Raw genomic sequence first — 143,364 nt, 5'->3', positions numbered from 1 at the left:
GCCTACAGGTTAAGGTCTTAACTCTTAATCTGGCCTAATGGTTAAGGTCTTAACTCTTACTCTGGCCTAATAGCTAAGGTCTTATCTCTTACTCTGGCCTGATAGCTAAGGTCTTAGACTCATACTCTGGCCTAATGGTTAAGGTCTTAACTCTTACTCTGGCCTAATAGCTAAGGTCTTAACTCTTACTCTGGCCTAATAGCTAAGGTCTTAGACTCGTACTCTGGCCTACAGGTTAAGGTCTTAACTCTTACTCTGGCCTAATGGTTAAGGTCTTAACTCTTACTCTGGCTTACAGGTTAAGGTCTTAACTCTTACTATGGCCTACTGGTTAAGGTCTTAACTCTTACTCTGGCCTAATAGCTAAGGTCTTAACTCTTACTCTGGCCTAATAGCTAAGGTCTTAGAGTCGTACTCTGGCCTAATGGTTAAGGTCTTAACTCTTACTCTGGCCTATTAGATAAGGTCTTAGACTCGTACTCTGGCCTAATGGTTAAGGTCTTAAATCTTTCTCTGGCCTACTGGTTAAGGTCTTAACTCTTACTCTGGCCTAATAGCTAAGGTCTTAACTCTTACTCTGGCCTACTGGTTAAGGTCTTAACTCTTACTGTGGCCTAATAGCTAAGGTCTTAACTCTTACTCTGGCCTAATAGCTAAGGTCTTAACTCTTACTCTGGCCTAATAGCTAAGGTCTTATACTCGTACTCTGGCCTAATGGTTAAGGTCTTAACTCTTACTCTGGCCTAATAGCTAAGGTCTTAACTCTTACTATGGCCTACTGCTTAAGGTCTTAACTCTTACTCTGGCCTAATAGCTAAGGTCTTAACTCTTACTCTGGCCTAATAGCTAAGGTCTTAACTCTTACACTGGCCTACTGTTTAAGGTCTTAACTCTTACTCTGGCCTAATAGCTAAGGTCTTAACTCTTACTCTGGCCTAATAGCTAAGGTCTTAGACTCGTACTCTGGCCTAATGGTTAAGGTCTTAACTCTTACTCTGGCCTAATAGCTAAGGTCTTAACTCTTACTCTGGCCTAATGGTTAAGGTCTTAACTCTTACTCTGGCCTAATAGCTAAGGTCTTAACTATTACTCTGGACTAATAGCTAAGGCCTTAGACTCGTACTCTGGCCTACTGGTTAAGGTCCTAATTCTTACTCTGGCCTAATAGCTACGGTCTTAGACTCTTACTCTGGCCTACTGGTTAAGGTCTTAACTCTTACTCCGGCCTAATAGCTAAGGTCTTAGACTCGTACTCTGGCCTAATGGTTAAGGTCTTAACTCTTACTCTGGCCTAATAGCTAAGGTCTTAACTCTTACTCTGGCCTACTGGTTAAGGTCTTAACTCTTACTCTGGCCTAATAGCTAAGGTCTTAACTCTTACTCTGGTCTAATAGCTAAGGTCTTAGACTCGTACTCTGGCCTAATGGTTAAGGTCTTAACTCTTATTCTGACCTAATAGCTAAGGTCCTAATTCTTACTCTGGCCTAATAGCTAAGGTCTTAACTCTTACTCTGGCCTACTGGTTAAGGTCTTAACTTTTACTCTGGCCTAATAGCTAAGGTCTTAACTCTTACTCTGGACTAATAGCTAAGGCCTTAGACTCGTACTCTGGCCTACTGGTTAAGGTCCTAATTCTTACTCTGGCCTAATAGCTACGGTCTTAGACTCGTACTCTGGCCTACTGGTTAAGGTCTTAACTCTTACTCTGGCCTAATAGCTAAGGTCTTAGACTCGTACTCTGGCCTAATGGTTAAGGTCTTAACTCTTACTCTGGCCTAATAGCTAAGGTCTTAACTCTTACTCTGGCCTAATAGCTAAGGTCTTAACTCTTACTCTGGCCTACTGGTTAAGGTCTTAACTCTTACTCTGGCCTAATAGCTAAGGTCTTAACTCTTACTCTGGCCTAATAGCTAAGGTCTTAACTCTTACTCTGGCCTAATAGCTAAGGTCTTAACTCTTACTCTGGCCCACTGGTTAAGGTCTTAAATCTTACTCTGGCCTAATAGCTAAGGTCTTAGACTCGTACTCTTGCCTAATTGTTAAGGTCTTAAATCTTACTCTGGCCTACTGGTTAAGGTCTTAACTCTTACTCTGGCCTAATAGCTAAGGTCTTAGACTCGTACTCTGGCCTAATGGTTAAGGTCTTAACTCTTACTCTGGCCTAATAGCTAAGGTCTTAGACTCATACTCTGGCCTACTTGTTAAGGTCTTAACTCTTACTCTGGCCTACTGGTTAAGGTCTTAACCTAATAGCTAAGGTCTTAACACTTACTCTGGCCTAATAGCTAAGGTGTTAGACTCGTACTCTGGCCTACTGGTTAAGGTCTTAACTCTTACTCTGGCCTAATAGCTAAGGTCTTAGACTCGTACTATGGCCTACTGGTTAAGGTCTTAACTCTTACTCTGGCCTACTGGTTAAGGTCTTAACTCTTTCTCTGGCCTAATAGCTAAGGTCTTAACTCTTACTCTGGCCTAATAGCTAAGGTCTTAACTGTTACTCTGGCCTAATAGCTAAGGTCTTAGACTCATACTCTGGCCTAATAGCTAAGGTCTTAACTCTTACTCTGGCCTAATAGCTAAGGTCTTAGACTCGTACTATGGCCTACAGGTTAAGGTCTTAACTCTTACTCTGGCCTACAGGTTAAGGTCTTAACTCTTACTCTGGCCTACTGGTTAAGGTCTTAACTCTTACTCTGGCCTAATAGCTAAGGTCTTAACTCTTACTCTGGCCTAATAGCTAAGGTCTTAGACTCGTACTCTGGCCTACTGGTTAAGGTCTTAACTCTTACTCTGGCCTAATGGTTAAGGTCTTAACTCTTACTCTGGCCTAATAGCTAAGGTCTTAACTCTTACTCTGGCCTAATAGCTAAGGTCTTAGACTCATACTCTGGCCTACTGGTAAAGGTCTTAACTCTTACTCTGGTCTACTGGTTAAGGTATTAACTCTTACTCTGGCCTACTGGTTAAGGTCTTAACACTTAGTCTGGCCTAAAAGCTAAGGTCTTAGACTCGTACTATGGCCTACAGCTTAAGGTCTTAACTCTTACTCTGGCCTACTGGTTAAGGTCTTAACTCTCACTCTGGCCTAATAGCTAAGGTCTTAACTCTTACTCTGGCCTAATAGCTAAGGTCTTAACTCTTACTCTGGCCTAATAGCTGAGGTCTTAGACTCATACTCTGGCCTAATAGCTAAGGTCTTAACTCTTACTCTGGCCTAATAGCTAAGGTCTTAGACTCGTACTATGGCCTACAGGTTAAGGTCTTAACTCTTACTCTGGCCTACTGGTTAAGGTCTTAACTCTTACTCTTGCCTACTGGTTAAGGTCTTAACTCTTACTCTGGCCTAATAGCTAAGGTCTTAACTCTTACTCTGGCCTAATAGCTAAGGTCTTAGACTCTTACTCTGGCCTAATAGCTAAGGTCTTAGACTCGTACTCTGGCCTACTGGTTAAGGTCTTAACTCTTACTCTGGCCTAATAGCTAAGGTCTGAGACTCATACTATGGCCTACTGGTTAAGGTCTTAACTCTTACTCTGGCCTATTGGTTAAGGTCTTAACTCTTACTCTGGCCTAATAGCTAAGGTCTTAACTCTTACTCTGGCCTAATAGCTAAGGTCTTAGACTCGAACTCTGGCCTACTGGTTAAGGTCTTAACTGTTACTCTGGCCTACTGGTTAAGGTCTTAACTCTTACTCTGGCCTAATAGCTAAGGTCTTAACTGTTACTCTGGCCTAATAGCTAAGGTCTTAGACTCATACTCTGGCCTAATAGCTAAGGTCTTAACTCTTACTCTGGCCTAATAGCTAAGGTCTTAGACTCGTACTATGGCCTACAGGTTAAGGTCTTAACTCTTACTTTGGCCTACAGGTTAAGGTCTTAACTCTTACTCTGGCCTACTGGTTAAGGTCTTAACTCTTACTCTGGCCTAATAGCTAAGGTCTTAGACTCTTACTCTGGCCTAATAGCTAAGGTCTTAGACTCGTACTCTGGCCTACTGGTTAAGGTCTTAACTCTTACTCTGGCCTAATAGCTAAGGTCTTAGACTCGTACTATGGCCTACTGGTTAAGGTCTTAACTCTTACTGTGGCCTACTGGTTAAGGTCTTAAGTCTTACTCTGGCCTACTGCTTAAGGTCTTAACTCTTACTCTGGCCTAATAGCTAAGGTCTTAACTCTTCCTCTGGCCTAATAGCTAAGGTCTTAGACTCGTACTCTGGCCTACTGGTTAAGGTCTTAACTCTTACTCTGTCCTAATAGCCAAGGTCTTAGACTCGTACTATGGCCTACAGGTTAAGGTCTTAACTTTTACCCTGGCCTAATAGCTAAGGTCTTAGACTCGTACTCTGGCCTACTGGTTAAGGTCTTAACTCTTACTCTGGCCTAATGGTTAAGGTCTTAACTCTTACTCTGGCCTAATAGCTAAGGTCTTAACTCTTACTCTGGCCTAATAGCTAAGGTCTTAGACTCGTATTATGGCCTACAGGTTAAGGTCTTAACTCTTACTCTGGCCTACTGGTTAAGGTCTTAACTCTTACTCTGGCCTAATAGCTAAGGTCTTAACTCTTACTCTGACCTACTGGTTAAGGTCTTAACTCTTTCTCTGGCCTACTGGTTAAGGTCTTAACTCTTACTCTGGCCTAATAGCTAAGGTCTTAACTCTTACTCTGGCCTACTGGTTAAGGTCTTAACTCTTACTGTGGCCTAATAGCTAAGGTCTTAACTCTTACTCTGGCCTAATAGCTAAGGTCTTATACTCGTACTCTGGCCTAATGGTTAAGGTCTTAACTCTTACTCTGGCCTAATAGCTAAGGTCTTAACTCTTACTATGGCCTACTTGTTAAGGTCTTAACTCTTACTCTGGCCCAATAGCTAAGGTCTTAACTCTTTCTCTGGCCTAATAGCAAAGGTCTTAACTCTTACTCTGGCCTGATAGCTAAGGTTTTAGATTCGTACTCTGGCCTAATAGCTAAGGTCTTAGACTCGTACTCTGGACTAATGGTCAAGGTCTTATCTCTAACTCTTGCCTACAGGTTAAGGTCTTAACTCTTACTCTGGCCTAATAGCTAAGGTCTTAGACTCTTACTCTGGCCTACTGGTTAAGGTCTTAACTCTTACTCTGGCCTAATAGCTAAGGTCTTATACTCGTACCCTGGCCTAATGGTTAAGGTCTTAACTCTTACTCTGGCCTAATAGCTAAGGTCTTAGACTCATACTATGGCCTACAGGTTAAGGTCTTAACTCTTACTCTGGCCTACTGGTTAAGTTCTTAACTCTTACTCTGGCCTAATAGCTAAGGTCTTAACTCTTACTCTCGCCTAATAGCTAAGGTCTTAACTCTTACTCTGGCCTATTAGCTAAGGTCTTAGACTCTTACTCTGGCCTACTGGTTAAGGTCTTAACTCTTACTCTGGCCTAATAGCTAAGGTCTTATACTCGTACTCTGGCCTAATGGTTAAGGTCTTAACTCTTACTCTGGCCTAATAGCTAAGGTCTTAGACTCGTACTATGGCCTACAGGTTAAGGTCTTAACTCTTACTCTGGCCTACTGGTTAAGTTCTTAACTCTTACTCTGGCCTAATAGCTAAGGTCTTAACTCTTACTCTGGCCTAATAGCTAAGGTCTTAACTCTTACTCTGGCCTACTGGTTAAGGTCTTAACTCTTACTCTGGCCTAATAGATAAGGTCTTAGACACGTACTCTGGCCTAATATTTAAGGTCTTAACTCTTACTCTGGCCTAATAGCTAAGGTCTTAACTCTTACTCTGGCCTAATGGTTAAGGTCTTAACTCTAACTCTGGCCTAATAGCTAAGATCTTAACTCTTACTCTGGCCTACTGGTTAAGGTCTTAACTCTTACTCTGGCCTAATAGCTAAGGTCTTATACTCGTACTCTGGCCTAATGGTTAAGGTCTTAACTCTTACTCTGGCCTAATAGCTAAGGTCTTAGACTCGTACTATGGCCTACAGGTTAAGGTCTTAACTCTTACTCTGGTCTAATAGCTAAGGTCTTAACTCTTACTCTGGCCTAATAGCTAAGGTCTTAACTCTTACTCTGGCCTACTGGTTAAGGTCTTAACTCTTACTCTGGCGTAATAGCTAAGGTCTTAGACTCACACTCTGGCCTAATGGTTAAGGTCTTAACTCTTACTCTGGCCTAATAGCTAAGGTCTTAACTCTTACTCTGGCCTAGGTCTTAACTCTTACTCTGGCCTAATAGCTAAGGTCTTAGACTCGCACTCTGGCCTAATGGTTAAGGTCTTAACTCTTACTCTGGCCTAATAGCTAAAGTCTTAGACTCGTACTCTGGCCTACTGGTTAAGGTCTTAACTCTTGCTCTGGCCTACTGGTTAAGGTCTTAACTCTTACTCTGGCCTAATTGCTAAGGTCTTAGACTCGTACTCTGGCCTAATGGTTAAGGTCTTAACTCTTACTCTGGCCTAATAGCTAAGATCTTAACTCTTACTCTGGCCTAATAGCTAAGGTCTTAGACTCATACTCTGGCCTACTGGTTAAGGTCTTAACTCTTACTCTGTCCTAATAGCTAAGGTCTTAGACTTGTACTCTGGCCGACTGGTTAAGGTCTTAACTCTTACTCTGGCCTAATGGTTAAGGTCTTAACTCTAACTCTGGCCTAATAGCTAAGATCTTAACTCTTACTCTGGCCTACTGGTTAAGGTCTTAACTCTTACTCTGGCCTAATAGCTAAGGTCTTATACTCGTACTCTGGCCTAATGGTTAAGGTCTTAACTCTTACTCTGGCCTAATAGCTAAGGTCTTAGACTCGTACTATGGCCTACAGGTTAAGGTCTTAACTCTTACTCTGGTCTAATAGCTAAGGTCTTAACTCTTACTCTGGCCTAATAGCTAAGGTCTTAACTCTTACTCTGGCCTACTGGTTAAGGTCTTAACTCTTACTCTGGCGTAATAGCTAAGGTCTTAGACTCACACTCTGGCCTAATGGTTAAGGTCTTAACTCTTACTCTGGCCTAATAGCTAAGGTCTTAACTCTTACTCTGGCCTAATGGTTAATGTCTTAACTCTTACTCTGGCCTTATAGCTAAGGTCTTAACTCTTACTCTGGCCTACTGGTTAAGGTCTTAACTCTTACTCTGGCCTAATAGCTAAAGTCTTAGACTCGCACTCTGGCCTAATAGCTAAGGTCTTAACTCTTACTCTGGCCAAATAGCTAAGGTATTAACTCTTACTCTGGCCTAATAGCTAAGGTCTTAGACTCGTACTCTGGCCTAATGGTTAAGGTCTTAACTCGTACTCTGGCCTAATAGCTAAGGTCTTAACTCTTACTCTGGCCTAATAGCTAAGGTCTTAGACTCGTACTATGGCCTACAGGTTAAGGTCTTAACTCTTACTCTGGCCTTCTGGTTAAGGTCTTAACTCTTACTCAGGCCTACTGGTTAAGGTCTTAACTCTTACTTTGGCCTAATAGCTAAGGTCTTAACTCTTACTCTGGCCTACTGGTTAAGGTCTTAGACTACTACTCTGGCCTAATAGCTAAGGTCTTAACTCTTTCTCTGGCCTAATAGCTAAGGTCCTAACTCTTACTCTGGCCTAATAGCTAAGGTCTTAGACTCGTACTATGGCCTACAGGTTAAGGTCTTAACTCTTACTCTGGCCTACTGCTTAAGGTCTTAACTCTTACTCTGGCCTAATAGCTAAGGTCTTAACTCTTACTCTGGCCTAATAGCTAAGGTCTTAACTCTTACTCTGGCCTACTGGTTAAGGTCTTAACTCTTACTCTGGCCTAATAGCTAAGGTCTTAACTCTTACTCTGTCCTTATAGCTAAGGTCTTAACTCTTACTCTGGCCTACTGGTTAAGGTCTTAACTCTTACTCTGGCCTAATAGCTAAGGTCTTAACTCTTACTCTGGCGTAATAGCTAAGGTCTTAACTCTTACTCTGGCCTAATAGCTAAGGTCTTAGACTCGTACTCTGGCCTAATGTTTAAGGTCTTAACTCTTACTTTGGCCTAATAGCTAAGGTCTTAGACTCATACTCTTGCCTAATTGTTAAGGTCTTAACTCTTACTCTGGCCTACTGGTTAAGGTCTTAACTCTTACTCTGGCCTAATAGCTAAGGTCTTAGACTCATACTCTGGCCTAATGGTTAAGGTCTTAACTCTTACTCTGGCCTAATAGCTAAGGTCTTAGACTCATACTCTGGCCTACTTGTTAAGGTTTTAACTCTTACTCTGGCCTACTGGTTAAGGTCTTAACTCTTACTCTGGCCTAATAGCTAAGGTCTTAACACTTACTCTGGCCTAATAGCTAAGGTGTTAGACTCGTACTCTGGCCTACTGGTTAAGGTCTTAACTCTTACTCTGGCCTAATAGCTAAGGTCTTAGACTCGTACTATGGCCTACTGGTTAAGGTCTTAACTCTTACTCTGGCCTACTGGTTAAGGTCTTAACTCTTTCTCTGGCCTAATAGCTAAGGTCCTAACTCTTACTCTGGCCTAATAGCTAAGGTCTTAGACTCGTACTATGGCCTACAGGTTAAGGTCTTAACTCTTACTCTGGCCTACTGCTTAAGGTCTTAACTCTTACTCTGGCCTAATAGCTAAGGTCTTAACTCTTACTCTGGCCTAATAGCTAAGGTCTTAACTCTTACTCTGGCCTACTGGTTAAGGTCTTAACTCTTACTCTGGCCTAATAGCTAAGGTCTTAACTCTTACTCTGTCCTTATAGCTAAGGTCTTAACTCTTACTCTGGCCTACTGGTTAAGGTCTTAACTATTACTCTGGCCTAATAGCTAAGGTCTTAACTCTTACTCTGGCGTAATAGCTAAGGTCTTAACTCTTACTCTGGCCTAATAGCTAAGGTCTTAGACTCGTACTCTGGCCTAATGTTTAAGGTCTTAACTCTTACTTTGGCCTAATAGCTAAGGTCTTAGACTCATACTCTTGCCTAATTGTTAAGGTCTTAACTCTTACTCTGGCCTACTGGTTAAGGTCTTAACTCTTACTCTGGCCTAATAGCTAAGGTCTTAGACTCGTACTCTGGCCTAATGGTTAAGGTCTTAACTCTTACTCTGGCCTAATAGCTAAGGTCTTAGACTCATACTCTGGCCTACTTGTTAAGGTTTTAACTCTTACTCTGGCCTACTGGTTAAGGTCTTAACTCTTACTCTGGCCTAATAGCTAAGGTCTTAACACTTACTCTGGCCTAATAGCTAAGGTGTTAGACTCGTACTCTGGCCTACTGGTTAAGGTCTTAACTCTTACTCTGGCCTAATAGCTAAGGTCTTAGACTCGTACTATGGCCTACTGGTTAAGGTCTTAACTCTTACTCTGGCCTACTGGTTAAGGTCTTAACGCTTTCTCTGGCCTAATAGCTAAGGTCTTAACTCTTACTCTGGCCTAATAGCTAAGGTCTTAGACTCGTACTCTGGCCTACTGGTTAAGGTCTTAACTCTTACTCTGGCTTACTGCTTAAGGTCTTAACTCTTACTCTGGCCTAATAGCTAAGGTCTTAACTCTTACTCTGGCCTAATAGCTAAGGTCTTAACTCTTACTCTGGCCTAATAGCTAAGGTCTTAGACTCGTACTATGGCCTACAGGTTAAGGTCTTAACTCTTACTCTGGCCTACTGGTTAAGGTCTTAACTCTTACTCTGGCCTAATAGCTAAGGTCTTAACTCTTACTCTGGCCTAATAGCTGAGGTCTTAACTCTTACTCTGACCTACTGGTTAAGGTCTTAACTCTTACTCTGGCCTAATAGCTAAGGTCTTAACTCTTACTCTGGCCTTATAGCTAAGGTCTTAACTCTTACTCTGGCCTACTGGTTAAGGTCTTAACTCTTACTCTGGCCTAATAGCTAAGGTCTTAACTCTTACTCTGGCGTAATAGCTAAGGTCTTAACTCTTACTCTGGCCTAATAGCTAAGGTCTTAGACTCATACTCTGGCCTAATGGTTAAGGTCTTACCTCTTACTCTGGCCTAATAGCTAAGGTCTTAGACTCATACTCTGGCCTACTTGTTAAGGTCTTAACTCTTACTCTGGCCCAATAGATAAGGTCTTAACTCTTTCTCTGGCCTAATAGCTAAGGTCTTAACTCTTACTCTGGTCTAATAGCTAAGGTCTTAACTCTTACTCTGGCCTAATAGCTAAGGTCTTAGGCTCGTACTATGGCCTACAGGTTATGGTTGTATCTCTTACTCTGGCCTAATAGCTAAGGTCTTAAACTCGTACTCTGGCCTAATGGTTAAGGTCTTAACTCTTACTCTGGCCTAATAGCTAAGGTCTTAACTCTTACTCTGGCCTAATAGCTAAGGTCTAATCTATTACACTGGCCTATTGGTTAAGGTCTTATACTCGTACTCTGGCCTAATAGCCAAGGTCTTAGACTCATACTCTGGCCTAATGGTTAAGGTCTTAACTCTTACTCTGGCCTAATAGCTAAGGTCTTAGACTCATACTCTGGCCTACCGGTTAAGGTCTTAACTCTTACTCTGGCCTAATGGTTAAGGTCTTAACTCTTACTCTGGTCGAATAGCTAAGGTCTTAGACTCGTACTCTGGCCTAATGGTTAAGGTTTTAACTCTTACTCTGGCCTAATAGCTAAGGTCTTAGTCTCGTACTATGGCCTGCAGGTTAAGGTCTTAAATCTTACTCTGGCCTACTGGTTAAGGTCTTAACTCTTACTCTGGCCTACTGGTTAAGGTCTTAACTCTTTCTCTGGCCTAATAGCTAAGGTCTTAACTCTTACTGTGGTCTAAAAGCTAAGGTCTTAGACTCGTACTCTGGCCTAATAGCTAAGGTCTTAACTCTTACTCTGGCCTACTGGTTAAGGTCCTAACTCTTACTCTGGCCTAATGGTTAAGGTCTTAACTCTTACTCTGGCCTAATAGCTAAGGTCTTAAACTCGTACTATGGCCTACAGGTTAAGGTCTTAACTCTTACTCTGGCCTAATAGCTAAGGTCTTAGACTCTTACTCTGGCCTACTGGTTAAGGTCTTAACTCTTACTCTGGCCTAATAGCTAAGGTCTTATACTCGTACTCTGGCCTAATGGTTAAGGTCTTAACTCTTACTCTGGCCTAATAGCTAAGGTCTTAGACTCGTACTCTGGCCTATAGGTTAAGGTCTTAACTCTTACTCTGGCCTACTGGTTAAGTTCTTAACTCTTACTCTGGCCTAATAGCTAAGGTCTTAACTCTTACTCTGGCCTAATAGCTAAGGTCTTAACTCTTACTCTGGCCTACTGGTTAAGGTCTTAACTCTTACTCTGGCCTAATAGCTAAGGTCTTAGACTCGTACTCTGGCCTAATGGTTAAGGTCTTAACTCTTACTGTGGCCTAATAGCTAAGGTCTTAACTCTTACTCTGGCCTACTGGTTAAGGTCTTAACTCTTACTCTGGCCTACTTGTTAAGGTCTTAACTCTTACTCTGGCCCGATAGCTAAGGTCTTAGCTCTTTCTCTGGCCTAATTGCTAAGGTCTTAACTCTTACTCTGGCCTGATAGCTAAGGTCTTAGAGTCATACTCTGGCCTAATAGCTAAGGTCTTATACTCGTACTCTGGCCTAATGGTTAAGGTCTTAACTCTTACTCTGGCCTAATAGCTAAGGTCTTAGACTCGTACTGTGGCCTAATGGGTAAGGTCTTAACTCTTACTCTGGCCTACAGTTTAAGGTCTTAACTCTTACTCTGGCCTAATAGCTAAGGTCTTAGACTCTTACTCTGGCCTACTGGTTAGGGTCTTAACTCTTACTCTGGCCTAATAGCTAAGGTCTTATACTCGTACTCTGGCCTACTGGTTAAGGTCTTAACTCTTACTCTGGCCTAATAGCTAAGGTCTTAGACTCGTACTCTGGCCTAATAGCTAAGGTCTTAGACTCGTACTCTGGCCTAATGGTTAAGGTCTTAACTCTTATTCTGGCCTACAGGTTAAGGTCTTAACTCTTAATCTGGCCTAATGGTTAAGGTCTTAACTCTTACTCTGGCCTAATAGCTAAGGTCTTATCTCTTACTCTGGCCTGATAGCTAAGGTCTTAACTCTTACTCTGGCCTAATAGCTAAGGTCTTAGACTCGTACTCTGGCCTAATGGTTAAGGTCTTAACTCTTACTCTGGCCTAATAGCTAAGGTCTTAACTCTTACTCTGGCCTAATAGTTAAGGTCTTAGACTCGTACTCTGGCCTACAGGTTAAGGTCTTAACTCTTACTCTGGCCTAATGGTTAAGGTCTTAACTCTTACTCTGGCTTACAGGTTAAGGTCTTAACTCTTACTATAGCCTACTGGTTAAGGTCTTAACTCTTACTCTGGCCTAATAGCTAAGGTCTTAACTCTTACTCTGGCCTAATAGCTAAGGTCCTAACTCTTACTCTGGCCTACTGTTTAAGGTCTCAACTCTTACTGTGGCCTAATAGCTAAGGTCTTAACTCTTACTCTGGCCTAATGGTTAAGGTCTTAACTCTTACTCTGGCCTAATAGCTAAGGTCTTAGACTCGCACTCTGGCCTAATGGTTAAGGTCTTAACTCTTACTCTGACCTAAACGCTAAGGTCTTAGACTCGCACTCTGGCCTAATGGTTAAGGTCTTAACTCTTACTTTGGCCTACAGGTTAAGGTCTTATTTATTACTCTGGCCTAATAGTTAAGGTCTTAACTCTTACTCTGGCCTAATAGCTAAGGTCTTAGACTCGTACTCTGGCCTAATGGTTAAGGTCTTAACTCTTACTCTGGCCTATTAGATAAGGTCTTAGACTCGTACTCTGGCCTAATGGTTAAGGTCTTAACTCTTTCTCTGGCCTACTGGTTAAGGTCTTAACTCTTACTCTGGCCTAATAGCTAAGGTCTTAACTCTTACTCAGGCCTAATAGCGAAGGTCTTAACTCTTACTCTGGCCTACTGGTTAAGGTCTTAACTCTTACTGTGGCCTAATAGCTAAGGTCTTAACTCTTACTATGGCCTAATAGCTAAGGTCTTAACTCTTACTCTGGCCTAATAGCTAAGGTCTTATACTCGTACTCTGGCCTAATGGTTAAGGTCTTAACTCTTACTCTGGCCTAATAGCTAAGGTCTTAACTCTTACTATGGCCTACTGCTTAAGGTCTTAACTCTTACTCTGGCCTAATAGCTAAGGTCTTAACTCTTACTCTGGCCTAATAGCTAAGGTCTTAACTCTTACACTGGCCTACTGTTTAAGGTCTTAACTCTTACTCTGGCCTAATAGCTAAGGTCTTAACTCTTACTCTGGCCTAATAGCTAAGGTCTTAGACTCGTACTCTGGCCTAATGGTTAAGGTCTTAACTCTTACTCTGGCCTAATAGCTAAGGTCTTAACTCTTACTCTGGCCTAATAGCTAAGGTCTTAACTCTTACTCTGGCCTACTTGTTAAGGTCTTAACTCTTACTCTGGCCTAATAGCTAAGGTCTTAGACTCGGACTCTGGCCTAATGGTTATGGTCTTAACTCTTACTCTGGCCTAATAGCTAAGGTCTTAACTCTTACTCTGGCCTACTGGTTAAGGTCTTAAGTCTTACTCTGGCCTAATAGCTAAGGTCTTAACTCTTACTCTGGCCTAATAGCTAAGGTCTTAGACTCGTACTCTGGCCTACTGGTTAAGGTCTTAACTTTTACTCTGGCCTAATAGCTAAGGTGTTAACTCTTACTCTGGACTAATAGCTAAGGCCTTAGACTCGTACTCTGGCCTACTGGTTAAGGTCCTAATTCTTACTCTGGCCTAATAGCTACGGTCTTAGACTCGTACTCTGGCCTACTGGTTAAGGTCTTAACTCTTACTCTGGCCTAATAGCTAAGGTCTTAGACTTGTACTCTGGCCTAATGGTTAAGGTCTTAACTGTTACTCTGGCCTAATAGCTAAGGTCTTAACTCTTACTCTGGCCTAACAGCTAAGGTCTTAACTCTTACTCTGGCCTACTGGTTAAGGTCTTAACTCTTACTCTGGCCTAATAGCTAAGGTCTTAACTCTTACTCTGGCCTAATAGCTAAGGTCTTAGACTCGTACTCTGGCCTAATGGTTAAGGTCTTAACTCTTATTCTGGCCTAATAGCTAAGGTCTTAACTCTTACTCTGGCCTAATAGCTAAGGTCTTAACTCTTACTCTGGCCTACTGGTTAAGGTCTTAACTCTTACTCTGGCCTAATAGCTAAGGTCTTAGACTCGTACTCTGGCCTACTGGTTAAGGTCTTAACTCTTACTCTGGCCTACTCGTTAAGGTCTTAACTCTTACTCTGGCCTAATAGCTAAGGTCTTAACTCTTACTCTGGCCTAATAGCTAAGGTCTTAACTCTTACTCTGGCCCACTGGTTAAGGTCTTAAATCTTACTCTGGCCTAATAGCTAAGGTCTTAGACTCGTACTCTGGCCTAATGGTTAAGGTCTTAACTCTTACTCTGGCCTACAGGTTAAAGTCTTAACTCTTACTCAGGCCTAATGGTTAAGGTCTTAACTCTTACTCTGGCCTAATAGCTAAGGTCTTAACTCTTACTTTGGCCTAATAGCTTAGGTCTTAACTCTTACTCTGGCCTACTGGTTAAGGTCTTAACTCTTACTCTGGCCTAATAGCTAAGGTCTTAAGTCTTACTCTGGCCTTATGGTTAAGGTCTTAACTCTTACTCTGGCCTAATAGCTAAGGTCTTAACTCTTACTCTGGACTAATAGCTAAGGTCTTAGACTCGTACTCTGGCCTACTGGTTACGGTCTTAACTCTTACTCTGGCCTAATAGCTAAGGTCTTAGACTCGTACTCTGGCCTACTGGTTAAGGTCTTAACTCTTACACTGGCCTAATAGCTAAGGTCTTAATTCTTACTCTGGCCTAATAGCTAAGGTCTTATACTCGTACTCTGGCCTAATGGTTAAGGTCTTAACTCTTACTCTGGCCTAATAGCTAAGGTATTAACTCTTACTCTGGCCTAATAGCTAAGGTCTTAACTCTTACACTGGCCTACTGTTTAAGGTCTTAACTCTTACTCTGGCCTAATAGCTAAGGTCTTAACTCTTACTCTGGCCTAATAGCTAAGGTCTTAGACTCGTACTCTGGCCTAATGGTTAAGGTCTTAACTCTTACTCTGGCCTAATAGCTAAGGTCTTAACTCTTACTCTGGCCTAATGGTTAAGGTCTTAACTCTTACTCTGGCCTACAGGTTAAGGTCTTAACTCTTACTCTGGCCTAATAGTTAAGGTCTTAACTCTTACTCTGGCCTGATAGATAAGGTCTTAACTCTTACTCTGGCTAATAGCTAAGGGCTTAGACTCGTACTCTGGCCTAATGGTTAAGGTCTTAACTCTTACTCGGGCCTAAAAGTTAAGGTCTTAACTCTTACTCTGGCCTAATAGCTAAGGTCTTAGACTCATACTCTGGCCTAATGGTTAAGGTCTTAACTCTTACTCTGGCCTAATAGCTAAGGTCTTAACTCTTACTCTGGCCTAATAGCTAAGGTCTTAGACTCGTACTCTGGCCTACTGGTTAAGGTCTTAATTCTTACTCTGGCCTAATAGCTAAGGTCTTAGACTCGTACTCTGGCCTAATGGTTAAGGTCTTAACTCTTACTCTGGCCTAATAGCTAAGGTCTTAAGTCTTACTCTGGCCTTATGGTTAAGGTCTTAACTCTTACTCTGGCCTAATAGCTAAGGTCTTAACTCTTACTCTGGCCTAATAGCTAAGGTCTTAGACTCGTACTCTGGCCTACAGGTTAAGGTCTTTACTCTTACTCTGGCCTACTGGTTAAGGTCTTAACTCTTACTCTGGCCTTATAGCTAAGGTCTTAACTAATAGCTAAGGTCTTAACTCTTACTCTGGCCTAATAGCTAAGGTCTTAACTCTTACTCTGGCCTAATAGCTAAGGTCCTAGACTCGTACTATGGCCTGCTGGTTAAGGTCTTAACTCTTACTCTGGCCTACTGGTTAAGGTCTTAACTCTTACTCTGGCCTAATAGCTAAGGTCTTAACTCTTACTCTGGCCTACTGGTTAAGGTCTTAGACTCGTATTCTGGCCTAATGGTTAAGGTCTTAACTCTTACTCTGGCCTACTGGTTAAGGTCTTAACTCTTACTCTGGCCTAATGGTTAAGGTCTTAACTCTTACTCTGGCCTAATAGCTAAGGTCTTAACTCTTACTCTGGCCTTATAGCTAAGGTCTTAACTAATAGCTAAGGTCTTAACTCTTCCTCTGGCCTAATAGCAAAGGTCTTAACTCTTACTCTGGCCTTATAGCTAAGGTCTTAGACTCGTACTATGGCCTACTGGTTAAGGTCTTAACTCTTACTCTGGCCTACTGGTTAAGGTCTTAACTCTTACTCTGGCCTAATAGCTAAAGTCTTAGACTCGTACTCTGGCCTAATGGTTAAGGTCTTACCTCTTACTCTGGCCTACTAGTTAAGGTCTTAACTCTTACTCTGACCTAATAGCTAAGGTCTTAACTCTTACTCTGGCCTACTGGATAAGGTCTTAACTATTACTCTGGCCTAACAGCTAAGGTCTTAGACTTGTACTCTGGCCTAATGGTTAAGGTCTTAACTCTTACTCTGGCCTACTGGTTAAGGTCTTACCTCTTACTCTGGCCTAATAGCTAAGGTCTTAGACTCGTACTCTGGCCTACAGGTTAAGGTCTTAACTCTTACTCTGGCCTACTGGTTAAGGTCTTAACTCTTACTCTGGCCTAATAGCTAAGGTCTTAGACTCGTACTCTGGCCTAATGGTTAAGGTCTTACCTCTTACTCTGGCCTACTAGTTAAGGTCTTATCTCTTACTCTGGCCTAATAGCTAAGGTCTTAACTCTTACTCTGGCCTTATAGGTAAGGTCTTAACTAATAGCTAAGGTCTTAACTCTTACTCTGGCCTAATAGCTAAGGTCTTAGACTCGTACTATGGCCTAATAGCTAAGGTCTTAGACTCGTACTCTGGCCTACTGGTTAATGTCTTAACTCTTACTCTGGCCTAATAGCTAAGATCTTAGACTCGTACTCTGGCCTAATGGTTAAAGTCTTAACTCTTACTCTGGCCTACTGGTTAAGGTCTTAACTCTTACTCTGGCCTAATAGCTAAGGTCTTAACTCTTACTCCGGCCTACTGGTTAAGGTCTTAGACTCGTACTCTGGCCTAATGGTTAACGTCGTATCTCTTACTCTGGCCTAATAGCTAAGGTCTTAGACTCGTACTCTGGCCTAATGGTTAAGGTCTTAACTCTTACTTTGGCCTAATAGCTAAGGTCTTAGACTCGTACTATGGCCTACAGGTTAAGGTCTTAACTCTTACGCTGGCCTAATAGCTAAGGTCTTAGGCTCGTACTCTGGCCTACTGTTTAAGGTCTTAACTCTTACTCTGGCTTAATAGCTAATGTCTTAACTCTTACTATGGCCTAATAGCTAAGGTCTTAAATCTTACTCTGGCCTAATAGCAACGGTCTTAGACTCTTAATCTGGCCTACTGGTTAAGGTCTTAACTCTTACTCTGGCCTTATAGCTAAGGTCTTAGACTCGTACTCTGGCCTAATAATTAAGGTCTTAAGTCTTACTCTGGCCTACTGGTTAAGGTCTTAACTCTTACTCTGTCCTAATGGTTAAGGTCTTAACTCTTACTCTGGCCTAATAGCTACGGTCTTAGACTCGTACTCTGGCCTACTGGATAAGGTCTTATCTCTTACTCTGGCCTACTGGTTAAGGTCTTAACTCTTACTCTGGCCTAATAGCTAAGGTCTTAGACTCGTACTCTGGCCTAATGGTTAAGGTCTTAACTCTTACTCTAGCCTACTGGTTAAGGTCTTACCTCTTACTCTGGCCTACTGGTTAAGGTCTTAACTCTTACTCTGGCCTAATAGCTAAGGTCTTAACTCTTACTCTGGCCTAATAGCTATGGTCTTAACTCTTACTCTGGCCTAATAGCTAAGGTCTTAGACTCGTACTCTGGCCTACAGGTTAAGGTCTTAACTCTTACTCTGGCCTAATAGCTAAGGTCTTAGACTCGTACTCTGGCCTACTGGATAAGGTCTTAACTCTTATTCTGGCCTAATAGCTAAGGTCTTAGACTCGTACTCTTGCCTAATGGTTAAGGTCTTAACTCTTACTCTGGCCTACTGGTTAAGGTCTTAACTCTTACTCTGGCCTACTGGTTAAGGTCTTAACTCTTACTCTGGCCTAATAGCTAAGGTCTTAACTCTTACTCTGGCCTAATAGCTATGGTCTTAACTCTTACTCTGGCCTAATAGCTAAGGTCTTAGACTCGTACTCTGGCCTACAGGTTAAGGTCTTTACTCTTACTCTGGCCTAACATCTAAGGTCTTAACTTTTACTTTGGCCTACTGGTTAAGGTCTTAACTCGTACTTTGGCCTACTGGTTAAGGTCTTAACTCTTACTCTGGCCTAATAGCTAAGGTCTTAACTCTTACTCTGGCCTTATAGCTAAGGTCTTAACTAATAGCTAAGGTCTTAACTCTTACTCTGGCCTAATAGCTAAGGTCTTAACTCTTACTCTGGCCTAATAGCTAAGGTCCTAGACTCGTACTATGGCCTGCTGGTTAAGGTCTTAACTCTTACTCTGGCCTACTGGTTAAGGTCTTAACTCTCACTCTGGCCTAATAGCTAAGGTCTTAACTCTTACTCTGGCCTAATAGCTAAGGTCTTAGACTTGTACTCTGGCCTAATGGTTAAGGTCTTAACTCTTACTCTGGCCTAAAGGTTAAGGTCTCAACTCTTACTCTGGCCTAATAGCTAAGGTCTTAACTCTTACTCTGGCCTAATAGCTATGGTCTTAACTCTTACTCTGGCCTAATAGCTAAGGTCTTAGACTCGTACTCTGGCCTACAGGTTAAGGTCTTAACTCTTACTCTGGCCTAATATCTAAGGTCTTAACTCTTACTCTGGCCTACTGGTTAAGTTCTTAACTCGTACTTTGGCCTACTGGTTAAGGTCTTAACTCTTACTCTGGCCTAATAGCTAAGGTCTTAACTCTTACTCTGGCCTTATAGCTAAGGTCTTAACTAATAGCTAACGTCTTAACTCTTATTCTGGCCTAATAGCTAAGGTCTTAGACTTGTACTATGGCCTAATAGCTAAGGTCTTAGACTCGTACTCTGGCCTACAGGTTAAGGTCTTAACTCTTACTCTGGCCTAATAGCTAAGGTCTTAACTCTTACTCTCGCCTAATAGCTAAGGTCTTAGACTCGTACTCTGGCCTACAGGTTAAGGTCTTAACTCTTACTCTGGCCTAATAGCTAAGGTCTTAACTCTTACTCTGGCCTACTGGTTAAGTTCTTAACTCGTACTCTGGCCTACTGGTTAAGGTCTTAACTCTTGCTCTGGCCTAATAGCTAAGGTCTTAGACTCGTACTATGGCCTATTAGCTAAGGTCTTAGACTCGTACTCTGGCCTACTGGTTAAGGTCTTAACTCTTACTCTGGCCTAATAGCTAAGGTCTTAAACTCGTACTCTGGCCTAATAGCTAAGGTCTTAGACTCATACTCTGGCCTACTGAATAAGGTCTTAACTCTTACTCTGGCCTACTGGTTAAGGTCTTAACTCTTACTCTGGCCTACTGGTTAAGGTCTTAAACTCGTACTCTGGCCTAATAGCTAAGGTCTTAGACTCGTACTCTGGCCTACTGGTTAAGGTCTTAACTCTTACTCTGGCCTAATAGCTAAGGTCTTAAACTCGTACTCTGGCCTAATAGCTAAGGTCTTAGACTCGCACTCCGGCCTATTGGTTAAGGTCTTAACTCTTACTCTGGCCTACTGGTTAAGGTCTTAACTCTTACTCTGGCCTACTGGTTAAGGTCTTAACTCTTACTCTGGCCTAATCGCTAAGGTCTTAACTCTTACTCTGGCCTAATAGCTAAGGTCTTAGACTCGTACTATGGCCTACAGGTTAAGGTCTTAACTCTTACTCTGGACTACTGGTTAAGGTCTTAACTCTTACTCTGGCCTAATAGCTAAGGTCTTAACTATTACTCTGGCCTAATAGCTAAGGTCTTAGACTCATACTCTGTCCTACAGCTTACGGTCTTAACTCTTAATCTGGCCTACTGGTTAAGGTCTTAACTCTTACTCTGGCCTAATAGCTAAGGTCTTAACTCGTACTCTGGCCTAATGGTTAAGGTCTTAACTCTTACTTGGGCCTAATAGCTAAGGTCTTAGACTTGTACTATGGCCTACAGGTTAAGGTCTTAACTCTTACGCTGGCCTAATAGCTAAGGTCTTAGGCTCGTACTCTGGCCTACTGTTTAAGGTCTTAACTCTTACTCTGGCTTAATAGCTAATGTCTTAACTCTTACTATGGCCTAATAGCTAAGGTCTTAAATCTTACTCTGGCCTAATAGCAACGGTCTTAGACTCTTAATCTGGCCTACTGGTTAAGGTCTTAACTCTTACTTTGGCCTTATAGCTAAGGTCTTAGACTCGTACTCTGGCCTAATAATTAAGGTCTTAAGTCTTACTCTGGCCTACTGGTTAAGGTCTTAACTCTTACTCTGTCCTAATGGTTAAGGTCTTAACTCTTACTCTGGCCTAATAGCTACGGTCTTAGACTCGTACTCTGGCCTACTGGATAAGGTCTTATCTCTTACTCTGGCCTACTGGTTAAGGTCTTAACTCTTACTCTGGCCTAATAGCTAAGGTCTTAGACTCGTACTCTGGCCTAATGGTTAAGGTCTTAACTCTTACTCTGGCCTACTGGTTAAGGTCTTAACTCTTACTCTAGCCTACTGGTTAAGGTCTTACCTCTTACTCTGGCCTACTGGTTAAGGTCTTAACTCTTACTCTGGCCTAATAGCTAAGGTCTTAACTCTTACTCTGGCCTAATAGCTATGGTCTTAACTCTTACTCTGGCCTAATAGCTAAGATCTTAGACTCGTACTCTGGCCTACAGGTTAAGGTCTTAACTCTTACTCTGGCCTAACATCTAAGGTCTTAACTCTTACTCTGGCCTACTGGTTAAGGTCTTAACTCGTACTTTGGCCTACTGCTTAAGGTCTTAACACTTACTCTGGCCTAATAGCTAAGGTCTTAACTCTTACTCTGGCCTTATGGCTAAGGTCTTAGACTCGTACTCTGGCCTATTGGTTAAGGTCTTAACTCTTACTCTGGCCTACTGGTTAAGGTCTTATGTCTTACTCTGGCCTACTGGTTAAGGTCTTAACTCTTACTCTGGCCTAATAGCTAAGGTCTTAACTCTGACTCTGGCCTAAGAGCTAAGGTCTTAGACTTGTACTATGGCCTACAGGTTAAGGTCTTAACTCTTACTCTGGCCTACTGGTTAAGGTCTTAACTCTTACTCTGGCCTAATAGCTAAGGTCTTAACTATTACTCTGGCATAATAGCTAAGGTCTTAGACTCGTACTCTGTCCTACAGGTTACGGTCTTAACTCCTAATCTGGCCTACTGGTTAAGGTCTTAACTCTTACTCTGGCTTAATAGCTAAGGTCTTAACTCTTACTATGGCCTAATAGCTAAGGTCCTAAATCTTACTCTGGCCTAATAGCAAAGGTCTTAGACTCTTACTCTGGCCTACTGGTTAAGGTCTTAACTCTTACTCTGGCCTTATAGCTAAGGTCTTAGACTCGTACTCTGGCCTAATGGTTAAGGTCTTAAGTCTTACTCTGGCCTACTGGTTAAGGTCTTAACTCTTACTCTGGCCTACTGGTTAAGGTCTTAACTCTTACTCTGGCCTAATAGCTAAGGTCTTAACTCTTACTCTGGCCTACTGGTTAAGGTCGTAGACTCGTACTCTGGCCTAATGTTTAAGGTCTTAACTCTTACTCTGGCCTAATGGTTAAGGTCTTAACTCTTACTCTGGCCTAATAGCTAAGGTCTTAGACTTGTACTCTGGCCTAATGGTTAAGGTCTTAAGTCTTACTCTGGCCTACTGGTTAAGGTCTTAACTCTTACTCTGGCCTACTGGTTAAGGTCTTAACTCTTACTCTGGCCTAATAGCTAAGGTCTTAACTCTTACTCTGGCCTACTGTTTAAGGTCTTAGACTCGTACTCTGGCCTACTGGTTAAGGTCTTAACTCTTACTCTGGCCTAATGGTTAAGGTCTTAACTCTTACTCTGGCCTAATAGCTAAGGTCTTAGACTCATACTCTGGCCTACTGGATAAGGTCTTAACTCTTACTCTGGCCTAATAGCTAAGGTCTTAGACTCGTACTCTTGCCTAATGGTTAAGGTCTTAACTCTTACTCTGGCCTACTGGTTAAGGTCTTAACTCTTACTCTGGCCTACTGGTTAAGGTCTTAACTCTTACTCTGGCCTAATAGCTAAGGTCTTAACTCTTACTCTGGCCTAATAGCTATGGTCTTAACTCTTACTCTGGCCTAATAGCTAAGGTCTTAGACTCGTACTCTGGCCTACAGGTTAAGGTCTTTACTCGTACTCTGGCCTAACATCTAAGGTCTTAACTCTTACTCTGGCCTACTGGTTAAGGTCTTAACTCGTACTTTGGCCTACTGGTTAAGGTCTTAACTCTTACTCTGGCCTAATAGCTAAGGTCTTAACTCTTACTCTGGCCTAATAGCTAAGGTCCTAGACTCGTACTATGGCCTGCTGGTTAAGGTCTTAACTCTTACTCTGGCCTACTGGTTAAGGTCTTAACTCTTACTCTGGCCTAATAGCTAAGGTCTTAACTCTTACTCTGGCCTAATAGCTAAGGTCTTAGACTTGTACTCTGGCCTAATGGTTAAGGTCTTAACTCTTACTCTGGCCTAAAGGTTAAGGTCTCAACTCTTACTCTGGCCTAATAGCTAAGGTCTTAACTCTTACTCTTGCCTAATAGCTATGGTCTTAACTCTTACTCTGGCCTAATAGCTATGGTCTTAACTCTTACTGTGGCCTAATAGCTAAGGTCTTAGACTCGTACTCTGGCCTACAGGTTAAGGTCTTAACTCTTACTCTGGCCTAATATCTAAGGTCTTAACTCTTACTCTGGCCTACTGGTTAAGTTCTTAACTCGTACTTTGGCCTACTGGTTAAGGTCTTAACTCTTACTCTGGCCTAATAGCTAAGGTCTTAACTCTTACTCTGGCCTTATAGCTAAGGTCTTAACTAATAGCTAACGTCTTAACTCTTATTCTGGCCTAATAGCTAAGGTCTTAGACTTGTACTATGGCCTAATAGCTAAGGTCTTAGACTCGTACTCTGGCCTACAGGTTAAGGTCTTAACTCTTACTCTGGCCTAATAGCTAAGGTCTTAGACTCGTACTCTGGCCTACAGGTTAAGGTCTTAACTCTTACTCTGGCCTAATAGCTAAGGTCTTAACTCTTACTCTGGCCTACTGGTTAAGTTCTTAACTCGTACTCTGGCCTACTGGTTAAGGTCTTAACTCTTGCTCTGGCCTAATAGCTAAGGTCTTAGACTCGTACTATGGCCTAATAGCTAAGGTCTTAGACTCGTACTCTGGCCTACTGGTTAAGGTCTTAACTCTTACTCTGGCCTAATAGCTAAGGTCTTAGACTCGTACTCTGGCCTAATAGCTAAGGTCTTAGACTCATACTCTGGCCTACTGAATAAGGTCTTAACTCTTACTCTGGCCTACTGGTTAAGGTCTTAACTCTTACTCTGGCCTAATTGCTAAGGTCTTAGACTCGCACTCCGGCCTATTGGTTAAGGTCTTAACTCTTACTCTGGCCTACTGGTTAAGGTCTTAACTCTTACTCTGGCCTACTGGTTAAGGTCTTAACTCTTACTCTGGCCTAATAGCTAAGGTCTTAACTCTTACTCTGGCCTAATATCTAAGGTCTTAACTCTTACTCTGGCCTACTGGTTAAGTTCTTAACTCGTACTTTGGCCTACTGGTTAAGGTCTTAACTCTTACTCTGGCCTAATAGCTAAGGTCTTAACTCTTACTCTGGCCTTATAGCTAAGGTCTTAACTAATAGCTAATGTCTTAACTCTTATTCTGGCCTAATAGCTAAGGTCTTAGACTTGTACTATGGCCTAATAGCTAAGGTCTTAGACTCGTACTCTGGCCTACAGGTTAAGGTCTTAACTCTTACTCTGGCCTAATAGCTAAGGTCTTAACTCTTACTCTGGCCTAATAGCTAAGGTCTTAGACTCGTACTCTGGCCTACAGGTTAAGGTCTTAACTCTTACTCTGGCCTAATAGCTAAGGTCTTAACTCTTACTCTGGCCTACTGGTTAAGTTCTTAACTCGTACTCTGGCCTACTGGTTAAGGTCTTAACTCTTGCTCTGGCCTAATAGCTAAGGTCTTAGACTCGTACTATGGCCTAATAGCTAAGGTCTTAGACTCGTACTCTGGCCTACTGGTTAAGGTCTTAACTCTTACTCTGGCCTAATAGCTAAGGTCTTAGACTCGTACTCTGGCCTAATAGCTAAGGTCTTAGACTCATACTCTGGCCTACTGAATAAGGTCTTAACTCTTACTCTGGCCTACTGGTTAAGGTCTTAACTCTTACTCTGGCCTAATTGCTAAGGTCTTAGACTCGCACTCCGGCCTATTGGTTAAGGTCTTAACTCTTACTCTGGCCTACTGGTTAAGGTCTTAACTCTTACTCTGGCCTACTGGTTAAGGTCTTAACTCTTACTCTGGCCTAATAGCTAAGGTCTTAACTCTTACTCTGGCCTAATAGCTAAGGTCTTAGACTCGTACTATGGCCTACAGGTTAAGGTCTTAACTCTTACTCTGGCCTACTGGTTAAGGTCTTAACTCTTACTCTGGCCTAATAGCTAAGGTCTTAACTATTACTCTGGCCTAATAGCTAAGGTCTTAGACTCATACTCTGTCCTACAGCTTACGGTCTTAACTCTTAATCTGGCCTACTGGTTAAGGTCTTAACTCTTACTCTGGCCTAATAGCTAAGGTCTTAACTCGTACTCTGGCCTAATGGTTAAGGTCTTAACTCTTACTTTGGCCTAATAGCTAAGGTCTTAGACTCATACTATGGCCTACAGGTTAAGGTCTTAACTCTTACGCTGGCCTAATAGCTAAGATCTTAGGCTCGTACTCTGGCCTACTGTTTAAGGTCTTAACTCTTACTCTGGCTTAATAGCTAAGGTCTTAACTCTTACTATGGCCTAATAGCTAAGGTCTTAAATCTTACTCTGGCCTAATAGCAACGGTCTTAGACTCTTAATCTGGCCTACTGGTTAAGGTCTTAACTCTTACTCTGGCCTTATAGTTAAGGTCTTAGACTCGTACTCTGGCCTAATAATTAAGGTCTTAAGTCTTACTCTGGCCTACTGGTTAAGGTCTTAACTCTTACTCTGGCCTAATAGCTAAGGTCTTAACTCTTACTCTGGCCTACTGGTTAAGGTCTTAGACTCGTACTCTGGCCTAATGGTTAAGGTCTTAACTCTTACTCTGGCCTAATGGTTAAGGTCTTAACTCTTACTCTGGCCTAATAGCTACGGTCTTAGACTCGTACTCTGGCCTACTGGATAAGGTCTTAACTCTTACTCTGGCCTACTGGTTAAGGTCTTAACTCTTACTCTGGCCTAATAGCTAAGGTCTTAGACTCGTACTCTGGCCTAATGGTTAAGGTCTTAACTCTTACTCTAGCCTACTGGTTAAGGTCTTACCTCTTACTCTGGCCTACTGGTTAAGGTCTTAACTCTTACTCTGGCCTAATAGCTAAGGTCTTAACTCTTACTCTGGCCTAATAGCTATGGTCTTAACTCTTACTCTGGCCTAATAGCTAAGGTCTTAGACTCGTACTCTGGCCTACAGGTTAAGGTCTTAACTCTTACTCTGGCCTAACATCTAAGGTCTTAACTCTTACTCTGGCCTACTGGTTAAGGTCTTAACTCGTACTTTGGCCTACTGCTTAAGGTCTTAACACTTACTCTGGCCTAATAGCTAAGGTCTTAACTCTTACTCTGGCCTTATGGCTAAGGTCTTAGACTCGTACTCTGGCCTATTGGTTAAGGTCTTAACTCTTACTCTGGCCTACTGGTTAAGGTCTTAACTCTTACTCCGGCCTACTGGTTAAGGTCTTAACTCTTACTCTGGCCTAATAGCTAAGGTCTTAACTCTGACTCTGGCCTAAGAGCTAAGGTCTTAGACTCGTACTATGGCCTACAGGTTAAGGTCTTAACTCTTACTCTGGCCTACTGGTTAAGGTCATAACTCTTACACTGGCCTAATAGCTAAGGTCTTAACTATTACTCTGGCATAATAGCTAAGGTCTTAGACTCGTACTCTGTCCTACAGGTTACGGTCTTAACTCTTAATCTGGCCTACTGGTTAAGGTCTTAACTCTTACTCTGGCTTAATAGCTAAGGTCTTAACTCTTACTATGGCCTAATAGCTAAGGTCCTAAATCTTACTCTGGCCTAATAGCAAAGGTCTTAGACTCTTACTCTGGCCTACTGGTTAAGGTCTTAACTCTTACTCTGGCCTTATAGCTAAGGTCTTAGACTCGTACTCTGGCCTAATGGTTAAGGTCTTAAGTCTTACTCTGGCCTACTGGTTAAGGTCTTAACTCTTACTCTGGCCTACTGGTTAAGGTCTTAACTCTTACTCTGGCCTAATAGCTAAGGTCTTAACTCTTACTCTGGCCTACTGGTTAAGGTCGTAGACTCGTACTCTGGCCTAATGTTTAAGGTCTTAACTCTTACTCTGGCCTAATGGTTAAGGTCTTAACTCTTACTCTGGCCTAATAGCTAAGGTCTTAGACTCATACTCTGGCCTAATGGTTAAGGTCTTAAGTCTTACTCTGGCCTACTGGTTAAGGTCTTAACTCTTACTCTGGCCTACTGGTTAAGGTCTAAACTCTTACTCTGGCCTAATAGCTAAGGTCTTAACTCTTACTCTGGCCTAATAGCTATGGTCTTAACTCTTACTCTGGCCTAATAGCTAAGGTCTTAGACTCGTACTCTGGCCTACAGGTTAAGGTCTTTACTCTTACTCTGGCCTAACATCTAAGGTCTTAACTCTTACTCTGGCCTACTGGTTAAGGTCTTAACTCGTACTTTGGCCTACTGGTTAAGGTCTTAACTCTTACTCTGGCCTAATAGCTAAGGTCTTAACTCTTACTCTGGCCTTATAGCTAAGGTCTTAACTCTTACTCTGGCCTACTGGTTAAGGTCTTAACTCTTACTCTGGCCTAATAGCTAAGGTCTTAACTCTTACTCTGGCCTTATAGCTAAGGTCTTAACTAATAGCTAAGGTCTTAACTCTTACTCTGGCCTAATAGCTAAGGTCTTAACTCTTACTCTGGCCTAATAGCTAAGGTCCTAGACTCGTACTATGGCCTGCTGGTTAAGGTCTTAACTCTTACTCTGGCCTACTGGTTAAGGTCTTAACTCTTACTCTGGCCTAATAGCTAAGGTCTTAACTCTTACTCTGGCCTAATAGCTAAGGTCTTAGACTCGTACTCTGGCCTACTGGTTAAGGTCTTAACTCTTACTCTGGCCTAATAGCTAAGGTCTTAACTCTTACTCTGGCCTAATAGCTAAGGTCTTAGACTCGTACTCTGGCCTAATGGTTAAGGTCTTAAGTCTTACTCTGGCCTACTGGTTAAGGTCTTAACTCTTACTCTGGCCTACTGGTTAAGGTCTTAACTCTTACTCTGGCCTAATAGCTAAGGTCTTAACTCTTACTCTGGCCTACTGGTTAAGGTCGTAGACTCGTACTCTGGCCTAATGTTTAAGGTCTTAACTCTTACTCTGGCCTAATGGTTAAGGTCTTAACTCTTACTCTGGCCTAATAGCTAAGGTCTTAGACTCATACTCTGGCCTAATGGTTAAGGTCTTAAGTCTTACTCTGACCTACTGGTTAAGGTCTTAACTCTTACTCTGGCCTACTGGTTAAGGTCTAAACTCTTACTCTGGCCTAATAGCTAAGGTCTTAACTCTTACTCTGGCCTAATAGCTATGGTCTTAACTCTTACTCTGGCCTAATAGCTAAGGTCTTAGACTCGTACTCTGGCCTACAGGTTAAGGTCTTTACTCTTACTCTGGCCTAACATCTAAGGTCTTAACTCTTACTCTGGCCTACTGGTTAAGGTCTTAACTCGTACTTTGGCCTACTGGTTAAGGTCTTAACTCTTACTCTGGCCTAATAGCTAAGGTCTTAACTCTTACTCTGGCCTTATAGCTAAGGTCTTAACTCTTACTCTGGCCTACTGGTTAAGGTCTTAACTCTTACTCTGGCCTAATAGCTAAGGTCTTAACTCTTACTCTGGCCTTATAGCTAAGGTCTTAACTAATAGCTAAGGTCTTAACTCTTACTCTGGCCTAATAGCTAAGGTCTTAACTCTTACTCTGGCCTAATAGCTAAGGTCCTAGACTCGTACTATGGCCTGCTGGTTAAGGTCTTAACTCTTACTCTGGCCTACTGGTTAAGGTCTTAACTCTTACTCTGGCCTAATAGCTAAGGTCTTAACTCTTACTCTGGCCTACTGGTTAAGGTCTTAGACTCGTATTCTGGCCTAATGGTTAAGGTCTTAACTCTTACTCTGGCCTACTGGTTAAGGTCTTAACTCTTACTCTGGCCTAATGGTTAAGGTCTTAACTCTTACTCTGGCCTAATAGCTAAGGTCTTAACTCTTACTCTGGCCTTATAGCTAAGGTCTTAACTAATAGCTAAGGTCTTAACTCTTCCTCTGGCCTAATAGCAAAGGTCTTAACTCTTACTCTGGCCTAATAGCTAAGGTCTTAGACTCGTACTATGGCCTACTGGTTAAGGTCTTAACTCTTACTCTGGCCTGCTGGTTAAGGTCTTAACTCTTACTCTGGCCTAATAGCTAAAGTCTTAGACTCGTACTCTGGCCTAATGGTTAAGGTCTTACCTCTTACTCTGGCCTACTAGTTAAGGTCTTAACTCTTACTCTGACCTAATAGCTAAGGTCTTAACTCTTACTCTGGCCTACTGGATAAGGTCTTAACTATTACTCTGGCCTAACAGCTAAGGTCTTAGACTTGTACTCTGGCCTAATGGTTAAGGTCTTAACTCTTACTCTGGCCTACTGGTTAAGGTCTTAACTCTTACTCTGGCCTACTGGTTAAGGTCTTAACTCTTACTCTGGCCTAATAGCTAAGGTCTTAGACTCGTACTATGGCCTACAGGTTAAGGTCTTAACTCTTACTCTGGCCTACTGGTTAAGGTCTTAACTCTTACTCTGGCCTAATAGCTAAGGTCTTAGACTCGTACTCTGGCCTAATGGTTAAGGTCTTACCTCTTACTCTGGCCTACTAGTTAAGGTCTTAACTCTTACTCTGGCCTTATAGCTAAGGTCTTAGACTCGTACTCTGGCCTAATGGTTAAGGTCTTAAGTCTTACTCTGGCCTACTGGTTAAGGTCTTAACTCTTACTCTGGCCTACTGGTTAAGGTCTTAACTCTTACTCTGGCCTAATAGCTAAGGTCTTAACTCTTACTCTGGCCTACTGGTTAAGGTCGTAGACTCGTACTCTGGCCTAATGTTTAAGGTCTTAAGTCTTACTCTGGCCTACTGGTTAAGGTCTTAACTCTTACTCTGGCCTACTGGTTAAGGTCTTAACTCTTACTCTGGCCTAATAGCTAAGGTCTTAACTCTTACTCTGGCCTAATAGCTATGGTCTTAACTCTTACTCTGGCCTAATAGCTAAGGTCTTAGACTCGTACTCTGGCCTACAGGTTAAGGTCTTTACTCTTACTCTGGCCTAACATCTAAGGTCTTAACTCTTACTCTGGCCTACTGGTTAAGGTCTTAACTCGTACTTTGGCCTACTGGTTAAGGTCTTAACTCTTACTCTGGCCTAATAGCTAAGGTCTTAACTCTTACTCTGGCCTTATAGCTAAGGTCTTAACTCTTACTCTGGCCTACTGGTTAAGGTCTTAACTCTTACTCTGGCCTTATGGCTAAGGTCTTAGACTCGTACTCTGGCCTATTGGTTAAGGTCTTAACTCTTACTCTGGCCTACTGGTTAAGGTCTTAACTCTTACTCCGGCCTACTGGTTAAGGTCTTAACTCTTACTCTGGCCTAATAGCTAAGGTCTTAACTCTGACTCTGGCCTAAGAGCTAAGGTCTTAGACTCGTACTATGGCCTACAGGTTAAGGTCTTAACTCTTACTCTGGCCTACTGGTTAAGGTCATAACTCTTACACTGGTCTAATAGCTAAGGTCTTAACTATTACTCTGGCATAATAGCTAAGGTCTTAGACTCGTACTCTGTCCTACAGGTTACGGTCTTAACTCTTAATCTGGCCTACTGGTTAAGGTCTTAACTCTTACTCTGGCTTAATAGCTAAGGTCTTAACTCTTACTATGGCCTAATAGCTAAGGTCCTAAATCTTACTCTGGCCTAATAGCAAAGGTCTTAGACTCTTACTCTGGCCTACTGGTTAAGGTCTTAACTCTTACTCTGGCCTTATAGCTAAGGTCTTAGACTCGTACTCTGGCCTAATGGTTAAGGTCTTAAGTCTTACTCTGGCCTACTGGTTAAGGTCTTAACTCTTACTCTGGCCTACTGGTTAAGGTCTTAACTCTTACTCTGGCCTAATAGCTAAGGTCTTAACTCTTACTCTGGCCTACTGGTTAAGGTCGTAGACTCGTACTCTGGCCTAATGTTTAAGGTCTTAACTCTTACTCTGGCCTAATGGTTAAGGTCTTAACTCTTACTCTGGCCTAATAGCTAAGGTCTTAGACTCATACTCTGGCCTAATGGTTAAGGTCTTAAGTCTTACTCTGGCCTACTGGTTAAGGTCTTAACTCTTACTCTGGCCTACTGGTTAAGGTCTAAACTCTTACTCTGGCCTAATAGCTAAGGTCTTAACTCTTACTCTGGCCTAATAGCTATGGTCTTAACTCTTACTCTGGCCTAATAGCTAAGGTCTTAGACTCGTACTCTGGCCTACAGGTTAAGGTCTTTACTCTTACTCTGGCCTAACATCTAAGGTCTTAACTCTTACTCTGGCCTACTGGTTAAGGTCTTAACTCGTACTTTGGCCTACTGGTTAAGGTCTTAACTCTTACTCTGGCCTAATAGCTAAGGTCTTAACTCTTACTCTGGCCTTATAGCTAAGGTCTTAACTCTTACTCTGGCCTACTGGTTAAGGTCTTAACTCTTACTCTGGCCTAATAGCTAAGGTCTTAACTCTTACTCTGGCCTTATAGCTAAGGTCTTAACTAATAGCTAAGGTCTTAACTCTTACTCTGGCCTAATAGCTAAGGTCTTAACTCTTACTCTGGCCTAATAGCTAAGGTCCTAGACTCGTACTATGGCCTGCTGGTTAAGGTCTTAACTCTTACTCTGGCCTACTGGTTAAGGTCTTAACTCTTACTCTGGCCTAATAGCTAAGGTCTTAACTCTTACTCTGGCCTACTGGTTAAGGTCTTAGACTCGTATTCTGGCCTAATGGTTAAGGTCTTAACTCTTACTCTGGCCTACTGGTTAAGGTCTTAACTCTTACTCTGGCCTAATGGTTAAGGTCTTAACTCTTACTCTGGCCTAATAGCTAAGGTCTTAACTCTTACTCTGGCCTTATAGCTAAGGTCTTAACTAATAGCTAAGGTCTTAACTCTTCCTCTGGCCTAATAGCAAAGGTCTTAACTCTTACTCTGGCCTAATAGCTAAGGTCTTAGACTCGTACTATGGCCTACTGGTTAAGGTCTTAACTCTTACTCTGGCCTACTGGTTAAGGTCTTAACTCTTACTCTGGCCTAATAGCTAAAGTCTTAGACTCGTACTCTGGCCTAATGGTTAAGGTCTTACCTCTTACTCTGGCCTACTAGTTAAGGTCTTAACTCTTACTCTGACCTAATAGCTAAGGTCTTAACTCTTACTCTGGCCTACTGGATAAGGTCTTAACTATTACTCTGGCCTAACAGCTAAGGTCTTAGACTTGTACTCTGGCCTAATGGTTAAGGTCTTAACTCTTACTCTGGCCTACTGGTTAAGGTCTTAACTCTTACTCTGGCCTACTGGTTAAGGTCTTAACTCTTACTCTGGCCTAATAGCTAAGGTCTTAGACTCGTACTATGGCCTACAGGTTAAGGTCTTAACTCTTACTCTGGCCTACTGGTTAAGGTCTTAACTCTTACTCTGGCCTAATAGCTAAGGTCTTAGACTCGTACTCTGGCCTAATGGTTAAGGTCTTACCTCTTACTCTGGCCTACTAGTTAAGGTCTTAACTCTTACTCTGGCCTTATAGCTAAGGTCTTAGACTCGTACTCTGGCCTAATGGTTAAGGTCTTAAGTCTTACTCTGGCCTACTGGTTAAGGTCTTAACTCTTACTCTGGCCTAATAGCTAAGGTCTTAACTCTTACTCTGGCCTACTGGTTAAGGTCGTAGACTCGTACTCTGGCCTAATGTTTAAGGTCTTAAGTCTTACTCTGGCCTACTGGTTAAGGTCTTAACTCTTACTCTGGCCTACTGGTTAAGGTCTTAACTCTTACTCTGGCCTAATAGCTAAGGTCTTAACTCTTACTCTGGCCTAATAGCTATGGTCTTAACTCTTACTCTGGCCTAATAGCTAAGGTCTTAGACTCGTACTCTGGCCTACAGGTTAAGGTCTTTACTCTTACTCTGGCCTAACATCTAAGGTCTTAACTCTTACTCTGGCCTACTGGTTAAGGTCTTAACTCGTACTTTGGCCTACTGGTTAAGGTCTTAACTCTTACTCTGGCCTAATAGCTAAGGTCTTAACTCTTACTCTGGCCTTATAGCTAAGGTCTTAACTCTTACTCTGGCCTACTGGTTAAGGTCTTAACTCTTACTCTGGCCTAATAGCTAAGGTCTTAACTCTTACTCTGGCCTTATAGCTAAGGTCTTAACTAATAGCTAAGGTCTTAACTCTTACTCTGGCCTAATAGCTAAGGTCTTAACTCTTACTCTGGCCTAATAGCTAAGGTCCTAGACTCGTACTATGGCCTGCTGGTTAAGGTCTTAACTCTTACTCTGGCCTACTGGTTAAGGTCTTAACTCTTACTCTGGCCTAATAGCTAAGGTCTTAACTCTTACTCTGGCCTACTGGTTAAGGTCTTAGACTCGTATTCTGGCCTAATGGTTAAGGTCTTAACTCTTACTCTGGCCTACTGGTTAAGGTCTTAACTCTTACTCTGGCCTAATGGTTAAGGTCTTAACTCTTACTCTGGCCTAATAGCTAAGGTCTTAACTCTTACTCTGGCCTTATAGCTAAGGTCCTAACTAATAGCTAAGGTCTTAACTCTTCCTCTGGCCTAATAGCAAAGGTCTTAACTCTTACTCTGGCCTAATAGCTAAGGTCTTAGACTCGTACTATGGCCTACTGGTTAAGGTCTTAACTCTTACTCTGGCCTACTGGTTAAGGTCTTAACTCTTACTCTGGCCTAATAGCTAAAGTCTTAGACTCGTACTCTGGCCTAATGGTTAAGGTCTTACCTCTTACTCTGGCCTACTAGTTAAGGTCTTAACTCTTACTCTGACCTAATAGCTAAGGTCTTAACTCTTACTCTGGCCTACTGGATAAGGTCTTAACTATTACTCTGGCCTAACAGCTAAGGTCTTAGACTTGTACTCTGGCCTAATGGTTAAGGTCTTAACTCTTACTCTGGCCTACTGGTTAAGGTCTTAACTCTTACTCTGGCCTACTGGTTAAGGTCTTAACTCTTACTCTGGCCTAATAGCTAAGGTCTTAGACTCGTACTATGGCCTACAGGTTAAGGTCTTAACTCTTACTCTGGCCTACTGGTTAAGGTCTTAACTCTTACTCTGGCCTAATAGCTAAGGTCTTAGACTCGTACTCTGGCCTAATCTTTAAGGTCTTACCTCTTACTCTGGCCTACTAGTTAAGGTCTTAACTCTTATTCTGGCCTAATAGCTAAGGTCTTAACTCTTACTCTGGCCTTATAGGTAAGGTCTTAACTAATAGCTAAGGTCTTAACTCTTACTCTGGCCTAATAGCTAAGGTCTTAGACTTGTACTATGGCCTAATAGCTAAGGTCTTAGACTCGTACTCTGGCCTACTGGTTAATGTCTTAACTCTTACTCTGGCCTAATAGCTAAGATCTTAGACTCGTACTCTGGCCTAATGGTTAAAGTCTTAACTCTTACTCTGGCCTACTGGTTAAGGTCTTAACTCTTACTCTGGCCTACTGGTTAAGGTCTTAACTCTTACTCTGGCCTAATAGCTAAGGTCTTAACTCTTACTCTGGCCTACTGGTTAAGGTCTTAGACTCGTACTCTGGCCTAATGGTTAACGTCTTATCTCTTACTCTGGCCTAATAGCTAAGGTCTTAGACTCGTACTCTGGCCTACTGGTTAAGGTCTTAACCCTTACTCTGGCCTACTGGTTAAGGTCTTAACTCTTACTCTGGCCTAATAGCTAAGGTCTTAGACTCGTACTCTGGCCTAATGGTTAAGGTCTTAACTCTTACTCTGGCCTACTGGTTAAGGTCTTAACTCCTACTCTGGCCTACTGGTTAAGGTCTTAACTCTTACTCTGGCCTAATAGCTCAGGTCTTAGGCTCATACTATGGCCTACAGGTTAAGGTCTTAACTCTTACTCCGGCCTACTGGTTAAGGTCTTAACTCTTACTCTGGCCTAATAGCTAAGGTCTTAGACTCGTACGCTGGCCTAATGGTTAAGGTCTTAACTCTTACTCTGGCCTACTGGTTAAGGTCTTAACTCTTACTCTGGCCTAATGGTTAAGGTCTTAACTCTTACTCTGGCCTAATAGCTAAGGTCTTAACTCTTACTCTGGCCTACTGGTTAAGGTCTTAACTCTTACTCTGGCCTAATAGCTAAGGTCTTAGACTCGTACGCTGGCCTAATGGTTAAGGTCTTAACTCTTACTCTGGCCTACTGGTTAAGGTCTTAACTCTTACTCTGGCCTAATGGTTAAGGTCTTAACTCTTACTCTGGCCTAATAGCTAAGGTCTTAGACTTGTACTCTGGCCTAATGGTTAAAGTCTTAACTCTTACTCTGGCCTACAGGTTAAGGTCTCAACTCTTACTCTGGCCTAATAGCTAAGGTCTTAACTCTTACTCTGGCCTAATAGCTATGGTCTTAACTCTTACTCTGGCCTAATAGCTAAGGTCTTAGACTCGTACTCTGGCCTACAGGTTAAGGTCTTAACTCTTACTCTGGCCTACTGGTTAAGGTCTTAACTCTTACTCTGTCCTAATAGATAAGGTCTTAGACTCGTACTCTGGCCTAATGGTTAAGGTCTTACCTCTTACTCTGGCCTACTAGTTAAGGTCTTAACTCTTACTCTGGCCTAATAGCTAAGGTCTTAACTCTTACTCTGGCCTTATAGGTAAGGTCTTAACTAATAGCTAAGGTCTTAACTCTTACTCTGGCCTAATAGCTAAGGTCTTAGACTCGTACTATGGCCTAATAGCTAAGGTCTTAGACTCGTACTCTGGCCTACTGGTTAATGTCTTAACTCTTACTCTGGCCTAATAGCTAAGATATTAGACTCGTACTCTGGCCTAATGGTTAAAGTCTTAACTCTTACTCTGGCCTACTGGTTAAGGTCTTAACTCTTACTCTGGCCTAATAGCTAAGGTCTTAACTCTTACTCCGGCCTACTGGTTAAGGTCTTAGACTCGTACTCTGGCCTAATGGTTAACGTCTTATCTCTTACTCTGGCCTAATAGCTAAGGTCTTAGACTCGTACTCTGGCCTACTGGTTAAGGTCTTAACCCTTACTCTGGCCTACTGGTTAAGGTCTTAACTCTTACTATGGCCTAATAGCTAAGGTCTTAGACTCGTACTCTGGCCTAATGGTTAAGGTCTTAACTCTTACTCTGGCCTACTGGTTAAGGTCTTAACTCTTACTCTGGCCTAATAGCTCAGGTCTTAGGCTCATACTATGGCCTACAGGTTAAGGTCTTAACTCTTACTCTGGCCTACTGGTTAAGGTCTTAACTCTTACTCTGGCCTAATAGCTAAGGTCTTAGACTCGTACGCTGGCCTAATGGTTAAGGTCTTAACTCTTACTCTGGCCTACTGGTTAAGGTCTTAACTCTTACTCTGGCCTAATGGTTAAGGTCTTAACTCTTACTCTGGCCTAATAGCTAAGGTCTTAACTCTTACTCTGGCCTACTGGTTAAGGTCTTAACTCTTACTCTGGCCTAATAGCTAAGGTCTTAGACTCGTACGCTGGCCTAATGGTTAAGGTCTTAACTCTTACTCTGGCCTACTGGTTAAGGTCTTAACTCTTACTCTGGCCTAATGGTTAAGGTCTTAACTCTTACTCTGGCCTAATAGCTAAGGTCTTAGACTAGTACTCTGGCCTAATGGTTAAGGTCTTAACTCTTACTCTGGCCTACAGGTTAAGGTCTCAACTCTTACTCTGGCCTAATAGCTAAGGTCTTAACTCTTACTCTGGCCTAATAGCTATGGTCTTAACTCTTACTCTGGCCTAATATCTAAGGTCTTAACTCTTAATCTGGCCTACTGGTTAAGTTCTTAACTCGTACTTTGGCCTACTGGTTAAGGTCCTAACTCTTACTCTGGCCTAATAGCTAAGGTCTTAACTCTTACTCTGGCCTTATAGCTAAGGTCTTAACTAATAGCTAACGTCTTAACTCTTATTCTGGCCTAATAGCTAAGGTCTTAGACTTGTACTATGGCCTAATAGCTAAGGTCTTAGACTCGTACTCTGGCCTACTGGTTAAGGTCTTAACTCTTACTCTGGCCTAATGGTTAAGGTCTTAACTCTTACTCTGGCCTAATAGCTAAGGTCTTAACTCTTACTCTGGCCTACTGGTTAAGGTCTTAACTCTTACTCTGGCCTAATAGCTAAGGTCTTAGACACGTACGCTGGCCTAATGGTTAAGGTCCTAACTCTTACTCTGGCCTACTGGTTAAGGTCTTAACTCTTACTCTGGCCTAATGGTTAAGGTCTTACCTCTTACTCTGGCCTAATAGCTAAGGTCTTAGACTAGTACTCTGGCCTAATGGTTAAGGTCTTAACTCTTACTCTGGCCTACAGGTTAAGGTCTCAACTCTTACTCTGGCCTAAAAGCTAAGGTCTTAACTCTTACTCTGGCCTAATAGCTATGGTCTTAACTCTTACTCTGGCCTAATAGCTAAGGTCTTAGACTCGTACTCTGGCCTACAGGTTAAGGTCTTAACTCTTACTCTGGCCTAATATCTAAGGTCTTAACTCTTACTCTGGCCTACTGGTTAAGTTCTTAACTCGTACTTTGGCCTACTGGTTAAGGTCCTAACTCTTACTCTGGCCTAATAGCTAAGGTCTTAACTCTTACTCTGGCCTTATAGCTAAGGTCTTAACTAATAGCTAACGTCTTAACTCTTATTCTGGCCTAATAGCTAAGGTCTTAGACTTGTACTATGGCCTAATAGCTAAGGTCTTAGACTCGTACTCTGGCCTACTGGTTAAGGTCTTAACTCTTACTCTGGCCTAATAGCTAAGGTCTTAACTCTTACTCTGGCCTAATAGCTAAGGTCTTAGACTCGTACTCTGGCCTACAGGTTAAGGTCTTAACTCTTACTCTGACCTAATAGCTAAGGTCTTAACTCTTACTCTGGCCTACTGGTTAAGTTCTTAACTCGTGCTCTGGCCTACTGGTTAAGGTCTTAACTCTTGCTCTGGCCTAATAGCTAAGGTCTTAGACTCGTACTATGGCCTAATAGCTAAGGTCTTAGACTCGTACTCTGGCCTACTGGTTAAGGTCTTAACTCTTACTGTGGCCTAATAGCTAAGGTCTTAGACTCGTACTCTGGCCTAATAGCTAAGGTCTTAGACTCGTACTCTGGCCTACTGGATAAGGTCTTAACTCTTACTCTGGCCTACTGGTTAAGGTCTTAACTCTTACTCTGGCCTAATTGCTAAGGTCTTAGACTTGTACTCTGGCCTATTGGTTAAGGTCTTAACTCTTACTCTGGCCTAATAGATAAGGTCTTAACTCTTACTCTGGCCTACTGGTTAAGGTCTTAACTCTTACTCTGGCCTAATAGCTAAGGTCTTAGACTCGTACGCTGGCCTAATGGTTAAGGTCTTAACTCTTACTCTGGCCTACTGGTTAAGGTCTTAACTCTTACTCTGGCCTAATGGTTAAGGTCTTAACTCTTACTCTGGCCTAATAGCTAAGGTCTTAGACTAGTACTCTGGCCTAATGGTTAAGGTCTTAACTCTTACTCTGGCCTACAGGTTAAGGTCTCAACTCTTACTCTGGCCTAATAGCTAAGGTCTTAACTCTTACTCTGGCCTAATAGCTATGGTCTTAACTCTTACTCTGGCCTAATAGCTAAGGTCTTAGACTCGTACTCTGGCCTACAGGTTAAGGTCTTAACTCTTACTCTGGCCTAATATCTAAGGTCTTAACTCTTACTCTGGCCTACTGGTTAAGTTCTTAACTCGTACTTTGGCCTACTGCTTAAGGTCCTAACTCTTACTCTGGCCTAATAGCTAAGGTCTTAAGTCTTACTCTGGCCTTATAGCTAAGGTCTTAACTAATAGCTAACGTCTTAACTCTTATTCTGGCCTAATAGCTAAGGTCTTAGACTTGTACTATGGCCTAATAGCTAAGGTCTTAGACTCGTACTCTGGCCTACTGGTTAAGGTCTTAACTCTTACTCTGGCCTAATAGCTAAGGTCTTAACTCTTACTCTGGCCTAATAGCTAAGGTCTTAGACTCGTACTCTGGCCTACAGGTTAAGGTCTTAACTCTTACTCTGACCTAATAGCTAAGGTCTTAACTCTTACTCTGGCCTACTGGTTAAGTTCTTAACTCGTGCTCTGGCCTACTGGTTAAGGTCTTAACTCTTGCTCTGGCCTAATAGCTAAGGTCTTAGACTCGTACTATGGCCTAATAGCTAAGGTCTTAGACTCGTACTCTGGACTACTGGTTAAGGTCTTAACTCTTACTGTGGCCTAATAGCTAAGGTCTTAGACTCGTACTCTGGCCTAATAGCTAAGGTCTTAGACTCGTACTCTGGCCTACTGGATAAGGTCTTAACTCTTACTCTGGCCTACTGGTTAAGGTCTTAACTCTTACTCTGGCCTAATTGCTAAGGTCTTAGACTTGTACTCTGGCCTATTGGTTAAGGTCTTAACTCTTACTCTGGCCTACTGGTTAAGGTCTTAACTCTTACTCTGGCCTACTGGTTAAGGTCTTAACTCTTACTCTGGCCTAATAGCTAAGGTCTTAACTCTTACTCTGGCCTAATAGCTAAGGTCTTAGACTCGTACTATGGGCTACAGGTTAAGGTCTTAACTCTTACTCTGGCCTACTGGTTAAGGTCTTAACTCTTACTCTGGCCTAATAGCTAAGGTCTTAACTATTACTATGGCCTAATAGCTAAGGTCTTAGACTCATACTCTGTCCTACAGGTTACAGTCTTAACTCTTACTCTGGCCTAATAGCTAAGGTCTTAGACTCGTACTCTGGCCTAATGGTTAAGGTCTTAACTCTTACTCTGGCCTACTGCTAAAGGTCTTAACTCTTACGCTGGCCTAATAGCTAAGGTCTTAGGCTCGTACTCTGGCCTACTGTTTAAGGTCTTAACTCTTACTCTGGCCTAATGGTTTAGGTCTTAACTCTTACTCTGGCCTAATAGCTAAGGTCTTAGACTCGTACTCTGGCCTACTGGATAAGGTCTTAACTCGTACTTTGGCCTACTGGTTAAGGTCCTAACTCTTACTCTGGCCTAATAGCTAAGGTCTTAACTCTTACTCTGGCCTTATAGCTAAGGTCTTAACTAATAGCTAACGTCTTAACTCTTATTCTGGCCTAATAGCTAAGGTCTTAGACTTGTACTATGGCCTAATAGCTAAGGTCTTAGACTCGTACTCTGGCCTACTGGTTAAGGTCTTAACTCTTACTCTGGCCTAATAGCTAAGGTCTTACCTCTTACTCTGGCCTAATAGCTAAGGTCTTAGACTCGTACTCTGGCCTACAGGTTAAGGTCTTAACTCTTACTCTGGCCTACTGGTTAAGGTCTTAACTCTTACTCTGGCCTAATAGCTAAGGTCTTAGACTCGTACTCTGGCCTAATGGTTAAGGTCTTACCTCTTACTCTGGCCTACTAGTTAAGGTCTTAACTCTTACTCTGGCCTAATAGCTAAGGTCTTAACTCTTACTCTGGCCTTATAGGTAAGGTCTTAACTAATAGCTAAGGTCTTAACTCTTACTCTGGCCTAATAGCTAAGGTCTTAGACTCGTACTATGGCCTAATAGCTAAGGTCTTAGACTCGTACTCTGGCCTACTGGTTAATGTCTTAACTCTTACTCTGGCCTAATAGCTAAGATCTTAGACTCGTACTCTGGCCTAATGGTTAAAGTCTTAACTCTTACTCTGGCCTACTGGTTAAGGTCTTAACTCTTACTCTGGCCTACTGGTTAAGGTCTTAACTCGTACTTTGGCCTACTGGTTAAGGTCCTAACTCTTACTCTGGCCTAATAGCTAAGGTTTTAACTCTTACTCTGGCCTTATAGCTAAGGTCTTAACTAATAGCTAACGTCTTAACTCTTATTCTGGCCTAATAGCTAAGGTCTTAGACTTGTACTATGGCCTAATAGCTAAGGTCTTAGACTCGTACTCTGGCCTACTGGTTAAGGTCTTAACTCTTACTCTGGCCTAATGGTTAAGGTCTTAACTCTTACTCTGGCCTAATAGCTAAGGTCTTAACTCTTACTCTGGCCTACTGGTTAAGGTCTTAACTCTTACTCTGGCCTAATAGCTAAGGTCTTAGACACGTACGCTGGCCTAATGGTTAAGGTCCTAACTCTTACTCTGGCCTACTGGTTAAGGTCTTAACTCTTACTCTGGCCTAATGGTTAAGGTCTTACCTCTTACTCTGGCCTAATAGCTAAGGTCTTAGACTAGTACTCTGGCCTAATGGTTAAGGTCTTAACTCTTACTCTGGCCTACAGGTTAAGGTCTCAACTCTTACTCTGGCCTAATAGCTAAGGTCTTAACTCTTACTCTGGCCTAATAGCTATGGTCTTAACTCTTACTCTGGCCTAATAGCTAAGGTCTTAGACTCGTACTCTGGCCTACAGGTTAAGGTCTTAACTCTTACTCTGGCCTAATATCTAAGGTCTTAACTCTTACTCTGGCCTACTGGTTAAGTTCTTAACTCGTACTTTGGCCTACTGGTTAAGGTCCTAACTCTTACTCTGGCCTAATAGCTAAGGTCTTAACTCTTACTCTGGCCTTATAGCTAAGGTCTTAACTAATAGCTAACGTCTTAACTCTTATTCTGGCCTAATAGCTAAGGTCTTAGACTTGTACTATGGCCTAATAGCTAAGGTCTTAGACTCGTACTCTGGCCTACTGGTTAAGGTCTTAACTCTTACTCTGGCCTAATAGCTAAGGTCTTAACTCTTACTCTGGCCTAATAGCTAAGGTCTTAGACTCGTACTCTGGCCTACAGGTTAAGGTCTTAACTCTTACTCTGACCTAATAGCTAAGGTCTTAACTCTTACTCTGGCCTACTGGTTAAGTTCTTAACTCGTGCTCTGGCCTACTGGTTAAGGTCTTAACTCTTGCTCTGGCCTAATAGCTAAGGTCTTAGACTCGTACTATGGCCTAATAGCTAAGGTCTTAGACTCGTACTCTGGCCTACTGGTTAAGGTCTTAACTCTTACTGTGGCCTAATAGCTAAGGTCTTAGACTCGTACTCTGGCCTAATAGCTAAGGTCTTAGACTCGTACTCTGGCCTACTGGATAAGGTCTTAACTCTTACTCTGGCCTACTGGTTAAGGTCTTAACTCTTACTCTGGCCTAATTGCTAAGGTCTTAGACTTGTACTCTGGCCTATTGGTTAAGGTCTTAACTCTTACTCTGGCCTAATAGCTAAGGTCTTAACTCTTACTCTGGCCTACTGGTTAAGGTCTTAACTCTTACTCTGGCCTAATAGCTAAGGTCTTAGACTCGTACACTGGCCTAATGGTTAAGGTCTTAACTCTTACTCTGGCCTACTGGTTAAGGTCTTAACTCTTACTCTGGCCTAATGGTTAAGGTCTTAACTCTTACTCTGGCCTAATAGCTAAGGTCTTAGACTAGTACTCTGGCCTAATGGTTAAGGTCTTAACTCTTACTCTGGCCTACAGGTTAAGGTCTCAACTCTTACTCTGGCCTAATAGCTAAGGTCTTAACTCTTACTCTGGCCTAATAGCTATGGTCTTAACTCTTACTCTGGCCTAATAGCTAAGGTCTTAGACTCGTACTCTGGCCTACAGGTTAAGGTCTTAACTCTTACTCTGGCCTAATATCTAAGGTCTTAACTCTTACTCTGGCCTACTGGTTAAGTTCTTAACTCGTACTTTGGCCTACTGGTTAAGGTCCTAACTCTTACTCTGGCCTAATAGCTAAGGTCTTAAGTCTTACTCTGGCCTTATAGCTAAGGTCTTAACTAATAGCTAACGTCTTAACTCTTATTCTGGCCTAATAGCTAAGGTCTTAGACTTGTACTATGGCCTAATAGCTAAGGTCTTAGACTCGTACTCTGGCCTACTGGTTAAGGTCTTAACTCTTACTCTGGCCTAATAGCTAAGGTCTTAACTCTTACTCTGGCCTAATAGCTAAGGTCTTAGACTCGTACTCTGGCCTACAGGTTAAGGTCTTAACTCTTACTCTGACCTAATAGCTAAGGTCTTAACTCTTACTCTGGCCTACTGGTTAAGTTCTTAACTCGTGCTCTGGCCTACTGGTTAAGGTCTTAACTCTTGCTCTGGCCTAATAGCTAAGGTCTTAGACTCGTACTATGGCCTAATAGCTAAGGTCTTAGACTCGTACTCTGGCCTACTGGTTAAGGTCTTAACTCTTACTGTGGCCTAATAGCTAAGGTCTTAGACTCGTACTCTGGCCTAATAGCTAAGGTCTTAGACTCGTACTCTGGCCTACTGGATAAGGTCTTAACTCTTACTCTGGCCTACTGGTTAAGGTCTTAACTCTTACTCTGGCCTAATTGCTAAGGTCTTAGACTTGTACTCTGGCCTATTGGTTAAGGTCTTAACTCTTACTCTGGCCTACTGGTTAAGGTCTTAACTCTTACTCTGGCCTAATAGCTAAGGTCTTAACTCTTACTCTGGCCTAATAGCTAAGGTCTTAGACTCGTACTATGGGCTACAGGTTAAGGTCTTAACTCTTACTCTGGCCTACTGGTTAAGGTCTTAACTCTTACTCTGGCCTAATAGCTAAGGTCTTAACTATTACTATGGCCTAATAGCTAAGGTCTTAGACTCATACTCTGTCCTACAGGTTACAGTCTTAACTCTTACTCTGGCCTAATAGCTAAGGTCTTAGACTCGTACTCTGGCCTAATGGTTAAGGTCTTAACTCTTACTCTGGCCTACTGCTAAAGGTCTTAACTCTTACGCTGGCCTAATAGCTAAGGTCTTAGGCTCGTACTCTGGCCTACTGTTTAAGGTCTTAACTCTTACTCTGGCCTAATGGTTTAGGTCTTAACTCTTACTCTGGCCTAATAGCTAAGGTCTTAGACTCGTACTCTGGCCTACTGGATAAGGTCTTAACTCGTACTTTGGCCTACTGGTTAAGGTCCTAACTCTTACTCTGGCCTAATAGCTAAGGTCTTAACTCTTACTCTGGCCTTATAGCTAAGGTCTTAACTAATAGCTAACGTCTTAACTCTTATTCTGGCCTAATAGCTAAGGTCTTAGACTTGTACTATGGCCTAATAGCTAAGGTCTTAGACTCGTACTCTGGCCTACTGGTTAAGGTCTTAACTCTTACTCTGGCCTAATAGCTAAGGTCTTACCTCTTACTCTGGCCTAATAGCTAAGGTCTTAGACTCGTACTCTGGCCTACAGGTTAAGGTCTTAACTCTTACTCTGGCCTACTGGTTAAGGTCTTAACTCTTACTCTGGCCTAATAGCTAAGGTCTTAGACTCGTACTCTGGCCTAATGGTTAAGGTCTTACCTCTTACTCTGGCCTACTAGTTAAGGTCTTAACTCTTACTCTGGCCTAATAGCTAAGGTCTTAACTCTTACTCTGGCCTTATAGGTAAGGTCTTAACTAATAGCTAAGGTCTTAACTCTTACTCTGGCCTAATAGCTAAGGTCTTAGACTCGTACTATGGCCTAATAGCTAAGGTCTTAGACTCGTACTCTGGCCTACTGGTTAATGTCTTAACTCTTACTCTGGCCTAATAGCTAAGATCTTAGACTCGTACTCTGGCCTAATGGTTAAAGTCTTAACTCTTACTCTGGCCTACTGGTTAAGGTCTTAACTCTTACTCTGGCCTACTGGTTAAGGTCTTAACTCTTACTCTGGCCTAATAGCTAAGGTCTTAACTCTTACTCCGGCCTACTGGTTAAGGTCTTAGACTCGTACTCTGGCCTAATGGTTAACGTCTTATCTCTTACTCTGGCCTAATAGCTAAGGTCTTAGACTCGTACTCTGGCCTACTGGTTAAGGTCTTAACCCTTACTCTGGCCTACTGGTTAAGGTCTTAACTCTTACTCTGGCCTAATAGCTAAGGTCTTAGACTCGTACTCTGGCCTAATGGTTAAGGTCTTAACTCTTACTCTGGCCTACTGGTTAAGGTCTTAACTCTTACTCTGGCCTACTGGTTAAGGTCTTAACTCTTACTCTGGCCTAATAGCTCAGGTCTTAGGCTCATACTATGGCCTACAGGTTAAGGTCTTAACTCTTACTCTGGCCTACTGGTTAAGGTCTTAACTCTTACTCTGGCCTAATAGCTAAGGTCTTAGACTCGTACACTGGCCTAATGGTTAAGGCCTTAACTCTTACTCTGGCCTACTGGTTAAGGTCTTAACTCTTACTCTGGCCTAATGGTTAAGGTCTTAACTCTTACTCTGGCCTAATAGCTAAGGTCTGAACTCTTACTCTGGCCTACTGGTTAAGGTCTTAACTCTTACTCTGGCCTAATAGCTAAGGTCTTAGACTCGTACGCTGGCCTAATGGTTAAGGTCTTAGACTAGTACTCTGGCCTAATGGTTAAGGTCTTAACTCTTACTCTGGCCTACAGGTTAAGGTCTCAACTCTTACTCTGGCCTAATAGCTAAGGTCTTAACTCTTACTCTGGCCTAATAGCTATGGTCTTAACTCTTACTCTGGCCTAATAGCTAAGGTCTTAGACTCGTACTCTGGCCTACAGGTTAAGGTCTTAACTCTTACTCTGGCCTAATATCTAAGGTCTTAACTCTTACTCTGGCCTACTGGTTAAGTTCTTAACTCGTACTTTGTCCTACTGGTTAAGGTCCTAACTCTTACTCTGGCCTAATAGCTAAGGTCTTAACTCTTACTCTGGCCTTATAGCTAAGGTCTTAACTAATAGCTAACGTCTTAACTCTTATTCTGGCCTAATAGCTAAGGTCTTAGACTTGTACTATGGCCTAATAGCTAAGGTCTTAACTCTTACTCTGGCCTAATAGCTAAGGTCTTAACTCTTACTCTGGCCTAATAGCTAAGGTCTTAGACTCGTACTCTGGCCTACAGGTTAAGGTCTTAACTCTTACTCTGACCTAATAGCTAAGGTCTTAACTCTTACTCTGGCCTACTGGTTAAGTTCTTAACTCGTACTCTGGCCTACTGGTTAAGGTCTTAACTCTTGCTCTGGCCTAATAGCTAAGGTCTTAGACTCGTACTATGGCCTAATAGCTAAGGTCTTAGACTCGTACTCTGGCCTACTGGTTAAGGTCTTAACTCTTACTCTGGCCTAATAGCTAAGGTCTTAGACTCGTACTCTGGCCTAATAGCTAAGGTCTTAGACTCGTACTCTGGCCTACTGGATAAGGTCTTAACTCTTACTCTGGCCTACTGGTTAAGGTCTTAACTCTTACTCTGGCCTAATTGCTAAGGTCTTAGACTCGTACTCTGGCCTATTGGTTAAGGTCTTAACTCTTACTCTGGCCTACTGGTTAAGGTCTTAACTCTTACTCTGGCCTAATAGCTAAGGTCTTAACTCTTACTCTGGCCTAATAGCTAAGGTCTTAGACTCGTACTATGGCCTACAGGTTAAGGTCTTAACTCTTACTCTGGCCTACTGGTTAAGGTCTTAACTCTTACTCTGGCCTAATAGCTAAGGTCTTAACTATTACTATGGCCTAATAGCTAAGGTCTTAGACTCATACTCTGTCCTACAGGTTACAGTCTTAACTCTTACTCTGGCCTAATAGCTAAGGTCTTAGACTCGTACTCTGGCCTAATGGTTAAGGTCTTAACTCTTACTCTTGCCTACTGGTTAAGGTCTTAACTCTTACGCTGGCTTAATAGCTAAGGTCTTAGGCTCGTACTCTGGCCTACTGTTTAAGGTCTTAACTCTTACTCTGGCCTAATGGTTAAGGTCTTAACAATTACTCTGACCTAATAGCTAAGGTCTTAGACTCGTACTCTGGCCTACTGGATAAGGTCTTAACTCTTACTCTGGCCTACAGGTTAAGGTCTTAACTCTTACTCTGGCCTAATAGCTAAGGTCTTAACTCTTACTCTGGCCTAATGGTTAAGGTCTTAACTCTTACTCTGGCCTAATAGCTAAGGTCTTAGACTCGCACTCTGGCCTAATGGTTAAGGTCTTAGACTCGTGCTATAGCCTACAGGTTAAGGTCTTAACTCTTGCTCTGGACTACTGGTTAAGGTCTTAACTCTTACTCTGGCCTACTGGTTAAGGCCTTAACTCTTACTCTGGCCTAATAGCTAAGGTCTTAACTCTTACTCTGGCCTAATAGCTGAGGTCTTAGACTCTTACTCTGGCCTACTGGTTAAGGTCTTAACTCTTACTCTGGCCTAATAACTAAGGTCTTAGACTCGTACTCTGGCCTAATGGTTAAGGTCTTAACTCTTACTCTGGCCTACTGGTTAAGGTCTTAACTCTTACTCTGGCCTACTGGTTAAGGTCTTAACTCTTACTCTGGCCTAATAGCTAAGGTCTTAACTCTTACTCTGGCCTAATAGCTATGGTCTTAACTCTTACTCTGGCCTAATAGCTAAGGTCTTAGACTTTTACTCTGGCCTACAGGTTAAGGTCTTAACTCTTACTCTGGCCTAATAGCTAAGGTCTTAGACTCGTACTCTGGCCAACTGGTTAAGGTCTTAACTCTTACTCTGGCCTAATAGCTAAGGTCTTAACTCTTACTCTGGCCTACTGGTTAAGGTCTTAACTCGTACTTTGGCCTACTGGTTAAGGTCTTAACTCTTACTCTGGCCTAATAGCTAAGGTCTTAACTCTTACTCTGGCCTAATAGCTAAGGTCTTAGACTTGTACTCTGGCCTAATGGTTAAGGTCTTAACTCTTACTCTGGCCTAAAGGTTAAGGTCTCAACTCTTACTCTGGCCTAATAGCTAAGGTCTTAACTATTACTCTGGCCTAATAGCTATGGTCTTAACTCTTACTCTGGCCTAATAGCTAAGGTCTTAGACTCGTACTCTGGCCTACAGGTTAAGGTCTTAACTCTTACTCTGGCCTAATATCTAAGGTCTTAACTCTTACTCTGGCCTACTGGTTAAGTTCTTAACTCGTACTTTGGCCTACTGGTTAAGGTCTTAACTCTTACTCTGGCCTAATAGCTAAGGTCTTAACTCTTACTCTGGCCTTATAGCTAAGGTCTTAACTAATAGCTAACGTCTTAACTCTTATTCTGGCCTAATAGCTAAGGTCTTAGACTTGTACTATGGCCTAATAGCTAAGGTCTTAGACTCGTACTCTGGCCTACAGGTTAAGGTCTTAACTCTTACTCTGGCCTAATAGCTAAGGTCTTAACTCTTACTCTGGCCTGATAGCTAAGGTCTTAGACTCGTACTCTGGCCTAAAGGTTAAGGTCTTAACTCTTACTCTGGCCTAATAGCTAAGGTCTTAACTCTTACTCTGGCCTACTAGTTAAGTTCTTAACTCGTACTCTGGCCTACTGGTTAAGGTATTAACTCTTGCTCTGGCCTAATAGCTAAGGTCTTAGACTCGTACTATGGCCTAATAGCTAAGGTCTTAGACTCGTACTCTGGCCTACTGGTTAAGGTCTTAACTCTTACTCTGGCCTAATAGCTAAGGTCTTAGACTTGTACTCTGGCCTAATAGCTAAGGTCTTAGACTCGTACTCTGGCCTACTGAATAAGGTCTTAACTCTTACTCTGGCCTACTGGTTAAGGTCTTAACTCTTACTCTGGCCTAATTGCTAAGGTCTTAGACTCGCACTCAGGCCTATTGGTTAAGGTCTTAACTCTTACTCTGGCCTACTGGTTAAGGTCTTAACTCTTACTCTGGCCTACTGGTTAAGGTCTTAACTCTTACTCTGGCCTAATAGCTAAGGTCTTAACTCTTACTCTGGCCTAATAGCTAAGGTCTTAGACTCGTACTATGGCCTACAGGTTAAGGTCTTAACTCTTACTCTGGCCTACTGGTTAAGGTCTTAACTCTTACTCTGGCCTAATAGCTAAGGTCTTAACTATTACTCTGGCCTAATAGCTAAGGTCTTAGACTCATACTCTGTCCTACAGCTTACGGTCTTAACTCTTAATCTGGCCTACTGGTTAAGGTCTTAACTCTTACTCTGGCCTAATAGCTAAGGTCTTAACTCGTACTCTGGCCTAATGGTTAAGGTCTTAACTCTTACTCTGGCCTAATAGCTAAGGTCTTAGACTCGTACTATGGCCTACAGGTTAAGGTCTTAACTCTTACGCTGGCCTAATAGCTAAGGTCTTAGGCTCGTACTCTGGCCTACTGTTTAAGGTCTTAACTCTTACTCTGGCTTAATAGCTAAGGTCTTAACTCTTACTATGGCCTAATAGCTAAGGTCTTAAATCTTTCTCTGGCCTAATAGCAACGGTCTTAGACTCTTAATCTAGCCTACTGGTTAAGGTCTTAACTCTTACTCTGGCCTTATAGCTAAGGTCTTAGACTCGTACTCTGGCCTAATGGTTAAGGTCTTAACTCTTACTCTGGCCTAATAGCTAAGGTCGTAACTCTTACTCTGGCCTACTGGTTAAGTTCTTAACTCGTACTTTGGCCTACTGGTTAAGGTCCTAACTCTTACTCTGGCCTAATAGCTAAGGTCTTAACTCTTACTCTGGCCTTATAGCTAAGGTCTTAACTAATAGCTAACGTCTTAACTCTTATTCTGGCCTAATAGCTAAGGTCTTAGACTGGTACTATGGCCTAATAGCTAAGGTCTTAGACTCGTACTCTGGCCTACTGGTTAAGGTCTTAACTCTTACTCTGGCCTAATGGTTAAGGTCTTAACTCTTACTCTGGCCTAATAGCTAAGGTCTTAACTCTTACTCTGGCCTACTGGTTAAGGTCTTAACTCTTACTCTGGCCTAATAGCTAAGGTCTTAGACTCGTACGCTGGCCTAATGGTTAAGGTCTTAACTCTTACTCTGGCCTACTGGTTAAGGTCTTAACTCTTACTCTGGCCTAATGGTTAAGGTCTTAACTCTTACTCTGGCCTAATAGCTAAGGTCTTAGACTAGTACTCTGGCCTAATGGTTAAGGTCTTAACTCTTACTCTAGCCTAATAGCTATGGTCTTAACTCTTACTCTGGCCTAATAGCTAAGGTCTTAGACTCGTACTCTGGCCTACAGGTTAAGGTCTTAACTCTTACTCTGGCCTAATATCTAAGGTCTTAACTCTTACTCTGGCCTACTGGTTAAGTTCTTAACTCGTACTTTGGCCTACTGGTTAAGGTCCTAACTCTTACTCTGGCCTAATAGCTAAGGTCTTAACTCTTACTCTGGCCTTATAGCTAAGGTCTTAACTAATAGCTAACGTCTTAACTCTTATTCTGGCCTAATAGCTAAGGTCTTAGACTTGTACTATGGCCTAATAGCTAAGGTCTTAGACTCGTACTCTGGCCTACTGGTTAAGGTCTTAACTCTTACTCTGGCCTAATAGCTAAGGTCTTAACTCTTACTCTGGCCTAATAGCTAAGGTCTTAGACTCGTACTCTGGCCTACAGGTTAAGGTCTTAACTCTTACTCTGACCTAATAGCTAAGGTCTTAACTCTTACTCTGGCCTACTGGTTAAGTTCTTAACTCGTGCTCTGGCCTACTGGTTAAGGTCTTAACTCTTGCTCTGGCCTAATAGCTAAGGTCTTAGACTCGTACTATGGCCTAATAGCTAAGGTCTTAGACTCGTACTCTGGCCTACTGGTTAAGGTCTTAACTCTTACTGTGGCCTAATAGCTAAGGTCTTAGACTCGTACTCTGGCCTAATAGCTAAGGTCTTAGACTCGTACTCTGGCCTACTGGATAAGGTCTTAACTCTTACTCTGGCCTACTGGTTAAGGTCTTAACTCTTACTCTGGCCTAATTGCTAAGGTCTTAGACTTGTACTCTGGCCTATTGGTTAAGGTCTTAACTCTTACTCTGGCCTAATAGCTAAGGTCTTAGACTCGTACGCTGGCCTAATGGTTAAGGTCTTAACTCTTACTCTGGCCTACTGGTTAAGGTCTTAACTCTTACTCTGGCCTAATGGTTAAGGTCTTAACTCTTACTCTGGCCTAATAGCTAAGGTCTTAGACTAGTACTCTGGCCTAATGGTTAAGGTCTTAACTCTTACTCTGGCCTACAGGTTAAGGTCTCAACTCTTACTCTGGCCTAATAGCTATGGTCTTAACTCTTACTCTGGCCTAATAGCTAAGGTCTTAGACTCGTACTCTGGCCTACAGGTTAAGGTCTTAACTCTTACTCTGGCCTAATATCTAAGGTCGTAACTCTTACTCTGGCCTACTGGTTAAGTTCTTAACTCGTACTTTGGCCTACTGGTTAAGGTCCTAACTCTTACTCTGGCCTAATAGCTAAGGTCTTAACTCTTACTCTGGCCTTATAGCTAAGGTCTTAACTAATAGCTAACGTCTTAACTCTTATTCTGGCCTAATAGCTAAGGTCTTAGACTTGTACTATGGCCTAATAGCTAAGGTCTTAGACTCGTACTCTGGCCTACTGGTTAAGGTCTTAACTCTTACTCTGGCCTAATGGTTAAGGTCTTAACTCTTACTCTGGCCTAATAGCTAAGGTCTTAACTCTTACTCTGGCCTACTGGTTAAGGTCTTAACTCTTACTCTGGCCTAATAGCTAAGGTCTTAGACTCGTACGCTGGCCTAATGGTTAAGGTCTTAACTCTTACTCTGGCCTACTGGTTAAGGTCTTAACTCTTACTCTGGCCTAATGGTTAAGGTCTTAACTCTTACTCTGGCCTAATAGCTAAGGTCTTAGACTAGTACTCTGGCCTAATGGTTAAGGTCTTAACTCTTACTCTGGCCTACAGGTTAAGGTCTCAACTCTTACTCTGGCCTAATAGCTAAGGTCTTAACTCTTACTCTGGCCTAATAGCTATGGTCTTAACTCTTACTCTGGCCTAATAGCTAAGGTCTTAGACTCGTACTCTGGCCTACAGGTTAAGGTCTTAACTCTTACTCTGGCCTAATATCTAAGGTCTTAACTCTTACTCTGGCCTACTGGTTAAGTTCTTAACTCGTACTTTGGCCTACTGGTTAAGGTCCTAACTCTTACTCTGGCCTAATAGCTAAGGTCTTAACTCTTACTCTGGCCTTATAGCTAAGGTCTTAGACTTGTACTATGGCCTAATAGCTAAGGTCTTAGACTCGTACTCTGGCCTACTGGTTAAGGTCTTAACTCTTACTCTGGCCTAATAGCTAAGGTCTTAACTCTTACTCTGGCCTAATAGCTAAGGTCTTAGACTCGTACTCTGGCCTACAGGTTAAGGTCTTAACTCTTACTCTGACCTAATAGCTAAGGTCTTAACTCTTACTCTGGCCTACTGGTTAAGTTCTTAACTCGTGCTCTGGCCTACTGGTTAAGGTCTTAACTCTTGCTCTGGCCTAATAGCTAAGGTCTTAGACTCGTACTATGGCCTAATAGCTAAGGTCTTAGACTCGTACTCTGGCCTACTGGTTAAGGTCTTAACTCTTACTGTGGCCTAATAGCTAAGGTCTTAGACTCGTACTCTGGCCTAATAGCTAAGGTCTTAGACTCGTACTCTGGCCTACTGGATAAGGTCTTAACTCTTACTCTGGCCTACTGGTTAAGGTCTTAACTCTTACTCTGGCCTAATTGCTAAGGTCTTAGACTTGTACTCTGGCCTATTGGTTAAGGTCTTAACTCTTACTCTGGCCTAATAGCTAAGGTTCTAACTCTTACTCTGGCCTACTGGTTAAGGTCTTAACTCTTACTCTGGCCTAATAACTAAGGTCTTAGACTCGTACGCTGGCCTAATGGTTAAGGTCTTAACTCTTACTCTGGCCTACTGGTTAAGGTCTTAACTCTTACTCTGGCCTAATGGTTAAGGTCTTAACTCTTACTCTGGCCTAATAGCTAAGGTCTTAGACTAGTACTCTGGCCTAATGGTTAAGGTCTTAACTCTTACTCTGGCCTACAGGTTAAGGTCTCAACTCTTACTCTGGCCTAATAGCTAAGGTCTTAACTCTTACTCTGGCCTAATAGCTATGGTCTTAACTCTTACTCTGGCCTAATAGCTAAGGTCTTAGACTCGTACTCTGGCCTACAGGTTAAGGTCTTAACTCTTACTCTGGCCTAATATCTAAGGTCTTAACTCTTACTCTGGCCTACTGGTTAAGTTCTTAACTCGTACTTTGGCCTACTGGTTAAGGTCCTAACTCTTACTCTGGCCTAATAGCTAAGGTCTTAACTCTTACTCTGGCCTTATAGCTAAGGTCTTAACTAATAGATAACGTCTTAACTCTTATTCTGGCCTAATAGCTAAGGTCTTAGACTTGTACTATGGCCTAATAGCTAAGGTCTTAGACTCGTACTCTGGCCTACTGGTTAAGGTCTTAACTCTTACTCTGGCCTAATAGCTAAGGTCTTAACTCTTACTCTGGCCTAATAGCTAAGGTCTTAGACTCGTACTCTGGCCTACAAGTTAAGGTCTTAACTCTTACTCTGACCTAATAGCTAAGGTCTTAACTCCTACTCTGGCCTACTGGTTAAGTTCTTAACTCGTGCTCTGGCCTGTGGTTAAGGTCTTAACTCTTGCTCTGGCCTAATAGCTAAGGTCTTAGACTCGTACTCTGGCCTACTGGTTAAGGTCTTAACTCTTACTGTGGCCTAATAGCTAATGTCTTAGACTCGTACTCTGGCCTAATAGCTAAGGTCTTAGACTCGTACTCTGGCCTACTGGATAAGGTCTTAACTCTTTCTCTGGCCTACTGGTTAAGGTCTTAACTCTTACTCTGGCCTAATTGCTAAGGTCTTAGACTTGTACTCTGGCCTATTGGTTAAGGTCTTAACTCTTACTCTGGCCTACTGGTTAAGGTCTTAACTCTTACTCTGGCCTACTGGTTAAGGTCTTAACTCTTACTCTGGCCTAATAGCTAAGGTCTTAACTCTTACTCTGGCCTAATAGCTAAGGTCTTAGACTCGTACTATGGCCTACAGGTTAAGGTCTTAACTCTTACTCTGGCCTACTGGTTAAGGTCTTAACTCTTACTCTGGCCTAATAGCTAAGGTCTTAACTATTACTATGGCCTAATAGCTAAGGTCTTAGACTCATACTCTGTCCTACAGGTTACAGTCTTAACTCTTACTCTGGCCTAATAGCTAAGGTCTTAGACTCGTACTCTGGCCTAATGGTTAAGGTCTTAACTCTTACTCTGGCCTACTGGTTAAGGTCTTAACTCTTACGCTGGCCTAATAGCTAAGGTCTTAGGCTCATACTCTGGCCTACTGTTTAAGGTCTTAACTCTTACTCTGGCCTAATGGTTAAGGTCTTAACTCTTACTCTGGCCTAATAGCTAAGGTCTTAGACTCGTACTCTGGCCTACTGGATAAGGTCTTAACTCGTACTTTGGCCTACTGGTTAAGGTCCTAACTCTTACTCTGGCCTAATAGCTAAGGTCTTAACTCTTACTCTGGCCTTATAGCTAAGGTCTTAACTAATAGCTAACGTCTTAACTCTTATTCTGGCCTAATAGCTAAGGTCTTAGACTTGTACTATGGCCTAATAGCTAAGGTCTTAGACTCGTACTCTGGCCTACTGGTTAAGGTCTTAACTCTTACTCTGGCCTAATAGCTAAGGTCTTAACTCTTACTCTGGCCTAATAGCTAAGGTCTTAGACTCGTACTCTGGCCTACAGGTTAAGGTCTTAACTCTTACTCTGGCCTACTGGTTAAGGTCTTAACACTTACTCTGGCCTAATAGCTAAGGTCTTAGACTCGTACTCTGGCCTAATGGTTAAGGTCTTACCTCTTACTCTGGCCTACTAGTTAAGGTCTTAACTCTTACTCTGGCCTAATAGCTAAGGTCTTAACTCTTACTCTGGCCTTATAGGTAAGGTCTTAACTAATAGCTAAGGTCTTAACTCTTACTCTGGCCTAATAGCTAAGGTCTTAGACTCGTACTATGGCCTAATAGCTAAGGTCTTAGACTCGTACTCTGGCCTACTGGTTAATGTCTTAACTCTTACTCTGGCCTAATAGCTAAGATCTTAGACTCGTACTCTGGCCTAATGGTTAAAGTCTTAACTCTTACTCTGGCCTACTGGTTAAGGTCTTAACTCTTACTCTGGCCTACTGGTTAAGGTCTTAACTCTTACTCTGGCCTAATAGCTAAGGTCTTAACTCTTACTCCGGCCTACTGGTTAAGGTCTTAGACTCGTACTCTGGCCTAATGGTTATCGTCTTATCTCTTACTCTGGCCTACTGGTTAAGGTCTTAACTCTTACTCTGGCCTACTGGTTAAGGTCTTAACTCTTACTCTGGCCTAATAGCTCAGGTCTTAGGCTCATACTATGGCCTACAGGTTAAGGTCTTAACTCTTACTCTGGCCTACTGGTTAAGGTCTTAACTCTTACTCTGGCCTAATAGCTAAGGTCTTAGACTCGTACGCTGGCCTAATGGTTAAGGCCTTAACTCTTACTCTGGCCTACTGGTTAAGGTCTTAACTCTTACTCTGGCCTAATGGTTAAGGTCTTAACTCTTACTCTGGCCTAATAGCTAAGGTCTGAACTCTTACTCTGGCCTACTGGTTAAGGTCTTAACTCTTACTCTGGCCTAATAGCTAAGGTCTTAGACTCGTACGCTGGCCTAATGGTTAAGGTCTTAACTCTTACTCTGGCCTACTGGTTAAGGTCTTAACTCTTACTCTGGCCTAATGGTTAAGGTCTTAACTCTTACTCTGGCCTAATAGCTAAGGTCTTAGACTAGTACTCTGGCCTAATGGTTAAGGTCTTAACTCTTACTCTGGCCTACAGGTTAAGGTCTCAACTATTACTCTGGCCTAATAGCTAAGGTCTTAACTCTTACTCTGGCCTAATAGCTATGGTCTTAACTCTTACTCTGGCCTAATAGCTAAGGTCTTAGACTCGTACTCTGGCCTACAGGTTAAGGTCTTAACTCTTACTCTGGCCTAATATCTAAGGTCTTAACTCTTACTCTGGCCTACTGGTTAAGTTCTTAACTCGTACTTTGGCCTACTGGTTAAGGTCCTAACTCTTACTCTGGCCTAATAGCTAAGGTCTTAACTCTTACTCTGGCCTTATAGCTAAGGTCTTAACTAATAGCTAACGTCTTAACTCTTATTCTGGCCTAATAGCTAAGGTCTTAGACTTGTACTATGGCCTAATAGCTAAGGTCTTAACTCTTACTCTGGCCTAATAGCTAAGGTCTTAACTCTTACTCTGGCCTAATAGCTAAGGTCTTAGACTCGTACTCTGGCCTACAGGTTAAGGTCTTAACTCTTACTCTGACCTAATAGCTAAGGTCTTAACTCTTACTCTGGCCTACTGGTTAAGTTCTTAACTCGTACTCTGGCCTACTGGTTAAGGTCTTAACTCTTGCTCTGGCCTAATAGCTAAGGTCTTAGACTCGTACTATGGCCTAATAGCTAAGGTCTTAGACTCGTACTCTGGCCTACTGGTTAAGGTCTTAACTCTTACTCTGGCCTAATAGCTAAGGTCTTAGACTCGTACTCTGGCCTAATAGCTAAGGTCTTAGACTCGTACTCTGGCCTACTGGATAAGGTCTTAACTCTTACTCTGGCCTACTGGTTAAGGTCTTAACTCTTACTCTGGCCTAATTGCTAAGGTCTTAGACTCGTACTCTGGCCTATTGGTTAAGGTCTTAACTCTTACTCTGGCCTACTGGTTAAGGTCTTAACTCTTACTCTGGCCTAATAGCTAAGGTCTTAACTCTTACTCTGGCCTAATAGCTAAGGTCTTAGACTCGTACTATGGCCTACAGGTTAAGGTCTTAACTCTTACTCTGGCCTACTGGTTAAGGTCTTAACTCTTACTCTGGCCTAATAGCTAAGGTCTTAAATATTACTATGGCCTAATAGCTAAGGTCTTAGACTCATACTCTGTCCTACAGGTTACAGTCTTAACTCTTACTCTGGCCTAATAGCTAAGGTCTTAGACTCGTACTCTGGCCTAATGGTTAAGGTCTTAACTCTTACTCTGGCCTACTGGTTAAGGTCTTAACTCTTACGCTGGCCTAATAGCTAAGGTCTTAGGCTCGTACTCTGGCCTACTGTTTAAGGTCTTAACTCTTACTCTGGCCTAATGGTTAAGGTCTTAACAATTACTCTGGCCTAATAGCTAAGGTCTTAGACTCGTACTCTGGCCTACTGGATAAGGTCTTAACTCTTACTCTGGCCTACAGGTTAAGGTCTTAACTCTTACTCTGGCCTAATAGCTAAGGTCTTAGACTCGTACTCTGGCCTAATGGTTAAGGTCTTAACTCTTACTCTGGCCTACTGGTTAAGGTCTTAACTCTTACTCTGGCCTACTGGTTAAGGTCTTAACTCTTACTCTGGCCTAATAGCTAAGGTCTTAACTCTTACTCTGGCCTAATAGCTATGGTCTTAACTCTTACTCTGGCCTAATAGCTAAGGTCTTAGACTTTTACTCTGGCCTACAGGTTAAGGTCTTAACTCTTACTCTGGCCTAACATCTAAGGTCTTAACTCTTACTCTGGCCTACTGGTTAAGGTCTTAACTCGTACTTTGGCCTACTGGTTAAGGTCTTAACTCTTACTCTGGCCTAATAGCTAAGGTCTTAACTCTTACTCTGGCCTAATAGCTAAGGTCTTAGACTTGTACTCTGGCCTAATGGTTAAGGTCTTAACTCTTACTCTGGCCTAAAGGTTAAGGTCTCAACTCTTACTCTGGCCTAATAGCTAAGGTCTTAACTATTACTCTGGCCTAATAGCTATGGTCTTAACTCTTACTCTGGCCTAATAGCTAAGGTCTTAGACTCGTACTCTGGCCTACAGGTTAAGGTCTTAACTCTTACTCTGGCCTAATATCTAAGGTCTTAACTCTTACTCTGGCCTACTGGTTAAGTTCTTAACTCGTACTTTGGCCTACTGGTTTAGGTCTTAACTCTTACTCTGGCCTAATAGCTAAGGTCTTAACTCTTACTCTGGCCTTATAGCTAAGGTCTTAACTAATAGCTAACGTCTTAACTCTTATTCTGGCCTAATAGCTAAGGTCTTAGACTTGTACTATGGCCTAATAGCTAAGGTCTTAGACTCGTACTCTGGCCTACAGGTTAAGGTATTAACTCTTACTCTGGCCTAATAGCTAAGGTCTTAACTCTTACTCTGGCCTGATAGCTAAGGTCTTAGACTCGTACTCTGGCCTACAGGTTAAGGTCTTAACTCTTACTCTGGCCTAATAGCTAAGGTCTTAACTCTTACTCTGGCCTACTGGTTAAGTTCTTAACTCGTACTCTGGCCTACTGGTTAAGGTCTTAACTCTTGCTCTGGCCTAATAGCTAAGGTCTTAGACTCGTACTATGGCCTAATAGCTAAGGTCTTAGACTCGTACTCTGGCCTACAGGTTAAGGTCTTAACTCTTACTCTGGCCTAATAGCTAAGGTCTTAACTCTTACTCTGGCCTACTGGTTAAGTTCTTAACTCGTACTCTGGCCTACTGGTTAAGGTCTTAACTCTTGCTCTGGCCTAATAGCTAAGGTCTTAGACTCGTACTCTGGCCTAATAGCTAAGGTCTTAACTCTTACTCTGGCCTAATGGTTAAGGTCTTAACTCTAACTCTGGCCTAATAGCTAAGATCTTAACTCTTACTTTGGCCTACTGGTTAAGGTCTTAACTCTTACTCTGGCCTAATAGCTAAGGTCTTAGACCTGTACTTTGGCCTAATAGCTAAGGTCTTAGACTCGTACTCTGGCCTACTGAATAAGGTCTTAACTCTTACTCTGGCCTACTGGTTAAGGTCTTAACTCCTACTCTGGCCTAATTGCTAAGGTCTTAGACTTGCACTCCGGCCTATTGGTTAAGGTCTTAACTCTTACTCTGGCCTACTGGTTAAGGTCTTAACTCTTACTCTGGCCTACTGGTTAAGGTCTTAACTCTTACTCTGGCCTAATAGCTAAGGTCTTAACTCTTACTCTGGCCTAATAGCTAAGGTCTTAGACTGGTACTATGGCCTACAGGTTAAGGTCTTAACTCTTACTCTGGCCTACTGGTTAAGGTCTTAACTCTTACTCTGGCCTAATAGCTAAGGTCTTAACTATTACTCTGGCCTAATAGCTAAGGTCTTAGACTCATTCTCTGTCCTACAGCTTACGGTCTTAACTCTTAATCTGGCCTACTGGTTAAGGTCTTAACTCTTACTCTGGCCTAATAGCTAAGGTCTTAACTCGTACTCTGGCCTAATGGTTAAGGTCTTAACTCTTACTCTGGCCTAATAGCTAAGGTCTTAGACTCGTACTATGGCCTACAGGTTAAGGTCTTAACTCTTACGCTGGCCTAATAGCTAAGGTCTTAGGCTCGTACTCTGGCCTACTGTTTAAGGTCTTAACTCTTACTCTGGCTTAATAGCTAAGGTCTTAACTCTTACTATGGCCTAATAGCTAAGGTCTGAAATCTTTCTCTGGCCTAATAGCAACGGTCTTAGACTCTTAATCTGGCCTACTGGTTAAGGTCTTAACTCTTACTCTGGCCTTATAGCTAAGGTCTTAGACTCGTACTCTGGCCTAATGGTTAAGGTCTTAACTCTTACTCTGGCCTAATAGCTAAGGTCGTAACTCTTACTCTGGCCTACTGGTTAAGTTCTTAACTCGTACTTTGGCCTACTGGTTAAGGTCCTAACTCTTACTCTGGCCTAATAGCTAAGGTCTTAACTCTTACTCTGGCCTTATAGCTAAGGTCTTAACTAATAGCTAACGTCTTAACTCTTATTCTGGCCTAATAGCTAAGGTCTTAGACTTGTACTATGGCCTAATAGCTAAGGTCTTAGACTCGTACTCTGGCCTACTGGTTAAGGTATTAACTCTTACTCTGGCCTAATAGCTAAGGTCTTAACTCTTACTCTGGCCTAATAGCTAAGGTCTTAGACTCGTACTCTGGCCTACAGGTTAAGGTCTTAACTCTTACTCTGACCTAATAGCTAAGGTCTTAACTCTTACTCTGGCCTACTGGTTATTTTCTTAACTCGTACTCTGGCCTACTGGTTAAGGTCTTAACTCTTGCTCTGGCCTAATAGCTAAGGTCTTAGACTCGTACTATGGCCTAATAGCTAAGGTCTTAGACTCGTACTCTGGCCTACTGGTTAAGGTCTTAACTCTTACTCTGGCCTAATAGCTAAGGTCTTAGACTCGTACTCTGGCCTACTGGATAAGGTCTTAACTCTTACTCTGGCCTACTGGTTAAGGTCTTAACTCTTACTCTGACCTAATTGCTAAGGTCTTAGACTCGTACTCTGGCCTATTGGTTAAGGTCTTAACTCTTACTCTGGCCTACTGGTTAAGGTCTTAACTCTTACTCTGGCCTACTGGTTAAGGTCTTAACTCTTACTCTGGCCTAATAGCTAAGGTCTTAACTCTTACTCTGGCCTAATAGCTAAGGTCTTAGACTCGTACTATGGCCTACAGGTTAAGGTCTTAACTCTTACTCTGGCCTACTGGTTAATGTCTTAACTCTTACTCTGGCCTAATAGCTAAGGTCTTAACTATTACTATGGCCTAATAGCTAAGGTCTTAGACTCATACTCTGTCCTACAGGTTACAGTCTTAACTCTTACTCTGGCCTAATAGCTAAGGTCTTAGACTCGTACTCTGGCCTAATGGTTAAGGTCTTAACTCTTACTCTGGCCTACTGGTTAAGGTCTTAACTCTTACGCTGGCCTAATAGCTAAGGTCTTAGGCTCGTACTCTGGCCTACTGTTTAAGGTCTTAACTCGTACTCTGGCCTACAGGTTAAGGTCTTAACTCTTACTCTGGCCTAATAGCTAAGGTCTTAACTCTTACTCTGGCCTACTGGTTAAGTTCTTAACTCGTACTCTGGCCTACTGGTTAAGGTCTTAACTCTTGCTCTGGCCTAATAGCTAAGGTCTTAGACTCGTACTATGGCCTAATAGCTAAGGTCTTAGACTCGTACTCTGGCCTACAGGTTAAGGTCTTAACTCTTACTCTGGCCTAATAGCTAAGGTCTTAACTCTTACTCTGGCCTACTGGTTAAGTTCTTAACTCGTACTCTGGCCTACTGGTTAAGGTCTTAACTCTTGCTCTGGCCTAATAGCTAAGGTCTTAGACTCGTACTCTGGCCTAATAGCTAAGGTCTTAACTCTTACTCTGGCCTAATGGTTAAGGTCTTAACTCTAACTCTGGCCTAATAGCTAAGATCTTAACTCTTACTTTGGCCTACTGGTTAAGGTCTTAACTCTTACTCTGGCCTAATAGCTAAGGTCTTAGACTTGTACTTTGGCCTAATAGCTAAGGTCTTAGACTTGTACTCTGGCCTACTGAATAAGGTCTTAACTCTTACTCTGGCCTACTGGTTAAGGTCTTAACTCCTACTCTGGCCTAATTGCTAAGGTCTTAGACTTGCACTCCGGCCTATTGGTTAAGGTCTTAACTCTTACTCTGGCCTACTGGTTAAGGTCTTAACTCTTACTCTGGCCTACTGGTTAAGGTCTTAACTCTTACTCTGGCCTAATAGCTAAGGTCTTAACTCTTACTCTGGCCTAATAGCTAAGGTCTTAGACTGGTACTATGGCCTACAGGTTAAGGTCTTAACTCTTACTCTGGCCTACTGGTTAAGGTCTTAACTCTTACTCTGGCCTAATAGCTAAGGTCTTAACTATTACTCTGGCCTAATAGCTAAGGTCTTAGACTCATTCTCTGTCCTACAGCTTACGGTCTTAACTCTTAATCTGGCCTACTGGTTAAGGTCTTAACTCTTACTCTGGCCTAATAGCTAAGGTCTTAACTCGTACTCTGGCCTAATGGTTAAGGTCTTAACTCTTACTCTGGCCTAATAGCTAAGGTCTTAGACTCGTACTATGGCCTACAGGTTAAGGTCTTAACTCTTACGCTGGCCTAATAGCTAAGGTCTTAGGCTCGTACTCTGGCCTACTGTTTAAGGTCTTAACTCTTACTCTGGCTTAATAGCTAAGGTCTTAACTCTTACTATGGCCTAATAGCTAAGGTCTGAAATCTTTCTCTGGCCTAATAGCAACGGTCTTAGACTCTTAATCTGGCCTACTGGTTAAGGTCTTAACTCTTACTCTGGCCTTATAGCTAAGGTCTTAGACTCGTACTCTGGCCTAATGGTTAAGGTCTTAACTCTTACTCTGGCCTAATAGCTAAGGTCGTAACTCTTACTCTGGCCTACTGGTTAAGTTCTTAACTCGTACTTTGGCCTACTGGTTAAGGTCCTAACTCTTACTCTGGCCTAATAGCTAAGGTCTTAACTCTTACTCTGGCCTTATAGCTAAGGTCTTAACTAATAGCTAACGTCTTAACTCTTATTCTGGCCTAATAGCTAAGGTCTTAGACTTGTACTATGGCCTAATAGCTAAGGTCTTAGACTCGTACTCTGGCCTACTGGTTAAGGTATTAACTCTTACTCTGGCCTAATAGCTAAGGTCTTAACTCTTACTCTGGCCTAATAGCTAAGGTCTTAGACTCGTACTCTGGCCTACAGGTTAAGGTCTTAACTCTTACTCTGACCTAATAGCTAAGGTCTTAACTCTTACTCTGGCCTACTGGTTATGTTCTTAACTCGTACTCTGGCCTACTGGTTAAGGTCTTAACTCTTGCTCTGGCCTAATAGCTAAGGTCTTAGACTCGTACTATGGCCTAATAGCTAAGGTCTTAGACTCGTACTCTGGCCTACTGGTTAAGGTCTTAACTCTTACTCTGGCCTAATAGCTAAGGTCTTAGACTCGTACTCTGGCCTACTGGTTAAGGTCTTAACTCTTACTCTGACCTAATTGCTAAGGTCTTAGACTCGTACTCTGGCCTATTGGTTAAGGTCTTAACTCTTACTCTGGCCTACTGGTTAAGGTCTTAACTCTTACTCTGGCCTACTGGTTAAGGTCTTAACTCTTACTCTGGCCTAATAGCTAAGGTCTTAACTCTTACTCTGGCCTAATAGCTAAGGTCTTAGACTCGTACTATGGCCTACAGGTTAAGGTCTTAACTCTTACTCTGGCCTACTGGTTAAGGTCTTAACTCTTACTCTGGCCTAATAGCTAAGGTCTTAACTATTACTATGGCCTAATAGCTAAGGTCTTAGACTCATACTCTGTCCTACAGGTTACAGTCTTAACTCTTACTCTGGCCTAATAGCTAAGGTCTTAGACTCGTACTCTGGCCTAATGGTTAAGGTCTTAACTCTTATTCTGGCCTACTGGTTAAGGTCTTAACTCTTACGCTGGCCTAATAGCTAAGGTCTTAGGCTCGTACTCTGGCCTACTGTTTAAGGTCTTAACTCTTACTCTGACCTAATAGCTAAGGTCTTAACTCTTACTCTGGCCTACTGGTTAAGTTCTTAACTCGTGCTCTGGCCTACTGGTTAAGGTCTTAACTCTTGCTCTGGCCTAATAGCTAAGGTCTTAGACTCGTACTATGGCCTAATAGCTAAGGTCTTAGACTCGTACTCTGGCCTACTGGTTAAGGTCTTAACTCTTACTCTGGCCTAATAGCTAAGGTCTTAGACTCGTACTCTGGCCTAATGGTTAAGGTCTTAACTCTTATTCTGGCCTATTAGATAAGGTCTTAGACTCGTACTCTGGCCTAATGGTTAAGGTCTTAACTCTTACTCTGGCCTACTGGTTAAGGTCTTAACTCTTACTCTGGCCTAATAGCTACGGTCTTAACTCTTAGTCTGGCCTAATAGCTAAGGTCTTAACTCTTACTCTGGCCTACTGGTTAAGGTCTTAACTCTTACTGTGGCCTAATAGCTAAGGTCTTAACTCTTACTCTGGCCTAATAGCTAAGGTCTTAACTCTTACTCTGGCCTAATAGCTAAGGTCTTATACTCGCACTCTGGCCTAATGGTTAAGGTCTTAACTCTTCCTCTGGCCTAATAGCTAAGGTCTTAACTCTTACTATGGCCTACTGGTTAAGGTCTTAACTCTTACTCTGTCCTAATAGCTAAGGTCTTAACTATTACTTCGGCCTAATAGCTAAGGTCTTAACTCTTACACTGGCCTACTGTTTAAGGTCTTAACTCTTACTCTGGCCTAATAGCTAAGGTCTTAACTCTTACTCTGGCCTAATAGCTAAGGTCTTAGACTCGTACTCTGGCCTAATGGTTAAGGTCTTAACTCTTACTCTGGCCTAATAGCTAAGGTCTTAACTCTTACTCTGGCCTACTGGTTAAGGTCTTAACTCTTACGCTGGCCTAATAGCTAAGGTCTTAACTCTTACTCTGGCCTAATAGCTAAGGTCTTAGACTCGTACTCTGGCCTAATGGTTAAGGTCTTAACTCTTACTCTGGCCTAATAGCTAAGGTCTTAACTCTTACTCTGGCCTAATGGTTAAGGTCCTAACTCTTACTCTGGCCTAATAGCTAAGGCCTTAACTCTTACTCTGGACTAATAGCTAAGGCCTTAGACTCGTACTCTGGCCTACTGGTTAAGGTCCTAATTCTTACTCTGGCCTAATAGCTACGGTCTTAGACTCTTACTCTGGCCTACTGGTTAAGGTCTTAACTCTTACTCTGGCCTAATAGCTAAGGTCTTAGACTCGTACTCTGGCCTAATGGTTAAGGTCTTAACTCTTACTCTGGCCTAATAGCTAAGGTCTTAACTCTTACTCTGGCCTAATAGCTAAGGTCTTAACTCTTACTCTGGCCTACTGGTTAAGGTCTTAACTCTTACTCTGGCCTAATAGCTAAGGTCTTAGACTCGTACTCTGGCCTAATGGTTAAGGTCTTAACTCTTACTCTGGCCTAATAGCTAAGGTCATAACTCTTACTCTGGCCTAATGGTTAAGGTCTTAACTCTTACTCTGGCCTAATAGCTAAGGTCTTAACTCTTACTCTGGACTAATAGCTAAGGCCTTAGACTCGTACTCTGGCCTACTGGTTAAGGTCCTAATTCTTACTCTGGCCTAATAGCTACGGTCTTAGACTCTTACTCTGGCCTACTGGTTAAGGTCTTAACTCTTACTCTGGCCTAATAGCTAAGGTCTTAGACTCGTACTCTGGCCTAATGGTTAAGGTCTTAACTCTTACTCTGGCCTAATAGCTAAGGTCTTAACTCTTACTCTGGCCTAATAGCTAATGTCTTAACTCTTACTCTGGCCTACTGGTTAAGGTCTTAACTCTTACTCTGGCCTAATAGCTAAGGTCTTAACTCTTACTCTGGCCTAATAGCTAAGGTCTTAACTCTTACTCTGGCCTACTGGTTAAGGTCTTAACTCTCACTCTGGCCTAATAGCTAAGGTCTTAACTCTTACTCTGGCCTACTGTTTAAGGTCTCAACTCTTACTGTGGCCTAATAGCTAAGGTCTTAACTCTTACTCTGGCCTAATGGTTAAGGTCTTAACTCTTACTCTGGCCTAATAGCTAAGGTCTTAGACTCGCACTCTGGCCTAATGGTTAATGTCTTAACTCTTACTCTGGCCTAAACGCTAAGGTCTTAGACTCGCACTCTGGCCTAATGGTTAAGGTCTTAACTCTTACTCTGGCCTACAGGTTAAGGTCTTAACTCTTACTCTGGCCTAATGGTTAAGGTCTTAACTCTTACTCTGGCCTAATAGCCAAGGTCTTAGACTCGTACTCTGGCCTAATGGTTAAGGTCTTAACTCTTACTCTGGCCTATTAGATAAGGTCTTAGACTCGTACTCTGGCCTAATGGTTAAGGTCTTAACTCTTACTCTGGCCTACTGGTTAAGGTCTTAACTCTTACTCTGGCCTAATAGCTACGGTCTTAACTCTTAGTCTGGCCTAATAGCTAAGGTCTTAACTCTTACTCTGGCCTACTGGTTAAGGTCTTAACTCTTACTGTGGCCTAATAGCTAAGGTCTTAACTCTTACTCTGGCCTAATAGCTAAGGTCTTAACTCTTACTCTGGCCTAATAGCTAAGGTCTTATACTCGCACTCTGGCCTAATGGTTAAGGTCTTAACTCTTCCTCTGGCCTAATAGCTAAGGTCTTAACTCTTACTATGGCCTACTGGTTAAGGTCTTAACTCTTACTCTGGCCTAATAGCTAAGGTCTTAACTATTACTCTGGCCTAATAGCTAAGGTCTTAACTCTTACACTGGCCTACTGTTTAAGGTCTTAACTCTTACTCTGGCCTAATAGATAAGGTCTTAACTCTTACTCTGGCCTAATAGCTAAGGTCTTAGACTCGTACTCTGGCCTAATGGTTAAGGTCTTAACTCTTACTCTGGCCTAATAGCTAAGGTCTTAACTCTTACTCTGGCCTACTGGTTAAGGTCTTAACTCTTACTCTGGCCTAATAGCTAAGGTCTTAACTCTTACTATTGCCTAATAGCTAAGGTCTTAACTCTTACTCTGGCCTACTGGTTAAGGTCTTAACTCTTACGCTGGCCTAATAGCTAAGGTCTTAACTCTTACTCTGGCCTAATAGCTAAGGTCTTAGACTCGTACTCTGGCCTAATGGTTAAGGTCTTAACTCTTACTCTGGCCTAATAGCTAAGGTCTTAACTCTTACTCTGGCCTAATGGTTAAGGTCTTAACTCTTACTCTGGCCCAATAGCTAAGGTCTTAACTCTTACTCTGGACTAATAGCTAAGGCCTTAGACTCGTACTCTGGCCTACTGGTTAAGGTCCTAATTCTTACTCTGGCCTAATAGCTACGGTCTTAGACTCTTACTCTGGCCTACTGGTTAAGGTCTTAACTCTTACTCTGGCCTAATAGCTAAGGTCTTAGACTCGTACTCTGGCCTAATGGTTAAGGTCTTAACTCTTACTCTGGCCTAATAGCTAAGGTCTTAACTCTTACTCTGGCCTAATAGCTAAGGTCTTAACTCTTACTCTGGCCTACTGGTTAAGGTCTTAACTCTTACTGTGGCCTAATAGCTAAGGTCTTAACTCTTACTCTGGCCTAATAGCTAAGGTCTTAACTCTTACTCTGGCCTAATAGCTAAGGTCTTATACTCGTACTCTGGCCTAATGGTTAAGGTCTTAACTCTTACTCTGGCCTAATAGCTAAGGTCTTAACTCTTACTATGGCCTACTGGTTAAGTTCTTAACTCGTGCTCTGGCCTACTGGTTAAGGTCTTAACTCTTGCTCTGGCCTAATAGCTAAGGTCTTAGACTCGTACTATGGCCTAATAGCTAAGGTCTTAGACTCGTACTCTGGCCTACTGGTTAAGGTCTTAACTCTTACTGTGGCCTAATAGCTAAGGTCTTAGACTCGTACTCTGGCCTAATAGCTAAGGTCTTAGACTCGTACTCTGGCCTACTGGATAAGGTCTTAACTCTTACTCTGGCCTACTGGTTAAGGTCTTAACTCTTACTCTGGCCTAATTGCTAAGGTCTTAGACTTGTACTCTGGCCTATTGGTTAAGGTCTTAACTCTTACTCTGGCCTAATAGCTAAGGTCTTAGACTCGTACGCTGGCCTAATGGTTAAGGTCTTAACTCTTACTCTGGCCTACTGGTTAAGGTCTTAACTCTTACTCTGGCCTAATGGTTAAGGTCTTAACTCTTACTCTGGCCTAATAGCTAAGGTCTTAGACTAGTACTCTGGCCTAATGGTTAAGGTCTTAACTCTTACTCTGGCCTACAGGTTAAGGTCTCAACTCTTACTCTGGCCTAATAGCTATGGTCTTAACTCTTACTCTGGCCTAATAGCTAAGGTCTTAGACTCGTACTCTGGCCTACAGGTTAAGGTCTTAACTCTTACTCTGGCCTAATATCTAAGGTCGTAACTCTTACTCTGGCCTACTGGTTAAGTTCTTAACTCGTACTTTGGCCTACTGGTTAAGGTCCTAACTCTTACTCTGGCCTAATAGCTAAGGTCTTAACTCTTACTCTGGCCTTATAGCTAAGGTCTTAACTAATAGCTAACGTCTTAACTCTTATTCTGGCCTAATAGCTAAGGTCTTAGACTTGTACTATGGCCTAATAGCTAAGGTCTTAGACTCGTACTCTGGCCTACTGGTTAAGGTCTTAACTCTTACTCTGGCCTAATGGTTAAGGTCTTAACTCTTACTCTGGCCTAATAGCTAAGGTCTTAACTCTTACTCTGGCCTACTGGTTAAGGTCTTAACTCTTACTCTGGCCTAATAGCTAAGGTCTTAGACTCGTACGCTGGCCTAATGGTTAAGGTCTTAACTCTTACTCTGGCCTACTGGTTAAGGTCTTAACTCTTACTCTGGCCTAATGGTTAAGGTCTTAACTCTTACTCTGGCCTAATAGCTAAGGTCTTAGACTAGTACTCTGGCCTAATGGTTAAGGTCTTAACTCTTACTCTGGCCTACAGGTTAAGGTCTCAACTCTTACTCTGGCCTAATAGCTAAGGTCTTAACTCTTACTCTGGCCTAATAGCTATGGTCTTAACTCTTACTCTGGCCTAATAGCTAAGGTCTTAGACTCGTACTCTGGCCTACAGGTTAAGGTCTTAACTCTTACTCTGGCCTAATATCTAAGGTCTTAACTCTTACTCTGGCCTACTGGTTAAGTTCTTAACTCGTACTTTGGCCTACTGGTTAAGGTCCTAACTCTTACTCTGGCCTAATAGCTAAGGTCTTAACTCTTACTCTGGCCTTATAGCTAAGGTCTTAGACTTGTACTATGGCCTAATAGCTAAGGTCTTAGACTCGTACTCTGGCCTACTGGTTAAGGTCTTAACTCTTACTCTGGCCTAATAGCTAAGGTCTTAACTCTTACTCTGGCCTAATAGCTAAGGTCTTAGACTCGTACTCTGGCCTACAGGTTAAGGTCTTAACTCTTACTCTGACCTAATAGCTAAGGTCTTAACTCTTACTCTGGCCTACTGGTTAAGTTCTTAACTCGTGCTCTGGCCTACTGGTTAAGGTCTTAACTCTTGCTCTGGCCTAATAGCTAAGGTCTTAGACTCGTACTATGGCCTAATAGCTAAGGTCTTAGACTCGTACTCTGGCCTACTGGTTAAGGTCTTAACTCTTACTGTGGCCTAATAGCTAAGGTCTTAGACTCGTACTCTGGCCTAATAGCTAAGGTCTTAGACTCGTACTCTGGCCTACTGGATAAGGTCTTAACTCTTACTCTGGCCTACTGGTTAAGGTCTTAACTCTTACTCTGGCCTAATTGCTAAGGTCTTAGACTTGTACTCTGGCCTATTGGTTAAGGTCTTAACTCTTACTCTGGCCTAATAGCTAAGGTTCTAACTCTTACTCTGGCCTACTGGTTAAGGTCTTAACTCTTACTCTGGCCTAATAACTAAGGTCTTAGACTCGTACGCTGGCCTAATGGTTAAGGTCTTAACTCTTACTCTGGCCTACTGGTTAAGGTCTTAACTCTTACTCTGGCCTAATGGTTAAGGTCTTAACTCTTACTCTGGCCTAATAGCTAAGGTCTTAGACTAGTACTCTGGCCTAATGGTTAAGGTCTTAACTCTTACTCTGGCCTACAGGTTAAGGTCTCAACTCTTACTCTGGCCTAATAGCTAAGGTCTTAACTCTTACTCTGGCCTAATAGCTATGGTCTTAACTCTTACTCTGGCCTAATAGCTAAGGTCTTAGACTCGTACTCTGGCCTACAGGTTAAGGTCTTAACTCTTACTCTGGCCTAATATCTAAGGTCTTAACTCTTACTCTGGCCTACTGGTTAAGTTCTTAACTCGTACTTTGGCCTACTGGTTAAGGTCCTAACTCTTACTCTGGCCTAATAGCTAAGGTCTTAACTCTTACTCTGGCCTTATAGCTAAGGTCTTAACTAATAGATAACGTCTTAACTCTTATTCTGGCCTAATAGCTAAGGTCTTAGACTTGTACTATGGCCTAATAGCTAAGGTCTTAGACTCGTACTCTGGCCTACTGGTTAAGGTCTTAACTCTTACTCTGGCCTAATAGCTAAGGTCTTAACTCTTACTCTGGCCTAATAGCTAAGGTCTTAGACTCGTACTCTGGCCTACAAGTTAAGGTCTTAACTCTTACTCTGACCTAATAGCTAAGGTCTTAACTCCTACTCTGGCCTACTGGTTAAGTTCTTAACTCGTGCTCTGGCCTGTGGTTAAGGTCTTAACTCTTGCTCTGGCCTAATAGCTAAGGTCTTAGACTCGTACTCTGGCCTACTGGTTAAGGTCTTAACTCTTACTGTGGCCTAATAGCTAATGTCTTAGACTCGTACTCTGGCCTAATAGCTAAGGTCTTAGACTCGTACTCTGGCCTACTGGATAAGGTCTTAACTCTTTCTCTGGCCTACTGGTTAAGGTCTTAACTCTTACTCTGGCCTAATTGCTAAGGTCTTAGACTTGTACTCTGGCCTATTGGTTAAGGTCTTAACTCTTACTCTGGCCTACTGGTTAAGGTCTTAACTCTTACTCTGGCCTACTGGTTAAGGTCTTAACTCTTACTCTGGCCTAATAGCTAAGGTCTTAACTCTTACTCTGGCCTAATAGCTAAGGTCTTAGACTCGTACTATGGCCTACAGGTTAAGGTCTTAACTCTTACTCTGGCCTACTGGTTAAGGTCTTAACTCTTACTCTGGCCTAATAGCTAAGGTCTTAACTATTACTATGGCCTAATAGCTAAGGTCTTAGACTCATACTCTGTCCTACAGGTTACAGTCTTAACTCTTACTCTGGCCTAATAGCTAAGGTCTTAGACTCGTACTCTGGCCTAATGGTTAAGGTCTTAACTCTTACTCTGGCCTACTGGTTAAGGTCTTAACTCTTACGCTGGCCTAATAGCTAAGGTCTTAGGCTCATACTCTGGCCTACTGTTTAAGGTCTTAACTCTTACTCTGGCCTAATGGTTAAGGTCTTAACTCTTACTCTGGCCTAATAGCTAAGGTCTTAGACTCGTACTCTGGCCTACTGGATAAGGTCTTAACTCGTACTTTGGCCTACTGGTTAAGGTCCTAACTCTTACTCTGGCCTAATAGCTAAGGTCTTAACTCTTACTCTGGCCTTATAGCTAAGGTCTTAACTAATAGCTAACGTCTTAACTCTTATTCTGGCCTAATAGCTAAGGTCTTAGACTTGTACTATGGCCTAATAGCTAAGGTCTTAGACTCGTACTCTGGCCTACTGGTTAAGGTCTTAACTCTTACTCTGGCCTAATAGCTAAGGTCTTAACTCTTACTCTGGCCTAATAGCTAAGGTCTTAGACTCGTACTCTGGCCTACAGGTTAAGGTCTTAACTCTTACTCTGGCCTACTGGTTAAGGTCTTAACACTTACTCTGGCCTAATAGCTAAGGTCTTAGACTCGTACTCTGGCCTAATGGTTAAGGTCTTACCTCTTACTCTGGCCTACTAGTTAAGGTCTTAACTCTTACTCTGGCCTAATAGCTAAGGTCTTAACTCTTACTCTGGCCTTATAGGTAAGGTCTTAACTAATAGCTAAGGTCTTAACTCTTACTCTGGCCTAATAGCTAAGGTCTTAGACTCGTACTATGGCCTAATAGCTAAGGTCTTAGACTCGTACTCTGGCCTACTGGTTAATGTCTTAACTCTTACTCTGGCCTAATAGCTAAGATCTTAGACTCGTACTCTGGCCTAATGGTTAAAGTCTTAACTCTTACTCTGGCCTACTGGTTAAGGTCTTAACTCTTACTCTGGCCTACTGGTTAAGGTCTTAACTCTTACTCTGGCCTAATAGCTAAGGTCTTAACTCTTACTCCGGCCTACTGGTTAAGGTCTTAGACTCGTACTCTGGCCTAATGGTTATCGTCTTATCTCTTACTCTGGCCTACTGGTTAAGGTCTTAACTCTTACTCTGGCCTACTGGTTAAGGTCTTAACTCTTACTCTGGCCTAATAGCTCAGGTCTTAGGCTCATACTATGGCCTACAGGTTAAGGTCTTAACTCTTACTCTGGCCTACTGGTTAAGGTCTTAACTCTTACTCTGGCCTAATAGCTAAGGTCTTAGACTCGTACGCTGGCCTAATGGTTAAGGCCTTAACTCTTACTCTGGCCTACTGGTTAAGGTCTTAACTCTTACTCTGGCCTAATGGTTAAGGTCTTAACTCTTACTCTGGCCTAATAGCTAAGGTCTGAACTCTTACTCTGGCCTACTGGTTAAGGTCTTAACTCTTACTCTGGCCTAATAGCTAAGGTCTTAGACTCGTACGCTGGCCTAATGGTTAAGGTCTTAACTCTTACTCTGGCCTACTGGTTAAGGTCTTAACTCTTACTCTGGCCTAATGGTTAAGGTCTTAACTCTTACTCTGGCCTAATAGCTAAGGTCTTAGACTAGTACTCTGGCCTAATGGTTAAGGTCTTAACTCTTACTCTGGCCTACAGGTTAAGGTCTCAACTATTACTCTGGCCTAATAGCTAAGGTCTTAACTCTTACTCTGGCCTAATAGCTATGGTCTTAACTCTTACTCTGGCCTAATAGCTAAGGTCTTAGACTCGTACTCTGGCCTACAGGTTAAGGTCTTAACTCTTACTCTGGCCTAATATCTAAGGTCTTAACTCTTACTCTGGCCTACTGGTTAAGTTCTTAACTCGTACTTTGGCCTACTGGTTAAGGTCCTAACTCTTACTCTGGCCTAATAGCTAAGGTCTTAACTCTTACTCTGGCCTTATAGCTAAGGTCTTAACTAATAGCTAACGTCTTAACTCTTATTCTGGCCTAATAGCTAAGGTCTTAGACTTGTACTATGGCCTAATAGCTAAGGTCTTAACTCTTACTCTGGCCTAATAGCTAAGGTCTTAACTCTTACTCTGGCCTAATAGCTAAGGTCTTAGACTCGTACTCTGGCCTACAGGTTAAGGTCTTAACTCTTACTCTGACCTAATAGCTAAGGTCTTAACTCTTACTCTGGCCTACTGGTTAAGTTCTTAACTCGTACTCTGGCCTACTGGTTAAGGTCTTAACTCTTGCTCTGGCCTAATAGCTAAGGTCTTAGACTCGTACTATGGCCTAATAGCTAAGGTCTTAGACTCGTACTCTGGCCTACTGGTTAAGGTCTTAACTCTTACTCTGGCCTAATAGCTAAGGTCTTAGACTCGTACTCTGGCCTAATAGCTAAGGTCTTAGACTCGTACTCTGGCCTACTGGATAAGGTCTTAACTCTTACTCTGGCCTACTGGTTAAGGTCTTAACTCTTACTCTGGCCTAATTGCTAAGGTCTTAGACTCGTACTCTGGCCTATTGGTTAAGGTCTTAACTCTTACTCTGGCCTACTGGTTAAGGTCTTAACTCTTACTCTGGCCTAATAGCTAAGGTCTTAACTCTTACTCTGGCCTAATAGCTAAGGTCTTAGACTCGTACTATGGCCTACAGGTTAAGGTCTTAACTCTTACTCTGGCCTACTGGTTAAGGTCTTAACTCTTACTCTGGCCTAATAGCTAAGGTCTTAAATATTACTATGGCCTAATAGCTAAGGTCTTAGACTCATACTCTGTCCTACAGGTTACAGTCTTAACTCTTACTCTGGCCTAATAGCTAAGGTCTTAGACTCGTACTCTGGCCTAATGGTTAAGGTCTTAACTCTTACTCTGGCCTACTGGTTAAGGTCTTAACTCTTACGCTGGCCTAATAGCTAAGGTCTTAGGCTCGTACTCTGGCCTACTGTTTAAGGTCTTAACTCTTACTCTGGCCTAATGGTTAAGGTCTTAACAATTACTCTGGCCTAATAGCTAAGGTCTTAGACTCGTACTCTGGCCTACTGGATAAGGTCTTAACTCTTACTCTGGCCTACAGGTTAAGGTCTTAACTCTTACTCTGGCCTAATAGCTAAGGTCTTAGACTCGTACTCTGGCCTAATGGTTAAGGTCTTAACTCTTACTCTGGCCTACTGGTTAAGGTCTTAACTCTTACTCTGGCCTACTGGTTAAGGTCTTAACTCTTACTCTGGCCTAATAGCTAAGGTCTTAACTCTTACTCTGGCCTAATAGCTATGGTCTTAACTCTTACTCTGGCCTAATAGCTAAGGTCTTAGACTTTTACTCTGGCCTACAGGTTAAGGTCTTAACTCTTACTCTGGCCTAACATCTAAGGTCTTAACTCTTACTCTGGCCTACTGGTTAAGGTCTTAACTCGTACTTTGGCCTACTGGTTAAGGTCTTAACTCTTACTCTGGCCTAATAGCTAAGGTCTTAACTCTTACTCTGGCCTAATAGCTAAGGTCTTAGACTTGTACTCTGGCCTAATGGTTAAGGTCTTAACTCTTACTCTGGCCTAAAGGTTAAGGTCTCAACTCTTACTCTGGCCTAATAGCTAAGGTCTTAACTATTACTCTGGCCTAATAGCTATGGTCTTAACTCTTACTCTGGCCTAATAGCTAAGGTCTTAGACTCGTACTCTGGCCTACAGGTTAAGGTCTTAACTCTTACTCTGGCCTAATATCTAAGGTCTTAACTCTTACTCTGGCCTACTGGTTAAGTTCTTAACTCGTACTTTGGCCTACTGGTTTAGGTCTTAACTCTTACTCTGGCCTAATAGCTAAGGTCTTAACTCTTACTCTGGCCTTATAGCTAAGGTCTTAACTAATAGCTAACGTCTTAACTCTTATTCTGGCCTAATAGCTAAGGTCTTAGACTTGTACTATGGCCTAATAGCTAAGGTCTTAGACTCGTACTCTGGCCTACAGGTTAAGGTATTAACTCTTACTCTGGCCTAATAGCTAAGGTCTTAACTCTTACTCTGGCCTGATAGCTAAGGTCTTAGACTCGTACTCTGGCCTACAGGTTAAGGTCTTAACTCTTACTCTGGCCTAATAGCTAAGGTCTTAACTCTTACTCTGGCCTACTGGTTAAGTTCTTAACTCGTACTCTGGCCTACTGGTTAAGGTCTTAACTCTTGCTCTGGCCTAATAGCTAAGGTCTTAGACTCGTACTATGGCCTAATAGCTAAGGTCTTAGACTCGTACTCTGGCCTACAGGTTAAGGTCTTAACTCTTACTCTGGCCTAATAGCTAAGGTCTTAACTCTTACTCTGGCCTACTGGTTAAGTTCTTAACTCGTACTCTGGCCTACTGGTTAAGGTCTTAACTCTTGCTCTGGCCTAATAGCTAAGGTCTTAGACTCGTACTCTGGCCTAATAGCTAAGGTCTTAACTCTTACTCTGGCCTAATGGTTAAGGTCTTAACTCTAACTCTGGCCTAATAGCTAAGATCTTAACTCTTACTTTGGCCTACTGGTTAAGGTCTTAACTCTTACTCTGGCCTAATAGCTAAGGTCTTAGACCTGTACTTTGGCCTAATAGCTAAGGTCTTAGACTCGTACTCTGGCCTACTGAATAAGGTCTTAACTCTTACTCTGGCCTACTGGTTAAGGTCTTAACTCCTACTCTGGCCTAATTGCTAAGGTCTTAGACTTGCACTCCGGCCTATTGGTTAAGGTCTTAACTCTTACTCTGGCCTACTGGTTAAGGTCTTAACTCTTACTCTGGCCTACTGGTTAAGGTCTTAACTCTTACTCTGGCCTAATAGCTAAGGTCTTAACTCTTACTCTGGCCTAATAGCTAAGGTCTTAGACTGGTACTATGGCCTACAGGTTAAGGTCTTAACTCTTACTCTGGCCTACTGGTTAAGGTCTTAACTCTTACTCTGGCCTAATAGCTAAGGTCTTAACTATTACTCTGGCCTAATAGCTAAGGTCTTAGACTCATTCTCTGTCCTACAGCTTACGGTCTTAACTCTTAATCTGGCCTACTGGTTAAGGTCTTAACTCTTACTCTGGCCTAATAGCTAAGGTCTTAACTCGTACTCTGGCCTAATGGTTAAGGTCTTAACTCTTACTCTGGCCTAATAGCTAAGGTCTTAGACTCGTACTATGGCCTACAGGTTAAGGTCTTAACTCTTACGCTGGCCTAATAGCTAAGGTCTTAGGCTCGTACTCTGGCCTACTGTTTAAGGTCTTAACTCTTACTCTGGCTTAATAGCTAAGGTCTTAACTCTTACTATGGCCTAATAGCTAAGGTCTGAAATCTTTCTCTGGCCTAATAGCAACGGTCTTAGACTCTTAATCTGGCCTACTGGTTAAGGTCTTAACTCTTACTCTGGCCTTATAGCTAAGGTCTTAGACTCGTACTCTGGCCTAATGGTTAAGGTCTTAACTCTTACTCTGGCCTAATAGCTAAGGTCGTAACTCTTACTCTGGCCTACTGGTTAAGTTCTTAACTCGTACTTTGGCCTACTGGTTAAGGTCCTAACTCTTACTCTGGCCTAATAGCTAAGGTCTTAACTCTTACTCTGGCCTTATAGCTAAGGTCTTAACTAATAGCTAACGTCTTAACTCTTATTCTGGCCTAATAGCTAAGGTCTTAGACTTGTACTATGGCCTAATAGCTAAGGTCTTAGACTCGTACTCTGGCCTACTGGTTAAGGTATTAACTCTTACTCTGGCCTAATAGCTAAGGTCTTAACTCTTACTCTGGCCTACTGGTTATTTTCTTAACTCGTACTCTGGCCTACTGGTTAAGGTCTTAACTCTTGCTCTGGCCTAATAGCTAAGGTCTTAGACTCGTACTATGGCCTAATAGCTAAGGTCTTAGACTCGTACTCTGGCCTACTGGTTAAGGTCTTAACTCTTACTCTGGCCTAATAGCTAAGGTCTTAGACTCGTACTCTGGCCTACTGGATAAGGTCTTAACTCTTACTCTGGCCTACTGGTTAAGGTCTTAACTCTTACTCTGACTTAATTGCTAAGGTCTTAGACTCGTACTCTGGCCTATTGGTTAAGGTCTTAACTCTTACTCTGGCCTACTGGTTAAGGTCTTAACTCTTACTCTGGCCTACTGGTTAAGGTCTTAACTCTTACTCTGGCCTAATAGCTAAGGTCTTAACTCTTACTCTGGCCTAATAGCTAAGGTCTTAGACTCGTACTATGGCCTACAGGTTAAGGTCTTAACTCTTACTCTGGCCTACTGGTTAATGTCTTAACTCTTACTCTGGCCTAATAGCTAAGGTCTTAACTATTACTATGGCCTAATAGCTAAGGTCTTAGACTCATACTCTGTCCTACAGGTTACAGTCTTAACTCTTACTCTGGCCTAATAGCTAAGGTCTTAGACTCGTACTCTGGCCTAATGGTTAAGGTCTTAACTCTTACTCTGGCCTACTGGTTAAGGTCTTAACTCTTACGCTGGCCTAATAGCTAAGGTCTTAGGCTCGTACTCTGGCCTACTGTTTAAGGTCTTAACTCGTACTCTGGCCTACAGGTTAAGGTCTTAACTCTTACTCTGGCCTAATAGCTAAGGTCTTAACTCTTACTCTGGCCTACTGGTTAAGTTCTTAACTCGTACTCTGGCCTACTGGTTAAGGTCTTAACTCTTGCTCTGGCCTAATAGCTAAGGTCTTAGACTCGTACTATGGCCTAATAGCTAAGGTCTTAGACTCGTACTCTGGCCTACAGGTTAAGGTCTTAACTCTTACTCTGGCCTAATAGCTAAGGTCTTAACTCTTACTCTGGCCTACTGGTTAAGTTCTTAACTCGTACTCTGGCCTACTGGTTAAGGTCTTAACTCTTGCTCTGGCCTAATAGCTAAGGTCTTAGACTCGTACTCTGGCCTAATAGCTAAGGTCTTAACTCTTACTCTGGCCTAATGGTTAAGGTCTTAACTCTAACTCTGGCCTAATAGCTAAGATCTTAACTCTTACTTTGGCCTACTGGTTAAGGTCTTAACTCTTACTCTGGCCTAATAGCTAAGGTCTTAGACTTGTACTTTGGCCTAATAGCTAAGGTCTTAGACTTGTACTCTGGCCTACTGAATAAGGTCTTAACTCTTACTCTGGCCTACTGGTTAAGGTCTTAACTCCTACTCTGGCCTAATTGCTAAGGTCTTAGACTTGCACTCCGGCCTATTGGTTAAGGTCTTAACTCTTACTCTGGCCTACTGGTTAAGGTCTTAACTCTTACTCTGGCCTACTGGTTAAGGTCTTAACTCTTACTCTGGCCTAATAGCTAAGGTCTTAACTCTTACTCTGGCCTAATAGCTAAGGTCTTAGACTGGTACTATGGCCTACAGGTTAAGGTCTTAACTCTTACTCTGGCCTACTGGTTAAGGTCTTAACTCTTACTCTGGCCTAATAGCTAAGGTCTTAACTATTACTCTGGCCTAATAGCTAAGGTCTTAGACTCATTCTCTGTCCTACAGCTTACGGTCTTAACTCTTAATCTGGCCTACTGGTTAAGGTCTTAACTCTTACTCTGGCCTAATAGCTAAGGTCTTAACTCGTACTCTGGCCTAATGGTTAAGGTCTTAACTCTTACTCTGGCCTAATAGCTAAGGTCTTAGACTCGTACTATGGCCTACAGGTTAAGGTCTTAACTCTTACGCTGGCCTAATAGCTAAGGTCTTAGGCTCGTACTCTGGCCTACTGTTTAAGGTCTTAACTCTTACTCTGGCTTAATAGCTAAGGTCTTAACTCTTACTATGGCCTAATAGCTAAGGTCTGAAATCTTTCTCTGGCCTAATAGCAACGGTCTTAGACTCTTAATCTGGCCTACTGGTTAAGGTCTTAACTCTTACTCTGGCCTTATAGCTAAGGTCTTAGACTCGTACTCTGGCCTAATGGTTAAGGTCTTAACTCTTACTCTGGCCTAATAGCTAAGGTCGTAACTCTTACTCTGGCCTACTGGTTAAGTTCTTAACTCGTACTTTGGCCTACTGGTTAAGGTCCTAACTCTTACTCTGGCCTAATAGCTAAGGTCTTAACTCTTACTCTGGCCTTATAGCTAAGGTCTTAACTAATAGCTAACGTCTTAACTCTTATTCTGGCCTAATAGCTAAGGTCTTAGACTTGTACTATGGCCTAATAGCTAAGGTCTTAGACTCGTACTCTGGCCTACTGGTTAAGGTATTAACTCTTACTCTGGCCTAATAGCTAAGGTCTTAACTCTTACTCTGGCCTAATAGCTAAGGTCTTAGACTCGTACTCTGGCCTACAGGTTAAGGTCTTAACTCTTACTCTGACCTAATAGCTAAGGTCTTAACTCTTACTCTGGCCTACTGGTTATGTTCTTAACTCGTACTCTGGCCTACTGGTTAAGGTCTTAACTCTTGCTCTGGCCTAATAGCTAAGGTCTTAGACTCGTACTATGGCCTAATAGCTAAGGTCTTAGACTCGTACTCTGGCCTACTGGTTAAGGTCTTAACTCTTACTCTGGCCTAATAGCTAAGGTCTTAGACTCGTACTCTGGCCTACTGGATAAGGTCTTAACTCTTACTCTGGCCTACTGGTTAAGGTCTTAACTCTTACTCTGACTTAATTGCTAAGGTCTTAGACTCGTACTCTGGCCTATTGGTTAAGGTCTTAACTCTTACTCTGGCCTACTGGTTAAGGTCTTAACTCTTACTCTGGCCTACTGGTTAAGGTCTTAACTCTTACTCTGGCCTAATAGCTAAGGTCTTAACTCTTACTCTGGCCTAATAGCTAAGGTCTTAGACTCGTACTATGGCCTACAGGTTAAGGTCTTAACTCTTACTCTGGCCTACTGGTTAATGTCTTAACTCTTACTCTGGCCTAATAGCTAAGGTCTTAACTATTACTATGGCCTAATAGCTAAGGTCTTAGACTCATACTCTGTCCTACAGGTTACAGTCTTAACTCTTACTCTGGCCTAATAGCTAAGGTCTTAGACTCGTACTCTGGCCTAATGGTTAAGGTCTTAACTCTTACTCTGGCCTACTGGTTAAGGTCTTAACTCTTACGCTGGCCTAATAGCTAAGGTCTTAGGCTCGTACTCTGGCCTACTGTTTAAGGTCTTAACTCGTACTCTGGCCTACAGGTTAAGGTCTTAACTCTTACTCTGGCCTAATAGCTAAGGTCTTAACTCTTACTCTGGCCTACTGGTTAAGTTCTTAACTCGTACTCTGGCCTACTGGTTAAGGTCTTAACTCTTGCTCTGGCCTAATAGCTAAGGTCTTAGACTCGTACTATGGCCTAATAGCTAAGGTCTTAGACTCGTACTCTGGCCTACAGGTTAAGGTCTTAACTCTTACTCTGGCCTAATAGCTAAGGTCTTAACTCTTACTCTGGCCTACTGGTTAAGTTCTTAACTCGTACTCTGGCCTACTGGTTAAGGTCTTAACTCTTGCTCTGGCCTAATAGCTAAGGTCTTAGACTCGTACTCTGGCCTAATAGCTAAGGTCTTAACTCTTACTCTGGCCTAATGGTTAAGGTCTTAACTCTAACTCTGGCCTAATAGCTAAGATCTTAACTCTTACTTTGGCCTACTGGTTAAGGTCTTAACTCTTACTCTGGCCTAATAGCTAAGGTCTTAGACTTGTACTTTGGCCTAATAGCTAAGGTCTTAGACTTGTACTCTGGCCTACTGAATAAGGTCTTAACTCTTACTCTGGCCTACTGGTTAAGGTCTTAACTCCTACTCTGGCCTAATTGCTAAGGTCTTAGACTTGCACTCCGGCCTATTGGTTAAGGTCTTAACTCTTACTCTGGCCTACTGGTTAAGGTCTTAACTCTTACTCTGGCCTACTGGTTAAGGTCTTAACTCTTACTCTGGCCTAATAGCTAAGGTCTTAACTCTTACTCTGGCCTAATAGCTAAGGTCTTAGACTGGTACTATGGCCTACAGGTTAAGGTCTTAACTCTTACTCTGGCCTACTGGTTAAGGTCTTAACTCTTACTCTGGCCTAATAGCTAAGGTCTTAACTATTACTCTGGCCTAATAGCTAAGGTCTTAGACTCATTCTCTGTCCTACAGCTTACGGTCTTAACTCTTAATCTGGCCTACTGGTTAAGGTCTTAACTCTTACTCTGGCCTAATAGCTAAGGTCTTAACTCGTACTCTGGCCTAATGGTTAAGGTCTTAACTCTTACTCTGGCCTAATAGCTAAGGTCTTAGACTCGTACTATGGCCTACAGGTTAAGGTCTTAACTCTTACGCTGGCCTAATAGCTAAGGTCTTAGGCTCGTACTCTGGCCTACTGTTTAAGGTCTTAACTCTTACTCTGGCTTAATAGCTAAGGTCTTAACTCTTACTATGGCCTAATAGCTAAGGTCTGAAATCTTTCTCTGGCCTAATAGCAACGGTCTTAGACTCTTAATCTGGCCTACTGGTTAAGGTCTTAACTCTTACTCTGGCCTTATAGCTAAGGTCTTAGACTCGTACTCTGGCCTAATGGTTAAGGTCTTAACTCTTACTCTGGCCTAATAGCTAAGGTCGTAACTCTTACTCTGGCCTACTGGTTAAGTTCTTAACTCGTACTTTGGCCTACTGGTTAAGGTCCTAACTCTTACTCTGGCCTAATAGCTAAGGTCTTAACTCTTACTCTGGCCTTATAGCTAAGGTCTTAACTAATAGCTAACGTCTTAACTCTTATTCTGGCCTAATAGCTAAGGTCTTAGACTTGTACTATGGCCTAATAGCTAAGGTCTTAGACTCGTACTCTGGCCTACTGGTTAAGGTATTAACTCTTACTCTGGCCTAATAGCTAAGGTCTTAACTCTTACTCTGGCCTAATAGCTAAGGTCTTAGACTCGTACTCTGGCCTACAGGTTAAGGTCTTAACTCTTACTCTGACCTAATAGCTAAGGTCTTAACTCTTACTCTGGCCTACTGGTTATGTTCTTAACTCGTACTCTGGCCTACTGGTTAAGGTCTTAACTCTTGCTCTGGCCTAATAGCTAAGGTCTTAGACTCGTACTATGGCCTAATAGCTAAGGTCTTAGACTCGTACTCTGGCCTACTGGTTAAGGTCTTAACTCTTACTCTGGCCTAATAGCTAAGGTCTTAGACTCGTACTCTGGCCTACTGGATAAGGTCTTAACTCTTACTCTGGCCTACTGGTTAAGGTCTTAACTCTTACTCTGACCTAATTGCTAAGGTCTTAGACTCGTACTCTGGCCTATTGGTTAAGGTCTTAACTCTTACTCTGGCCTACTGGTTAAGGTCTTAACTCTTACTCTGGCCTACTGGTTAAGGTCTTAACTCTTACTCTGGCCTAATAGCTAAGGTCTTAACTCTTACTCTGGCCTAATAGCTAAGGTCTTAGACTCGTACTATGGCCTACAGGTTAAGGTCTTAACTCTTACTCTGGCCTACTGGTTAAGGTCTTAACTCTTACTCTGGCCTAATAGCTAAGGTCTTAACTATTACTATGGCCTAATAGCTAAGGTCTTAGACTCATACTCTGTCCTACAGGTTACAGTCTTAACTCTTACTCTGGCCTAATAGCTAAGGTCTTAGACTCGTACTCTGGCCTAATGGTTAAGGTCTTAACTCTTATTCTGGCCTACTGGTTAAGGTCTTAACTCTTACGCTGGCCTAATAGCTAAGGTCTTAGGCTCGTACTCTGGCCTACTGTTTAAGGTCTTAACTCTTACTCTGGCCTAATGGTTAAGGTCTTAACTCTTACTCTGGCCTAATAGCTAAGGTCTTAGACTCGTACTCTGGCCTACTGGATAAGGTCTTAACTCTTACTCTGGCCTACTGGTTAAGGTCTTAACTCTTACTCTGGCCTAATAGCTAAGGTCTTAGACTCGTACTCTGGCCTAATGGTTAAGGTCTTAACTCTTACTCTGGCCTACTGGTTAAGGTCTTAACTCTTACTCTGGCCTACTGGTTAAGGTCTTAACTCTTACTCTGGCCTAATAGCTAAGGTCTTAACTCTTACTCTGGCCTAATAGCTATGGTCTTAACTCTTACTCTGGCCTAATAGCTAAGGTCTTAGACTTTTACTCTGGCCTACAGGTTAAGGTCTTAACTCTTACTCTGGCCTAACATCTAAGGTCTTAACTCTTACTCTGGCCTACTGGTTAAGGTCTTAACTCGTACTTTGGCCTACTGGTTAAGGTCTTAACTCTTACTCTGGCCTAATAGCTAAGGTCTTAACTCTTACTCTGGCCTAATAGCTAAGGTCTTAGACTTGTACTCTGGCCTAATGGTTAAGGTCTTAACTCTTACTCTGGCCTAAAGGTTAAGGTCTAGACTCTTACTCTGGCCTAATAGCTAAGGTCTTAACTATTACTCTGGCCTAATAGCTATGGTCTTAACTCTTACTCTGGCCTAATAGCTAAGGTCTTAACTCTTACTCTGGCCTAATAGCTAAGGTCTTAGACTCGTACTATGGCCTACAGGTTAAGGTCTTAACTCTTACTCTGGCCTACTGGTTAAGGTCTTAACTCTTACTCTGGCCTAATAGCTAAGGTCTTAACTATTACTATGGCCTAATAGCTAAGGTCTTAGACTCATACTCTGTCCTACAGGTTACAGTCTTAACTCTTACTCTGGCCTAATAGCTAAGGTCTTAGACTCGTACTCTGGCCTAATGGTTAAGGTCTTAACTCTTACTCTGGCCTACTGGTTAAGGTCTTAACTCTTACTCTGGCCTAATAGCTAATGTCTTAAACTCATATTCTGGCCTAATAGCTAAGGTCTTAACTCTTACTCTGGCCTAATAGCTAAGGTCTTAGACTCGTACTCTGGCCTACTGGATAAGGTCTTAACTCTTACTCTGGCCTACTGGTTAAGGTCTTAACTCTTACTCTGGCCTAATAGCTAAGGTCTTAGACTCGTACTCTGGCCTAATGGTTAAGGTCTTAACTCTTACTCTGGCCTACTGGTTAAGGTCTTAACTCTTACTCTGGCCTACTGGTTAAGGTCTTAACTCTTACTCTGGCCTAATAGCTAAGGTCTTAACTCTTACTCTGGCCTAATAGCTATGGTCTTAACTCTTACTCTGGCCTAATAGCTAAGGTCTTAGACTTTTACTCTGGCCTACAGGTTAAGGTCTTAACTCTTACTCTGGCCTAACATCTAAGGTCTTAACTCTTACTCTGGCCTACTGGTTAAGGTCTTAACTCGTACTTTGGCCTACTGGTTAAGGTCTTAACTCTTACTCTGGCCTAATAGCTAAGGTCTTAACTCTTACTCTGGCCTAATAGCTAAGGTCTTAGACTTGTACTCTGGCCTAATGGTTAAGGTCTTAACTCTTACTCTGGCCTAAAGGTTAAGGTCTAGACTCTTACTCTGGCCTAATAGCTAAGGTCTTAACTATTACTCTGGCCTAATAGCTATGGTCTTAACTCTTACTCTGGCCTAATAGCTAAGGTCTTAGACTCGTACTCTGGCCTACAGGTTAAGGTCTTAACTCTTACTCTGGCCTAATATCTAAGGTCTTAACTCTTACTCTGGCCTACTGGTTAAGTTCTTAACTCGTACTTTGGCCTACTGGTTAAGGTCTTAACTCTTACTCTGGCCTAATAGCTAAGGTCTTAACTCTTACTCTGGCCTTATAGCTAAGGTCTTAACTAATAGCTAACGTCTTAACTCTTATTCTGGCCTAATAGCTAAGGTCTTAGACTTGTACTATGGCCTAATAGCTAAGGTCTTAGACTCGTACTCTGGCCTACAGGTTAAGGTATTAACTCTTACTCTGGCCTAATAGCTAAGGTCTTAACTCTTACTCTGGCCTGATAGCTAAGGTCTTAGACTCGTACTCTGGCCTACAGGTTAAGGTCTTAACTCTTACTCTGGCCTAATAGCTAAGGTCTTAACTCTTACTCTGGCCTACTGGTTAAGTTCTTAACTCATACTCTGGCCTACTGGTTAAGGTCTTAACTCTTGCTCTGGCCTAATAGCTAAGGTCTTAGACTCGTACTATGGCCTAATAGCTAAGGTCTTAGACTCGTACTCTGGCCTACAGGTTAAGGTCTTAACTCTTACTCTGGCCTAATAGCTAAGGTCTTAACTCTTACTCTGGCCTACTGGTTAAGTTCTTAACTCGTACTCTGGCCTACTGGTTAAGGTCTTAACTCTTGCTCTGGCCTAATAGCTAAGGTCTTAGACTCGTACTCTGGCCTAATAGCTAAGGTCTTAACTCTTACTCTGGCCTAATGGTTAAGGTCTTAACTCTAACTCTGGCCTAATAGCTAAGATCTTAACTCTTACTTTGGCCTACTGGTTAAGGTCTTAACTCTTACTCTGGCCTAATAGCTAAGGTCTTAGACTTGTACTTTGGCCTAATAGCTAAGGTCTTAGACTCGTACTCTGGCCTACTGAATAAGGTCTTAACTCTTACTCTGGCCTACTGGTTAAGGTCTTAACTCTTACTCTGGCCTAATTGCTAAGGTCTTAGACTCGCACTCCGGCCTATTGGTTAAGGTCTTAACTCTTACTCTGGCCTACTGGTTAAGGTCTTAACTCTTACTCTGGCCTAATTGCTAAGGTCTTAGACTCGCACTCCGGCCTATTGGTTAAGGTCTTAACTCTTACTCTGGCCTACTGGTTAAGGTTTCAACTCTTACTCTGGCCTACTGGTTAAGGTCTTAACTCTTACTCTGGCCTAATAGCTAAGGTCTTAACTCTTACTCTGGCCGAATAGCTAAGGTCTTAGACTCGTACTATGGCCTACAGGTTAAGGTCTTAACTCTTACTCTGGCCTACTGGTTAAGGTCTTAACTCTTACTCTGGCCTAATAGCTAAAGGTCTTAACTATTACTCTGGCCTAATAGCTAAGGTCTTAGACTCATTCTCTGTCCTACAGCTTACGGTCTTAACTCTTAATCTGGCCTACTGGTTAAGGTCTTAACTCTTACTCTGGCCTAATAGCTAAGGTCTTAACTCGTACTCTGGCCTAATGGTTAAGGTCTTAACTCTTACTCTGGCCTAATAGCTAAGGTCTTAGACTCGTACTATGGCCTACAGGTTAAGGTCTTAACTCTTACGCTGGCCTAATAGCTAAGGTCTTAGGCTCGTACTCTGGCCTACTGTTTAAGGTCTTAACTCTTACTCTGGCTTAATAGCTAAGGTCTTAACTCTTACTATGGCCTAATAGCTAAGGTCTTAAATCTTTCTCTGGCCTAATAGCAACGGTCTTAGACTCTTAATCTGGCCTACTGGTTAAGGTCTTAACTCTTACTCTGGCCTTATAGCTAAGGTCTTAGACTCGTACTCTGGCCTAATGGTTAAGGTCTTAACTCTTACTCTGGCCTAATAGCTAAGGTCGTAACTCTTACTCTGGCCTACTGGTTAAGTTCTTAACTCGTACTTTGGCCTACTGGTTAAGGTCTTAACTCTTACTCTGGCCTAAAAGCTAAGGTCTTAACTCTTACTCTGGCCTGATAGCTAAGGTCTTAGACTCGTACTCTGGCCTACAGGTTAAGGTCTTAACTCTTACTCTGGCCTTATAGCTAAGGTCTTAGACTCGTACTCTGGCCTAATGGTTAAGGTCTTAACTCTTACTCTGGCCTAATAGCTAAGGTCTTAACTCTTACTCTGGCCTTATAGCTAAGGTCTTAACTAATAGCTAACGTCTTAACTCTTATTCTGGCCTAATAGCTAAGGTCTTAGACTTGTACTATGGCCTAATAGCTAAGGTCTTAGACTCGTACTCTGGCCTACTGGTTAAGGTCTTAACTCTTACTCTGGCCTAATAGCTAAGGTCTTAACTCTTACTCTGGCCTAATAGCTAAGGTCTTAGACTCGTACTCTGGCCTACAGGTTAAGGTCTTAACTCTTACTCTGACCTAATAGCTAAGGTCTTAACTCTTACTCTGGCCTACTGGTTATGTTCTTAACTCGTACTCTGGCCTACTGGTTAAGGTCTTAACTCTTGCTCTGGCCTAATAGCTAAGGTCTTAGACTCGTACTATGGCCTAATAGCTAAGGTCTTAGACTCGTACTCTGGCCTACTGGTTAAGGTCTTAACTCTTACTCTGGCCTAATAGCTAAGGTCTTAGACTCGTACTCTGGCCTAATAGCTAAGGTCTTAGACTCGTACTCTGGCCTACTGGATAAGGTCTTAACTCTTACTCTGGCCTACTGGTTAAGGTCTTAACTCTTACTCTGGCCTAATTGCTAAGGTCTTAGACTCGTACTCTGGCCTATTGGTTAAGGTCTTAACTCTTACTCTGGCCTACTGGTTAAGGTCTTAACTCTTACTCTGGCCTACTGGTTAAGGTCTTAACTCTTACTCTGGCCTAATAGCTAAGGTCTTAACTCTTACTCTGGCCTAATAGCTAAGGTCTTAGACTCGTACTATGGCCTACAGGTTAAGGTCTTAACTCTTACTCTGGCCTACTGGTTAAGGTCTTAACTCTTACTCTGGCCTAATAGCTAAGGTCTTAACTATTACTATGGCCTAATAGCTAAGGTCTTAGACTCATACTCTGTCCTACAGGTTACAGTCTTAACTCTTACTCTGGCCTAATAGCTAAGGTCTTAGACTCGTACTCTGGCCTAATGGTTAAGGTCTTAACTCTTACTCTGGCCTACTGGTTAAGGTCTTAACTCTTACGCTGGCCTAATAGCTAAGGTCTTAGGCTCGTACTCTGGCCTACTGTTTAAGGTCTTAACTCTTACTCTGGCCTAATGGTTAAGGTCTTAACTCTTACTCTGGCCTAATAGCTAAGGTCTTAGACTCATACTCTGGCCTACTGGATAAGGTCTTAACTCTTACTCTGGCCTACTGGTTAAGGTCTTAACTCTTACTCTGGCCTAATAGCTAAGGTCTTAGACTCGTACTCTGGCCTAATGGTTAAGGTCTTAACTCTTACTCTGGCCTACTGGTTAAGGTCTTAACTCTTACTCTGGCCTACTGGTTAAGGTCTTAACTCTTACTCTGGCCTAATAGCTAAGGTCTTAACTCTTACTCTGGCCTAATAGCTATGGTCTTAACTCTTACTCTGGCCTAATAGCTAAGGTCTTAGACTTTTACTCTGGCCTACAGGTTAAGGTCTTAACTCTTACTCTGGCCTAACATCTAAGGTCTTAACTCTTACTCTGGCCTACTGGTTAAGGTCTTAACTCGTACTTTGGCCTGCTGGTTAAGGTCTTAACTCTTACTCTGGCCTAATAGCTAAGGTCTTAACTCTTACTCTGGCCTAATAGCTAAGGTCTTAGACTTGTACTCTGGCCTAATGGTTAAGGTCTTAACTCTTACTCTGGCCTAAAGGTTAAGGTCTAGACTCTTACTCTGGCCTAATAGCTAAGGTCTTAACTCTTACTCTGGCCTAATAGCTATGGTCTTAACTCTTACTCTGGCCTAATAGCTAAGGTCTTAACTCTTACTCTGGCCTACTGGTTAAGTTCTTAACTCGTACTTTGGCCTACTGGTTAAGGTCTTAACTCTTACTCTGGCCTAATAGCTAAGGTCTTAACTCTTACTCTGGCCTTATAGCTAAGGTCTTAACTAATAGCTAACGTCTTAACTCTTATTCTGGCCTAATAGCTAAGGTCTTAGACTTGTACTATGGCCTAATAGCTAAGGTCTTAGACTCGTACTCTGGCCTACAGGTTAAGGTCTTAACTCTTACTCTGGCCTAATAGCTAAGGTCTTAATTCTTACTCTGGCCTGATTGCTTAGGTCTTAGACTCGTACTCTGGCATACAGGTTAAGGTCTTAACTCTTACTCTGGCCTACTAGCTAAGGTCTTAACTCTTACTCTGGCCTACTGGTTAAGTTCTTAACTCGTACTCTGGCCTACTGGTTAAGGTCTTAACTCTTGCTCTGGCCTAATAGCTAAGGTCTTAGACTCGTACTATGGCCTAATAGCTAAGGTCTTAGACTCGTACTCTGGCCTACTGGTTAAGGTCTTAACTCTTACTCTGGCCTAATAGCTAAGGTCTTAGACTTGTACTCTGGCCTAATAGCTAAGGTCTTAGACTCGTACTCTGGCCTACTGAATAAGGTCTTAACTCTTACTCTGGCCTACTGGTTAAGGTCTTAACTCTTACTCTGGCCTAATTGCTAAGGTCTTAGACTCGCACTCCGGCCTATTGGTTAAGGTCTTAACTCTTACTCTGGCCTACTGGTTAAGGTCTTAACTCTTACTCTGGCCTACTGGTTAAGGTCTTAACTCTTACCCTGGCCTAATAGCTAAGGTCTTAACTCTTACTCTGGCCTAATAGCTAAGGTCTTAGACTCGTACTATGGCCTACAGGTTAAGGTCTTAACTCTTACTCTGGCCTACTGGTTAAGGTCTTAACTCTTACTCTGGCCTAATAGCTAAGGTCTTAACTATTACTCTGGCCTAATAGCTAAGGTCTTAGACTCATACTCTGTCCTACAGCTTACGGTCTTAACTCTTAATCTGGCCTACTGGTTAAGGTCTTAACTCTTACTCTGGCCTAATAGCTAAGGTCTTAACTCGTACTCTGGCCTAATGGTTAAGGTCTTAACTCTTACTCTGGCCTAATAGCTAAGGTCTTAGACTCGTACTATGGCCTACAGGTTAAGGTCTTAACTCTTAAGCTGGCCTAATAGCTAAGGTCTTAGGCTCGTACTCTGGCCTACTGTTTAAGGTCTTAACTCTTACTCTGGCTTAATAGCTAAGGTCTTAACTCTTACTATGGCCTAATAGCTAAGGTCTTAAATCTTTCTCTGGCCTAATAGCAACGGTCTTAGACTCTTAAGCTGGCCTACTGGTTAAGGTCTTAACTCTTACTCTGGCCTTATAGCTAAGGTCTTAGACTCGTACTCTGGCCTAATGGTTAAGGTCTTAACTCTTACTCTGGCCTAATAGCTAAGGTCGTAACTCTTACTCTGGCCTACTGGTTAAGTTCTTAACTCGTACTTTGGCCTACTGGTTAAGGTCCTAACTCTTACTCTGGCCTAATAGCTAAGGTCTTAACTCTTACTCTGGCCTTATAGCTAAGGTCTTAACTAATAGCTAATGTCTTAACTCTTATTCTGGCCTCATAGCTAAGGTCTTAGACTTGTACTATGGCCTAATAGCTAAGGTCTTAGACTCGTACTCTGGCCTACTGGTTAAGGTCTTAACTCTTACTCTGGCCTAATAGCTAAGGTCTTAACTCTTACTCTGGCCTAATAGCTAAGGTCTTAGACTCGTACTCTGGCCTACAGGTTAAGGTCTTAACTCTTACTCTGACCTAATAGCTAAGGTCTTAACTCTTACTCTGGCCTACTGGTTAAGTTCTTAACTCGTACTCTGGCCTACTGGTTAAGGTCTTAACTCTTGCTCTGGCCTAATAGCTAAGGTCTTAGACTCGTACTATGGCCTAATAGCTAAGGTCTTAGACTCGTACTCTGGCCTACTGGTTAAGGTCTTAACTCTTACTCTGGCCTAATAGCTAAGGTCTTAGACTCGTACTCTGGCCTAATAGCTAAGGTCTTAGACTCGTACTCTGGCCTACTGGATAAGGTCTTAACTCTTACTCTGGCCTACTGGTTAAGGTCTTAACTCTTACTCTGGCCTAATTGCTAAGGTCTTAGACTCGTACTCTGGCCTATTGGTTAAGGTCTTAACTCTTACTCTGGCCTACTGGTTAAGGTCTTAACTCTTACTCTGGCCTACTGGTTAAGGTCTTAACTCTTACTCTGGCCTAATAACTAAGGTCTTAACTCTTACTCTGGCCTAATAGCTAAGGTCTTAGACCCGTACTATGGCCTACAGGTTAAGGTCTTAACTCTTACTCTGGCCTACTGGTTAAGGTCTTAACTCTTACTCTGGCCTAATAGCTAAGGTCTTAACTATTACTATGGCCTAATAGCTAAGGTCTTAGACTCATACTCTGTCCTACAGGTTACAGTCTTAACTCTTACTCTGGCCTAATAGCTAAGGTCTTAGACTCGTACTCTGGCCTAATGGTTAAGGTCTTAACTCTTACTCTGGCCTACTGGTTAAGGTCTTAACTCTTACTCTGGCCTAATAGCTAAGGTCTTAGACTCGTACTCTGGCCTACTGGATAAGGTCTTAACTCTTACTCTGGCCTACTGGTTAAGGTCTTAACTCTTACTCTGGCCTAATAGCTAAGGTCTTAGACTCGTACTCTGGCCTAATGGTTAAGGTCTTAACTCTTACTCTGGCCTACTGGTTAAGGTCTTAACTCTTACTCTGGCCTACTGGTTAAGGCCTTAACTCTTACTCTGGCCTAATAGCTAAGGTCTTAACTCTTACTCTGGCCTAATAGCTATGGTCTTAACACTTACTCTGGCCTAATAGCTAAGGTCTTAGACTCGTACTCTGGCCTACAGGTTAAGGTCTTAACTCTTACTCTGGCCTAACATCTAAGGTCTTAACTCTTACTCTGGCCTACTGGTTAAGGTCTTAACTCGTACTTTGGCCTACTGGTTAAGGTCTTAACTCTTACTCTGGCCTAATAGCTAAGGTCTTAACTCTTACTCTGGCCTAATAGCTAAGGTCTTAGACTTGTACTCTGGCCTAATGGTTAAGGTCTTAACTCTTACTCTGGCCTAAAGGTTAAGGTCTCAACTCTTACTCTGGCCTAGTAGCTAAGGTCCTAACTCTTACTCTGGCCTAATAGCTATGGTCTTAACTCTTACTCTGGCCTAATAGCTAAGGTCTTAGACTCGTACTCTGGCCTACAGGTTAAGGTCATAACTCTTACTCTGGCCTAATATCTAAGGTCTTAACTCTTACTCTGTCCTACTGGTTAAGTTCTTAACTCGTACTTTGGCCTACTGGTTAAGGTCTTAACTCTTACTCTGGCCTAAAAGCTAAGGTCTTAACTCTTACTCTGGCCTGATAGCTAAGGTCTTAGACTCGTACTCTGGCCTACAGGTTAAGGTCTTAACTCTTACTCTGGCCTAATAGCTAAGGTCTTAACTCTTACTCTGGCCTACTGGTTAAGTTCTTAACTCGTACTCTGGCCTACTGGTTAAGGTCTTAACTCTTGCTCTGGCCTAATAGCTAAGGTCTTAGACTCGTACTATGGCCTAATAGCTAAGGTCTTAGACTCGTACTCTGGCCTACTGGTTAAGGTCTTAACTCTTACTCTGGCCTAATGTTATGTTATGTTATGTTATCAGAGTTTTGTAGAGCGCTCAGCTACTCAGGCAGAGTGTCCCGGCGCTAACAGACCCTTGACCACAAAGCATCTACAGGGGGGAGGACTTACATGCCGAAAAGCCAAGTTTTGAGCTTCTTTCTAAAGGTCGTCAAGTTAGCACACTTTCTTAACGCCAGAGGGAGGGAATTCCATGCAAGTGGCGCAAGGTGTTTAAAGGAACGCCCTCCGATCCGGGCACGCCTGGTTGCCGGGACCACAGTGAGGGACAATGCCGCAGAGCGCAGTGATCTGGTGGGTTGATAAAAACTGATCCTCTTTCTCAAATAGAGGGGGCCAATGCCATGAAGTGTTTTAAATGTCATGGTAAGTGTCTTAAATTCAATACGCTTCGCGATAGGGAGCCAGTGCAGGGATTGCAGTAGTCCCGTGGCATGGGAGCGATGGCTGAGGCCGAAAATAGCTCGTGCAGCCGAATTCTGCACGACTTGTAGGCGCGAGAGAAGGCACTTAGGGAGACCCAGGTACAGGACATTGGCATAGTCCAGCCTGGAGCCTATCAAGGCCTGCACCGTGATCTTCCTGTGAGCAAGAGATAGAACAGGAAGAAATTTTCTTAGCATTTTTAAAATGCCAAAGCATTGGCCAACTAGACTCTGGATCTGCGGTTTTAATGTGAGACAATTGTCCAGCTTAACGCCGAGATTTTTGGCCACCGAGGCCACATCCGCAGGGGGAAACATGTCAGCAGGCCACCAAGATCTCCAACACGGATCGGGGGGGCACCCAAAGAAAAGAACCTCCGATTTATCAGAGTTGCATTTTAGTTGATTGCAATGGAACCATGTAAAGACCGCGGCCAAGCAACTCTTAATGCGGTCTCCATTGAAATCCAAATTTTTGCTGCATGTGAAAAGAAGCTGAGTGTCATCGGCGTAAGAGACAATCTGGGCTCCAAAGGACTCGACCAGTGCAGCCAGAGGGGACATATAAATATTGAAGAGGATAGGACTAAGTATGGATCCTTGAGGAACTCCTACTTCCAGAGGCGGCACTGTCGCCGAGTGCGGAGGTGCCCAGACTGTCTGTTGGCGGTTGGTCAGAAAGGACTTAAACCATTTAAACACCGTACCTCCAACCCCGATCTCCCCAAGACGGGTCAAAAGGCGGTCATGAGGGACGGTGTCAAACGCCGCCGAGAGATCAAGTAACACCAACAGTGCTTTTCCCCCAGAATCCTGAACTTCTTTGATGGCCTCCACCACCTCTAACAGAGCAGTCTCAGTGCTCATGTTCGTACGGAAGCCGGATTGGGTGTGGTGTAATAGGCCGTGGGCCTCCACGAAGTGAGAAAGGACAGACTGAACGTGCTTTTCTGTCACTTTGGCCAAAGCGGGGAGTAAAGAAATAGGTCGATAGTTGGCAAGGACATCCTGATCCAATGATGGTTTTTTCAGGAGCGGAATGATCATTGCCTGTTTCCAGGCAGGCGGCACAGTCCCCGTAAGCAATGAACAATTTAGAATGGGGTTCACCAGGGGGTTGATAGCACAGGCTATTTTAGCTAAAAACTTTGCGGGACATGGGTCCAGAGGAGAACCAGATCTTATTTTAGCAAAGAGTTCCAATGAAGATTGGAATGTAATCGGTGGGAAGCTCTCTAGACTAGGATTTACCAGGTCCGAGGTAGCGGCATTTGTTTCAGGCCCAAGAGCTCCTCCCCGTGCGAGAGCAGAGAAGGTAGCCTGAATGCTTTTAATTTTATCCGCAAAAAAACTTGCTAATTGCCGAACCCAAGGTTCAGAGAAAGAGCGTCTGGGTGTAATAGCCATTGGAGAGGTAAATTCTTTCACAATTGTGAAGATTTCTTTGCTGGTGTTAGCCGCCTCCTCAATCCGATGAGCGAAATAAGTTTTTTTGGCTAGAAGAATATCCTTATGATAGGCCCTGGCGCACCTTCTGTATGTCTCCTTCAGCGTATCCAGATACTTTGCTCGCCAAGCTCTTTCTGCTTTTTAATACTCTTACTCTGGTCTAATAGCTAAGGTCTTAGACTTGTACTCTGGCCTAATAGCTAAGGTCTTAGACTCGTACTCTGGCCTACTGAATAAGGTCTTAACTCTTACTCTGGCCTACTGGTTAAGGTCTTAACTCTTACTCTGGCCTAATTGCTAAGGTCTTAGACTCGCACTCCGGCCTATTGGTTAAGGTCTTAACTCTTACTCTGGCCTACTGGTTAAGGTCTTAACTCTTACTCTGGCCTAATAGCTAAGGTCTTAGACTCGTACTATGGCCTACAGGTTAAGGTCTTAACTCTTACTCTGGCCTACTGGTTAAGGTCTTAACTCTTACTCTGGCCTAATAGCTAAGGTCTTAACTATTACTCTGGCCTAATAGCTAAGGTCTTAGACTCATACTCTGTCCTACAGCTTACGGTCTTAACTCTTAATCTGGCCTACTGGTTAAGGTCTTAACTCTTACTCTGGCCTAATAGCTAAGGTCTTAACTCGTACTCTGGCCTAATGGTTAAGGTCTTAACTCTTACTCTGGCCTAATAGCTAAGGTCTTAGACTCGTACTATGGCCTACAGGTTAAGGTCTTAACTCTTAAGCTGGCCTAATAGCTAAGGTCTTAGGCTCGTACTCTGGCCTACTGTTTAAGGTCTTAACTCTTACTCTGGCTTAATAGCTAAGGTCTTAACTCTTACTATGGCCTAATAGCTAAGGTCTTAAATCTTTCTCTGGCCTAATAGTAACGGTCTTAGACTCTTAATCTGGCCTACTGTTTAAGGTCTTAACTCTTACTCTGGCCTTATAGCTAAGGTCTTAGACTCGTACTCTGGCCTAATGGTTAAGGTCTTAACTCTTACTCTGGCCTAATAGCTAAGGTCGTAACTCTTACTCTGGCCTACTGGTTAAGTTCTTAACTCGTACTTTGGCCTACTGGTTAAGGTCCTAACTCTTACTCTGGCCTAATAGCTAAGGTCTTAACTCTTACTCTGGCCTTATAGCTAAGGTCTTAACTAATAGCTAATGTCTTAACTCTTATTCTGGCCTAATAGCTAAGGTCTTAGACTTGTACTATGGCCTAATAGCTAAGGTCTTAGACTCGTACTCTGGCCTACTGGTTAAGGTCTTAACTCTTACTCTGGCCTAATAGCTAAGGTCTTAACTCTTACTCTGGCCTAATAGCTAAGGTCTTAGACTCGTACTCTGGCCTACAGGTTAAGGTCTTAACTCTTACTCTGACCTAATAGCTAAGGTCTTAACTCTTACTCTGGCCTACTGGTTAAGTTCTTAACTCGTACTCTGGCCTACTGGTTAAGGTCTTAACTCTTGCTCTGGCCTAATAGCTAAGGTCTTAGACTCGTACTATGGCCTAATAGCTAAGGTCTTAGACTCGTACTCTGGCCTACTGGTTAAGGTCTTAACTCTTACTCTGGCCTAATAGCTAAGGTCTTAGACTCGTACTCTGGCCTAATAGCTAAGGTCTTAGACTCGTACTCTGGCCTACTGGATAAGGTCTTAACTCTTACTCTGGCCTACTGGTTAAGGTCTTAACTCTTACTCTGGCCTAATTGCTAAGGTCTTAGACTCGTACTCTGGCCTATTGGTTAAGGTCTTAACTCTTACTCTGGCCTACTGGTTAAGGTCTTAACTCTTACTCTGGCCTACTGGTTAAGGTCTTAACTCTTACTCTGGCCTAATAACTAAGGTCTTAACTCTTACTCTGGCCTAATAGCTAAGGTCTTAGACCCGTACTATGGCCTACAGGTTAAGGTCTTAACTCTTACTCTGGCCTACTGGTTAAGGTCTTAACTCTTACTCTGGCCTAATAGCTAAGGTCTTAACTATTACTATGGCCTAATAGCTAAGGTCTTAGACTCATACTCTGTCCTACAGGTTACAGTCTTAACTCTTACTCTGGCCTAATAGCTAAGGTCTTAGACTCGTACTCTGGCCTAATGGTTAAGGTCTTAACTCTTACTCTGGCCTACTGGTTAAGGTCTTAACTCTTACGCTGGCCTAATAGCTAAGGTCTTAGGCTCATACTCTGGCCTACTGTTTAAGGTCTTAACTCTTACTCTGGCCTAATGGTTAAGGTCTTAACTCTTACTCTGGCCTAATAGCTAAGGTCTTAGACTCGTACTCTGGCCTACTGGATAAGGTCTTAACTCTTACTCTGGCCTACTGGTTAAGGTCTTAACTCTTACTCTGGCCTAATAGCTAAGGTCTTAGACTCGTACTCTGGCCTAATGGTTAAGGTCTTAACTCTTACTCTGGCCTACTGGTTAAGGTCTTAACTCTTACTCTGGCCTACTGGTTAAGGTCTTAACTCTTACTCTGGCCTAATAGCTAAGGTCTTAACTCTTACTCTGGCCTACTGGTTAAGGTCTTAACTCTTACTCTAGCCTAATAGCTAAGGTCTTAGACTCATACTCTGGCCTAATAGCTAAGGTCTTGACTCTTACTCTGGCCAAATAGCTAAGGTCTTCACTCTTACTCTGGCCTAATAGCTAAGGTCGTAGACTCAAACTCTGGCCTAATGTTTAAGGTCTTAACTCTTACTCTGGCCTACTGGTTAAGGTCTTAACTCTTACTCTGGCCTAATAGCTAAGGTCTTAGACTCGTACTATGGCCTACAGGTTAAGGTCTTAACTCTTACTCTGGCCTACTGGTTAAGGTCTTAGACTCGTAATCTGGCCTAATGATTAAGGTCTTAACTCTTACTCTGGCCTAATAGCTAAGATCTTAACTCTTACTCTGGCCTAATAGCTAAGGTCTTAGACTCGTACTCTGGCCTACTGGTTAAGGTCTTAACTCTTACTCTGGCCTAATTGCTAAGGTCTTAGACTCGTACTCTGGCCTAATGGTTAAGGTCTTAACTCTTACTCTGGCCTAATATCTAAGATCTTAACTCTTACTCTGGCCTAATAGCTAAGGTCTTAGACTCGTACTCTGGCCTACTGGTTAAGGTCTTAACTCTTACTCTGGCCTAATTGCTAAGGTCTTAGACTCGTACTCTGGCCTAATGGTTAAGGTCTTAACTCTTACTCTGGCCTAATATCTAAGATCTTAACTCTTACTCTGGCCTAATAGCTAAGGTCTTAGACTCGTACTCTGGCCTACTGGTTAAGGTCTTAACTCTTACTCTGGCCTAATGGTTAAGGTCTTAACTCTTACTGTGGCCTAATAGCAAAGGTCTTAACTCTTACTCTGGCCTAATAGCTAAGGTCTTAGACTCGTACTATGGCCTACTGGATAAGGTCTTAACTCTTACTCTGGCCTACTGGTTAAGGTCTTAACTCTTACTCTGGCCTAATTGCTAAGGTCTTAGACTCGTACTCTGGCCTATTGGTTAAGGTCTTAACTCTTACTCTGGCCTACTGGTTAAGGTCTTAACTCTTACTCTGGCCTACTGGTTAAGGTCTTAACTCTTACTCTGGCCTAATAACTAAGGTCTTAACTCTTACTCTGGCCTAATAGCTAAGGTCTTAGACCCGTACTATGGCCTACAGGTTAAGGTCTTAACTCTTACTCTGGCCTACTGGTTAAGGTCTTAACTCTTACTCTGGCCTAATAGCTAAGGTCTTAACTATTACTATGGCCTAATAGCTAAGGTCTTAGACTCATACTCTGTCCTACAGGTTACAGTCTTAACTCTTACTCTGGCCTAATAGCTAAGGTCTTAGACTCGTACTCTGGCCTAATGGTTAAGGTCTTAACTCTTACTCTGGCCTACTGGTTAAGGTCTTAACTCTTACTCTGGCCTAATAGCTAAGGTCTTAGACTCGTACTCTGGCCTACTGGATAAGGTCTTAACTCTTACTCTGGCCTACTGGTTAAGGTCTTAACTCTTACTCTGGCCTAATAGCTAAGGTCTTAGACTCGTACTCTGGCCTAATGGTTAAGGTCTTAACTCTTACTCTGGCCTACTGGTTAAGGTCTTAACTCTTACTCTGGCCTACTGGTTAAGGCCTTAACTCTTACTCTGGCCTAATAGCTAAGGTCTTAACTCTTACTCTGGCCTAATAGCTATGGTCTTAACACTTACTCTGGCCTAATAGCTAAGGTCTTAGACTTTTACTCTGGCCTACAGGTTAAGGTCTTAACTCTTACTCTGGCCTAACATCTAAGGTCTTAACTCTTACTCTGGCCTACTGGTTAAGGTCTTAACTCGTACTTTGGCCTACTGGTTAAGGTCTTAACTCTTACTCTGGCCTAATAGCTAAGGTCTTAACTCTTACTCTGGCCTAATAGCTAAGGTCTTAGACTTGTACTCTGGCCTAATGGTTAAGGTCTTAACTCTTACTCTGGCCTAAAGGTTAAGGTCTCAACTCTTACTCTGGCCTAATAGCTAAGGTCTTAACTCTTACTCTGGCCTAATAGCTATGGTCTTAACTCTTACTCTGGCCTAATAGCTAAGGTCTTAGACTCGTACTCTGGCCTACAGGTTAAGGTCATAACTCTTACTCTGGCCTAATATCTAAGGTCTTAACTCTTACTCTGTCCTACTGGTTAAGTTCTTAACTCGTACTTTGGCCTACTGGTTAAGGTCTTAACTCTTACTCTGGCCTAAAAGCTAAGGTCTTAACTCTTACTCTGGCCTGATAGCTAAGGTCTTAGACTCGTACTCTGGCCTACAGGTTAAGGTCTTAACTCTTACTCTGGCCTAATAGCTAAGGTCTTAACTCTTACTCTGGCCTACTGGTTAAGTTCTTAACTCGTACTCTGGCCTACTGGTTAAGGTCTTAACTCTTGCTCTGGCCTAATAGCTAAGGTCTTAGACTCGTACTATGGCCTAATAGCTAAGGTCTTAGACTCGTACTCTGGCCTACTGGTTAAGGTCTTAACTCTTACACTGGCCTAATGTTATGTTATGTTATGTTATCAGAGTTTTGTAGAGCGCTCAGCTACTCAGGCAGAGTGTCCCGGCGCTAACAGACCCTTGACCACAAAGCATCTACAGGGGGGAGGACTTACATGCCGAAAAGCCAAGTTTTGAGCTTCTTTCTAAAGGTCGTCAAGTTAGCACACTTTCTTAACGCCAGAGGGAGGGAATTCCATGCAAGTGGCGCAAGGTGTTTAAAGGAACGCCCTCCGATCCGGGCACGCCTGGTTGCCGGGACCACAGTGAGGGACAATGCCGCAGAGCGCAGTGATCTGGTGGGTTGATAAAAACTGATCCTCTTTCTCAAATAGAGGGGGCCAATGCCATGAAGTGTTTTAAATGTCATGGTAAGTGTCTTAAATTCAATACGCTTCGCGATAGGGAGCCAGTGCAGGGATTGCAGTAGTCCCGTGGCATGGGAGCGATGGCTGAGGCCGAAAATAGCTCGTGCAGCCGAATTCTGCATGACTTGTAGGCGCGAGAGAAGGCACTTAGGGAGACCCAGGTACAGGACATTGGCATAGTCCAGCCTGGAGCCTATCAAGGCCTGCACCGTGATCTTCCTGTGAGCAAGAGATAGAACAGGAAGAAATTTTCTTAGCATTTTTAAAATGCCAAAGCATTGGCCAACTAGACTCTGGATCTGCGGTTTTAATGTGAGACAATTGTCCAGCTTAACGCCGAGATTTTTGGCCACCGAGGCCACATCCGCAGGGGGAAACATGTCAGCAGGCCACCAAGATCTCCAACACGGATCGGGGGGGCACCCAAAGAAAAGAACCTCCGATTTATCAGAGTTGCATTTTAGTTGATTGCAATGGAACCATGTAAAGACCGCGGCCAAGCAACTCTTAATGCGGTCTCCATTGAAATCCAAATTTTTGCTGCATGTGAAAAGAAGCTGAGTGTCATCGGCGTAAGAGACAATCTGGGCTCCAAAGGACTCGACCAGTGCAGCCAGAGGGGACATATAAATATTGAAGAGGATAGGACTAAGTATGGATCCTTGAGGAACTCCTACTTCCAGAGGCGGCACTGTCGCCGAGTGCGGAGGTGCCCAGACTGTCTGTTGGCGGTTGGTCAGAAAGGACTTAAACCATTTAAACACCGTACCTCCAACCCCGATCTCCCCAAGACGGGTCAAAAGGCGGTCATGAGGGACGGTGTCAAACGCCGCCGAGAGATCAAGTAACACCAACAGTGCTTTTCCCCCAGAATCCTGAACTTCTTTGATGGCCTCCACCACCTCTAACAGAGCAGTCTCAGTGCTCATGTTCGTACGGAAGCCGGATTGGGTGTGGTGTAATAGGCCGTGGGCCTCCACGAAGTGAGAAAGGACAGACTGAACGTGCTTTTCTGTCACTTTGGCCAAAGCGGGGAGTAAAGAAATAGGTCGATAGTTGGCAAGGACATCCTGATCCAATGATGGTTTTTTCAGGAGCGGAATGATCATTGCCTGTTTCCAGGCAGGCGGCACAGTCCCCGTAAGCAATGAACAATTTAGAATGGGGTTCACCAGGGGGTTGATAGCACAGGCTATTTTAGCTAAAAACTTTGCGGGACATGGGTCCAGAGGAGAACCAGATCTTATTTTAGCAAGGAGTTCCAATGAAGATTGGAATGTAATCGGTGGGAAGCTCTCTAGACTAGGATTTACCAGGTCCGAGGTAGCGGCATTAGTTTCAGGCCCAAGAGCTCCTCCCCGTGCGAGAGCAGAGAAGGTAGCCTGAATGCTTTTAATTTTATCCGCAAAAAAACTTGCTAATTGCCGAACCCAAGGTTCAGAGAAAGAGCGTCTGGGTGTAATAGCCATTGGAGAGGTAAATTCTTTCACAATTGTGAAGATTTCTTTGCTGGTGTTAGCCGCCTCCTCAATCCGATGAGCGAAATAAGTTTTTTTGGCTAGAAGAATATCCTTATGATAGGCCCTGGCGCACCTTCTGTATGTCTCCTTCAGCGTATCCAGATACTTTGCTCGCCAAGCTCTTTCTGCTTTTTAATACTCTTACTCTGGTCTAATAGCTAAGGTCTTAGACTTGTACTCTGGCCTAATAGCTAAGGTCTTAGACTCGTACTCTGGCCTACTGAATAAGGTCTTAACTCTTACTCTGGCCTACTGGTTAAGGTCTTAACTCTTACTCTGGCCTAATTGCTAAGGTCTTAGACTCGCACTCCGGCCTATTGGTTAAGGTCTTAACTCTTACTCTGGCCTACTGGTTAAGGTCTTAACTCTTACTCTGGCCTAATAGCTAAGGTCTTAGACTCGTACTATGGCCTACAGGTTAAGGTCTTAACTCTTACTCTGGCCTACTGGTTAAGGTCTTAACTCTTACTCTGGCCTAATAGCTAAGGTCTTAACTCGTACTCTGGCCTAATGGTTAAGGTCTTAACTCTTACTCTGGCCTAATAGCTAAGGTCTTAGACTCGTACTATGGCCTACAGGTTAAGGTCTTAACTCTTAAGCTGGCCTAATAGCTAAGGTCTTAGGCTCGTACTCTGGCCTACTGTTTAAGGTCTTAACTCTTACTCTGGCTTAATAGCTAAGGTCTTAACTCTTACTATGGCCTAATAGCTAAGGTCTTAAATCTTTCTCTGGCCTAATAGCAACGGTCTTAGACTCTTAATCTGGCCTACTGTTTAAGGTCTTAACTCTTACTCTGGCCTTATAGCTAAGGTCTTAGACTCGTACTCTGGCCTAATGGTTAAGGTCTTAACTCTTACTCTGGCCTAATAGCTAAGGTCGTAACTCTTACTCTGGCCTACTGGTTAAGTTCTTAACTCGTACTTTGGCCTACTGGTTAAGGTCCTAACTCTTACTCTGGCCTAATAGCTAAGGTCTTAACTCTTACTCTGGCCTTATAGCTAAGGTCTTAACTAATAGCTAATGTCTTAACTCTTATTCTGGCCTAATAGCTAAGGTCTTAGACTTGTACTATGGCCTAATAGCTAAGGTCTTAGACTCGTACTCTGGCCTACTGGTTAAGGTCTTAACTCTTACTCTGGCCTAATAGCTAAGGTCTTAACTCTTACTCTGGCCTAATAGCTAAGGTCTTAGACTCGTACTCTGGCCTACAGGTTAAGGTCTTAACTCTTACTCTGACCTAATAGCTAAGGTCTTAACTCTTACTCTGGCCTACTGGTTAAGTTCTTAACTCGTACTCTGGCCTACTGGTTAAGGTCTTAACTCTTGCTCTGGCCTAATAGCTAAGGTCTTAGACTCGTACTATGGCCTAATAGCTAAGGTCTTAGACTCGTACTCTGGCCTACTGGTTAAGGTCTTAACTCTTACTCTGGCCTAATAGCTAAGGTCTTAGACTCGTACTCTGGCCTAATAGCTAAGGTCTTAGACTCGTACTCTGGCCTACTGGATAAGGTCTTAACTCTTACTCTGGCCTACTGGTTAAGGTCTTAACTCTTACTCTGGCCTAATTGCTAAGGTCTTAGACTCGTACTCTGGCCTATTGGTTAAGGTCTTAACTCTTACTCTGGCCTACTGGTTAAGGTCTTAACTCTTACTCTGGCCTACTGGTTAAGGTCTTAACTCTTACTCTGGCCTAATAACTAAGGTCTTAACTCTTACTCTGGCCTAATAGCTAAGGTCTTAGACCCGTACTATGGCCTACAGGTTAAGGTCTTAACTCTTACTCTGGCCTACTGGTTAAGGTCTTAACTCTTACTCTGGCCTAATAGCTAAGGTCTTAACTATTACTATGGCCTAATAGCTAAGGTCTTAGACTCATACTCTGTCCTACAGGTTACAGTCTTAACTCTTACTCTGGCCTAATAGCTAAGGTCTTAGACTCGTACTCTGGCCTAATGGTTAAGGTCTTAACTCTTACTCTGGCCTACTGGTTAAGGTCTTAACTCTTACGCTGGCCTAATAGCTAAGGTCTTAGGCTCATACTCTGGCCTACTGTTTAAGGTCTTAACTCTTACTCTGGCCTAATGGTTAAGGTCTTAACTCTTACTCTGGCCTAATAGCTAAGGTCTTAGACTCGTACTCTGGCCTACTGGATAAGGTCTTAACTCTTACTCTGGCCTACTGGTTAAGGTCTTAACTCTTACTCTGGCCTAATAGCTAAGGTCTTAGACTCGTACTCTGGCCTAATGGTTAAGGTCTTAACTCTTACTCTGGCCTACTGGTTAAGGTCTTAACTCTTACTCTGGCCTACTGGTTAAGGTCTTAACTCTTACTCTGGCCTAATAGCTAAGGTCTTAACTCTTACTCTGGCCTACTGGTTAAGGTCTTAACTCTTACTCTAGCCTAATAGCTAAGGTCTTAGACTCATACTCTGGCCTAATAGCTAAGGTCTTGACTCTTACTCTGGCCAAATAGCTAAGGTCTTCACTCTTACTCTGGCCTAATAGCTAAGGTCGTAGACTCAAACTCTGGCCTAATGTTTAAGGTCTTAACTCTTACTCTGGCCTAATAGCTAAGGTCTTAACTCTTTCTCTGGCCTAATAGCTAAGGTCTTAACTCTTACTCTGGCCTAATAGCTGAGGTCTTAGACTCGTCCTCTGGCCTACTGGTTAAGGTCTTAACTCTTGCTCTGGCCTGCTGGTTAAGGTCTTAACTCTTACTCTGGCCTAATAGCTAAGGTCTTAGACTCGTACTATGGCCTACAGGTTAAGGTCTTAACTCTTACTCTGGCCTACTGGTTAAGGTCTTAGACTCGTAATCTGGCCTAATGATTAAGGTCTTAACTCTTACTCTGGCCTAATAGCTAAGATCTTAACTCTTACTCTGGCCTAATAGCTAAGGTCTTAGACTCGTACTCTGGCCTACTGGTTAAGGTCTTAACTCTTACTCTGGCCTAATTGCTAAGGTCTTAGACTCGTACTCTGGCCTAATGGTTAAGGTCTTAACTCTTACTCTGGCCTAATATCTAAGATCTTAACTCTTACTCTGGCCTAATAGCTAAGGTCTTAGACTCGTACTCTGGCCTACTGGTTAAGGTCTTAACTCTTACTCTGGCCTAATTGCTAAGGTCTTAGACTCGTACTCTGGCCTAATGGTTAAGGTCTTAACTCTTACTCTGGCCTAATATCTAAGATCTTAACTCTTACTCTGGCCTAATAGCTAAGGTCTTAGACTCGTACTCTGGCCTACTGGTTAAGGTCTTAACTCTTACTCTGGCCTAATGGGTAAGGTCTTAACTCTTACTGTGGCCTAATAGCAAAGGTCTTAACTCTTACTCTGGCCTAATAGCTAAGGTCTTAGACTCGTACTATGGCCTACAGGTTAAGGTCTTAACTCTTACTCTAGCCTAATAGCTAAGGTCTTAGACTCTTACTCTGGCCTACAGGTTAAGGACTTAACTCTTACTCTGGCCTAATAGCTATGGTCTTAAATCTCACTCTGGCCTACTGGTTAAGGTCTTAGACTCCTACTCTCGCCTAATAGCTAAGGTCTTAACTCTTTCTCTGGCCTAATAGCTAAGGTCTTAACTCTTACTCTGGCCTAATAGCTAAGGTCTTAGACTCGTACTCTGACCTAATGGTTAAGGTCTTAACTCTTACTCTGGCCTAATAGCTAAGGTCTTAGACTCTTACTCTGGCCTACTGGTTAAGGTCTTAACTCTTACTCTTGCCTAATAGCTAAGGTCTTAGACTCGTACTCTGGCCTAATGGTTAAGGTCTTAACTCTTACTCTAGCCTAATAGCTAAGGTCTTAACTCTTACTCTGGCCTAATGGTTAAGGTCTTAACTCTTACTCTGGCCTAATAGCTAAAGTCTTAACTCTTACTCTGGCCTACTGGTTAAGGTCTTAACTCTTACTCTGGCCTAATAGCTAAGGTCTTATACTCGTACTCTGGCCTAATGGTTAAGGTCTTAACTCTTACTCTGGCCTAATAGCTAAGGTCTTAGACTCGTACTTTGGCCTACAGGTTAAGGTCTTAACTCTTACTCTGGCCTACTGGTTAAGGTCTTAACTCTTACTCTGGCCTAATGGCTAAGGTCTTAACTCTTACTCTGGCGTAATAGCTAAGGTCTCAACTCTTACTCTGGCCTACTGGTTAAGGTCTTAACTCTTACTCTGGCCTACTAGCTAAAGTCTTAGACTCGTACTCTGGCCTAATGGTTAAGGTCTTAACTCTTACTCTGGCCTAATAGCTAAGGTCTTAACTCTTACTCTGGCCTACTGATTAAGGTCTTAACTCTTACTCTGCCTAATAGCTAAGATCTTAACTCTTACTCTGGCCTAATAGCTAAGGTCTTAGACTCGTACTCTGGCCTACTGGTTAAGGTCTTAACACTTACTCTGTCCTAATAGCTAAGGTCTTAGACTCGTGCTATGGCCTACAGGTTAAGGTCTTAACTCTTACTCTGGCTTAATAGCTAAGGTCTTAGACTCGTACTCTGGCCTACTGGTTAAGGTCTTGACTCTTACTCTGGCCTAATGGTTAAGGTCTTAACTCTTACTCTGGCCTAATAGCTAAGGTCTTAACTCTTACTCTGGCCTAATAGCTAAGGTCTTAGACTCGTACTATGGCCTACAGGTTAAGGTCTTAACTCTTACTCTGGCCTAATAGCTAAGGTCTTAGACTCTTACTCTGGCCTACAGGTTAAGGACTTAACTCTTACTCTGGCCTAATAGCTATGGTCTTAACTCTTACTCTGGCCTACTGGTTAAGGTCTTAGACTCCTACTCTCGCCTAATAGCTAAGGTCTTAACTATTTCTCTGGCCTAATAGCTAAGGTCATAGACTCTTACTCTGGCCTACTGATTAAGGTCTTAACTCTTACTCTGGCCTAATAGCTAAGATCTTAACTCTTACTCTGGCCTAATAGCTAAGGTCTTAGACTCGTACTCTGGCCTAATGGTTAAGGTCTTAACTCTTACTCTGGCCTACAGGTTAAGGTCTTAACTCTTACTCTGGCCTAATAGCTAAGGTCATAGACTCTTACTCTGGCCTACTGATTAAGGTCTTAACTCTTACTCTGGCCTAATAGTTAAGATCTTAACTCTTACTCTGGCCTAATAGCTAAGGTCTTAGACTCGTACTATGGCCTACAGGTTAAGGTCTTAACTCTTACTCTGGCCTAATAGCTAAGGTCTTAGACTCTTACTCTGGCATCCAGGTTAAGGACTTAACTCCTACTCTGGCCTAATAGCTATGGTCTTATTTCTCACTCTGGCCTACTGGTTAAGGTCTTAAACTCCTACTCTCGCCTAATAGCTAAGGTCTTAACTCTTTCTCTGGCCTAATAGCTAAGGTCTTAACTCTTACTCTGGCCTAATAGCTAAGGTCTTAGACTCGTACTCTGACCTAATGGTTAAGGTCTTAGACTCTTACTCTGGCCTACTGGTTAAGGTCTTAACTCTTACTCTTGCCTAATAGCTAAGGTCTTAGACTCGTACTCTGGCCTAATGGTTAAGGTCTTAACTCTTACTCTAGCCTAATAGCTAAGGTCTTAACTCTTACTTTGGCCTAATGGTTAAGGTCTTAACTCTTACTCTGGCCTAATAGCTAAAGTCTTAACTCTTACTCTGACCTACTGGTTAAGGTCTTAACTCTTACTCTGGCCTAATAGCTAAGGTCTTATACTCGTACTCTGGCCTAATGGTTAAGGTCTTAACTCTTACTCTGGCCTAGTAGCTAAGGTCTTAGACTCGTACTTTGGCCTACAGGTTAAGGTCTTAACTCTTACTCTGGCCTACTGGTTAAAGTCTTAACTCTTACTCTGGCCTAATGGCTAAGGTCTTAACTCTTACTCTGGCGTAATAGCTAAGGTCTTAACTCTTACTCTGGCCTACTGGTTAAGGTCTTAACTCTTACTCTGGCCTAATAGCTAAAGTCTTAGACTCGTACTCTGGCCTAATGGTTAAGGTCTTAACTCTTACTCTGGCCTAATAGCTAAGGTCTTAACTCTTACTCTGGCCTAATGGTTAAGGTCTTAACTCTTACTCTGGCCTAATAGCTAAGGTCTTAACTCTTACTCTGGCCTACTGGTTAAGGTCTTAACTCTTACTCTAGCCTAATAGCTAAGGTCTTAGACTCATACTCTGGCCTAATAGCTAAGGTCTTGACTCTTACTCTGGCCAAATAGCTAAGGTCTTCACTCTTACTCTGGCCTAATAGCTAAGGTCGTAGACTCAAACTCTGGCCTAATGTTTAAGGTCTTAACTCTTACTCTGGCCTAATAGCTAAGGTCTTAACTCTTTCTCTGGCCTAATAGCTAAGGTCTTAACTCTTACTCTGGCCTAATAGCTGAGGTCTTAGACTCGTCCTCTGGCCTACTGGTTAAGGTCTTAACTCTTGCTCTGGCCTACTGGTTAAGGTCTTAACTCTTACTCTGGCCTAATAGCTAAGGTCTTAGACTCGTACTATGGCCTACAGGTTAAGGTCTTAACTCTTACTCTGGCCTACTGGTTAAGGTCTTAGACTCGTAATCTGGCCTAATGATTAAGGTCTTAACTCTTACTCTGGCCTAATAGCTAAGATCTTAACTCTTACTCTGGCCTAATAGCTAAGGTCTTAGACTCGTACTCTGGCCTACTGGTTAAGGTCTTAACTCTTACTCTGGCCTAATTGCTAAGGTCTTAGACTCGTACTCTGGCCTAATGGTTAAGGTCTTAACTCTTACTCTGGCCTAATATCTAAGATCTTAACTCTTACTCTGGCCTAATAGCTAAGGTCTTAGACTCGTACTCTGGCCTACTGGTTAAGGTCTTAACTCTTACTCTGGCCTAATTGCTAAGGTCTTAGACTCGTACTCTGGCCTAATGGTTAAGGTCTTAACTCTTACTCTGGCCTAATATCTAAGATCTTAACTCTTACTCTGGCCTAATAGCTAAGGTCTTAGACTCGTACTCTGGCCTACTGGTTAAGGTCTTAACTCTTACTCTGGCCTAATGGTTAAGGTCTTAACTCTTACTGTGGCCTAATAGCTAAGGTCTTAACTCTTACTCTGGCCTAATAGCTAAGGTCTTAGACTCGTACTATGGCCTACAGGTTAAGGTCTTAACTCTTACTCTGGCCTAATAGCTAAGGTCTTAGACTCTTACTCTGGCCTACAGGTTAAGGACTTAACTCTTACTCTGGCCTAATAGCTATGGTCTTAAATCTCACTCTGGCCTACTGGTTAAGGTCTTAGACTCCTACTCTCGCCTAATAGCTAAGGTCTTAACTCTTTCTCTGGCCTAATAGCTAAGGTCTTAACTCTTACTCTGGCCTAATAGCTAAGGTCTTAGACTCGTACTCTGACCTAATGGTTAAGGTCTTAACTCTTACTCTGGCCTAATAGCTAAGGTCTTAGACTCTTACTCTGGCCTACTGGTTAAGGTCTTAACTCTTACTCTTGCCTAATAGCTAAGGTCTTAGACTCGTACTCTGGCCTAATGGTTAAGGTCTTAACTCTTACTCTAGCCTAATAGCTAAGGTCTTAACTCTTACTCTGGCCTAATGGTTAAGGTCTTAACTCTTACTCTGGCCTAATAGCTAAAGTCTTAACTCTTACTCTGGCCTACTGGTTAAGGTCTTAACTCTTACTCTGGCCTAATAGCTAAGGTCTTATACTCGTACTCTGGCCTAATGGTTAAGGTCTTAACTCTTACTCTGGCCTAATAGCTAAGGTCTTAGACTCGTACTTTGGCCTACAGGTTAAGGTCTTAACTCTTACTCTGGCCTACTGGTTAAGGTCTTAACTCTTACTCTGGCCTAATGGCTAAGGTCTTAACTCTTACTCTGGCGTAATAGCTAAGGTCTCAACTCTTACTCTGGCCTACTGGTTAAGGTCTTAACTCTTACTCTGGCCTACTAGCTAAAGTCTTAGACTCGTACTCTGGCCTAATGGTTAAGGTCTTAACTCTTACTCTGGCCTAATAGCTAAGGTCTTAACTCTTACTCTGGCCTACTGATTAAGGTCTTAACTCTTACTCTGCCTAATAGCTAAGATCTTAACTCTTACTCTGGCCTAATAGCTAAGGTCTTAGACTCGTACTCTGGCCTACTGGTTAAGGTCTTAACACTTACTCTGTCCTAATAGCTAAGGTCTTAGACTCGTGCTATGGCCTACAGGTTAAGGTCCTAACTCTTACTCTGGCTTAATAGCTAAGGTCTTAGACTCGTACTCTGCCCTACTGGTTAAGGTCTTGACTCTTACTCTGGCCTAATGGTTAAGGTCTTAACTCTTACTCTGGCCTAATAGCTAAGGTCTTAACTCTTACTCTGGCCTAATAGCTAAGGTCTTAGACTCGTACTATGGCCTACAGGTTAAGGTCTTAACTCTTACTCTGGCCTAATAGCTAAGGTCTTAGACTCTTACTCTGGCCTACAGGTTAAGGACTTAACTCTTACTCTGGCCTAATAGCTATGGTCTTAACTCTTACTCTGGCCTACTGGTTAAGGTCTTAGACTCCTACTCTCGCCTAATAGCTAAGGTCTTAACTATTTCTCTGGCCTAATAGCTAAGGTCATAGACTCTTACTCTGGCCTACTGATTAAGGTCTTAACTCTTACTCTGGCCTAATAGCTAAGATCTTAACTCTTACTCTGGCCTAATAGCTAAGGTCTTAGACTCGTACTCTGGCCTAATGGTTAAGGTCTTAACTCTTACTCTGGCCTACAGGTTAAGGTCTTAACTCTTACTCTGGCCTAATAGCTAAGGTCATAGACTCTTACTCTGGCCTACTGATTAAGGTCTTAACTCTTACTCTGGCCTAATAGTTAAGATCTTAACTCTTACTCTGGCCTAATAGCTAAGGTCTTAGACTCGTACTCTGGCCTAATGTTTAAGGTCTTAACTCTTACTCTGGCCTACAGGTTAAGGTCTTAACTCTTACTCTGGCCTAATTGCTAAGGTCTTAGACTCGTAATCTGGCCTAATGATTAAGGTCTTAACTCTTACTCTGGCCTAATAGCTAAGATCTTAACTCTTACTCTGGCCTAATAGCTAAGGTCTTAGACTCGTACTCTGGCCTACTGGTTAAGGTCTTAACTCTTGCTCTGGCCTACTGGTTAAGGTCTTAACTCTAACTCTGGCTGAATTGCTAAGGTCTTAGACTCGTCCTCTGGCCTACTGGTTAAGGTCTTAACTCTTGCTCTGGCCTACTGGTTAAGGTCTTAACTCTTACTCTGGCCTAATAGCTAAGGTCTTAGACTCGTACTATGGCCTACAGGTTAAGGTCTTAACTCTTACTCTGGCCTACTGGTTAAGGTCTTAGACTCGTAATCTGGCCTAATTATTAAGGTCTTAACTCTTACTCTGGCCTAATAGCTAAGATCTTAACTCTTACTCTGGCCTAATAGCTAAGGTCTTAGACTCGTACTCTGGCCTAATGTTTAAGGTCTTAACTCTTACTCTGGCCTACAGGTTAAGGTCTTAACTCTTACTCTGGCCTAATTGCTAAGGTCTTAGACTCGTAATCTGGCCTAATGATTAAGGTCTTAACTCTTACTCTGGCCTAATAGCTAAGATCTTAACTCTTACTCTGGCCTAATAGCTAAGGTCTTAGACTCGTACTCTGGCCTACTGGTTAAGGTCTTAACTCTTGCTCTGGCCTACTGGTTAAGGTCTTAACTCTAACTCTGGCTGAATTGCTAAGGTCTTAGACTCGTCCTCTGGCCTACTGGTTAAGGTCTTAACTCTTGCTCTGGCCTACTGGTTAAGGTCTTAACTCTTACTCTGGCCTAATAGCTAAGGTCTTAGACTCGTACTATGGCCTACAGGTTAAGGTCTTAACTCTTACTCTGGCCTACTGGTTAAGGTCTTAGACTCGTAATCTGGCCTAATTATTAAGGTCTTAACTCTTACTCTGGCCTAATAGCTAAGATCTTAACTCTTACTCTGGCCTAATAGCTGAGGTCTTAGACTCGTCCTCTGGCCTACTGGTTAAGGTCTTAACTCTTGCTCTGGCCTACTGGTTAAGGTCTTAACTCTTACTCTGGCCTAATAGCTAAGGTCTTAGACTCGTACTATGGCCTACAGGTTAAGGTCTTAACTCTTACTCTGGCCTACTGGTTAAGGTCTTAGACTCGTAATCTGGCCTAATGATTAAGGTCTTAACTCTTACTCTGGCCTAATAGCTAAGATCTTAACTCTTACTCTGGCCTAATAGCTAAGGTCTTAGACTCGTACTCTGGCCTACTGGTTAAGGTCTTAACTCTTACTCTGGCCTAATTGCTAAGGTCTTAGACTCGTACTCTGGCCTAATGGTTAAGGTCTTAACTCTTACTCTGGCCTAATATCTAAGATCTTAACTCTTACTCTGGCCTAATAGCTAAGGTCTTAGACTCGTACTCTGGCCTACTGGTTAAGGTCTTAACTCTTACTCTGGCCTAATTGCTAAGGTCTTAGACTCGTACTCTGGCCTAATGGTTAAGGTCTTAACTCTTACTCTGGCCTAATATCTAAGATCTTAACTCTTACTCTGGCCTAATAGCTAAGGTCTTAGACTCGTACTCTGGCCTACTGGTTAAGGTCTTAACTCTTACTCTGGCCTAATGGTTAAGGTCTTAACTCTTACTGTGGCCTAATAGCTAAGGTCTTAACTCTTACTCTGGCCTAATAGCTAAGGTCTTAGACTCGTACTATGGCCTACAGGTTAAGGTCTTAACTCTTACTCTGGCCTAATAGCTAAGGTCTTAGACTCTTACTCTGGCCTACAGGTTAAGGACTTAACTCTTACTCTGGCCTAATAGCTATGGTCTTAAATCTCACTCTGGCCTACTGGTTAAGGTCTTAGACTCCTACTCTCGCCTAATAGCTAAGGTCTTAACTCTTTCTCTGGCCTAATAGCTAAGGTCTTAACTCTTACTCTGGCCTAATAGCTAAGGTCTTAGACTCGTACTCTGACCTAATGGTTAAGGTCTTAACTCTTACTCTGGCCTAATAGCTAAGGTCTTAGACTCTTACTCTGGCCTACTGGTTAAGGTCTTAACTCTTACTCTTGCCTAATAGCTAAGGTCTTAGACTCGTACTCTGGCCTAATGGTTAAGGTCTTAACTCTTACTCTAGCCTAATAGCTAAGGTCTTAACTCTTACTCTGGCCTAATGGTTAAGGTCTTAACTCTTACTCTGGCCTAATAGCTAAAGTCTTAACTCTTACTCTGGCCTACTGGTTAAGGTCTTAACTCTTACTCTGGCCTAATAGCTAAGGTCTTATACTCGTACTCTGGCCTAATGGTTAAGGTCTTAACTCTTACTCTGGCCTAATAGCTAAGGTCTTAGACTCGTACTTTGGCCTACAGGTTAAGGTCTTAACTCTTACTCTGGCCTACTGGTTAAGGTCTTAACTCTTACTCTGGCCTAATGGCTAAGGTCTTAACTCTTACTCTGGCGTAATAGCTAAGGTCTCAACTCTTACTCTGGCCTACTGGTTAAGGTCTTAACTCTTACTCTGGCCTACTAGCTAAAGTCTTAGACTCGTACTCTGGCCTAATGGTTAAGGTCTTAACTCTTACTCTGGCCTAATAGCTAAGGTCTTAACTCTTACTCTGGCCTACTGATTAAGGTCTTAACTCTTACTCTGCCTAATAGCTAAGATCTTAACTCTTACTCTGGCCTAATAGCTAAGGTCTTAGACTCGTACTCTGGCCTACTGGTTAAGGTCTTAACACTTACTCTGTCCTAATAGCTAAGGTCTTAGACTCGTGCTATGGCCTACAGGTTAAGGTCTTAACTCTTACTCTGGCTTAATAGCTAAGGTCTTAGACTCGTACTCTGGCCTACTGGTTAAGGTCTTGACTCTTACTCTGGCCTAATGGTTAAGGTCTTAACTCTTACTCTGGCCTAATAGCTAAGGTCTTAACTCTTACTCTGGCCTAATAGCTAAGGTCTTAGACTCGTACTATGGCCTACAGGTTAAGGTCTTAACTCTTACTCTGGCCTAATAGCTAAGGTCTTAGACTCTTACTCTGGCCTACAGGTTAAGGACTTAACTCTTACTCTGGCCTAATAGCTATGGTCTTAACTCTTACTCTGGCCTACTGGTTAAGGTCTTAGACTCCTACTCTCGCCTAATAGCTAAGGTCTTAACTATTTCTCTGGCCTAATAGCTAAGGTCATAGACTCTTACTCTGGCCTACTGATTAAGGTCTTAACTCTTACTCTGGCCTAATAGCTAAGATCTTAACTCTTACTCTGGCCTAATAGCTAAGGTCTTAGACTCGTACTCTGGCCTAATGGTTAAGGTCTTAACTCTTACTCTGGCCTACAGGTTAAGGTCTTAACTCTTACTCTGGCCTAATAGCTAAGGTCATAGACTCTTACTCTGGCCTACTGATTAAGGTCTTAACTCTTACTCTGGCCTAATAGTTAAGATCTTAACTCTTACCCTGGCCTAATAGCTAAGGTCTTAGACTCGTACTCTGGCCTAATGTTTAAGGTCTTAACTCTTACTCTGGCCTACAGGTTAAGGTCTTAACTCTTACTCTGGCCTAATTGCTAAGGTCTTAGACTCGTAATCTGGCCTAATGATTAAGGTCTTAACTCTTACTCTGGCCTAATAGCTAAGATCTTAACTCTTACTCTGGCCTAATAGCTAAGGTCTTAGACTCGTACTCTGGCCTACTGGTTAAGGTCTTAACTCTTGCTCTGGCCTACTGGTTAAGGTCTTAACTCTAACTCTGGCTGAATTGCTAAGGTCTTAGACTCGTCCTCTGGCCTACTGGTTAAGGTCTTAACTCTTGCTCTGGCCTACTGGTTAAGGTCTTAACTCTTACTCTGGCCTAATAGCTAAGGTCTTAGACTCGTACTATGGCCTACAGGTTAAGGTCTTAACTCTTACTCTGGCCTACTGGTTAAGGTCTTAGACTCGTAATCTGGCCTAATTATTAAGGTCTTAACTCTTACTCTGGCCTAATAGCTAAGATCTTAACTCTTACTCTGGCCTAATAGCTAAGGTCTTAGAGTCGTACTCTGGCCTACTGGTTAAGGTCTTAACTCTTACTCTGGCCTAATTGCTAAGGTCTTAGACTCGTACTCTGGCCTAATGGTTAAGGTCTTAACTCTTACTCTGGCCTAATATCTAAGATCTTAACTCTTACTCTGGCCTAATTGCTAAGGTCTTAGACTCGTACTCTGGCGTAATAGCTAAGGTCTCAACTCTTACTCTGGCCTACTGGTTAAGGTCTTAACTCTTACTCTGGCCTACTAGCTAAAGTCTTAGACTCGTACTCTGGCCTAATGGTTAAGGTCTTAACTCTTACTCTGGCCTAATAGCTAAGGTCTTAACTCTTACTCTGGCCTACTGATTAAGGTCTTAACTCTTACTCTGCCTAATAGCTAAGATCTTAACTCTTACTCTGGCCTAATAGCTAAGGTCTTAGACTCGTACTCTGGCCTACTGGTTAAGGTCTTAACACTTACTCTGTCCTAATAGCTAAGGTCTTAGACTCGTGCTATGGCCTACAGGTTAAGGTCTTAACTCTTACTCTGGCTTAATAGCTAAGGTCTTAGACTCGTACTCTGGCCTACTGGTTAAGGTCTTGACTCTTACTCTGGCCTAATGGTTAAGGTCTTAACTCTTACTCTGGCCTAATAGCTAAGGTCTTAACTCTTACTCTGGCCTAATAGCTAAGGTCTTAGACTCGTACTATGGCCTACAGGTTAAGGTCTTAACTCTTACTCTGGCCTAATAGCTAAGGTCTTAGACTCTTACTCTGGCCTACAGGTTAAGGACTTAACTCTTACTCTGGCCTAATAGCTATGGTCTTAACTCTTACTCTGGCCTACTGGTTAAGGTCTTAGACTCCTACTCTCGCCTAATAGCTAAGGTCTTAACTATTTCTCTGGCCTAATAGCTAAGGTCATAGACTCTTACTCTGGCCTACTGATTAAGGTCTTAACTCTTACTCTGGCCTAATAGCTAAGATCTTAACTCTTACTCTGGCCTAATAGCTAAGGTCTTAGACTCGTACTCTGGCCTAATGGTTAAGGTCTTAACTCTTACTCTGGCCTACAGGTTAAGGTCTTAACTCTTACTCTGGCCTAATAGCTAAGGTCATAGACTCTTACTCTGGCCTACTGATTAAGGTCTTAACTCTTACTCTGGCCTAATAGTTAAGATCTTAACTCTTACTCTGGCCTAATAGCTAAGGTCTTAGACTCGTACTCTGGCCTAATGTTTAAGGTCTTAACTCTTACTCTGGCCTACAGGTTAAGGTCTTAACTCTTACTCTGGCCTAATTGCTAAGGTCTTAGACTCGTAATCTGGCCTAATGATTAAGGTCTTAACTCTTACTCTGGCCTAATAGCTAAGATCTTAACTCTTACTCTGGCCTAATAGCTAAGGTCTTAGACTCGTACTCTGGCCTACTGGTTAAGGTCTTAACTCTTGCTCTGGCCTACTGGTTAAGGTCTTAACTCTAACTCTGGCTGAATTGCTAAGGTCTTAGACTCGTCCTCTGGCCTACTGGTTAAGGTCTTAACTCTTGCTCTGGCCTACTGGTTAAGGTCTTAACTCTTACTCTGGCCTAATAGCTAAGGTCTTAGACTCGTACTATGGCCTACAGGTTAAGGTCTTAACTCTTACTCTGGCCTACTGGTTAAGGTCTTAGACTCGTAATCTGGCCTAATTATTAAGGTCTTAACTCTTACTCTGGCCTAATAGCTAAGATCTTAACTCTTACTCTGGCCTAATAGCTAAGGTCTTAGAGTCGTACTCTGGCCTACTGGTTAAGGTCTTAACTCTTACTCTGGCCTAATTGCTAAGGTCTTAGACTCGTACTCTGGCCTAATGGTTAAGGTCTTAACTCTTACTCTGGCCTAATATCTAAGATCTTAACTCTTACTCTGGCCTAATAGCTAAGGTCTTAGACTCGTACTCTGGCCTACTGGTTAAGGTCTTAACTCTTACTCTGGCCTAATTGCTAAGGTCTTAGACTCGTACTCTGGCCTAATGGTTAAGGTCTTAACTCTTACTCTGGCCTAATATCTAAGATCTTAACTCTTACTCTGGCCTAATAGCTAAGGTCTTAGACTCGTACTCTGGCCTACTGGTTAAGGTCTTAACTCTTACTCTGGCCTAATGGTTAAGGTCTTAACTCTTACTGTGGCCTAATAGCTAAGGTCTTAACTCTTACTCTGGCCTAATAGCTAAGGTCTTAGACTCGTACTATGGCCTACAGGTTAAGGTCTTAACTCTTACTCTGGCCTAATAGCTAAGGTCTTAGACTCTTACTCTGGCCTACAGGTTAAGGACTTAACTCTTACTCTGGCCTAATAGCTATGGTCTTATTTCTCACTCTGGCCTACTGGTTAAGGTCTTAGACTCCTACTCTCGCCTAATAGCTAAGGTCTTAACTCTTTCTCTGGCCTAATAGCTACGGTCTTAACTCTTACTCTGGCCTAATAGCTAAGGTCTTAGACTCGTACTCTGACCTAATGGTTAAGGTCTTAACTCTTACTCTGGCCTAATAGCTAAGGTCTTAGACTTTTACTCTGGCCTACTGGTTAAGGTCTTAACTCTTACTCTTGCTTAATAGCTAAGGTCTTAGACTCGTACTCTGGCCTAATGGTTAAGGTCTTAACTCTTACTCTAGCCTAATAGCTAAGGTCTTAACTCTTACTCTGGCCTAATGGTTAAGGTCTTAACTCTTACTCTGGCCTAATAGCTAAAGTCTTAACTCTTACTCTGACCTACTGGTTAAGGTCTTAACTCTTACTCTGGCCTAATAGCTAAGGTCTTATACTCGTACTCTGGCCTAATGGCTAAGGTCTTAACTCTTACTCTGGCCTAATAGCTACGGTCTTAGACTCATACTTTGGCCTACAGGTTAAGGTCTTAACTCTTACTCTGGTCTACTGGTTAAGGTCTTAACTCTCACTCTGGCCTAATGGCTAAGGTCTTAACTCTTACTCTGGCGTAATAGCTAAGGTCTTAACTCTTACTCTGGCCTACTGGTTAAGGTCTTAACTCTTACTCTGGCCTAATAGCTAAAGTCTTAGACTCGTACTCTGGCCTAATGGTTAAGGTCTTAACTCTTACTCTGGCCTAATAGCTAAGGTCTTAACTCTTACTCTGGCCTAATGGTTAAGGTCTTAACTCTTACTCAGGCCTAATAGCTAAGGTCTTAACTCTTACTCTGGCCTACTGGTTAAGGTCTTAACTCTTACTCTAGCCTAATAGCTAAGGTCTTAGACTCATACTCTGGCCTAATAGCTAAGGTCTTGACTCTTACTCTGGCCAAATAGCTAAGGTCTTAACTCTTACTCTGGCCTAATAGCTAAGGTCTTAGACTCAAACTCTGGCCTAATGTTTAAGGTCTTAACTCTTACTCTGGCCTAATAGCTAAGGTCTTAACTCTTTCTCTGGCCTAATAGCTAAGGTCTTAACTCTTACTCTGGCCTAATAGCTGAGGTCTTAGACTCGTACTCTAACCTAATGGTTAAGGTCTTAACTCTTACTCTGGCCTAATAGCTAAGGTCTTAGACTCGTCCTCTGGCCTACTGGTTAAGGTCTTAACTCTTGCTCTGGCCTACTGGTTAAGGTCTTAACTCTTACTCTGGCCTAATTGCTAAGGTCTTAAACTCGTACTCTGGCCTAATGGTTAAGGTCTTAACTCTTACTCTGGCCTAATAGCTAAGATCTTAACTCTTACTCTGGCCTAATAGCTAAGGTCTTAGACTCGTACTCTGGCCTACTGGTTAAGGTCTTAACTCTTACTCTGGCCTACTGGAAAAGGTCTTAACAGTTACTCTGGCCTAATAGCTAAGGTCTTAGACTCGTTCTCTGGCCTAATAGCTAAGGTCTTAACTCTTACTCTGTCCTACTGGTTAAGGTCTTAACTCTTACTCTGGCCTAATAGCTAAGGTCTTAGACTCTTACTCTGGCCTACAGGTTAAGGTCTTAACTCTTACTCTGGCCTACTGGTTAAGGTCTTAACTCTTACTCTGGCCTAATAGCTAAGGTCTTAACTCTTACTCTGGCTTAATAGCTAAGGTCTTAACTCTTACTCTGGCCTAATAGCTAAGGTCTTAGACTCATACTCTGGCCTAATAGCTAAGGTCTTAGACTCGTGCTCTAGCCTAATGGATAAGGTCTTAACTCTTACTCTGGCCTAATAGCTAAGGTCTTAGACTCGTACTCTGGCCTAATGGTTAAGGTCTTAACTCTTACTCTGGCCTACAGGTCAAGGTCTTAACTCTTACTCTGGCCTAATAGCTAAGGTCTTAGACTCGTAATCTGGCCTAATGATTAAGGTCTTAACTCTTACTCTGGCCTAATAGCTAAGATCTTAACTCTTACTCTGGCCTAATAGCTAAGGTCTTAGACTCGTACTCTGGCCTACTGGTTAAGGTCTTAACTCTTACTCTGGCCTAATTGCTAAGGTCTTAGACTCGTACTCTGGCCTAATGGTTAAGGTCTTAACTCTTTCTCTGGCCTAATAGCTAAGATCTTAACTCTTACTCTGGCCTAATAGCTAAGGTCTTAGACTCGTACTCTGGCCTACTGGTTAAGGTCTTAACTCTTACTCTGGCCTAATAGCTAAGATCATAACTCTTACTCTGGCCTAATAGCTAAGGTCTTAGACTCGTACTCTGGCCTACTGGTTAAGGTCTTAACTCTTACTCTGGCCTACTGGAAAAGGTCTTAACTCTTACTCTGGCCTAATAGCTAAGGTCTTAGACTCGTACTCTGGCCTACTGGTTAAGGTCTTAACTCTTACTCTGGCCTAATTGCTAAGGTCTTAGACTCGTACTCTGTCCTACTGGTTAAGGTCTTAACTCTTACTCTGGCCTAATAGCTAAGGTCTTAGACTCTTACTCTGGCCTACAGGTTAAGGTCTTAACTCTTACTCTGGCCTACTGGTTAAGGTCTTAACTCTTACTCTGGCCTAATAGCTAAGGTCTTAACTCTTACTCTGTCCTAATAGCTAAGGTCTTAGACTCATACTCTGGCCTAATAGCTAAGGTCTTAGACTCGTGCTCCAGCCTAATGGATAAGGTCTTAACTCTTACTCTGGCCTAATAGCTAAGGTCTTAGACTCATACTCTGGCCTAATGGTTAAGGTCTTAACTCTTACTCTGGCCTACTGGTTAAGGTCTTAACTCTTACTCTGGCCTAATAGCTAAGGTCTTAACTCTTACTCTGGCCTAATAGCTAAGGTCTTAACTCTTACTCTGGCCTACTGGTTAAGGTCTTAACTCTTACTCTGGCCTAATAGCTAAGGTCTTAGACTCGTACTCTGGCCTAATGGTTAAGGTCTTAACTCTTACTCTGGCCTGATAGCTAAGGTCTTAACTCTTACTCTGGCCTAATGGTTAAGACTTAACGCTTACTCTGGCCTAATAGCTAAGGTCTTAACTCTTACTCTGGCCTACTGGTTAAGGTCTTAACTCTTACTCTAGCCTAATAGCTAAGGTCTTAGACTCGTACTCTGGCCTAATAGCTAAGGTCTTAACTCTTACTCTGGCCAAATAGCTAAGGTCTTAACTCTTACTCTGGCCTAATAGCTAGGGTCTTAACTCTTACTCTGGCCTAATAGCTAAGGTCTTAACTCTTTCTCTGGCCTAATAGCTAGGGTCTTAACTCTTACTCTGGCCTAATAGCTAAGGTCTTAGACTCGTACTCTGACCTAATCGTTAAGGTCTTAACTCTTACTCTGGCCTTATAGCTAAGGTCTTAGACTCGTCCTCTGGCCTACTGGTTAAGGTCTTAACTCTTGCTCTGGCCTACTGGTTAAGGTCTTAACTCTTACTCTGGCCTAATTGCTAAGGTCTTAAACTCGTACTCTGGCCTAATGGTTAAGGTCTTAACACTTACTCTGGCCTAATAGCTAAGATCGTAACTCTTACTCTGGTCTAATAGCTAAGGTCTTAGACTCGTACTCTGGCCTAATGTTTAAGGTCTTAACTCTTACTCCGGCCTAATAGCTAAGGTCTTAGACTCGTACTCTGGCCTACTGGTTAAGGTCTTAACTCTTGCTCTGGCCTACTGGTTAAGGTCTTAACTCTTACTCTGGCCTGATTGCTAAGGTCTTAGACTCGTACTCTGGCCTAATAGTTAAGGTCTTAACTCTTACTCTGGCCTAATAGCTAAGATCTTAACTCTTACTCTGGCCTAATAGCTAAGGTCTTAGACTCGTACTCTGGCCTACTGGTTAAGGTCTTAACTCTTGCTCTGGCCAAATTGCTAAGGTCTTAGACTTGTACTCTGGCCTACTGGTTAAGTTCTTAACTCTTACACAGGCCTAATGGTTAAGGTCTTAACTCTTACTCTGGCCTGCTGTTTAAGGTCTTAACACTTACTCTGGCTTAATAGCTAAGGTCTTAGACTCTTACTTTGGCCTACTGGTTAAGGTCTTAACTCTTACTCTGGTCTAATAGCTAAGGTCTTAACTCTTATTCTGGCCTAATAGCTAAGGTCTTAACTCTTACTCTGGCCTAATAGCTAAGGTCTTAGACTCATACTCTAGCCTAATAGCTAAGGTCGTAACTCTTACTCTGGCCTAATAGCTAAGGTCTTAGACTCGTACTATGGCCTACAGGTTAAGGTCTTAACTCTTGCTCTGGCCTACTGGTTAAGGTCTTAACTCTTACTCTGGCCTAATTGCTAAGGTCTTAACTCTTGCTATGGCCTACTGGTTAAGGTCTTAACTCTTACTCTGGCCTAATAGCCAAGGTCTTAACTCTTATTCTGGCCTAATAGCTAAGGTCTTAACTCTTACTCTGGCATAATAGCTAAGGTCTTAGACTCGTACTCTGGCCTAATGGTTAAGGTCTTAACTCTTACTCCGGCCTAATAGCTAAGGTCTTAGACTCGTACTCTGGCCTACTGGTTAAGGTCTTAACTCTTGCTCTGGCCTACTGGTTAAGGTCTTAACTCTTACTCTGGCCTGATTGCTAAGGTCTTAGACTCGTACTCTGGCCTAATAGTTAAGGTCTTAACTCTTACTCTGGCCTAATAGCTAAGATCTTAACTCTTACTCTGGCCTAATAGCTAAGGTCTTAGACTCGTACTCTGGCCTACTGGTTAAGGTCTTAACTCTTACTCTGTCCTAATAGCTAAGGTCTTAGACTCATACTATGGCCTATAGGTTAAGGTCTTAACTCTTGCTCTGGCCAAATTGCTAAGGTCTTAGACTTGTACTCTGGCCTACTGGTTAAGTTCTTAACTCTTACTCTGGCCTAATGGTTAAGGTCTTAACTCTTACTCTGGCCTGCTGTTTAAGGTCTTAACACTTACTCTGGCCTAATAGCTAAGGTCTTAGACTCGTACTATGGCCTACAGGTTAAGGTCTTAACTCTTACTTTGGCCTACTGGTTAAGGTCTTAACTCTTACTCTGGTCTAATAGCTAAGGTCTTAACTCTTATTCTGGCCTAATAGCTAAGGTCTTAACTCTTACTCTGGCCTAATAGCTAAGGTCTTAGACTCATACTCTAGCCTAATAGCTAAGGTCGTAACTCTTACTCTGGCCTAATAGCTAAGGTCTTAGACTCGTACTATGGCCTACAGGTTAAGGTCTTAACTCTTACTCTGGCCTACTGGTTAAGGTCTTAACTCTTACTCTGGCCTACTGGTTAAGGTCTTAACTCTTACTCTGGCCTAATAGCTAAGGTCATAACTCTTACTCTGGCCTAATAGCTAAGGTCTTAGACTCTTACTCTGGACTACTGGTTAAGGTCTTAAATCTTACTCTGGCCTACTGGTTAATGTCTTAACTCTTACTCTAGCCTAATAGCTAAGGTCTTAGACTCTTACTCTGGCCAACTGGTTAAGGTCTTAACTCTTACTCTGGCCTGCTGGTTAAGGTCTTAACACTTACTCTGGCCTAATAGCTAAGGTCTTAGACTCGTACTCTGGCCTAATGGTTAAGGTCTTAACTCTTACTCTAGCCTAATAGCTAAGGTCTTAACTCTTACTCTGGCCTAATGGTTAAGGTCTTAACTCTTACTCTGGCCTAATAGCTAAGGTCTTAACTCTAACTCTGGCCTACTGGTTAAGGTCTTAACTCTTACTCTGGCCTAATAGCTAAGGTCTTATACTCGTACTCTGGCCTAATGGTTAAGGTCTTAACTCTTTCTCAGGCCTAATAGCTAAGGTCTTAGACTCGTACTTTGGCCTACAGGTTAAGGTCTTAACTCTTACTCTGGCCTACTGGTTAAGGTCTTAACTCTTACTCTGGCCTAATAGCTAAGGTCTTAGACTCGTACTCTGGCCTAATGGTTAAGGTCTTAACTCTTACTCTGGCCTAATAGCTAAGGTCTTAACTCTTACTCTGGCCTAATGGTTAAGGTCTTAACTCTTACTCTGGCCTAATAGCTAAGGTCTTAACTCTTACTCTGGCCTACTGGTTAAGGTCTTAACTCTTACTCTGGCCTAATAGCTAAGGTCTTAGACTCGAACTCTGGCCTAATGTTTAAGGTCTTAACTCTTACTGTGGCCTAATAGCTAAGGTCGTAACTCTTTCTCTGGCCTAATAGCTAAGGTCTTAACTCTTACTCTGGCCTAATAGCTAAGGTCTTAGACTCGTACTCTGACCTAATCGTTAAGGTCTTAACTCTTACTCTGGCCTAATAGCTAAGGTCTTAGACTCGTCCTCTGGCCTACTGGTTAAGGTCTTAACTCTTGCTCTGGCCTACTGGTTAAGGTCTTAACTCTTAATCTGGCCTAATTGCTAAGGTCTTAAACTCGTACTCTGGCCTAATGGTTAAGGTCTTAACTCTTACTCTGGCCTAATAGCTAAGATCTTAACTCTTACTCTGGCCTAATAGCTAAGGTCTTAGACTCGTACTCTGGCCTACTGGTTAAGGTCTTAACTCTTACTCTGGCCTACTGGAAAAGGTCTTAACACTTACTCTGGCCTAATAGCTAAGGTCTTAGACTCGTTCTCTGGCCTAATAGCTAAGGTCTTAACTCTTACTTTGTCCTACTGGTTAAGGTCTTAACTCTTACTCTGGCCTAATAGCTAAGGTCTTAGACTCTTACTCTGGCCTACACGTTAAGGTCTTAACTCTTACTCTGGCCTACTGGTTAAGGTCTTAACTCTTACTCTGGCCTATTAGCTAAGGTCTTAACTCTTACTCTGGCCTAATAGCTAATGTCTTAGACTCATACTCTGGCCTAATAGCTAAGGTCATAGACTCTTACTCTGGCCTACTGATTAAGGTCTTAACTCTTACTCTGCCTAATAGATAAGATCTTAACTCTTACTCTGGCCTAATAGCTAAGGTCTTAGACTCGTACTCTGGCCTAATGGTTAAGGTCTTAACTCTTACTCTGGCCTACAGGTTAAGGTCTTAACTCTTACTCTGGCCTAATAGCTAAGGTCATAGACTCTTACTCTGGCCTACTGATTAAGGTCTTAACTCTTACTCTGCCTAATAGCTAAGATCGTAACTCTTACTCTGGCCTAATAGCTAAGGTCTTAGACTCGTACTCTGGTCTAATGGTTAAGGTCTTAACTCTTACTCTGGCCACAGGTTAAGGTCTTAACTCTTACTCTGGCCTAATTGCTAAGGTCTTAGACTCGTAATCTGGCCTAATGATTAAGGTCTTAACTCTTACTCTGGCCTAATAGCTAAGATCTTAACTCTTACTCTGGCCTAATAGCTAAGGTCTTAGACTCGTACTCTGGCCTACTGGTTACTGTCTTAACTCTTACTCTGGCCTAATTGCTAAGGTCTTAGACTCATACTCTGGCCTAATGGTTAAGGTCTTAACTCTTACTCTGGCCTAATAGCTAAGATCTTAACTCTTACTCTGGCCTAATAGCTAAGGTCTTAGACTCGTACTCTGGCCTACTGGTTAAGGTCTTAACTCTTACTCTGGCCTAATAGCTAAGGTCTTAGACTCGTACTCTGGCCTACTGGTTAAGGTCTTAACTCTTACTCTGGCCTACAGGTTAAGGTCTTAACTCTTACTCTGGTCTAATTGCTGAGGTCTTAGACTCGTAATCTGGCCTAATGATTAAGGTCTTAACTCTTACTCTGGCCTAATAGCTAAGATCTTAACTCTTACTCTGGCCTAATAGCTAAGGTCTTAGACTCGTCCTCTGGCATACTGGTTAAGGTCTTAACTCTTGCTCTGACCTACTGGTTAAGGTCTTAACTCTTACTCTGGCCTAATAGCTAAGGTCTTAGACTCGTACTATGGCCTACAGGTTAAGGTCTTAACTCTTACTCTGGCCTACTGGTTAAGGTCTTAACTCTTACTCTGGCCTAATAGCTAAGGTCTTAACTCTTACTCTGGCCTAATAGCTAAGGTCTTAAATCTTACTGTGGCCTAATGGTTAACGTCTTAACTCTTACTCTGGCCTAATAGCTAAGTTCTTAACTCTTACTCTGGCCTACTGGTTAAGGTCTTAACTCTTACTCTAGCCTAATAGCTAAGGTCTTAGACTCGTACTCTGGTCTAATAGCTAAGGTCTTAACTCTTACTCTGGCCAAATAGCTAAGGTCTTAACTCTTACTCTGGCCTAATAGCTAAGGTCTTAGACTCGTACTCTGGCCTAATATTTAAGGTCTTAACTCTTACTCTGGCCTAATAGCTAAGGTCTTAACTCTTACTCTGGCCTAAAAGCTAAGGTCTTAGACTCGTACTATGGCCTACAGGTTAAGGTCTTAACTCTTACTCTGGCCTCCTGGTTAAGATCTTAACTCTTATTCTGGCCTACCGGTTAAGGTCTTATCTCTTACTCTGGCCTTATAGCTAAGGTCTTAACTCCTACTCTGGCCTACTGGTTAAGGTCTTAGACTCCTACTCTGGCCTAATAGCTAAGGTCTTTACTCTTTCTCTGGCCTAATAGCTAAGGTCTTAACTCTTACTCTGGCCTAATAGCTAAGGTCTTAGACTCGTGCTCTGGCCTAATGGTTAAGGTCTCAACTCTTACTCTGGCCTAATAGCTAAGGTCTTAGACTCGTACTCTGGCCTACTGGTTAAGGTCTTAACTCTTGCTCTGGCCTACTGGTTAAGGTCTTAACTCTTACTCTGGCCTGATTGCTAATGTCTTAGATTCGTACTCTGGCCTAATGGTTAAGGTCTTAACTCTTACTCTGGCCTAATAGCTAAGATCTTAACTCTTACTCTGGCCTAATAGCTAAGGTCTTAGACTCGTACTCTGGCCTACTGGTTAAGGTCTTAACTCTTACTCTGTCCTAATAGCTAAGGTCTTAGACTCGTACTATGGCCTACAGGTTAAGGTCTTAACTCTTGCTCTGGCCTAATTGCTAAGGTCTTAGACTTGTACTCTGGCCTACTGGTTAAGGTCTTAACTCTTACTCTGGCCTAATGGTTAAGGTCTTAACTCTTACTCTGGCCTAATAGCTAAGGTCTTAACTTTTAATCTGGCCTAATAGATAAGGTCTTAGACTCGTACTCTGGCCTACTGGTTAAGGTCTTAACTCTTACTCTGTCCTACTGGTTAAGGTCTTAACTCTTACTCTGGCCTGCTGGTTAAGGTCTTAACACTTACTCTGGCCTAATAGCTAAGGTCTTAGACTCGTACTATGGCCTACAGGTTAAGGTCTTAACTCTTACTCTGGCCTACTGGTTAAGGTCTTAACTCTTACACTGGTCTAATAGCTAAGGTCTTAACTCTTACTCTGGCCTAATAGCTAAGGTCTTAACTCTTACTCTGGCCTAATAGCTAAGGTCTTAGACTCATACTCTGGTATAATAGCTAAGGTCTTAACTCTTACTTTGGCCTAATAGCTAAGGTCTTAGACTCGTACTATGGCCTACAGGTTAAGGTATTAACTCTTACTCTGGCCTACTGGTTAAGGTCTTAACTCTTACTCTGGCCTACTGGTTAAGGTCTTAACTCTTACTCTGGCCTAATAGCTAAGGTCTTAACTCTTACTCTGGCCTAATAGCTAAGGTCTTAGACTCTTACTCTGGCCTACTGGTTAAGGTCTTAAATCTTACTCTGGCCTACTGGTTAAGGTCTTAACTCGTACTCTGGCCTAATGGTTAAGGTCTTAACTCTTACTCTGGCCTAATAGCTAAGGTCTTAACTCTTAGTCTGGCCTAATGGTTAAGGTCTTAACTCTTACTCTGGCCTAATAGCTAAGGTCTTAACTCTTACTCTGGCCTACTGGTTAAGGTCTTAACTCTTACTCTGGCCTAATAGCTAAGGTCTTAGACTATTACTATGGCCTACAGGTTAAGGTCTTAACTCTTACTCTGGCCTAATAGCTAAGGTCTTAGACTATTACTATGGCCTAATAGCTAAGGTCTTAACTCTTTCTCTGGCCTAATAGCTAAGGTCATAGACTCTTACTCTGGCCTACTGATTAAGGTCTTAACTCTTACTCTGGCCTAATAGTTAAGATCTTAACTCTTACTCTGGCCTAATAGCTAAGGTCTTAGACTCGTACTCTGGCCTAATGGTTAAGGTCTTAACTCTTACTCTGGCCTACTGGTTAAGGTCTTAACTCTTACTCTGGCCTAATAGCTAAGGTCATAGACTCTTACTCTGGCCTACTGATTAAGGTCTTAACTCTTACTCTGGCCTAATAGCTAAGATCTTAACTCTTACTCTGGCCTAATAGCTAAGGTCTTAGACTCTAACTCTGGCCTACTGGTTAAGGTCTTAACTCTTGCTCTGGCCTACTGGTTAAGGTCTTAACTCTAACTCTGGCCGAATTGCTAAGGTCTTAGACTCGTCCTCTGGCCTACTGGTTAAGGTCTTAACTCTTGCTCTGGCCTACTGGTTAAGGTCTTAACTCTTACTCTGGCCTAATAGCTAAGGTCTTAGACTCGTACTATGGCCTACAGGTTAAGGTCTTAACTCTTACTCTGGCCTACTGGTTAAGGTCTTAGACTCGTAATCTGGCCTAATGATTAAGGTCTTAACTCTTTCTCTGGCCTAATAGCTAAGGTCATAGACTCTTACTCTGGCCTACTGATTAAGGTCTTAACTCTTACTCTGGCCTAATAGTTAAGATCTTATCTCTTACTCTGGCCTAATAGCTAAGGTCTTAGACTCGTACTCTGGCCTAATGGTTAAGGTCTTAACTCTTGCTCTGGCCTACTGGTTAAGGTCTTAACTCTTACTCTGGCCTAATAGCTAAGGTCTTAGACTCGTACTATGGCCTACAGGTTAAGGTCTTAACTCTTACTCTGGCCTACTGGTTAAGGTCTTAGACTCGTAATCTGGCCTAATGATTAAGGTCTTAACTCTTACTCTGGCCTAATAGCTAAGATCTTAACTCTTACTCTGGCCTAATAGCTAAGGTCTTAGACTCGTACTCTGGCCTACTGGTTAAGGTCTTAACTCTAACTCTGGCCTAATTGCTAAGGTCTTAGACTCGTACTCTGGCCTAATGGTTAAGGTCTTAACTCTTACTCTGTCCTAATAGCTAAGGTCTTAGACTCGTACTATGGCCTACAGGTTAAGGTCTTAACTCTTACTCTGGCCTAATAGCTAAGGTCTTAGACTCGTACTCTGGCCTACTGGTTAAGGTCTTAACTCTTACTCTGGCCTAATGGTTAAGGTCTTAACACTTACTGTGGCCTAATAGCTAAGGTCTTAACTCTTACTCTGGCCTAATAGCTAAGGTCTTAGACTCGTACTATGGCCTACAGGTTAAGGTCTTAACTCTTACTCTGGCCTAATAGCTAAGGTCTTAGACTCTTACTCTGGCCTACAGGTTAAGGACTTAACTCTTACTCTGGCCTAATAGCTATGGTCTTAACTCTTACTCTGGCCTACTGGTTAAGGTCTTAGACTCCTACTCTCGCCTAATAGCTAAGGTCTTAACTCTTTCTCTGGCCTAATAGCTACGGTCTTAACTCTTACTCTGGCCTAATAGCTAAGGTCTTAGACTCGTACTCTGACCTAATGGTTAAGGTCTTAACTCTTACTCTGGCCTAATAGCTAAGGTCTTAGACTCTTACTCTGGCCTACTGCTTAAGGTCTTAACTCTTACTCTGGCCTAATAGCTAAGGTCTTATACTCATACTCTGGCCTAATGGTTAAGGTCTTAACTCTTACTCTGGCCTAATAGCTAAGGTCTTAGACCCGTACTTTGGCCTACAGGTTAAAGTCTTAACTCTTACTCTGGCCTACTGGTTAAGGTCTTAACTCTTACTCTGGCCTAATAGCTAAGGTCTTAACTCTTACTCTGGCCTACTGGTTAAGTTCTTAACTCTTACTCTGGCCTAATAGCTAAGGTCTTAGACTCGTACTCTAGCCTAATGGTTAAGATCTTAACTCTTACTCTGGCCTAATAGCTAAGGTCTTAACTCTTACTCTGGCCTAATGGTTAAGGTCTTAACTCTTACTCTGGCCTAATAGCTAAGGTCTTAACTCTTACTCTGGCCTACTGGTTAAGGTCTTAACTCTTACTCTAGCCTAATAGCTAAGGTCTTAGACTCGTACTCTGGCCTAATAGCTAAGGTCTTAACTCTTACTCTGGCCAAATAGCAAAGGTCTTAACTCTTACTCTGGCCTAATAGCTAAGGTCTTAGACTCAAACTCTGGCCTAATGTTTAAGGTCTTAACTCTTATGCTAACCTAATAGCTAAGGTCTTAACTCTTTCTCTGGCCTAATAGCTAAGGTCTTAACTCTTACTCTGGCCTAATAGCTGAGGTCTTAGACTCGTACTCTGAACTATTGGTTAAGGTCTCAACTCTTACTCTGGCCTAATAGCTAAGGTCTTAGACTCGTCCTCTGGCCTACTGGTTAAGGTCTTAACTCTTGCTCTGGCCTACTGGTTAAGGTCTTAACTCTTACTCTGGCCTAATTGCTAAGGTCTTAAACTCGTACTCTGGCCTAATGGTTAAGGTCTTAACTCTTACTCTGGCCTAATAGCTAAGGTCTTAGACTCATACTCTGGCCTACTGGTTAAGGTCTTAACTCTTATTCTGGCCTACTGGAAAAGGTCTTAACAGTTACTGTGGCCTAATAGCTAAGGTCTTAGACTCGTTCTCTGGCCTAATAGCTAAGGTCTCAACTCTTACTCTGTCCTACTGGTAAGGTCTTAACTCTTACTCTGGCCTAATAGCTAAGATCTTAACTCTTACTCTGGCCTAATAGCTAAGGTCTTAGACTCGTACTCTGGCCTAATGGTTAAGGTCTTAACTCTTACTCTGGCCTACAGGTTAAGGTCTTAACTCTTACTCTGGCCTAATAGCTAAGGTCATAGACTCTTACTCTGGCCTACTGATTAAGGTCTTAACTCTTACTCTGGCCTAATAGTTAAGATCTTAACTCTTACTCTGGCCTAATAGCTAAGGTCTTAGACTCGTACTCTGGCCTAATGTTTAAGGTCTTAACTCTTACTCTGGCCTACAGGTTAAGGTCTTAACTCTTACTCTGGCCTAATTGCTAAGGTCTTAGACTCGTAATCTGGCCTAATGATTAAGGTCTTAACTCTTACTCTGGCCTAATAGCTAAGATCTTAACTCTTACTCTGGCCTAATAGCTAAGGTCTTAGACTCGTACTCTGGCCTACTGGTTAAGGTCTTAACTCTTGCTCTGGCCTACTGGTTAAGGTCTTAACTCTAACTCTGGCTGAATTGCTAAGGTCTTAGACTCGTCCTCTGGCCTACTGGTTAAGGTCTTAACTCTTGCTCTGGCCTACTGGTTAAGGTCTTAACTCTTACTCTGGCCTAATATCTAAGGTCTTAGACTCGTACTATGGCCTACAGGTTAAGGTCTTAACTCTTACTCTGGCCTACTGGTTAAGGTCTTAGACTCGTAATCTGGCCTAATTATTAAGGTCTTAACTCTTACTCTGGCCTAATAGCTAAGATCTTAACTCTTACTCTGGCCTAATAGCTAAGGTCTTAGAGTCGTACTCTGGCCTACTGGTTAAGGTCTTAACTCTTACTCTGGCCTAATTGCTAAGGTCTTAGACTCGTACTCTGGCCTAATGGTTAAGGTCTTAACTCTTACTCTGGCCTAATATCTAAGATCTTAACTCTTACTCTGGCCTAATAGCTAAGGTCTTAGACTCGTACTCTGGCCTACTGGTTAAGGTCTTAACTCTTACTCTGGCCTAATTGCTAAGGTCTTAGACTCGTACTCTGGCCTACTGGTTAAGGTCTTAACTCTTACTCTGGCCTAATTGCTAAGGTCTTAGACTCGTACTCTGGCCTAATGGTTAAGGTCTTAACTCTTACTCTGGCCTAATATCTAAGATCTTAACTCTTACTCTGGCCTAATAGCTAAGGTCTTAGACTCGTACTCTGGCCTACTGGTTAAGGTCTTAACTCTTACTCTGGCCTAATGGTTAAGGTCTTAACTCTTACTGTGGCCTAATAGCTAAGGTCTTAACTCTTACTCTGGCCTAATAGCTAAGGTCTTAGACTCGTACTATGGCCTACAGGTTAAGGTCTTAACTCTTACTCTGGCCTAATAGCTAAGGTCTTAGACTCTTACTCTGGCCTACAGGTTAAGGACTTAACTCTTACTCTGGCCTAATAGCTATGGTCTTATTTCTCACTCTGGCCTACTGGTTAAGGTCTTAGACTCCTACTCTCGCCTAATAGCTAAGGTCTTAACTCTTTCTCTGGCCTAATAGCTAAGGTCTTAACTCTTACTCTGGCCTAATAGCTGAGGTCTTAGACTCGTACTCTGACCTAATGGTTAAGGTCTTAACTCTTACTCTGGCCTACAGGTTAAGGTCTTAACTCTTACTCTGGCCTACTGGTTAAGGTCTTAACTCTTACTCTGACCTAATAGCTAAGGTCTTAACTCTTACTCTGGCCTAATAGCTAAGGTCTTAGACTCTTACTCTGGCCTACTGGTTAAGGTCTTAAATCTTACTCTGGCCTACTGGTTAAGGTCTTAACTCGTACTCTGGCCTAATGGTTAAGGTCTTAACTCTTACTCTGGCCTAATAGCTAAGGTCTTAGACTTTTACTCTGGCCTACTGGTTAAGGTCTTAACTCTTACTCTTGCCTAATAGCTAAGGTCTTAGACTCGTACTCTGGCCTAATGGTTAAGGTCTTAACTCTTACTCTAGCCTAATAGCTAAGGTCTTAACTCTTACTCTGGCCTAATGGTTAAGGTCTTAACTCTTACTCTGGCCTAATAGCTAAAGTCTTAACTCTTACTCTGACCTACTGGTTAAGGTCTTAACTTTTACTCTGGCCTAATAGCTAAGGTCTTATACTCGTACTCTGGCCTAATGGCTAAGGTCTTAACTCTTACTCTGGCCTAATAGCTAAGGTCTTAGACTCATACTTTGGCCTACAGGTTAAGGTCTTAACTCTTACTCTGGTCTACTGGTTAAGGTCTTAACTCTCACTCTGGCCTAATGGCTAAGGGCTTAACTCTTACTCTGGCGTAATAGCTAAGGTCTTAACTCTTACTCTGGCCTACTGGTTAAGGTCTTAACTCTTACTCTGGCCTAATAGCTAAAGTCTTAGACTCGTACTCTGGCCTAATGGTTAAGGTCTTAACTCTTACTCTGGCCTAATAGCTAAGGTCTTAACTCTTACTCTGGCCTAATGGTTAAGGTCTTAACTCTTACTCAGGCCTAATAGCTAAGGTCTTAACTCTTACTCTGGCCTACTGGTTAAGGTCTTAACTCTTACTCTAGCCTAATAGCTAAGGTCTTAGACTCATACTCTGGCCTAATAGCTAAGGTCTTGACTCTTACTCTGGCCAAATAGCTAAGGTCTTAACTCTTACTCTGGCCTAATAGCTAAGGTCTTAGACTCAAACTCTGGCCTAATGTTTAAGGTCTTAACTCTTACTCTGGCCTAATAGCTAAGGTCTTAACTCTTTCTCTGGCCTAATAGCTAAGGTCTTAACTCTTACTCTGGCCTAAAAGCTGAGGTCTTAGACTCGTACTCTAACCTAATGGTTAAGGTCTTAACTCTTACTCTGGCCTAATAGCTAAGGTCTTAAACTCGTCCTCTGGCCTACTGGTTAAGGTCTTAACTCTTGCTCTGGCCTACTGGTTAAGGTCTTAACTCTTACTCTGGCCTAATTGCTAAGGTCTTAAACTCGTACTCTGGCCTTATGGTTAAGGTCTTAACTCTTACTCTGGCCTAATAGCTAAGATCTTAACTCTTACTCTGGCCTAATAGCTAAGGTCTTAGACTCGTACTCTGGCCTACTGGTTAAGGTCTTAACTCTTACGCTGGCCTACTGGAAAAGGTCTTAACAGTTACTCTGGCCTAATAGCTAAGGTCTTAGACTCGTTCTCTGGCCTAATAGCTAAGGTCTTAACTCTTACTCTGTCCTACTGGTTAAGGTCTTAACTCTTACTCTGGCCTAATAGCTAAGGTCTTAGACTCTTACTCTGGCCTACAGGTTAAGGTCTTAACTCTTACTCTGGCCTACTGGTTAAGGTCTTAACTCTTACTCTGGCCTAATAGCTAAGGTCTTAACTCTTACTCTGGCTTAATAGCTAAGGTCTTAACTCTTACTCTGGCCTAATAGCTAAGGTCTTAGACTCATACTCTGGCCTAATAGCTAAGGTCTTAGACTCGTGCTCTAGCCTAATGGATAAGGTCTTAACTCTTACTCTGGCCTAATAGCTAAGGTCTTAGACTCGTACTCTGGCCTAATGGTTAAGGTCTTAACTCTTACTCTGGCCTACAGGTCAAGGTCTTAACTCTTACTCTGGCCTAATAGCTAAGGTCTTAGACTCATAATCTGGCCTAATGATTAAGGTCTTAACTCTTACTCTGGCCTAATAGCTAAGATCTTAACTCTTACTCTGGCCTAATAGCTAAGGTCTTAGACTCGTACTCTGGCCTACTGGTTAAGGTCTTAACTCTTACTCTGGCCTAATTGCTAAGGTCTTAGACTCGTACTCTGGCCTAATGGTTAAGGTCTTAACTCTTTCTCTGGCCTAATAGCTAAGATCTTAACTCTTACTCTGGCCTAATAGCTAAGGTCTTAGACTCGTACTCTGGCCTACTGGTTAAGGTCTTAACTCTTACTCTGGCCTAATAGCTAAGATCATAACTCTTACTCTGGCCTAATAGCTAAGGTCTTAGACTCGTACTCTGGCCTACTGGTTAAGGTCTTAACTCTTACTCTGGCCTACTGGAAAAGGTCTTAACTCTTACTCTGGCCTAATAGCTAAGGTCTTAGACTCGTACTCTGGCCTACTGGTTAAGGTCTTAACTCTTACTCTGGCCTAATTGCTAAGGTCTTAGACTCGTACTCTGTCCTACTGGTTAAGGTCTTAACTCTTACTCTGGCCTAATAGCTAAGGTCTTAGACTCTTACTCTGGCCTACAGGTTAAGGTCTTAACTCTTACTCTGGCCTACTGGTTAAGGTCTTAACTCTTACTCTGGCCTAATAGCTAAGGTCTTAACTCTTACTCTGTCCTAATAGCTAAGGTCTTAGACTCATACTCTGGCCTAATAGCTAAGGTCTTAGACTCGTGCTCCAGCCTAATGGATAAGGTCTTAACTCTTACTCTGGCCTAATAGCTAAGGTCTTAGACTCATACTCTGGCCTAATGGTTAAGGTCTTAACTCTTACTCTGGCCTACTGGTTAAGGTCTTAACTCTTACTCTGGCCTAATAGCTAAGGTCTTAACTCTTACTCTGGCCTAATAGCTAAGGTCTTAACTCTTACTCTGGCCTACTGGTTAAGGTCTTAACTCTTACTCTGGCCTAATAGCTAAGGTCTTAGACTCGTACTCTGGCCTAATGGTTAAGGTCTTAACTCTTACTCTGGCCTGATAGCTAAGGTCTTAACTCTTACTCTGGCCTAATGGTTAAGACTTAACGCTTACTCTGGCCTAATAGCTAAGGTCTTAACTCTTACTCTGGCCTACTGGTTAAGGTCTTAACTCTTACTCTAGCCTAATAGCTAAGGTCTTAGACTCGTACTCTGGCCTAATAGCTAAGGTCTTAACTCTTACTCTGGCCAAATAGCTAAGGTCTTAACTCTTACTCTGGCCAAATAGCTAAGGTCTTAACTCTTACTCTGGCCTAATAGCTAGGGTCTTAACTCTTACTCTGGCATAATAGCTAAGGTCTTAACTCTTTCTCTGGCCTAATAGCTAGGGTCTTAACTCTTACTCTGGCCTAATAGCTAAGGTCTTAGACTCGTACTCTGACCTAATCGTTAAGGTCTTAACTCTTACTCTGGCCTAATAGCTAAGGTCTTAGACTCGTCCTCTGGCCTACTGGTTAAGGTCTTAACTCTTGCTCTGGCCTACTGGTTAAGGTCTTAACTCTTACTCTGGCCTAATTGCTAAGGTCTTAAACTCGTACTCTGGCCTAATGGTTAAGGTCTTAACACTTACTCTGGCCTAATAGCTAAGATCTTAACTCTTACTCTGGCCTAATAGCTAAGGTCTTAGACTCGTACTCTGGCCTAATGGTTAAGGTCTTAACTCTTACTCCGGCCTAATAGCTAAGGTCTTAGACTCGTACTCTGGCCTACTGGTTAAGGTCTTAACTCTTGCTCTGGCCTACTGGTTAAGGTCTTAACTCTTACTCTGGCCTGATTGCTAAGGTCTTAGACTCGTACTCTGGCCTAATAGTTAAGGTCTTAACTCTTACTCTGGCCTAATAGCTAAGATCTTAACTCTTACTCTGGCCTAATAGCTAAGGTCTTAGACTCGTACTCTGGCCTACTGGTTAAGGTCTTAACTCTTACTCTGTCCTAATAGCTAAGGTCTTAGACTCATACTATGGCCTACAGGTTAAGGTCTTATCTCTTGCTCTGGCCAAATTGCTAAGGTCTTAGACTTGTACTCTGGCCTACTGGTTAAGTTCTTAACTCTTACACTGGCCTAATGGTTAAGGTCTTAACTCTTACTCTGGCCTGCTGTTTAAGGTCTTAACACTTACTCTGGCTTAATAGCTAAGGTCTTAGACTCTTACTTTGGCCTACTGGTTAAGGTCTTAACTCTTACTCTGGTCTAATAGCTAAGGTCTTAACTCTTATTCTGGCCTAATAGCTAAGGTCTTAACTCTTACTCTGGCCTAATAGCTAAGGTCTTAGACTCATACTCTAGCCTAATAGCTAAGGTCGTAACTCTTACTCTGGCCTAATAGCTAAGGTCTTAGACTCGTACTATGGCCTACAGGTTAAGGTCTTAACTCTTGCTCTGGCCTACTGGTTAAGGTCTTAACTCTTACTCTGGCCTAATTGCTAAGGTCTTAACTCTTGCTATGGCCTACTGGTTAAGGTCTTAACTCTTACTCTGGCCTAATAACCAAGGTCTTATACTCGTACTATGGCCTACAGTTTAAGGTCTTAACTCTTACTCTGGCCTACTGGTTAAGGTCTTAACTCTTACTCTGGCCTAATAGCTAAGGTCTTAACTCTTACTCTTGCCTAATGGTTAAGGTCTTAACTCTTACTCTGGCATAATAGCTAAGGTCTTAGACTCGTACTCTGGCCTAATGGTTAAGGTCTTAACTCTTACTCCGGCCTAATAGCTAAGGTCTTAGACTCGTACTCTGGCCTACTGGTTAAGGTCTTAACTCTTGCTCTGGCCTACTGGTTAAGGTCTTAACTCTTACTCTGGCCTGATTGCTAAGGTCTTAGACTCGTACTCTGGCCTAATAGTTAAGGTCTTAACTCTTACTCTGGCCTAATAGCTAAGATCTTAACTCTTACTCTGGCCTAATAGCTAAGGTCTTAGACTCGTACTCTGGCCTACTGGTTAAGGTCTTAACTCTTACTCTGTCCTAATAGCTAAGGTCTTAGACTCATACTATGGCCTACAGGTTAAGGTCTTAACTCTTGCTCTGGCCAAATTGCTAAGGTCTTAGACTTGTACTCTGGCCTACTGGTTAAGTTCTTAACTCTTACTCTGGCCTAATGGTTAAGGTCTTAACTCTTACTCTGGCCTGCTGTTTAAGGTCTTAACACTTACTCTGGCCTAATAGCTAAGGTCTTAGACTCGTACTATGGCCTACAGGTTAAGGTCTTAACTCTTACTTTGGCCTACTGGTTAAGGTCTTAACTCTTACTCTGGTCTAATAGCTAAGGTCTTAACTCTTATTCTGGCCTAATAGCTAAGGTCTTAACTCTTACTCTGGCCTAATAGCTAAGGTCTTAGACTCATACTCTAGCCTAATAGCTAAGGTCATAACTCTTACTCTGGCCTAATAGCTAAGGTCTTAGACTCGTACTATGGCCTACAGGTTAAGGTCTTAACTCTTACTCTGGCCTACTGGTTAAGGTCTTAACTCTTACTCTGGCCTACTGGTTAAGGTCTTAACTCTTACTCTGGCCTAATAGCTAAGGTCATAACTCTTACTCTGGCCTAATAGCTAAGGTCTTAGACTCTTACTCTGGACTACTGGTTAAGGTCTTAAATCTTACTCTGGCCTACTGGTTAATGTCTTAACTCTTACTCTAGCCTAATAGCTAAGGTCTTAGACTCTTACTCTGGCCAACTGGTTAAGGTCTTAACTCTTACTCTGGCCTGCTGGTTAAGGTCTTAACACTTACTCTGGCCTAATAGCTAAGGTCTTAGACTCGTACTCTGGCCTAATGGTTAAGGTCTTAACTCTTACTCTAGCCTAATAGCTAAGGTCTTAACTCTTACTCTGGCCTAATGGTTAAGGTCTTAACTCTTACTCTGGCCTAATAGCTAAGGTCTTAACTCTAACTCTGGCCTACTGGTTAAGGTCTTAACTCTTACTCTGGCCTAATAGCTAAGGTCTTATACTCGTACTCTGGCCTAATGGTTAAGGTCTTAACTCTTTCTCAGGCCTAATAGCTAAGGTCTTAGACTCGTACTCTGGCCTACAGGTTAAGGTCTTAACTCTTACTCTGGCCTACTGGTTAAGGTCTTAACTCTTACTCTGGCCTAATAGCTAAGGTCTTAGACTCGTACTCTGGCCTAATGGTTAAGGTCTTAACTCTTACTCTGGCCTAATAGCTAAGGTCTTAACTCTTACTCTGGCCTAATGGTTAAGCTCTTAACTCTTACTCTGGCCTAATAGCTAAGGTCTTAACTCTTACTCTGGCCTACTGGTTAAGGTCTTAACTCTTACTCTGGCCTAATAGCTAAGGTCTTAGACTCGAACTCTGGCCTAATGTTTAAGGTCTTAACTCTTACTCTGGCCTAATAGCTAAGGTCGTAACTCTTTCTCTGGCCTAATAGCTAAGGTCTTAACTCTTATTCTGGCCTAATAGCTAAGGTCTTAGACTCGTTCTCTGGCCTAATAGCTAAGGTCTCAACTCTTACTCTGTCCTACTGGTAAGGTCTTAACTCTTACTCTGGCCTAATAGCTAAGATCTTAACTCTTACTCTGGCCTAATAGCTAAGGTCTTAGACTCGTACTCTGGCCTAATGGTTAAGGTCTTAACTCTTACTCTGGCCTACAGGTTAAGGTCTTAACTCTTACTCTGGCCTAATAGCTAAGGTCATAGACTCTTACTCTGGCCTACTGATTAAGGTCTTAACTCTTACTCTGGCCTAATAGTTAAGATCTTAACTCTTACTCTGGCCTAATAGCTAAGGTCTTAGACTCGTACTCTGGCCTAATGTTTAAGGTCTTAACTCTTACTCTGGCCTACAGGTTAAGGTCTTAACTCTTACTCTGGCCTAATTGCTAAGGTCTTAGACTCGTAATCTGGCCTAATGATTAAGGTCTTAACTCTTACTCTGGCCTAATAGCTAAGATCTTAACTCTTACTCTGGCCTAATAGCTAAGGTCTTAGACTCGTACTCTGGCCTACTGGTTAAGGTCTTAACTCTTGCTCTGGCCTACTGGTTAAGGTCTTAACTCTAACTCTGGCTGAATTGCTAAGGTCTTAGACTCGTCCTCTGGCCTACTGGTTAAGGTCTTAACTCTTGCTCTGGCCTACTGGTTAAGGTCTTAACTCTTACTCTGGCCTAATAGCTAAGGTCTTAGACTCGTACTATGGCCTACAGGTTAAGGTCTTAACTCTTACTCTGGCCTACTGGTTAAGGTCTTAGACTCGTAATCTGGCCTAATTATTAAGGTCTTAACTCTTACTCTGGCCTAATAGCTAAGATCTTAACTCTTACTCTGGCCTAATAGCTAAGGTCTTAGAGTCGTACTCTGGCCTACTGGTTAAGGTCTTAACTCTTACTCTGGCCTAATTGCTAAGGTCTTAGACTCGTACTCTGGCCTAATGGTTAAGGTCTTAACTCTTACTCTGGCCTAATATCTAAGATCTTAACTCTTACTCTGGCCTAATAGCTAAGGTCTTAGACTCGTACTCTGGCCTACTGGTTAAGGTCTTAACTCTTACTCTGGCCTAATTGCTAAGGTCTTAGACTCGTACTCTGGCCTAATGGTTAAGGTCTTAACTCTTACTCTGGCCTAATATCTAAGATCTTAACTCTTACTCTGGCCTAATAGCTAAGGTCTTAGACTCGTACTCTGGCCTACTGGTTAAGGTCTTAACTCTTACTCTGGCCTAATGGTTAAGGTCTTAACTCTTACTGTGGCCTAATAGCTAAGGTCTTAACTCTTACTCTGGCCTAATAGCTAAGGTCTTAGACTCGTACTATGGCCTACAGGTTAAGGTCTTAACTCTTACTCTGGCCTAATAGCTAAGGTCTTAGACTCTTACTCTGGCCTACAGGTTAAGGACTTAACTCTTACTCTGGCCTAATAGCTATGGTCTTATTTCTCACTCTGGCCTACTGGTTAAGGTCTTAGACTCCTACTCTCGCCTAATAGCTAAGGTCTTAACTCTTTCTCTGGCCTAATAGCTAAGGTCTTAACTCTTACTCTGGCCTAATAGCTAAGGTCTTAGACTCGTACTCTGACCTAATGGTTAAGGTCTTAACTCTTACTCTGGCCTAATAGCTAAGGTCTTAGACTTTTACTCTGGCCTACTGGTTAAGGTCTTAACTCTTACTCTTGCCTAATAGCTAAGGTCTTAGACTCGTACTCTGGCCTAATGGTTAAGGTCTTAACTCTTACTCTAGCCTAATAGCTAAGGTCTTAACTCTTACTCTGGCCTAATGGTTAAGGTCTTAACTCTTACTCTGGCCTAATAGCTAAAGTCTTAACTCTTACTCTGACCTACTGGTTAAGGTCTTAACTCTTACTCTGGCCTAATAGCTAAGGTCTTATACTCGTACTCTGGCCTAATGGCTAAGGTCTTAACTCTTACTCTGGCCTAATAGCTAAGGTCTTAGACTCATACTTTGGCCTACAGGTTAAGGTCTTAACTCTTACTCTGGTCTACTGGTTAAGGTCTTAACTCTCACTCTGGCCTAATGGCTAAGGGCTTAACTCTTACTCTGGCGTAATAGCTAAGGTCTTAACTCTTACTCTGGCCTACTGGTTAAGGTCTTAACTCTTACTCTGGCCTAATAGCTAAAGTCTTAGACTCGTACTCTGGCCTAATGGTTAAGGTCTTAACTCTTACTCTGGCCTAATAGCTAAGGTCTTAACTCTTACTCTGGCCTAATGGTTAAGGTCTTAACTCTTACTCAGGCCTAATAGCTAAGGTCTTAACTCTTACTCTGGCCTACTGGTTAAGGTCTTAACTCTTACTCTAGCCTAATAGCTAAGGTCTTAGACTCATACTCTGGCCTAATAGCTAAGGTCTTGACTCTTACTCTGGCCAAATAGCTAAGGTCTTAACTCCTACTCTGGCCTAATAGCTAAGGTCTTAGACTCAAACTCTGGCCTAATGTTTAAGGTCTTAACTCTTACTCTGGCCTAATAGCTAAGGTCTTAACTCTTTCTCTGGCCTAATAGCTAAGGTCTTAACTCTTACTCTGGCCTAAAAGCTGAGGTCTTAGACTCGTACTCTAACCTAATGGTTAAGGTCTTAACTCTTACTCTGGCCTAATAGCTAAGGTCTTAAACTCGTCCTCTGGCCTACTGGTTAAGGTCTTAACTCTTGCTCTGGCCTAATTGCTAAGGTCTTAAACTCGTACTCTGGCCTAATGGTTAAGGTCTTAACTCTTACTCTGGCCTAATAGCTAAGATCTTAACTCTTACTCTGGCCTAATAGCTAAGGTCTTAGACTCGTACTCTGGCCTACTGGTTAAGGTCTTAACTCTTACACTGGCCTACTGGAAAAGGTCTTAACAGTTACTCTGGCCTAATAGCTAAGGTCTTAGACTCGTTCTCTGGCCTAATAGCTAAGGTCTTAACTCTTACTCTGTCCTACTGGTTAAGGTCTTAACTCTTACTCTGGCCTAATAGCTAAGGTCTTAGACTCTTACTCTGGCCTACAGGTTAAGGTCTTAACTCTTACTCTGGCCTACTGGTTAAGGTCTTAACTCTTACTCTGGCCTAATAGCTAAGGTCTTAACTCTTACTCTGGCTTAATAGCTAAGGTCTTAACTCTTACTCTGGCCTAATAGCTAAGGTCTTAGACTCATACTCTGGCCTAATAGCTAAGGTCTTAGACTCGTGCTCTAGCCTAATGGATAAGGTCTTAACTCTTACTCTGGCCTAATAGCTAAGGTCTTAGACTCGTACTCTGGCCTAATGGTTAAGGTCTTAACTCTTACTCTGGCCTACAGGTCAAGGTCTTAACTCTTACTCTGGCCTAATAGCTAAGGTCTTAGACTCATAATCTGGCCTAATGATTAAGGTCTTAACTCTTACTCTGGCCTAATAGCTAAGATCTTAACTCTTACTCTGGCCTAATAGCTAAGGTCTTAGACTCGTACTCTGGCCTACTGTTTAAGGTCTTAACTCTTACTCTGGCCTAATTGCTAAGGTCTTAGACTCGTACTCTGGCCTAATGGTTAAGGTCTTAACTCTTTCTCTGGCCTAATAGCTAAGATCTTAACTCTTACTCTGGCCTAATAGCTAAGGTCTTAGACTCGTACTCTGGCCTACTGGTTAAGGTCTTAACTCTTACTCTGGCCTAATAGCTAAGATCATAACTCTTACTCTGGCCTAATAGCTAAGGTCTTAGACTCGTACTCTGGCCTACTGGTTAAGGTCTTAACTCTTACTCTGGCCTACTGGAAAAGGTCTTAACTCTTACTCTGGCCTAATAGCTAAGGTCTTAGACTCGTACTCTGGCCTACTGGTTAAGGTCTTAACTCTTACTCTGGCCTAATTGCTAAGGTCTTAGACTCGTACTCTGTCCTACTGGTTAAGGTCTTAACTCTTACTCTGGCCTAATAGCTAAGGTCTTAGACTCTTACTCTGGCCTACAGGTTAAGGTCTTAACTCTTACTCTGGCCTACTGGTTAAGGTCTTAACTCTTACTCTGGCCTAATAGCTAAGGTCTTAACTCTTACTCTGTCCTAATAGCTAAGGTCTTAGACTCATACTCTGGCCTAATAGCTAAGGTCTTAGACTCGTGCTCCAGCCTAATGGATAAGGTCTTAACTCTTACTCTGGCCTAATAGCTAAGGTCTTAGACTCATACTCTGGCCTAATGGTTAAGGTCTTAACTCTTACTCTGGCCTACTGGTTAAGGTCTTAACTCTTACTCTGGCCTAATAGCTAAGGTCTTAACTCTTACTCTGGCCTACTGGTTAAGGTCTTAACTCTTACTCTGGCCTAATAGCTAAGGTCTTAGACTCGTACTCTGGCCTAATGGTTAAGGTCTTAACTCTTACTCTGGCCTGATAGCTAAGGTCTTAACTCTTACTCTGGCCTAATGGTTAAGACTTAACGCTTACTCTGGCCTAATAGCTAAGGTCTTAACTCTTACTCTGGCCTACTGGTTAAGGTCTTAACTCTTACTCTAGCCTAATAGCTAAGGTCTTAGACTCGTACTCTGGCCTAATAGCTAAGGTCTTAACTCTTACTCTGGCCAAATAGCTAAGGTCTTAACTCTTACTCTGGCCTAATAGCTAGGGTCTTAACTCTTACTCTGGCCTAATAGCTAAGGTCTTAACTCTTTCTCTGGCCTAATAGCTAGGGTCTTAACTCTTACTCTGGCCTAATAGCTAAGGTCTTAGACTCGTACTCTGACCTAATCGTTAAGGTCTTAACTCTTACTCTGGCCTAATAGCTAAGGTCTTAGACTCGTCCTCTGGCCTACTGGTTAAGGTCTTAACTCTTGCTCTGGCCTACTGGTTAAGGTCTTAACTCTTACTCTGGCCTAATTGCTAAGGTCTTAAACTCGTACTCTGGCCTAATGGTTAAGGTCTTAACACTTACTCTGGCCTAATAGCTAAGATCTTAACTCTTACTCTGGCCTAATAGCTAAGGTCTTAGACTCGTACTCTGGCCTAATGGTTAAGGTCTTAACTCTTACTCCGGCCTAATAGCTAAGGTCTTAGACTCATACTCTGGCCTACTGGTTAAGGTCTTAACTCTTGCTCTGGCCTACTGGTTAAGGTCTTAACTCTTACTCTGGCCTGATTGCTAAGGTCTTAGACTCGTACTCTGGCCTAATAGTTAAGGTCTTAACTCTTACTCTGGCCTAATAGCTAAGATCTTAACTCTTACTCTGGCCTAATAGCTAAGGTCTTAGACTCGTACTCTGGCCTACTGGTTAAGGTCTTAACTCTTACTCTGTCCTAATAGCTAAGGTCTTAGACTCATACTATGGCCTACAGGTTAAGGTCTTAACTCTTGCTCTGGCCAAATTGCTAAGGTCTTAGACTTGTACTCTGGCCTACTGGTTAAGTTCTTAACTCTTACACTGGCCTAATGGTTAAGGTCTTAACTCTTACTCTGGCCTGCTGTTTAAGGTCTTAACACTTACTCTGGCTTAATAGCTAAGGTCTTAGACTCTTACTTTGGCCTACTGGTTAAGGTCTTAACTCTTACTCTGGTCTAATAGCTAAGGTCTTAACTCTTATTCTGGCCTAATAGCTAAGGTCTTAACTCTTACTCTGGCCTAATAGCTAAGGTCTTAGACTCATACTCTAGCCTAATAGCTAAGGTCGTAACTCTTACTCTGGCCTAATAGCTAAGGTCTTAGACTCGTACTATGGCCTACAGGTTAAGGTCTTAACTCTTGCTCTGGCCTACTGGTTAAGGTCTTAACTCTTACTCTGGCCTAATTGCTAAGGTCTTAACTCTTGCTATGGCCTACTGGTTAAGGTCTTAACTCTTACTCTTGCCTAATAACCAAGGTCTTATACTCGTACTATGGCCTACAGTTTAAGGTCTTAACTCTTACTCTGGCCTACTGGTTAAGGTCTTAACTCTTACTCTGGCCTAATAGCTAAGGTCTTAACTCTTACTCTTGCCTAATGGTTAAGGTCTTAACTCTTACTCTGGCATAATAGCTAAGGTCTTAGACTCGTACTCTGGCCTAATGGTTAAGGTCTTAACTCTTACTCCGGCCTAATAGCTAAGGTCTTAGACTCGTACTCTGGCCTACTGGTTAAGGTCTTAACTCTTGCTCTGGCCTACTGGTTAAGGTCTTAACTCTTACTCTGGCCTGATTGCTAAGGTCTTAGACTCGTACTCTGGCCTAATAGTTAAGGTCTTAACTCTTACTCTGGCCTAATAGCTAAGATCTTAACTCTTACTCTGGCCTAATAGCTAAGGTCTTAGACTCGTACTCTGGCCTACTGGTTAAGGTCTTAACTCTTACTCTGGCCTAATTGCTAAGGTCTTAGACTCGTACTCTGTCCTACTGGTTAAGGTCTTAACTCTTACTCTGGCCTAATAGCTAAGGTCTTAGACTCTTACTCTGGCCTACAGGTTAAGGTCTTAACTCTTACTCTGGCCTACTGGTTAAGGTCTTAACTCTTACTCTGGCCTAATAGCTAAGGTCTTAACTCTTACTCTGTCCTAATAGCTAAGGTCTTAGACTCATACTCTGGCCTAATAGCTAAGGTCTTAGACTCGTGCTCCAGCCTAATGGATAAGGTCTTAACTCTTACTCTGGCCTATAGCTAAGGTCTTAGACTCATACTCTGGCCTAATGGTTAAGGTCTTAACTCTTACTCTGGCCTACTGGTTAAGGTCTTAACTCTTACTCTGGCCTAATAGCTAAGGTCTTAACTCTTACTCTGGCCTACTGGTTAAGGTCTTAACTCTTACTCTGGCCTAATAGCTAAGGTCTTAGACTCGTACTCTGGCCTAATGGTTAAGGTCTTAACTCTTACTCTGGCCTGATAGCTAAGGTCTTAACTCTTACTCTGGCCTAATGGTTAAGACTTAACGCTTACTCTGGCCTAATAGCTAAGGTCTTAACTCTTACTCTGGCCTACTGGTTAAGGTCTTAACTCTTACTCTAGCCTAATAGCTAAGGTCTTAGACTCGTACTCTGGCCTAATAGCTAAGGTCTTAACTCTTACTCTGGCCAAATAGCTAAGGTCTTAACTCTTACTCTGGCCTAATAGCTAGGGTCTTAACTCTTACTCTGGCCTAATAGCTAAGGTCTTAACTCTTTCTCTGGCCTAATAGCTAGGGTCTTAACTCTTACTCTGGCCTAATAGCTAAGGTCTTAGACTCGTACTCTGACCTAATCGTTAAGGTCTTAACTCTTACTCTGGCCTAATAGCTAAGGTCTTAGACTCGTCCTCTGGCCTACTGGTTAAGGTCTTAACTCTTGCTCTGGCCTACTGGTTAAGGTCTTAACTCTTACTCTGGCCTAATTGCTAAGGTCTTAAACTCGTACTCTGGCCTAATGGTTAAGGTCTTAACACTTACTCTGGCCTAATAGCTAAGATCTTAACTCTTACTCTGGCCTAATAGCTAAGGTCTTAGACTCGTACTCTGGCCTAATGGTTAAGGTCTTAACTCTTACTCCGGCCTAATAGCTAAGGTCTTAGACTCATACTCTGGCCTACTGGTTAAGGTCTTAACTCTTGCTCTGGCCTACTGGTTAAGGTCTTAACTCTTACTCTGGCCTGATTGCTAAGGTCTTAGACTCGTACTCTGGCCTAATAGTTAAGGTCTTAACTCTTACTCTGGCCTAATAGCTAAGATCTTAACTCTTACTCTGGCCTAATAGCTAAGGTCT

This window comes from Triturus cristatus, chromosome 2_2, assembly GCF_964204655.1.
Source record: "Triturus cristatus chromosome 2_2, aTriCri1.1, whole genome shotgun sequence".
NCBI lineage: Eukaryota > Metazoa > Chordata > Amphibia > Caudata > Salamandridae > Triturus > Triturus cristatus.
Note: the sequence above shows the minus strand (reverse complement) of the source record.